Source organism: Talpa occidentalis, unplaced genomic scaffold (genome assembly GCF_014898055.3).
Source record: "Talpa occidentalis isolate TD23 unplaced genomic scaffold, MPIMG_talOcc4v2.1 talOcc4.5, whole genome shotgun sequence".
NCBI classification, from domain to species: domain Eukaryota; kingdom Metazoa; phylum Chordata; class Mammalia; order Eulipotyphla; family Talpidae; genus Talpa; species Talpa occidentalis.
Genome location: NW_023604861.1, coordinates 112775389 through 112917776, shown reverse-complemented (window position 1 = coordinate 112917776; position 142388 = coordinate 112775389). Strand labels below are relative to the sequence as shown.

Here is a 142388-nt window from a genome sequence, read left to right as displayed (position 1 = left end):
TTTGGTGATCCCCACCCCCTTTAAAAAAAAAACCACAAAAAAAAAAAAAAACCTTGGTCTTTGTTCTATTTTGTCAGCGGTAGTTTTTTAATCTGTAAACACAGCAAACATCACGATTCTTTCCTGGTTAAAATAAAATAAAGCTTATCTTTCTGATCTCCCTCAAATTAATTGTATTAAGTCTGCCATCTTCTTTTCTCCCTCACACATTCTCTTTTTTCCTTTTAAACAGGATGTTTTTTCCCCTATAGATGTATAAGAAATGACTACATCAGCCCAAAGCCTCATAAACTGACCGTTTGTCCTCTGGACACAATAGTGTGGCCAGCCCTCTGCTCCTCCTCTCCAATTATGTGTGATTAGTCTCAATGTGTTGTGTCAAGGAGGAGGAGTGTGCTGAGTGCTTATTATCTGTTTAGGTACAAGAAGAGCACATTTAGGCTCTGACTATGAATGAAAAGTGAGCCTTTATCAGGGCTTAAATCTAACTGCTGCTGTTCTCGAGGTCTCTTTCAAAATAGGTCCTTTCCAAAGAAATTTTGAACAAATAGTTGATAAACTAGATGGCGACCAGGGGGGAGTTTTTAAAATCTCAGTGGCACGATTATCTTATTTAAAGTCGGCCTATGCTGTTCTAGGCTGTGATTCAAGGGGAGAGTAAACAGTTTCACAGGTGCTACCTAGGATTAGGAGAGAATGACTTCTGCCGGGAACCCACGCATAGCCTTGCCTCATGCATCCCGGAATCACTCTAATGCCTTTTGTGGAAATTCAGATGTTTATCTGTAAAGAATCATCTGTGCCCACTTTAGCGGTAATGTCATTAGTAGGTTAGCTATGTAGCCTCGTCTTCAGTACAGGCAGAGCGTGTATTTAGTGTGATACAATTAAAGTGATAGGTGGGAGGCTGGGGGTGAATTCTTTTGCATGTTAAACAAACTTAGCTGTTATAAAAACAGCAACTCTCAAATGTCTTCTCTGTTCACTTCTATCATCAAACAAATTTTTCACTATCAGTTTGCATGTCCTTGTATTCACCACTTTTTCTGCTCCATTAGAGCACCTAGATGGATCTCGGAAGGCATAGGTCAAGTCGCAGTTAGATCATACATTTCTTTCTCACAAAAACTTGAATTGCAATGCCAAGTGATGGGCTAACATCACAATAACAGCAATTTATTCCTCTTTGGATAAAACAGCGGTCTATTCTCAGTGCTAGATAAAGCCCAGGGCAATGCAAACCAGCCATTTAGCTGAGTAGTTCAGCTAGTGGCAGCTCTCCTTTGGCGACTGTATAGGTTGCACACTGGCTTCATATTTTCTTGTTTAAAAATTAGGAATTGGAATGTCTTAAAAGGCAACACAGGTAGTTCCATTTATACTGGTGAAAATACAGTAGAAATTATTTTTTCTGTAAAATCAGCAACTAAATCTGCCAGACAAAGAATAGCCATCCCTATAGTTGCACCGAAGATGGTCTATTCTTTTTTTTTCTTTTTAAACATAGAATAGCAGAACCATGAACATATCTCCTTTTTTTTTTATGAAAATATATGAATTGGCCAGAATTCAATTTGCATGCATGTGTTGTGGCTGTAGAAATCCAGTGTTTATTTCTCTGGGAGAAATTATGTTTTAAAAAGCAAACTAGAATTTTTTTTAATATCTGAAAATAGTGTGTACAGTTGGCTAATCTTGGGAAGGAGTATAAGAATTAAGACATTCTTACCAAGTGATATCTTATAAAGAAATATACTTGTGTGATTAAAACCTGAAGAAAAAAAAATGTTAAGGGTTTCGTAGACCTACTCTTGAGGGGATTCTCACCTGGGAAATATCTTCAATCCAGTCTTTTTGAAAGTTTCTAAGAAACTAGTATGTCTTATTAAATGACCTTAAAGTGTTTTCATTTTCTCAAATGTTAATGAAATGACAATATTGAGAAGGGAAAATATAGTTGCTTTAGAAAATTTATCTATTTATAATTTTTTGAACTTTATGATTATGAATTATTTCTATGTATCAGCATTGATCTTATGTCATTGCAATTGAAATGCCCCATTCCATAATTATCTACAAAATTGTCCATGTGTTTGTTTCAAAAGGAATCCTTACTGCCTAGGAAATCATAAAAATTATTTATTATATGCCTCTTCCCTGTGTACCTATGTCTTCTGATAAAATTCATGATTTTCCTTTGTCACATTAAGTAGATTAGGTTGGCTGTAAGAATGTTTCTAATACTGCCCATGGTCAGTTCTAAAGTAGGGATATGAACAGCCACATACAAGTTGGTTATAAGAAATATATTTTATAGCAAGACATATGCTGTGAATTGGGATAAAAGTGCTAGAAAAGACTACCTAAGAGGTTGATGCTATTTTGTATAAATTGTGTATTTTGTTGGCTTTTTGACTGAGCATGAAAATGTAACTTCCATTAGGGAAGGGTAATTTAGGTGCTCAGTATTCAGCAGAAAACTTGTCGGGGCCATAAAAGCTTTTCTGGCTGGTTCCTCGGGTGTTTTCAGAGAAGAGCTCCCGCCCCTTGCTGATTTTCCCTTTGGCTTCAGTATGGGTTGGATTTACCACTGCATACCTGTTGAATCAATTTGGGGGATCCAGCAGTTAACTGAGTGAATGGAAGGATTAGTGGCCCTCTGGAGCCCTATTTCAACAGCCAGGTGTCTGTCCTAAACTAGTTAACTGCTTTTGATGGTTGAAGAACCTGGTTTTAATACCATAGGCAGGAGGTTGTGGTGGTAGTGGGTTTTTTTTTTTTTGTTGTTGTTGTTGTCTTTTTCCTCATACCAAAGTAGGGCATACCTTCTCCTAAGAGTTAAACTTTATTTTTAAATAAGAATGGACTATCCCTTTCCTTTAACCCAGCTTCTGTAGAATTTGTCTTTGTGCTTAGTCAGCATTTAACTTGTTTCCAATCTATGCCAAACAACTTGGTGGCATTGTCTGGCAGGACCCTTTCACTGGACTCTGGGGGGAGGGGACAGGATGCCTGCGGGGGAGGGGGCTGGGGATGAGGAGGTGAGATCAAAGTTTAGGTAGACAGGCCCTTATGTACACACACTCCCAGGGAAGATGAGGCTGTTTAAACTCCAACTCCAGGTTCCCATCCCAGATGCCAGGTACACGTCCCACCGGATCAAAATCTCCTGAATTCAGAATAAATGAAACATCACTGGGCTGAGTGTCTCCCAGAGAGGAAAGATTGATGTGAAGGTCAGATTGGGCCTCCCGAGATACTGAATGTAGACAGAGGGCAAATGTTTTCCTAAAAGGACTATTTCCAAATTAGGAAGAAGCCCATTGGTGTTTAACAAAAAATTAAGCCTGAAAAGCCACTTTTAATTCTCTGATTTCATTTTACCTGGAGAGCTTACTGCCCAGACTGTGGCTAAATGTTCACCATGTCCTCTACCCTGGAAGTCTGTGTACTCGGGAATCACAGTTTGCCTTTTTTGTCCCCCTGATTTTTCAATTAATACATTTTTTAATAGATAAAACAGATCATACTGTGACTTTTAAAATGTCAACAAGCTTGTAAACAGAAATGTAATAAAATGGCTAATAGGAGATTCAATAGTTAATGGAGGGCCTGAAGTGTGAGCAAATACAGTAGCTGTATATTGGAAACTGTGCAAGTGAAGATGGCTTTAGTATTGCAAACTGAGGAAGAAAATTGTTTTTAATTAGCACCTTCATAAGAACTGCTGATTAATACTGTTTTGTTTGGTGAAAAGCTTTCAGCTGAGTAATTTGTACAGCCATTACAACAGTTTTGTTCGAGCGGGACTCCTGTTGTTAAACACAAACAGCAGATGATAATGGTGGAAGATGAGTTTGTCATGTAACAATTTACCTTATTGAAAAAAGCTTTATATAAAACCCAATACAGTAGGTACCAGCAGAAATCACATATTTTAAATCCTTCCAAAATTGCAGTGTGCCATGCTTGTGGGTTTTTTTTTTCCCAGGGACTAGAAGCAGATTTTATATCATTTATAAAATTATATACACAATTTAAAGGTGGTGTAGCATGGACAGACTACTTTGTCAGCAGCGTTTGCATTGGAGCGGTAAAGTGGCTGTGTATTCAAACACTTTCTAACTACACAAAGCAGGTTGGAAAATGGAATCCTAATTAAATAATGTTAGTCAGATGTAAATTTGCATTGGGACTGGATGTAGGGAAATAAGAATCGGTGTTTCTGCCTCAGGTGGGTTTATCATACATAAGATCTCAAAAAACAATCTCTCTTTCTCAAGGGAAGTTTAATTAACCTTTTTTTTTTTTTTTTTCCTGGAGGTGTTTTACTGGACCAGGGAAAATCAAGCCCATTCAATGAGACCTGATCAGGGAATAAGAGGCTGATTTCAGTGAACTCCCATCAAATGGATATTGCACTAGCCAGAAGCATGGGAACTTTTTTTTCTTTTTTACATAAAATGCAATGGTAAAGCATATTTGCATTAAAAATATTACACTAACCAAAGCTGGTAAGAACTATAAATTATTGGAGTGGCGTAATAGAGCATGAGGATTTTTTTTTTTAGACAGGCCTTTGGGGTAATAACAAGGGTTGAGGCTCACGACAGTGCCAAATAAGCTTTAGACAGCATAATAGTCTGCAAAGAAAGCCACAGAGCACTAATGTGAAGGAAGAGCTGTCCACCACATGCAGCAAAAATCACCAAAGGTCATTTTATGGTAGCAATTGTGACATAAAATTGGTGGTCATGCTACATGTCTAATACTCAGCACAGCTTTATAAATGATGGGCCCCTAGCGATGGCTGTCATTAAGTGCTTTCATCATAATAAACTTTAAACTGTTGGCTTTATGAATCGCCAGCTAGCTTCAGCTGTTCGTTGGATGGAGCTTGCAGTGCCTTAAGTGTGACAAGACCTATTAGGAATTGCAACCATGTTTCAAGCGTACTTGGCTTCCCCACTCCTGGGGTGATTGCTGCCTATTAAACGGCGTCTGGGAAGATTTTCCTCCAGCAATCTCTGATCAAGAGCTTTTTTGGGCTTTGACCTGCATTTCCTTCAAGACTTTCTCTGAGGAGTTTTATAAGAGCAAAACTCCAGAGGATTTATAGCCACTTCTGATTAATACCTTTCTAGTTTTTCTAGCAACTCTCCCACTGCTGCATAGAGAAAAGCTTTCATTGTTCCTGAGGTGCTTATTTGTGACCTTTTCTCTGCTTCCTGATTCCCTCTAACGTGTTCTCTCAGCGAAATCCTCGGGGTGGAACCAAGACAGTCGGCGAAGTTGTTACAGCTGGAGAGACAGAGCAGGCAAGAGAGAAGCTTTTATATTTTAAAAGAATTACATGCAGAGCATCCTGGCCCCGCCTATTTCAATGCCTGCTGTGACGTCAGCGGCCACCCTGCACCAAACGCGTCCTTAACGACCCCTCCGTGTAAACTGAGCCGGTGCATAAAGATTTCATGATTCAAATTACACTTTCATTAACCTTTAGCATAGGAAGTCTTTCAGTTTCTATAAATCTTACAGTGGCTTACCGTCTGCCCTACTGATGTGAATAATAGATGTTTGGGGAAATCGCTCCTTAAAAACCCAGGGTATTTAATTTACAAGGGCTAAATACATATTTCAGACTCACTTAGCAAGAACTTTAATTACTTCTTGTTGCTTTTTTTCAAACTTGCAGTCACCCCCCACCCCTTCCAGGTTTCTTCTGCTTGACTCAGATATTTGAGATGGTAAAAGCTTTCAATGTCTAAGTCCTGTCTTAATACTCTTATTAGTCTATCTTTTAAGCTAAGTGATGAATGTCCTAAAGATAGTGCCGGGAATGTCTCAGGTGTGGACCATTACACAATTAAATTAGCAAACCTCGCAGGGATTGGATTAGAACTCAGCAGGGAATACCTGGGGATTCGAGGGGCCAGCCGAGTTTGAATAGCAGGGTCTCGCCAGGAATCGTGAGGGTCTGCCGGCTTGGTAGTCTCAGCCACCGACTTGCCTTGTCACATAAAGTATTGCAGGCTAAACTATTTTTTCTCCCCCTGGGAATAGGTTTCCCTGGCTGTCAGAGGGAACAGGGAAACCATCAGCGAGGGTTCACGGGAAGGAAATGCAAGGAGTGGAGGACTCGTGGGTTTTCACCTCCAAAGGCCTCCACTCACCCCTCCCCGAGACAACCGGCCGAGGATGGACACCCGCGTGTGGAGGCCGCGGCCCAGGTGCAAGGGGTGGGGGCAGGGCAGGCTGCAGGATGCCCCAGAACAAAGACGCCTCGAGGGCCGGTGTGGAGGTCACCTGCTGCCTCCGGAGCAGATCAAGGAGACTGGAGAGGGCATTTGGAGGAAACGGAGCTGTTCTTTGGGAAATCAATTCGTCCCACCCTTAATAAAGCATTTTGCTCTCCCTCTTTGGGGGGCTCAGACCTCTCCAAATCGGTTATTAACCGGCCCCTGTTTGAAGAGGCGGCACCTTTCCCGGCCTGTGGCCTCCTGAGAATCTCTGCCACGTCTAGCTTCCCTTTCTCCCTCCTGTTGGCTCTCCGCCCCCCTGCACCCCCCCCCACCCCCAAGCTTCTTTCATAATTAGGCTGGAAGTGGAACTTTCCCCCACTCCCTTACTTTGAGATTTTTTTTTTTTTTCCTGGTGACCTGGGCTGCACTTTGCCCCCACTCCCTGCCTGCCAATCTCCAAGGTTAGGGCCTCTCTCTTTCCCTTCTTGCAGCCTCCCCTTCCTTGAGAGCTCCGGGAGGCCCAGCCTCCCAGAATCCGATCTCCTTCCAACACTGCAGCCCCCTGCTGAGGAAGGAAGAGGCCTTCTCGGAATGAATGGCTGGTAAGGAGGTTTTTAATTTGTCTGGAACTACAAGAAAGGCCTTAGAGCAGCTTCCCTCCCTCACCTCCTTTGGAAGCTTTCTTGGTGGGCGCACCTCAGCCTCCTAGGACAGGTTCACGGAGAACTTTCGGAGCAAGGATTTGAAAATATTGGTTTGTTGTGTGAGAACTGGCGACTCGAATAAGGACTCTGCTTTGTCAATTAAATGCAGTTTTTTGGTTGCAGCCCACCAGTGTGAGAAATCTGGAAGTTAATCATGTTTCTGTTAGAGGGGTCAGAGCAAGGGCTCAGCCCATCCTTGTCCTTGGTGATTGGCAGTCTCCCTCCTGAAGCAGGAGCTCTCCTTGAGCTTGGGGGAATGTCACCATGCTGTTCCCACACAGGAGACAGTCCAGTTAAAAGCTTTGTCCACCTGACCTGTGGTTTCACCTCCAGGTGCATTAGCTTTCATTTTCCTTCACAGGCTTTATTTTTAGGAGTAGAGGCCACAGCTCTGACCTGCCTGTTTTGAGTGGAAGGCGTGCTCCCTCTCTTGGGCAAGCCACTTACATAAGTAGCATCTGCTGGTGTCAGGAGAGAATTAGAATGAAGCAACTCACAGCTCCAGAGTTGTGAGAGCTCTTTCTTCTGGGGTTCTCCTGATCAGCTTGCTTCAGGTGGTGTATGACATGACAAGAGCCCTAGACCTGGTCTCGGGGTCCCCAGTTTGCATCCCCCCCTGACTGTTAGTGTTTTGCTCTTACCTTCCAGCCAGGTGCTTCTTCTAACCTCTCCCTTTGGCCTCTCTTCCTACCCACAGCAGCCTACATGAGCCTTGGCATGGTTAGTATTCTCAATATGAATATGATACCGAAGGGATTTATCTCACTCTACCCTTGTGCTAGATTGCCAAAAAAAAAAAAAAAAAAAAAAAAAGGCAACAATATTTTATAGCTCCTGCCAGCACGAAATGAAATGTTTTCTCCACCCCTTTCTTGTGAACTTGACTTGGCTCCTTAGGCCAATGAGAAGTTAGTAAATAGCATAGGCGGAGGTTTGAAAATCAATTGCATGTTGGGGTTTGCTCTTTCTTGATGCTTTTGGAGGCCAGCTACTCCATGGAAAGCCTGGGCTATCCTGCTAGACACTGGAGCGTGTGATGCTGTCACCCCCTGTTTGTATGTACAGTGTTGTGAATGAAGGCCTCCAGCATCAAATAGCCCCTGCCAGGCCTAGCTCCTGCCCACTGCCTGTGAGTGGGCATGTTGAACCCACAGAAAAACTGCCCAGGGAATCCAGCCCAAGTCGCTGCCTCACATAATCATGAGCTAACAATGGCAGTTGAAACAACCAAGTTTGGGAACATTTGTTACACAGCAAGAGATAACTGATACAGTTCTTGACCTTTGCCCTCTGAGGTACATTTATCTGCACCCATAAGTGTGCGTTGAGGTACCAAAACTTTTGATATCTTTTGCCTATAGTGTGTGGAGTTGCAGAGCAACTAAAATTTTGAAAATACAGGGCCTCCCAGGTGACACAGTGGTTGAGCGCTGGGTTGCGAAGCTGCCCGCGGCCTCTGCGGCGTCAGTTCGATCCCCGGCTACTCCCCGGCCACCTGAGAAGGATCCCACATGGCGCGCAGACCTCTCCTGCCGCCCGCTGCTCCCCTCAGCAGTGTATTTCGTCAGTCTGCCTGCTCTGCTCCCCGCTCTGGTGAATTCTCTCACCTTCCTGTGCTTCTGACTGTACCCAGTGCATGTGTAAACTAACAAATAAATAAATAAATAAAAATACATGCCTCTTTAAAAAAAAAATTTAAAAAAATAAATAAAATAAAATTTTGAAAATACAAAAATAGGATAGTGTTTTAAAAGAACAAAATTAGTAGATTTATACTACCCAATTTTAAGCTTCAGTAGCTAAGTTAAAGTGACATAAAGATAAATAGACCCATAGAAAAGATGAGGAATTCCAGAAATAGAGCCACAGATTTATTTATTTTTTTTTAAAGATTTATTTTTATTTATTTATACAAGCACTGGGTACAGTCAGAAGCGTAGGAGGGTGAGAGAATTCACCAGAGTGGGGAACAGAGCAGGCAGACTGAAGTACACTGCTGAGGGGAGCAGCGGGCACCCTGTGGGGCCCTCCTCAGGTGGCCGGGGAGCAGCCGGGGATTGAACCGGTGCTGCAGAGGCTGCGGGGCAGCTTTGCAACCCAGCGTTCAACTGCTGCGCCACCGGGGAGGCCCCACAGATTTATTGATGAATTGAAGGTTTAATATACTGTTCTCTCTTTTAAAAATATGTTTAAATTTTTCATAGTAAAAGGTAAAAAAAAAAAGCACAAAAAGGGAAAAAATAGGATGTAGGTCCTACAGGCCTCACTCACCCTTTATATTTGCCTAGTCCAAAGGCAAATCATGCTCAGGCTCTAGGAGAGGAGAAAATGAACTGCAGCAGGAAAAACAGTAGTCTCAGAATCAGAAACTAGAGTTTAGTTTGAACTCGGCCAGTAACATACAAATGTTTTCAGGCAAGCTACTTAATTGTTCCAGGTATCAGTTTCTTCCTCTTTGGACTAGATAATTTAATATCCTATTTCATGCTAAATTCTGAAGTTTTAGAAATAAAAACATTCTATTATCAATCAGGGCCAGAGATTTTGGTCACCTCAGGGAATTAGAATTCTCTGCTATTGCCAAGACAGAGTTCTCCCATGCTGACTTGGCCCTGGAGTATACGCAGTACTTCTCAGGAGATTTTATCCTGTGAGTTTCCTGGATGGCCCTGTATCTCATCTTGCTCTGCCCCAGGGAGATGGATGCTAGGGAGTTAACTCAGGTACCACCATGAAGAAAGAGAGGAACACTGGGGACCTGGACTTCTCCATTTTTATTCATGTTGCAAATCAAATGTTATTGTGTGCTGGTCACCCTGTTAGATGCTGGGATCTAATATTGAACAAGAAAGACCCTGTTAGGGCCTCCCCTGGTGGCGCAGCGGTTGAGTGCTGGGCTGCAAGGTTGCCCGCAACCTCTGCAGCACCGGTTCATTCCCCAGCTGCTGGCGAGGGTCCCACAAAAAAAAAAAAAAAGAAAGAAAGACCCTGTTAAATGCTAAGACCTAGTGAGAAGACAAAAAATTACTTTCCACACATAGCTTGCATTCCAAACAATAAGCATATGTGCATTTATAAAATAATTATAAACAATAAGTTCTATGAAACCCGGTAGGGTCCTCTTGGTAGATATCCTAACAGAGGGAACTCACTCAGTCAGGAGATCAGAGAAAGCCTTCCTGAGGGTCTCATTTGTGAGAAGAAGCAATTGAATAAAGGGATGATGATGAGATGAGGTGCTCAGACAGAGGGAATGTGGAAGGCAGGTCCTGAGAAAGGCCAGAGGACCTGCCTCTGAGGAATGGGAAGGCTGGAGTAGCTGAGGCCTTGTGAGTAGGAACTTGAGCTGGTCGAGGGCCTGATTCTGCAGGATTTAGTGAGTTTGGATTTTATTTGGAGTCTGATGGGCAGCCGCTGACAGGGATTGGAGTAGTAAAAATGACACAATGAGGTGTACATTTTTAGATCACTCTAAATGCTGGATGGATAGCAGTTTAGAGGAAATAAAGATGACAGTTAGGAGACTCCTGTGATTTAATGGTCCTGGTACAGGGAAGTGGCAAGGTGACCTGGAGACACAAGTGACAATGGAGAAGGAGGAGCAAACAGATTCTAAGTGCGTGTGTACGTCCTAGAATTCACGGGATTTGCTGGTAACTTCCTCATGAAATTCCAGGTGAGGATATGATTGGTCAACCTAACAGTTGAGCTACTGCATTAGAAATACAAGTCCTTTTTGCCCCAGTTAATCTGCCTCACCCCACCTGTGAGGCTGGGACTATTTGGAGGTGTGGGAAGACAGACCATGGAGAGGATGAACTGCTGCATGTTTCACTTTCAGCTTCAGAATTTGCCACTATGCAGGCACTTGGGGGTGAGGCTCTTCATACCCTGATATCTCCCCAACACACAGCATGGGCCCTGCCTAACCTCCTCTTATATTCTCACGCTGGGGTGGCAGCTGCTAGAAGAGACTGCACTGTCTGAGAAGAAACTCATTTCTAATCTTTGGGTGGACATAGCCCCAGGATATGCCCATTCATCCCATCTTTCACCGCACCCAGCACTCTTCAGGGAATTCAGGGAAAGAAGACTCAGAGACTGGTCTCTGTCTTGAGATCACACTGAACTCAATAGATTCAGAGCAAGTAATCACCTATGAGGCAGGATTTAAACAGCACAGGTAAGAATTAATGTTTGTGTGGGTGTGGGTGGGGTATTAATACTGAAATTCCAACAACAGAACATCTTCCCTTTACCTCAAGTCAGGGCTAACAATTAAAATGAAACTCCTCTGAGAAGTGATACTCTCATGATCCTTGGTGTGAAGGAGCTGAGAATAGGCCTTAAAGGAAACATAGAAATGAAAGGGGAGGAGGTGAACAAGACAGGGGGAGCCAAGAGGCAGTAAAGGGATCCCAAGACCTAGGAACAAAAGTGGCAGAATCCTCATGTCAAAAAGCTGTCCTGTTACCTGGGCCAGGTGTGCAGCCCTGATTCAACAGTGTACACCTCTGACTCTGTGTCCTCCCTCTGCACAGGCATGTGTGGAGAAGCAGGCACAGGAGGATATGGAATCCCTCTGCCCACAGTGTTTATGAACCCACAGGGGAGACAGAACATGTTCTCAAATTAGATCCACATAAAAGGCCTGGCAAAGGCTTGCTAGAGATCAAAAGATGGAGCAATTACATTATGGAATTGGAGGCAGAAATTGTAGTAGATGTTAAAAGTCCTGGGAGTAGAAAGAAAGGCCTTACCAGGGCCATGAATCTCATGAAGATTTCAGGAAATGTCTGACTTGGCAGGAATGTGGGGTTAATGAGGTAAAGATTTCATTCACTCATCCCACAGACATTCATCGAAGCCTAACAAGTGCCAGGCATTCGGGGTGAGTAGTCAATTAGACTAACAAATTTCCTCATCTCGTGGAGTGACGTTTCGGTGGAGACAGTCTACGTGTACACAAATAAGACTGGTTCAAGTCGGGATAGGTAAGGTGAAGGTAACAGTGTGAGTTGATATTTTAGAAAGTGACTGGGCCTCCATTGAAGATTGAAGGGAAGAACATTCCAGGCAGTGTCAACAGCAAGAGCAAAGGCCATGAGACAGAGCCTGGTGGAGCCCAGTGAACACACAGAATATGGTATGAGGTAAGGAGTGTGCAGAAACTTGGAGGCTGAGGAAGCTGGATTTTGTTTCACTGAGAAGCCACTGGAGCATCTTAAGAAGAGTGGCACAGTCTTGATTTTTCTCTTTACAAGTTCTTGCTGGCTGCCTTGAGGAGAATGGGGGTAAAGAGATGAAGTTGGGGATGCTGTTAGAGGCAGTTATTCAGGCAGAAGGTGACAGGTGAGGAGTGAACACAGAGGGCCAGCTGAAGCCCAGAATGTGAGGAAGGAGCACCTACCTGGCCCTCATGGCTGATGTCATCTTTGGGGTGGGGTGGGGGAGGGGACTGACTTGACATGAACTTTCAGGGACCTAGAGTGAAAATATTCATGCGCTGGCAGACGTGGACATGGAAACAGAGGTCCAGGTGTGTCTTTAGTGAGTGTGTGTTCTTGTCCAGGACCTTCCTGAGAATTCTGAGAAACGAATCTGGCCCTTCTCGTGGGCCCTCGCATCTGAGGGCCAGTGCACTGACGCATGAGCGCAGGGCCAGTGCCTCATTTACTGAGGCATTCTAGCACTGGCAAGTGGTGGATGATGGATGAAATTTGGAGAAAGGCTGGGCAGGAGCGGGCCCTGGTCGTTTGTCTGGCTCCGTCTCTGCCCTTGTGTGCGCTGCGCTCAGGAACTAGCAGAAATGTGACAAATTGGCATGTCCAAAGGTTGACCTCCGAGCACAATTCCTGTAACCATGGGAAGATTTATAGGACAGAAAAATCCCCATTGAGGATCAGAAGGTCCCAAAGGGCAGTAATAGTAGCAGCTCACATTCATTGAGTGCTTCTATACATCGGGCACGGTGTTAAGGGCTTTATGTTATGCCTTCTGTCTTCACTACAGTCCTCTGACATTGGTGCTTTCATTAGCCCCCTTGTTAGACATGAGAGATTGGGGCTCTGAGGAGGGCATTAGCCGGCCCCAGGAGAGGGGCGCTGGCTGCCAGCCATCTCTGCCTTTCCACCACTTCTGCTGAGGAAATGATGTACCCAGATGGGCCCTGGCCACTCTGCCTGTGAGGTCCCTGCCCAGAGGAGAGCCAGAAGGAAGACTTCTATAAATCAGTTGAGCAAAGACACAAGTTGAGCAAAGAAAAGAAGGATGGCACTGCCAGCGCTTGCTTGGTAGATTGTTGGAGTTGTTGATGAAACGAACAGTTATGTCTGAGCACAGGAACCTTGGCTGTGCAGCTATGATCATGATTTGGTCACCAGACAGTCACCAATTAAAAGTTGTGTGCCAGGCTTTGCCCCCTGCCTCTCTTTGTGTGTACATACGAGCACACAGCTTCCCTGAGAAGGAGCTTTCCCTGGATTTTAGGCTCTGCCTCCCAGTGCTGGGGTGGTCGGTAACCAGTCCTTAAAATCACTTTAAATGCTTCCTTTGCACTAGAAATTGATTGCTACCCCCTGGAGTGGACATTGAGGATGTGGTTCGAATTTCTCCGATGATGTCATGCACGCTGGCCCCAGCAGCTGCTCTCACACGGGGTCACACCTGGTGACTCAGTTGGGCTGAGATTAGGGTCAAGGGTCTGGTCTTGGGTGCCAGAAACATTCCTTCCCTCTGTTCCCCCTCTCTGTTTCGCTGGCAGGGTAGAAGCCAAGTTCTTGACAGAGAAATCAAGTGTGTCAGTGTGATGATTCACCCTCTCACAGTGTGATTAAGCTGCTTCTGATCATCTCTACTGCAGGTAAAGACTATGGAAATGAAGGAAAACAGAAGAGATGAGGAAATAGAGCCAGAACATAGACTCCTTAGGATTGATTACCATCCCTGGGAGGACAGAACAAATGATGGGTCTCCCCTAGGAAGCAAGAGGGGAAAAGGAGACCAAGAATTAGCTGACATGCTGTGATAAGGGACAAGAAAATTATATAAATGATCCACAGAGAAATTATTCTTGGGTAATTCTGATGCTCAGCGCAGAGGAGCCCACACACAGCTCCCAGCTCTCAGGTGCCTGTTGCCTCGCTGCCTGGTTGCCAGGTAGAGGAGAAAGATACAAAAAATTCCATTCTCCACAATGCATCTGACGTCACTACAGTCATTTTTTAAAAATCAAGCATATTTAGACATTTTCTCTTAGGTATTCTCTTTGAAGAAACAAAGGAGGAGGAATTTGGGTGCGGTTTGAGGCGGTGCACATTCTTGGGGGAACTTTGGGCTCAATTGCCGATCCATCTTGAGCATTTGGGGTGGGAGAACTCTCACCTGAAAGATCCACATTGCTTGCAAGGCTCAAAACAGGCAGGTTTTAGTTATTGACTTATCTGATCAACATTTATTTCCTGGTCTTTTTTTTTTTTTTTTAAGTTAGGACTAAATGTATTGTGCTGTCAATCGAATATTAAAGATTTAGATTTTCCCATCTTTGATGTTGGCAGCAACAGCTGCTAAGCTGATAGCAACAACTCCAGAATCTTCCTCAGGTGTGCTGTAAGGGATCTCCAGAATGGGGTAGAAGGGACAGAGTTGTTTACTCAGCTCCTTCTATCCCAAATTAAATATTCAAATTGGGTTTGTTCTGAGGCATTGTTAAGGCTAGAGCTTTAATTTAATGGAAATGGCATTGTCCCCTGAATAAAGGTTTCATTAGGCCAGGCTGAAAACTTTCCCCATTATCCTCTGGAGGAAACAATCTGGGTGACAGCCTACCCGTCATAATCCCCCCAGCTTCAGATTTATGGTGACAAAAGACTCCTAATACAGAAAATGTTTGGGGGGAGGAGAAACACTTCCAAAACAAGGGGTCTCTCCCTTCCAGGCCAGGTAACAAAAGGTCAGGAGGAATTTGGTGGGGCCTGCTGGCCACCTGCTGGTTAAGCCTGCGGTCAGTAGATTAGCTGCAGCTCTGACTGAGTGTTTGGAAAGGCAAGTTACATGGCAGAGCAAACAAAATTCAGACTGTGCTTTACACATGGTAATCCCAAATTTAATAAGAGCCTCACCATTGGGAAGCCAGAGCCAAAATGTAGCTGAGGTGTGGGGGTCTTTTGTTCCCAGCCAGGGATGTCGCCATTGGTTGTCTGGGCAGCCTCTGGACCACCCCCTGGGGTCTGTGGCCTTAGCTAAGAAAGTTCCCTCTGGCCTTTTGGGTGAATTGACTGTTTCCCCTCCTTCCAGGCTCCCAGGGCCTTGCCCAAAGACCAGTCACAACTCTGTCTGTTCCAAGCCAAGTTCCTGCAGGCGGCTTGGGAGAGCAGAAGGCCCAATGAGCCTCCAGACCTGTGGCCTGCACCAGAATCCACCTCCCTCACCACTGGGCTTACTGTGGGCAGAGCCAAGGTTTCAGACACAAGCCTAGCAAGCCTGTGACAGACTTGGGCAATGCTGATGAAGGCCTGTGTGTCTGTGCCTAGTCAAATGTCAGATCTCTAAAATGTGGCACATGTGGGATTCACTCTGAGCCTATGTGCGTTATAGTTAGCTGAAGGGATATTTCTTTTGTGGCCACTCATGATCATTCACAAATGAGATTATTTATCGTGTACCTACTGTGTACCAGCACTGTGTGCTTAGGTGCTTTGGAACAGAAAACAGACATGGGCATAGTCTATAAACACTGCAAATTGAGATGAGCCCTGTAAAAGAGAAAAAAGTTTTCTATGAACCCACACAACAGAGGAACTTGATCAAGTTGGGGGACTGGGAAGGCTTTTCTGAGGAAATGGCGCCAGAATTGAGATCTGTAGGCTACGTAAGTGCTAAGCCAGACTGGAGATGGGAACAGAATGGAAAGAAGACAAAGGGGAAACCTCTTGGTATGGACTCCCTCCTGCCCTATGGTGGGGGTGAGGATGCTACATCCAAGGAGGGGCCACCCCATTTTATCTCCTAGGGAACTCAAACCTGTACACAAAGAAATTCTATTAATAAGGGCCATAAGGGCCACAGATGCTGCAGATCTATGACTGGCATTTTCCTGGGGACACCCTATACCTCAAGTGAACCTCTAGCTTAGGAGCACCAAGCTGCTGAAAGATAGAACAATTAAAATTATCAAATAAGTTTTCTGAATTTCCTTGTAGTTCAAGATGGTCAATCCAGGATACACGTTGGCTGCCCTGCCTTCCAAAAATCTTGCTAAAGTAGTCTTAGAAATGCAGAAAGATATAAACCCATAGTAGTAGAGAGAATACAAATTTTAACCTTGTTAATGTGAAAGTATGACTATAGTGGCAGAAGGTGGAACGTAGAAAGAAAATGTAGAAGAAAGGATAGAATAGTAATACTAACTTAATTTACAGAGCAGCCAAGAAGAGCTGTTAAAACTTGATGGATCAATAAATATAGACTTAAACATTTTGTTAAAGTTACAAAGGCATGAGGTTGATTCTGCTGCTCCCCACAGCAGTGTATTTCGGTAGATCCACCTGTTCTGCTCCACATTCTGTCTCTGGTGAATCCTCTCACTCCCACCCCTACACCTCTGGCCTACACCCCGGTTCTTGTATGCATAAATAAATAAAAAATCTTTTTTAAAAAAGTTACAAAGGCAGGGCCTCCTCGGTGGCGCAGCAGTTGAGCGCTGGGTTGCAAAGCTGCCTGCAGCCTCTGCAGCGCCGGTTCAATCCCCGGCTACTCCCCGGCCACCAGAGGAGGGTCCCACATGGCGCGCAGACCTCTCCTGCCGCCCGCTGCTCCCCTCAGCAGTGTGCCAGTGTGCTTCGGTCCTTCTGCCTGCTCTGCTTCCCACTCTGACTCTGGTGAATTCTCTCGCCTTCCGAGCCTCTGACTGTACCCAGTGCATGTATAAACAAACAAACAAACAAATAAATAAATCTTTAAAAAAAGAAAACATTTGGAAAAAAAAAAGTTACAAAGGCAAATGGAATAGAATATAACCATGGAACATTGATAAATGAAGAAATAGAAATAGAAATGCATTACAGGTATAATGTATGTGACGATGTGTTATATGGGAAACCCACCGAGGGATGTCAGATAAAACAACATAATGCACTATTTGGGACATTTAATTCATTGTTTATATGAAACTCAAACTCAATGGGGTATACTGTGTTCTTTATTAGTCTCTCAATCTGGCAACCCTAGATCCATCCAAAGAACTGAAAATCAAACAGATTATAAAGAAGTTGACTCTGAACAGTGGGAGAAGTTGTAGCATTTTTATCATAAACATCTATGTATTGTTTGTAACTATATGTGTGCATTGTTTTGCTAAGAATAAAAAGTATTTCAATCATGTTCAGTGCATGATACAAATCCCTTAGGTTTAATATATAGGAAGAGGCATGTAATTTCATTTATAGCAAGTCAGCATGGTCCTACCCACTGAGCAAATTTTTTAAAAAGATTTTATTTATTTTTTGATAGAACTGGGGTATAGGCCAGAAGAACAGGATGTGAGAGGATTCACCAGAGACAGAATGGGGAGCAGAACAGGTGGATCTACTGAAACAAACTGCTGAGGGCAGCAGCAGGTGGGACAGGAGAGGTCTGCTGTGCCATGTGGGTCAGCTCCCTTGCAGGGGACAGAACTTGTGCTGCAGTGGCTGTGGATAACTTCATAGTGCTGAGACTTTAACCCCTTGTGCCACCAGAGAGGCCCTGAGCAAATTTAAAGCAAATATTTAAAGATTATTGCTTTGAGATATTCATATTGTAAATATTGTAGATAGATATATCTGAACCCGTCAGATGCCTATAGGTCTTGGGTATGTGGACCAAGTACCTGCCCAATAGTATGGGTCTGCCTCCTCTAAGAACTTAGAATTTAATCAAAGAGACAAGATACATATTGTGTACAAAACAGTGAACCTTCTAAGGGAGATTAGCTTCTGTTATTAGAAGCCAAATGGCTGAGAAAAAAAAAAGGTGGGGGATTGGACCTCAATGCTGCAGGGGCTCTGCTGAAGGAAAAGCCTAAAGGTGGGGTGGGGTTGGCAATGGAGTGGCACTAAAGGGAGGAGAAATGGGATTTGGAAAAGGAAAAGCAGGAATTCTGGTGTCTGCCTTTAAAGTCTCTGTTTTACCATAAGGTATTAGAATAAAAACACAGAGTGAGACCAATTGAACAGGATTGAGAGCCCAGAAACAAACACATTTATATGGAGAGTTAATCTATGACAAAGCAGTCAAGAGTATACAATGGAGGGGCCTCCCGGTGGCGCAGCGGTTGAGCGCTGGGTTTCAAAGCTGCCGGTGGCCTCTGTGGCGCCGGTTCGATCCCCGGCTGCTCCCCGGCCACCAGAGGAGGGTCCCACATGGCACGCAGACCTCTCCTGCCGCCCGCTGCTCCCCTCAGCAGTGTACTTCGGTCCCTCTGACTGCTCTGCTCCCCACTCTGGCTCTGGTGAATTCTCTCACCCTCCCGCGCTTCTGACTGTACCCAGTGCATGTACAAACAAACAAACAAATAAATAAATAAAAATACATGCCTCTTTAAAAAAAAAAGAGTATACAATGGAGAAAGGAAGGTTTCTTCAACAAATGGTGTTGGGAAAACTGGACAGCCTCCTGCAGAAAAAAATGAAACTAGATCAGTCTCTCTTGCCATATACAGAAATCAACTCAAAATGAATCAAGGACTTGGATATAAGACTAGAATCCATTAAATTCATAGAATAAAACTCAAGCAAGACTCTCGACAACATTGACTTTAGGAAGATCTTTGTGAATTCAATAAAAAGCAATAATAAATGAATGGGACTACATCAAACTAAAAAGCTACAAAAAAGGACACCCTACTGAATAAGAAAAGGCATTAACACATCATATGTCCCACAAGTGGTTAATGTTCAATATTTGCAAAGAACACCTGTAACTCAAAAGAGCAATGAACCCAATCAAAAAAATGGGCAGAGGACCTTGAATAGACATTTTCTGAAGAAGACACAAATGGCCTACAGGCACATGGAAAAATGTTCAACATCATTTATCTGGGATGTACAGGTCACAATACTATAATGAGGGCCTCCTGGGTGGCGCAGCGGTTGAGCGCGCTGTGTTGCGAGGCTGCCCGCAGCCTCTGCAGCTCCGGTTCCATCCCCGGCTGCTCCCCAGCCACCGGAGGAGGGTCCCACATGGTGCGCAGACCTCTCCTGCTGCCCGCTGCTCCCCTCAGCAGTGTACTTCGGTCCTTCTGCCTGCCCTGTTCCCCACTCTGGCTCTGGTGAATTCTCTCACCTGCCTGCACTTCTGACTGTACCCAGTGCTTGTATAAATAAATAAAAACAAATCTTTACAAAAAAAAAAGAGATGAGATGCTACTTCAACCTGTGAGAATGACATAGATATGGAAAGAAACAATAAATGTTGGCAAAGGTGTAGAAAAAGGAATCCTCATACACTGTTGTTGGGAATAAAGACTGGTCCAGCATCTGGACCAATCAATATTAAAAATAGATCTACCATGTGACCCAGAAATCAATATTGAAAGCATATCTACCATATGACCCAGAAATTCCACTTGTTCACATTTATCCAAAGAATGCAAAAACACTAATTCCAAGGGATATATGTTCTATGTTCATTGCAGCACTATTTTCAATAGCCAAGTCATAGAAACAACCCGAGTGCCCAACAACAGATGAGTGGATTAAGAAGATGTGGTGTATATACACGACGGAATACTATTGGCTATAAAAATAAAAGATGAACTGCATTTGTGAAAACATGAAGGGAACCGGATAGGCTTATGCTAAGTGAAATAAGCCAGAGGGAGAAAGACAAATACAGGATGATTTCGCTCCTATGTGGAATATACAGAAATAAAGGAATTGACAGAACTAACCCAAAACAAAGTCTAGCAAAGACAATAGAACCAAGGCCAGAGGGGAGGGGGTGGGAACAATGAGGGAAGGAGCCCAGTGATGTATACAAAAAAGGGGAGTGGGATATGGGTGCTCTGGGATGGGTGGTGTATAGTCAGGCACTTCTGAGGAGGTGTGAACCTATTATATTCCTCTGAATCACATACAGGGATGTAAGTCAGGGTTACTGCAAATTGTTAAAAAAAAAATACTATGTTTTATTTTTTTTTAAATAGAGGCATGTTTTATTTATTTATTTTTTTGTTTGTTTGTTTATACATGCACTGGGTACAGTCAGGAGCGGAGCGCGGGAGGGTGAGAGAATTCACCAGAGCCAGAGTGGGGAGCAGAGCAGGCAGAAGGACCGAAGTACACTGCTAAGGGGAGCAGCGGGCGGCAGGAGAGGTCTGCGCGCCATGTGGGACCCTCCTCCGGTGGCTGGGGAGCAGCAGGGGATCAAACCAGAGCTGCAGAGGCAGCGGGCAGCTTCACAACCCAGCGCTCAACCACTGCGCCACCGGGGAGGCCCAAAAATTCTATGCTTTAAATGGCACCTTATCAAAGTACCCCAACACTTCCATATGTAGCCCAAGAAGCACTCTTTTCACAGGTTCCCAAATCTTAGCAGAGCTACTTGATCTTTGTCAATGTACAAGAACCCTTTCAAAATGATAGATCAATGATCAAAAGGTAATTAGAACAGGGGCCTGCCTGCCTGACGGTGCAGGTGTTAAAATCTCAGTGCTATATCAAGCTAACACCAGCCACTGCAGCAAGAGTTCAATATCCATCCAGGGAGGTGACCCATATGACGCAGCAGACCTCTCCTCTCTTGCCCGCTGTTCCCCTCAGCAGTGTATTTCAGTCAATCTGCCTGTTCTGTGGAATCCTCTCACTGCCCCCCCACCTCTGGCCTACACCCCAGTTCTTGTATGCATAAGTAAGTAAATATTTAAAAGACAGTAGGAACAAACTGGTCTGATGGGCTCTAAGCAAACCCTAGCCTGAGGTCTCCCACCCTACACAGGCTGAGAGGACAAGGGTGAGGCCTTATAAGAGTCCTCTCTCTTATAAATGCAACATGCTAATCTTATTTGGATCCTAATTTGCTAAAGTCGCTATAAAAGTCCATTTATAAGACAAATGAAATTTGAACATTGGCTCAGTATTTGATGATATTAAGAAACAAATGACTCACTTTTTTTAGGTGATAATGGAATTACAGTTAGGTTTTTAATAATCTTTATCTTTTATTTTATTTATTTTTTAAAAGATTTATTTATGTATTTATCTATACAAGCACTGGGTACAGTCAGAAGTGCGGGAGGGTGAGAGAATTCACCAGAGCCAGAGCAGGGAGCAGAGCAGGCAGAAGGACCGAAGTACACTGCTGAGGGGAGCAGCGGGCGGCAGGAGAGGTCTGCGCGCCATGTGGGACCCTTCTTCGGTGGCCGGGAGCAGCCGGGGATCAAACCAGCACTGCAGAGGCTGTGGGCAGCTTCGCAACCCAGAGCTCAACCGCTGCGCCACCGGGGAGGCCCAATAATCTTTATCTTTTAGAAATATGTTTTGAAATATTTACAACTGAAGTAATATGATATGTGGGATTTCCTTTAGTGTAACCGAGTGGTTGGGGAAGGGTGAAATGATATTGGCCATGAATTGATCATGGTTGAAGTTGGATGATAGAAATGGGACATCATTCCACTCTTTGGCTTCAGCATATGCTTGCCATTTTCAATAATAAAGCTCTTCACTTACTATTCCTTGCTCTCTCTAGAAAATGAGACTATGCCTTAAACTTGTTTAATGTGCCTGGTTTATGTTTACATCAAATAACTCTTTTCTTTCCTACTGCCCCAATTTGGCCTTGAGAAAGGCATTGCTTCTCCTTTCCCATAAGTCTAGGTAGCAGAGGGAATGCCACCTTCATACTTGTAGCTTGCAAAAAATATTTTACCTTTTTTTAAAGATTTAAAAAAAATATTTATTTATGCATATAAGAGTTGGGGTGCAGGCCAGAGATACAGGGGGTGAGAGGATTCACCAAGACAGAGTGGGGAGCAGAACAGGCAGATGATTGAAATATATTGCTGAGGGGAGCAGCAGGCTAGAGAGCAGAGGTCTGCTCCTTGGCCGGGGATAGAACTCGTGCTGCAGCAGCAGATAGCTTCATAGTGCTGTGTCTTAACCCCTTGGGCCACCAGGGAGGCCCCTAAGATTGATTTATTTGTGCATATAAGAGCTGGGGTGTAGGCCAGAGATACACCCCAGGGAGGTGAGAGGATTCACCAGAGACAGAGTGGGGAACTGAACAGGCAGATGTACTGAAATACACTGCTGAGGGGAACAGAGGGTGAGACAGGAGAGGTCTGCTGTGCCATGCGGATCAGCTACCTGGCCAGGGATCAAACTGTGTTGCAGTGGCTGCCGATAGCTTCATAGTGCTGAGACTTAACCCCTTGTGCCACCAGGAAGGCCCCTATTTTACCTTTTTGATTGCTCACTATTAAGTACTTCTAGGACCCGCCTCATGTATTCAATATATAGCTGTTGAGCATCTGCTACTTGTCACAGCTTCACAGGGTGGCAGCGTGGAGAAATTAGACATTTTTTCCTACTTTAATTTCCTCAGATATTTTTCCAGAACCAGGTGGAATGTGTCTCCCAGAATCTCAAGACCTTTTAATTGGAAACTCCCTAAACAAACAAGGTAGAACCACAGCTGGAGAATATCCCCACTCTGCCAGCTATCCCCAAGAGCTTTCTGGTGTATCCTTGAAGACCAATTGCAGGACAGGGCCCTGGGGATTCTGACCACTGCAATGCTTGTCTGTCCCTGTGGCGATAGAGTCACCACAGCAGGGAAACCATGCTAGGGACTATAATATCTTCTCCAGGATTTTTGCTGGAGGACTTGAGCATCCCCTAAGCCTGCCACTGTCATCCATGTGGTAATGCCCTCCGTGATTCAAGGGCAGCCAAATGTCTCTCATCATTGCAACGGTCTCATCTTCCTCCCTGCCCCCCTCCCCCCGCCCCATGCCACTCTCCCTTCCTTGGGATCCTGGGCTCTCTCCTCCCTCAACTTGGTTGCCCTTCCTGGACCCCACAAACACATCTCTCGACATGTCTCTCTTCCATGAACAGCTTCTAGTCAGCTAGACATTTTGTAGCTCTTCCTCAATATTCAGTCTCAATTTACCCCATCCTTTTGTTTCCCTGTGGGGCTGAAATTACCATTGTGAAGTCTCTAGGGACCACCTCTGTGAAGCACCCACCCATTATGGAATGAATGGTGAGGCAGTCATTTTTCTTATTCTGGCCTTTTTTAACCTGCTGCCTCAGCCCTTCTGATTGTCCCCTTCCTGTCCTCTGTCTTCCTCAGTCAGTACCTCCCCTCTGTCCCTCAGACTGGCCAATGATTTCCTCTTGGCTCCTCCAGACTCCAGAAGATCCTTTAGTGTCTGAGGGGCTGTCCTCAGAGTCCTCTGCAACTGGTGGGTTCTGCCCTTTGACCTGGCCATGCTCATCTCTTCCTTCAACTTAGCTTGTGCCAACTAATTGATTAGAATCAGACATAACTTAGTGAGGGCCTCCCCACTGTTCATGTTTCTCTTCCTGGATTCTGTATTATAAATTGAGGTAGGTTTAGTGAGCATTTACTATGTGCCAGATGCTAAATACTCTTGTCTGTATTTAATATGCCTAACAATGAAGTGGGCTCTATTATCTCAGACTTAAGAGAGGTTACAGAGTTTGTCTGGGGGTAGTAGAACCAATATTTAAACCAGGCAGTCTGTCTCTCCAGAGAGAGAGATCAAGAGTGGATGAAGTAAGTAGCAATTATGTTATAAATAGAACCACCATTAGGCATAAGGAGACCCAAGCTTGACTTCAGCTTTGCCATGAGAGATGTGGGCAAATCATTTAACCTCTCTGAACTTCACTTTCCTCCTCTGGAAAATGTGGGTTGGAGAGGTAGGCCTAATGCAGACACTTTTTCATGAGAAGTGATGTAACACAGTGGTTAACTGCACAGACTCCAGTACCAGGTTGCCTGGGTTCACATGATAATTCTGCTATTTTACAACTGTATGGTTAAATTACCTTGTGCCTTAGCTTCCTCCTCTGCATGATGGGTATGATAATGGAATCTATCTCAGTTATGGTCAGGATTAACTGATGCATATTGGGTACTTAGAGCACTGTCTGGCATAAAATGACATTAACCATCATGAAATATCAGTAGTAAATGTCTTCTTCAATCAGTACTTCCCTCTGTCCCTCAGACAGGCCAGTGAGTTCATTGCATCCTAAAATAATAGGATTTTGATGATGTCAGCGCAGCAGGGAAACATTGCATTAGAAACCTTAAGCACCATTTTTTATAAGATTTATTTTATTTATTTATGCATACAAGAACTGGGGTATAGGCCAGAGGTGCGGGGTGTGAGCAGATTCACCAGAAACAGAGTGGGGAGCAGATCAGGCAGATCTACTGAAATATACTGCTGAGGGGAGCAGTGGGCGAGACAAGAGAGGTCTGCTGTGCCACTGCTGCACCACGTGGGTTAGCTCCCTGACTGGGGATCAAATTCATGCCACAGAGGCTGGTGATAGTTTGATAGCACTGAGACTTTAACCCCTGTGCCACCAGGGAGGCCCTTAAGCATCATTGTTAATATAGCTGGTATCTTCAGGTTTAGAAATTAGGAGCTATGGGCTCTTGTCTTAAATAAGAAGAGTCTCCCTTTTTGTAATAATTCTCTTCTTTCAGAACACATTTACATACAATCTTAATTAGACCTCATAAAACTGGGAAGTGGGTCATAAAATCCTACATTTGAATATCTCTTCACAGAGATCAAAACATGTGAACACATCCAGCTCCTTTTGGCCCTGGGGGATACCCAGAGGATAGATGATGTGCCCAGCATGGATGAAGGGCCTTCCCTCAGCCTTAGTAGGTGATTTGCTCAAGGTCACACATGAAGAGTGGAATCAGCAAAGAAATGGAAAGATCCTACTTCCACGTCTAGAAATATTCACAGAGAGAAATCTCCGAATTTTGCAAAGTACTTTGGGCCAATAAAAGTGTGTTCGGTCCTGATAGGCTTGAACCTGAACTTGGGGTGGAATTCTCCGGGTGGCAAAAAAGATCTTGTGTAACTAAGGACATAAGGAGTCTTTATTTAGAATGGAATCCCCTTCTTCCTGTGATTATAGTTATCTAGGGTCACTGCTACCTCACAGAAGCTAGGAGAGGAAAGGGCCCTGAGATCTGAGGGACCCCCATTTTCCACTTACACAGGCACTAGATTAGCTTTGTGACCTTGGGAAAATCACTTGAAATTATCTCAACCCCTCTCGAAAATGGAGATGAGCAATACTTTTGTAGGGAAACTGTCAGAACTGGCAATAACCCTTGAAGTCATCAAGTAGGCAAACAATAAGTGGTAGTTTAAAAAACAACAAACTCTTTCCCCCCAAAGGCCTGCACCGCTGACAGACCAGCTTCTGGTTTCACTTCTGTTTCCCCAGGATGCTTGGCTGGAAGAAAGGCAGCAGGCAAAGCAGACAGGTGACTTGAAGTCATGAAACATATATTCCCACCTTGGGCACCTGCTGTTTTTAATGACTAAATTTTCCCCCCAGATACAGCCATCATTTAGCAAATACCAGGGCTAGTTATTAATTTAAAAACATGTTCAGCCTGTGCTTACAGAAACTGCCATTTCTCCCCTCGGGAATGAGTTTTTAGTTATGTTTTTAAAATTAGCTGGCGCTTGAATTTCATTTTCCATCCAAGCTTCACTGTTATCTGTAAGGTCACAGAAACACGTAGGCCACGGACAGTCCAATCCCAGATATTAGGCTCTTGGAATTAAAAGCTGATATAAGTAAATAAAGAGCATGCCTAGGGATTTCTTCAGAGCAGAACGCTGGTCCCCAGCAAGCTGCGGGAGCCGGGTTTCCTCCTTAAGTGGCGGTTCCCTTACATTTTGAGGTGAAGGCTGAGGAAGAGGAGGTGGAAATACGACCTATATCGTCAAGGTCTATTTCTTCTCGGCTCAGAAACAGGAAAGAATCAGAATACATTCTGGAAGAAGAAAAACCCAAGGGCTGATTGTCCCTTTAAGCCATTCCAATCACAGACTGGCAGTTAAAATAATGCTCACCTACTGCGCTTCCAGCCGCGCCATCTACCTTTTTCGCTGGCGGGGTCAAGCCCAGTCAAGCCTGATGAGGCTGCAGCGGACCCCGCGAACCCGCCACAGGCCCGGCTACACCTGTTTATCACCAAGGCGCTTCATCTCCCTTCCCCTGCTCCCTGCTTGAGAAGGAGCATTAATTAAACCGGTAAACAAGCCGGCTCCCATTCTAAATCAGAGCTGCAGGCAACAGAGAGATAACTTGGGCTGCGGAGAAGAGGGATTTTCAGTTAATTTATGGAATCCACCGTCACTCTCTCACCCAGCAGCCAGCTCCCCGCTTCACGGGGAAATTGAAGCAGACAGCCTTTGTCTAAACACTTCTTTTGCCCAGAATATCTTAATTTTTCTATTTGAATGTTTAATAAGGTTTGGGGTGCTGCTTTAAAAAATTTTTAATGGTGGAGACGTTTTGGGTGTTATCCCTTGGCTAGTGGCTGCAGGGCGCCTGTCCTCCTGCGGCGTGGAGGGAAGTTTTTTCCACCTGCACGGGACTGTGGGAGAAAGACCGAGTCTGGGGGGCTGGAGAAGTTTGGGGGGAGGGGTCCCGAATCCAGGCAGCTCAGAAATGCTGGGCCCCACAGGTACCACCCTTCCTCTCAGACTTGTCCCAAGGTGGATGGTGCCTGCAGGCGGCCTGGCGCGGGTTTGTTCTCTGCAGCTCCCCGGAGCACCCCCGGCCTCTCTGCGCGGGCGCTGGAGGCTTGGGAGCAGTCCTGGGGGGAACCCCTAGGCCAAAGGGTTGACCCTTTATGCTCCCTCACGGCCGCTGCTGCAAGAACCCTGCGCAGCCTCCATTAATTTCCTCACGGAGGGAGCTGTGCTAGTGTCTTAGTCCCCATTGATAGGGAATGCCTCAGTTGAAGTGGAAATCACATTGAAATTGTAGTTTTCATAAGATTGTAGACAGTCCAAGAAAAAACCCTCCGTACATCTTTGTCATTTCATATGTAAACCTTCGTAAAAAACCCAGGAATGTCTTATACATATTTCAAGTCAGGCTGCTTTTCCGGGTGGCATATCCAGTAATCATGTTGACAAATTAATGGTAGAGAATTAGTTGTACATTAAAGATTTAAATTATATTATGCAGCACATTGTCATAAAGTGATATAAAACAATAGGAAAATAAATGTAAATTAATTCAAGTTACTGACATGTAAAACACCAGACTGACATCTGTACACTTAACGACTTGCTCAGCCGCCGGGGTGCAGCAGGGAACGCCGGCGTCCCCCGCCTAAACAAGGGGACCCGGCCACGCAGGTCCGCGGGAGGCGCTCCCTGCGCGCGACTCGGCACGCCAAGGGTTAAAGTGGCGCGCAGTTCGCCGCCCTGCCCGGGCACCCCTCCCCTGTGTGCTGATTTTCAGGCCCACCGAGCCGCCCGAGAAAGTTTTCCATTCGACGAGGCCGGAGCATTTCAGGGGCTGAGCTCCTTAGAAAGCTTCGGGGCCCCCGAGGGCCGGCTTGCAGGGAGGGGGCGGCCTGCCCTGTTCTGGACACGCTAATTACAAGGATTCGGTTTCCCCGGTCTGAAGGAATGCATTACCTGCAGCAAAGGAGGCACGGCCTCTCAGGAAGGCCCCGAGAGGAAGCTGAATGCCCCAGTGAATTCCAGCCCCATCCCTAGGTTTATACCCACAACCCCAGCCCATGCTGGGAGACTAATCGCTGGGCCATTGTCAGGGCTGTTGTCCAATCAGTCCCTGAATAGCAAAACTTCACAATGCCGAGTATGAATTAGAGGGGAGCAAATGTGGATGCAGACTTTTTTTGCAACAATACCTAACTGAGCCTTTCAGACAGGACAAGGGATGCACAAAAGCTCGACGGAAATTGGAGTAACTTTTGGAGGCCCTTGTAGCTCCCGTCAATAAGCGTTAGCTCCATAATGGCGGCATGGGCCTCTTCCATCAACCCTCCTTTTCTGTTAGATGGAGCAATTGTTCATGGGGTGGGGGAAATCGTCGTAAAAATTGGGCATTTTTTTTGTTTTCCTTGTCTTGGAGACGGTGGCTCTCTGTTGAACACGGCCACATGGATGTGTCTCCTTTTTTTATGAGAATTGTAGATTTGGTCATTATTTAGCCCACCGTAAAGTCTGACAATGCCCCTCCCTCCCCCTGCCCACCCCCAAAAGAACAGAATAGCTTCTTGAGCTATACAAATGTCAGGTCTCTGTTTTAAAATTTAGCTTTGTTTACCCAACAGAATGGAATTCATTACTGTGTAAAAGTGGTTCCATTTTCTGATCTTTTTATTCAAAATGTTGAGAGTATCAAAAAGCTCATTTGAAGGTCACAGGTTTATGTATCTATTCTCTTAAGTGTTTTAGAAATTCATATGGAGGACACAAAAGGTGGAAAATGTGAAAACATACTGTTCATTGTTTATCCTAACCTTGCCATGGTTATTAGATAAATGAGTGTAGGGGAAAAAAATGGCATTAAAAGCCATTGTGAACTGGGAATTTTTTTCCCCCTGAAGACTGTTAATTTTAGCCCTTGATCTGTAAAGGTCAATTTCTAATTCTTTTTACTGTGCAGTTTATATAACTTCTGCATTTCAAGTCTATAAAAAGCTTTTGCAGACTTTTCATAATGTAAGTAGCAATTTATTTCATTACGGTTTGAATTTTTTATGTAATTCCTATGGACATTTTGATGAAATTGTCAGGCTTAAAAGCTGTAGTGCTTTTCATTTGGGGGTGTGTGGACTTTTTTTTTTTTTTTTTTTGCTCCGATCCATTCTTGCTGGATAATTTAAAATTAGTAAGATTAATCAGTTCAGTGATTTAAAAGACCACACTTTGGTTGGAACAAGGTCTGAGGCAAAATCATTTTATTTTATTTTTTTATTAGTAAATGATTTAAAAGGTCTTTTCAACTAGTTATCTGAAGCCGATATTTAACTGTTACTTATTCCACTAATTTCTATCTTTTGTTAAAAGAACTTTCCAGCCTAAATCTCCTTGCTCTGTCCCATGCTAATTGCAGCTTACATTATATAAATGGCTTTGTAAAGAAAACTATAACTCTGAGCCTTGAAAGTTGCGTGTTTCTATTTGCTCAGACTTGATGCACTTGTTTGGAGAGGGTCATTGCAGGGAAAGCTGTGTAGCCTGTAAGAATGTCCTGGATAACAAGCTTAAACAGAACCTTTTGTTGTGCTTAGTATTCTCAGGACTCCAAAATGAGGCCTCCTTTTTCTAACTGCGGGCTGAAGTGGTTCATTACTGCTGTTTCCTCCGCCAGGCCAGGGCTCAGCCATTCCCACTACTGAAGGTCTGTAACTTCCTTAAAAAGGAAGAAGGAAAACATGGCCCAGAAAGGTCTTGTTAGCACTTCCTATGTGAAATTAGCAGCTTTCTAAAAGGTACAACTCCAATTACCTCACATTGTGGAGGCGAGCACAAACTCAACAATACGCACAGCCTAGCAAGTGACATTCTGTCTTTCTAGAGTTACTTCCCTAATTAGGAATGAAGAAGCTCTATTCTGCTGAGTGCATCTATTTACAGTGGCCACAATGCTTTAACTTGAGCATCCTCCTCAAAGACCAGTGTTAAAAAACACAAGTGCTCTTTTCGCCGAGCAGGCTATGGTGAGGCGACACATTCCTAACGGTTACGCCCTGGGGGGGGGGGGTTGGGGGGGAGTGTAGCGCTTTGGCAGGATTGTTAACACTTCAGGATTCATTTTCCACAATAACGCCCCTGCCCAGAGAGCTCTGGGAATTACAGTGGACAATGGGGAGGCATTCTTAGGAAGGTCTAATGATGGAATAAAAAGAAAAATATTTATTGCTTTTGACAGTTCCACAAGGGGCAAAAATCCTTGTCGTGGCTAAAGTTTCCCTAGCTGTTGGAGGAAGGCAGCTCACGGGGACTCAAACAGTTCCACTTCCTTTGTTAGGAGGCTGAGTACCAGGGCCAAGCTGGGAAATTAAAGATTAAGTTCATTAAGGTAAGATAATTGTGTGGAGGCATTGTTGTTGATACAGGTGGAGCGATGGGGGCTGGGGTAGGAAGCCCATTTACATGGAGGGACGACCCATTAAGCAGGCTTAGCAGACTTGCGGTGCAAATATGTTTATTATTTGCCTGATGGCTGACCTATGCTTTCACTGTTTCATTAGTCAACAGGCCCCCCAAAGGAGGGCCAGGATTCCCTGCTGGGAGCCAGGTGGAAGAAGAGTGGGCCTCCCAAAAGGAATGAGTCAGTCCTGTGGGCCCTCAGGGAAGACTGGCCTTCCCTCTCCCTCCAAGACCAGTCCCACCTCTAAGTTCCCCTCTAACCCCATCCCCACGAGGGAGAACCAGTCCTCCCTGGCTGAGTGGAGGGGACCATGCTCTCCCACCTGAGGTATCTTTGGGTCTTTTTGGATGCAGACAGGAGACACTGGATGCTCCTTTGAAAGAAGACATTGTGTTCTCTCTTCTCAGTAGAATCCGGTGATTGATTTTTTTAGTCAGGGAGTTTATTTCCCCAGTGTTACCTACCTCCTCAAAAATTGACTACTTAGGAAATCTGGGCTGCCTGTCTTTTAATTCATTCTTCTGAAAAAAATTAAATATAATCCACCCACCCCTGTCCTGCACACACAAATACACCCTTTCTGTTTTGTTATTGCAAACTGTGTTTGTCTTTGTTGGGAATTGCTCCACCCTGCCTCCTCCCCAACTTAAGACCCATAAATAATGTGAACTTGAAGGAAAAAAATAAAGGAAAGGCAGTGTGGTGGAATAAACTCGGAAAGGCCGTGTGGTGGAATTCTTGTGGGCATCCGGACGATCTCTGATTTGTCTGAAGGAAAAGGTGCTGAGGCAGGCGCTTAGATTATGGTCAAATGACTGAGAATGTGCCTGGTGTCGTGTTCAAGAAAATCATTCTCACACATGCCTTGCTTATTCCCCCCTGTCTAAAGGAGAAAAGACTTCTTTACTTTCGGTGGGGTCAGCAGTTCTGTTTCTGGTGAGGAGCTGAGTAACACAGTTAGAGTTGGAGATGTCTTTGTAACAGATATCCTGAAAGAGAGGCCCTTGTTTATTTGCATGACAGGGTCACTTATTATACAAAAACTCACCAGTTTTCTTTTCTTTCCTCTCCTGCCCTCCCTCCAGCTCCCCTCTGAGGAAAATAAACACTGTCATAATGATTTTGGTAAATAGAATTCTTTTTAAAGCCACCTGATCCTGGGGAAGCATTCTGAGAAGACCCTAGGATTTAGTTCGTGTTGGTGTGTGAAGAAAGACTTAATTTTAATTTTAGACAGGTGTACACACACACACATACTCAATCACATGGTGAGAAAATTTTTCAGGAGTTACGAATAAATGTGTTTTGATTCCTTCAGATTCTGTCATGTTGCCATATTTATTGTTATTTTTCTCTTAAAGAAAAGGTTACATTAGATTGTGATTTCCTTTTGCCTGCCAGGCATCTATATTATAGAGTGAAATGGAGACTCTTTTAGTTATTTTCATAGATTATATCAGGGAAGTTTTTAAATAAAACATTTTCAGTGTGATGTGTTTATTGGCTTGGCCAGAGCTGGAAATAATCCTGAAGCCAGCAAGCAACATTTACCAAACTTGTCGGTGTTTTTCTCCTCTTGTGCTGATGTCAGGCTTTCTTTTTGCTTATTTCTATAAAGTGTCCTTTGTCCTTGAGAATGTTCAATGGACTTCTTTCAAAAGTTATCAGAGACCGGTCTGATAAATCAGAGGAGAAATTAGGAACATCTGAGTTATTTTCTAAGATGGGTTAATGAAGAGATGAGGATTTGCATTTTCTTTTAAAGACCTAATGAGCAAGCAAAACAGAGAGGGAGGAAGGCTCCTAGACTGTCACATTGTGATTTATCAGAAAGCAGAAAGGAAAATTTGATACAGACAAGATTGCAAGCTGCGGCTTACTCGAAATGTGTTAACTTTTTGAGAACAAGGGTGTAATCACTGGCCTTTTACAGATAAAAATTTAGCTTGAAAACCTCCTGCAATGTCCTCAGCACTTAAACATTCATCTCCATAAATGCCCTTTTAACAGAAAAGAAAAACTGTTTTCTCAATCATCAGAAGACAAAATATTGCTTCCTCAACTAGTGGAAACCACATTTGTGTTTTCAACCCTACTGAATTCAGATTGCTAAAATCTTTTGAATAAGAGATTTTTTTCTTTACTCTAAAAAAAACAACAACAAAACAGCCTTTACACTGTCAAAAAAGGAGGGACGCCTCACTTTGGAAATGATAAGTTTGGGATTCTTAGAATGATTTGGAAGTGTGATCAAAGTTGGTGAAAGGATGGGCTTGTAGGGATGGTTCTTGGAAAGTTTCTCAGCTTGGGTAGTAACCCAGGACAAAGTCCCTGCTCTAGCCTCCCCCTCTCAGCGTGCTGGGTCCAGGGGACAGCAAACTCTGCAGCCAGGGAGAAATGTGAAAAGTCTAACTGCTTCTCAGCAAATCATGAGTGCTTTAAAAATTTTAGGCCTACTTGCATCACTATTTCTGGAAATTCTGTTGAAACTTTTCTCTTTTATCTTAAGGTTGATTAAGATAATACATTAATTAAGATAAGATAAAGTAAGATTAAGATCTTAAGCAGTTTTTACATATGATTAAAAATGTTAATAGGCTCTTACATTTGATATGAAAATATGAGAATATATTGTGTTGGATTTTAATGAAAGCCATTAGGTTGCTATTCCCAGGCCTCTGCAGCTTTTTTTCTTTATTAAGGCAAAATTCTCATAAGATTAATCACTTAAACATGTACAGTTTATTGGCATTCAATGTGTTCACAATGTTGTGTCATAATTTTTAAGTGATAATTTCTCCCAGTAGCAGAATCACCAGAAGGTTTTGCAGAAAAGTTATTAAATACTGATAGTCATTCAACAAACAATTATTGAGCAAATTGTTAGGAGAATGGTGTTCGCTCAGCTCTGTTGTGGGGTTATAAAGATGAAAAGGGACACTGTCCCGCCCTCAAGAACTTTTGTTTTTTTAATCGAGGATTGGTAAAATATGTGCTATAAGTATCAACAACTTTAGTCCAGGAATACTTATTGATCTTATCAATAAACTTCATTCCGTCCCAAGAGCTTTATCATCCTAAAACATCATGGTACTGCTGGGTATTTGTCAGCAATATTAGCCAGTATAATTAGATGACAAACGACTAAGACTATTTACTGCACTGTTGTTCTCAGAGTGGCTTCATTTTCTCTTACATGTTCCAAACTTTTCTAAATTCACAACACTTTTGCATGTTCATTTCGATGAGCATTTACATTGTCTGTTATTTCAATCTGAAATTCTCCCTGTAGTTTAACAGCAAATTTCAGCTGATCTGACTGCAAAGGATGGGAGGAAGCTCCACAGAGATAGAAATTGCTTAACTTTGTTGGAAAATCTCTGCATGTTTCTCAGGGACTTGAAGGCAAATGGTGATAATAAGGCCAGCAGTTCGGCACACTAGATGAGTAATAATAAAGGTGATGAAACCAAGAACAATTTTAATTTAAAATAGAGTTTAAAGATTCAACTTGTTTAATATATAAAAAAGAGATAAATCTGTTAAAATAGTTATTGTTTTCCTGAAAAACATTTCTCCTTCAAAGAAAATCTGTATTTTGATGTTGATGAAAAAGTGGTGATTTGGGGGTCAGAGATTTGGCAGAGGAAATGTGACAAAGAAATTGGCTCAATAAGGTTAGGTTGTGCAGCTTTATATGACAGGTTAGTGGAGTCTCTTCTCTGGTGTAAAACAGAAAAAATATAACAATTGAAAAATATTTATTGAGTTCCCTTTCAGCAAAGGCTATGTTGAAAGAGAGTCTGCCTGTTGTGGGTTCCACTCCTAGTTCTGCTACCTCTTAACTGTGTGCCATTTGGCAAATTACTTATCTGCTCTGAGCCTGAAATCCCTCCTCTGCAAGGACAATGAATGCTGCCTTGCTCGTCCCCTGTGCAGGTCAGTGTTAGCATGAGGCTAACTCCCATCTTCCGTGCTCAATAAATCAGTTACTGCTAAAACAAACACACATGCCAGTCCTGCTTGCCACGCCTTTCAACAAGAGAACAAAGTCTGACATTCTACTGGGGAAAACAAATACTTTCTGGTGTGAGTTTTGTAAATCATAAGCATCAAATTAATTTATCATGGGGTGTCTGACTCCTGGGAGAATAATTTTTCAAGCTATGTATGGAGTAAGGGAGGCTTCCATATTTTGAATGGGAATGTGTAAAATCTAGCTTTGACTGTTGAATACCGTCTTTTTCTGCTACTGAAAGCTTACAAATATCACCTGAAAAATTATTTCAATTTGTCATCGAACTGGAACCATCAATTTATACCTGAAATATGTCAAAATGTTGGGTATTTCTATAATGATAAAAATGATTGGAATTGCCATGTTTAATTAAAATGTTAATCCACTGTCATTCTAAATGCTCTGTATTTATAAAGAATTTTCTATTTGCTATTAAGATGTTTTATTATTAAATGAAACCCCTGCTGTTTAGCCAATGACTGATACTAACCTAAGGAAGAGGCTATAATCAGCTAGGGGTAAGGACAACTGACCCCTTCTTTAGAAGAGTGTTTCTAATAGTTGCAGAGCGAGTGATTGAAAGACCACCCTGTCTCTAAAACTCCCCACCTGCTCCCTGATGTTAAAAAATCTTTTAACAATAGACCTGCTAGAAACCACAAGTGCTTTTGGAGAAAGGAACACTGAAATTTAAATTCCAGGAAGGGTGTGAAATGCCTGATACCAAGCCCTTTTCTGAGAATGAGGGAGAGAGGCTTGAGGGTATAACATGGAAAGAAGGAAATGTATCTCCACTGAATTTATAATTTTGTTGAAATGGACCCTGAATTGGAGGAAAACCAGATTTCCTCTAGGAAAAGGGGCAGAAGGGGAACCTGAAGCCTTGACCTTGGTATTTCCTCTGCTTTCTTCCCCAAAGGATGATTGGGCTGAAGAGCAGACCATGGAGGTGCAAGTGCAGATCCCAGGGTCTGCACTCTGCATCCTTCCAACGGTCTTGGTGTGGCTGCCATCCTAGATTAGCTTCATCGCTCCTGTTTGGGTTACTTGCCCAACCAACCTTCCTTCTGATCCCTCCAGGGGTGAAGGGACATCTCCTTCACATGGCCCTCCTCTGCCTATCTTTAGTCACCTTGGCCCTAACCATGCCCTCCCCATATGTGTTCATAGAGCTCTAGCTCCTCTCCTTGACTCCTCCTCCTCTGCTATTGGTCAGCTTCTGGTTCCTCCTCCCCATCCTCTGGTCAGTTTTGGGCTCCTTCTCCCCAGCCATTGGTCAACTGCTGCTCCAACTGTTCTGCTCTCGATCTTCAGAAAGTTTCTTCTGCATGATTTGCATTCTCAGTCACGGTGCTTCCTGGGGTAATGGAGCCATGGTGATACATGCCACACGCTTCCCAACCACGTCTCTGCCCCAGCACCACTCTGAATCGTTAATTGGGTTTTGCTGGCCAGCAGAACAGCTTTTTAGCAGGTGGTGTGGAAATCTATCATCCTCATTCTGCACTTCTGCTCCAGGAGCTGCTGGCTCAGTGAAGCCCTTGCAACCCTGCCCTTCCTGCCCATACTCTCTCTTTCTGCTTAGAGGTTCTTCCCCATTGCCAGATCCTACTGGAGGAATTCTCTCACCTTTCCAGCCCTCACTGGATGACAATCATTTAAAAAGTTTTTATTTGTGGTGACAACAGGCCGATATGAAACTTAGCATTTTGCCATTTTTAAGTGGACAGTTCACTGGCATTAAGTTCATTGACAATGTTGTACAACCGTCACCCCTGTCCACTGCCAAAACTTTCATCAGCCCAAATAGAAACTGTATACCGGGTGAACAATAGCTGCTCGTTCCCCAGCCCCTGGAAACCTCTATTCCACTTTCTGTCTTTGTGAATGTGACTCTAGCTGCCTCTTACGAGTGGAATCATACATTTTTTGTCCTTTTGCGTGTGGCTTGTTTCACTTAGCATAATGTTTTCCAGATTCATCCATGTTGTAACATGTGTCAGAATTTCATTCCTTTTTTAAGACTAAATAATGTTCCATTGTGAGCACATAGCACAGTTTGCTTATGCCTTTGTCTGTGGTAAAGATTTGGGAGGTTGTCACCTTCTGGCTATTGTGAATAATGCTGCCACAAGCATTGATCTGCAAGTGTCTGGGTTGCTGCTTTCTATTTGTTTGGGTATGCAGCCAGAGGTGGAGTTGCTGGGCATATGGTAATTCTGTTGAAGTTTTAAGGATCAGCCAAACAATAATCATCATTATAGTGAATAATCACATTTATGTGACAGTTTGTGGTTTAGCAAGTGCTGGCTGATCTATGCACTTCTCAGAGCATGCCTATGAGACAACTGTTATTAACATCACCTTTATTCAGGTGAACAAAACATAGACCAGATAGGTTTGATGACTGACTCATTCAACACATTGATGGGGAGTTTGGCCTCAAGACAAAATTCTGTGACTGTGGTACCCAGATGCTTTCCAATGTGTGAAGCCCCTCCACTGCCCCTCAAGGCTTTAGCCCCACTGCTAGAATAACCCCTAAGGCACCATGATTATGAACTATCTTGACTCCCTTTCCAGACTGTCAACCTCAGGGACAGGGGTGGTGTCACGATTATCTTTGACTCTTCCATACTGTGCAGTGTGTAGTATCGGAAAGACCCTTAATTAATGGCACTTTGATGGGTAAATTAGAAAATACATTCTTGACAGAGAAAGAGGTTAAAAAGAGGGAGGTGCCACGACAGAGAAAAGGCCAAGAAGGTCTCATGGTGCCTTCTTGTTCCGGTCAGAGGCATGTAGTTAGAGCTGGCCTCTGTATTGGTGGTGATATGTGCTCATCTGAAATGCCATTCCTTCATTGCTCTGACTTCCCTGGTCCTGAATATTCTTGCTCAAGACCTGTTCCACATCCTGCTTTGATGCACACTTTGCTTTGCTTTTCTGTCTCCCAGTTGGACTGTAGGTTCACTGAGGGCCAACATTAGTTCTGTTACCCCAGTACTGAACACAGTGCCAGGCACAGTGTGGGTGCTCATTTCATAGTTATCTGCTGAAGAAATTTTGCAATGAATGGTGCTCAGGAAGTTACTCCTATTCACTTCCCATGCATATTATCAGGTTGAATTCAGGACACCCAGTTAAATTTGAATTCAATTAATAATGAATACCTTTCTTTAGCATAATACATACTAGAAATTAGTCTTTATTATCTGAAATTCAAATTTAACTGTGTCCTGTATTTCTGTTTGCTGAACTGGCAACTTGTCACTAAATATTTCTTATTTCTTACTGTCACAGTTTCCAAATCCTCAGAAATGCTGTGGAGAGAATAGGAACCTAGTTTTACAGAGCTGAATTACTATCTTTTAATCTTAAAAATGCAAATGAGGGGCATTTTTTTCCTAAATAGAAAATATTCCTATACCTGCAACAATTAAATTCCCATTTGAAATTGAAGTTTCTGCCTCCTTTCAAATAGCTCTGATCTGATGTCAAAATATTTCCAGAGTCCACTCTGTCTCTTGTTAATCCTGGCACCCAAGCCATTGGCTCTGGGGATGTATGCACTTGTGTCCATTTGGAACATTCCATGAAGGCTGACATAGGAGTCTTGCTCACTAACAGGCCAACTATCTTAATGTGTGGAATTTATTACACTCACATTTCTGAAGGTCCTTCTGGGTTTGATTGTTCTATAATCCATTACTTCCTACCTGAGACTTCATTAGGAACCTGACTCAGTTTCCCCATAAGCCTGCTTTTTAATTGTGGCCCTGGTAGAGGATGTTCTCTAATCCTCCTGGGTTCCTTCTGACTTCACCTGAAAGCCCCAGGATCAATTTTCTTCACCGGATGAGCTTCAGACTTCCTGGAATGAAGGAGGGGCAGGGGATCTCAGTGGAGAATAGAGTTACTCGTCTTTGACCAGGACAGCATATGCTGCACCAGGGTAACTGGGGGACTGGAGATTGAAACCAAACTGGAGGGAATGTAGGGCATTCCATCCAGAAAGGTCCAAGAGAAAAAATGAGAATCTTTGATTTGATATTTACTCATGTGTTTGGTCCTCCTGAGCACTGAATTATAGTCCCCCCAACCTGTTGCTTTTCTAACTCACCTATTTTAATCTTGCTAGGATGCAATTACTTATTTGTCTATTTGGGGATAAAAAAAACCTACAATATTAGCTTCTCATACTTACAAGCAGCTAGACTGAAAAGCACAAAGTTGTGGGGGGAGGTGAGGTAGGCAGGAGGTGGTGGTAGGCACTCAGGGCATTATGAACAGAGTGACCAGGAGTGTAGCCAAGCGCTCAAAGGCACTTTCAAACATTTGGGGTTTCACTTAGACAGTGATGGGGTCGGAGGAGAGCAGAGTGGTCAGTCACATAGCCCAGGGATCTGAGCTACTTAACATCTAAACTTGGCATCTTAAATTTTAGGAAGCTCTTGGGCTAAGGGATTGAAAAGGCTGTGTCCTTCTGGGGCCTCAATTTTCCCCATGTTCAGAGTGTAGAGGGCAATCTCTACTACCAGCTGCAGGAGCTGAGAGGGACTCTAGCAACTTGCATACTTAGGGAAGACAGATATCTTCCGAAGTCAAGCTGGAATAGGTCCAATGTGAATGGGGCAGAGGATGCCCTTCCAGAGATGTCTGTGGGGTGGGCGAGGCTGGAATTTATAGTGGTGCCATGCAGGTTGAGTCATTCTTTGAAAACTCTGGTACTGCTCTGAAATAGGAAATAGAATCTGCCTCATAACCTAAAATCCCAGCTTTGCTTTGACTGTCACTCACTTGAGGGACCTGGTGGATACTGGTTGCCTGTGGCCAGGCAATGCAGGGGATATCAGCCTGCCCTTTGGGACTTGTCACAAAATCCCCAAACTTCCCAAATACTAGTTCACAGGCTGAAACGGAACAGCCCACAGGGATCTCATCCCCCGATGCTTCATCTCATCTCGTCTCCAAAGGGAGGAGTTACATGGGGTGAAGTAGCCCTAGGTTGTATTTTAGAATCCATGCCTAAAAAATAATTTTGCTATCAGAAGATACCCGAGAGGAAGTCCATGGAGATTTCATCATCTGATTATAGCCACTTATGGGATTATATAGAAGACTTGACATGTGAGTTGCCCCCTAGCCACCTAGTTAATAAGAAAGGGGCCAAGAGAGAGCCTGAGGAAGAGAGCTGTAGAAGGAGATGACGGTCATGGGGGGCTATTAAGTCCCGCAGCCCTTGTCCCAGCAGGAGGCAGTCCCATGGTGGGCACAGATCTAGATACTTCTGGATCCTTCTGGACCCTCTGGATCCTCAGAAAGGCCCAATGAAGGGACTAGATCCCAACTATCCAGAAGCCTGAATCCAAAAGAGATCAACCATCTCCTTCCTAAATTTGGAATCCCCTTCCAGGTAGCACCTCTGATGATCCAATTAACAAAATATGATTATTTCATGTTGGTCTAAAGAAGTCAAATGGCATGGTTTTATAATTCCTACTTCTCCATTCACTTCCCTTTGTGGAAGTCATATTCATTCCAAGTTGATAGGGTGGGTGGGGTTGCTGGTGATATATGAGGCAGAAAGAGCTGGACTGGCTTTGGGATGGGAGAGGTGTGAGGCTATGATCAGGTCAAGGCTGTGGTTGCAAAGCCTCCTGAACGAGGTAGGGATGGGACCTTCCTGAAGCTACTGGGAGCAAAATGAGAGCTGGGGCAAGGAGTCCAAGCAGAGGGCAGGGATGGGCCCCTCACCTCTGAGGTTTCCACTCTTGTTGCTCTCAGCCCGGCCTCTCTCCTGGTCCCCTTATTCCTGGTTGTCTGTGTGTTGACAATGTGGAGATGGCCAGAGGGGAGCTGTCGTCCTGGCCTCTTGTATAATCCGATAATTGGCTGTAATCCGTGTATGAAATATTTGGAGATCTGCCTCCCCATTAACTCCTACTTGAAGAATAATCACATCTCCACGACAGGCCTTTGGGCCAAGTTCTCCCCTCAAGTCGCTAAAGCTCCTATCACGGCCTCAGCTCTATCAACATTTTTGTAATTGTCCACACTGTTTGTCACATTTTCAACTTACCATAAAGGTTTTAAAAATCCACGTACCATGGAAAGGCTCTCCACTGATGTCTTTGAGTCAACGTGGGAGTAAAATTCGGCCAGGCTGACAGAAAGGGGGTCTGTTCAGCATAGCAGGCATGTACTTGATGTGACCAGAAAAGGGTCTTGACAGGAATCCTGGGTGTAGGGATAAAATGTTGGGGCGGGGGTGAGGGGGTTGTGTTACAGGTGTGAAACTACAGCAATGCCTCTGGTTGTCATGGAAACAGCACTCAGAGGTTGTTTAGATGTGGGAGGGCAGGGTGGGAGGCCTGATACTCCTTCTAGGAGGGAGCAACAATGAGCCAAGGACAGGTATGTGTGTGAAGAGTCTGGTTTCAAGCTTCTGAGAGTTCAGCCTCTTCTCTGCAGGCTGGCCTCTGAGCGTTGCTCAGAATCGTCTGCTCTCGGGAGTGGAAAGCATTCAAGAAGAGGACAGAGAGAGTGAGAGTAAGAGGGGAGAGGCTCTCTTAGGTATTTCAGTGCTGGCTGGTGATGCCTGCACAAAGAAAGCCTTTCAATCCCTGAAGGGTTGTTTCCCAGGGCAGGGGAAGCAGCCTGATCAGGAATAGTCCCCGAGAGAGCAGAGTCAGGCCAGAATTTCATGTTAAGGGTGATACTCTGTGTTTGTGTTCAGTTATCCATTCAGGCAGGGCTGGTGGATGAGATACACAAGAGATTTTTGCGGGGAGTATCAAAAGGCCCTCTGTTCCCAAATATCCCTCCAGCCCCTGGCATGAGGCCTGACATCAGCTATTGAGTTCTGTGCCTTAGCTTCAGCACAGCCTCCTTGCTCTTCATGTCTGTTGCAAGACCTCTCCTAGGAGAGGAGTGGGGTAGTTTATCAAAGGTTTTGACAGGGCCAGAGCCTCAGGGAACCTGCTTTAGAGAGGAGATGCTGGGAGAAGGGGGCGGGGGATGGAGAGACAGGGAAGGTGGAACATTCCAAAGGCAAATTTTCTGACCCTTCCAATTTGTCCACACACTCACCAAGGCTTGATGGGCAGCTTGCATGCTGCCTGGGTGCCTTTTCCTGCAATTTCCTCCCTCTGCTCATTTCCACCTTGCTGGAGGCCTAATAGCCCAGAAAGTTGAAAGGTGAGTCTTCTGGAAGGAGGCTCTTGCTCTTGGGCATGTTTTAAGATCCGAAGTCCCAGGAGGTGATGAAAAGTGCTGCTCTGATGCCTTTCTCCCAATGTTCCTCTCTTTTTGCGCGACCCAAGGTGTTGATGGTAGGGGCAGGGGTTTAAGGGAACTCTCCTTACCTTCCCCTAGGTTTTGCTATGAACCTTAAATTGTTCTAACAAAAAGTCTTAATTCTAAAAAATTATATAAAATAACAAACTTTTTATTGGCACACAGCCACATCCACACAGTCCATGGCTGCTTTCCCTCTATAATGTATAGCTAAATTGTTGCAAGAGTCTATATGGCCTAAAATATTTATTATTGGCCCTTTATACAAAAAGCTGGCTCTAAGAACTGGAGGAATAAACAGTGGCTCATGGTCAGAATAGAGCACCACACGGCACCCACAGGGGTGAATCTCACATCTGTATACGTGTCTCCTCAGTATTTCTCTAAAATATCCACAATTAAGCTAAGACATTTTGGGGAAAAAAAAAAAAGAGAGGTTTCATAACCCACTCAGAGGCTGGCTGAGAAGAGGCAGATTTGAAGAGGTTGGATTTGAACTCAGTCTGTCTAAACTCAGAGATACAGTCTTAACCATCACTCTGTCTGCTTAATTTACTGGCATAGTTATTCAATATACAGTCTTTCTCTTTCTGCCCACCCAAGATTTTATAAATAAGAGTAGAGCTGAGTCCCTCAGTGTCAAGCAGTTCAATTCAACCATCTTTCAAGCCCTGAGTTTCTATTCATTCCTGAACAGGAGAGGACTCTCCTGGTCCAGGAATTCACTGAAATCCTGGTGGGGTCCATTAGGCCCCCTGGCAAATGGAATATGATAATATGCTCAAGTGTACTCCTGACACTCCAACAGGCCTGGTACTAAGACAGTGGCTTAGCATCATCAAAGGGTATGGACTCTATGTTGACCCTTTCAGATTTTGTGGAGTCACTCAAGACAGTTCCAGAAATTTTTGCCTTCTTGTTGAATAAGAATATCTCCCTTCTACCCTCACTGCTTCTTTCACTGTCAGTGGCACCCTCTAATTATTTCTATCATCCTTCCTCTCTCACAATAGTAGGGAACCAAGTGGGGAAGGGGTCTCCTGCAGGTTCAAGCAGACCCCAAGCATGGTTACACAGTGAAGCCTTCTTCCCCACACCCGACCTTCCAAGCCAGGACAGTGGGCCCAGAGCACAAAGTAGTCAGGATACCTGTGTCCTCACTGTCCCCAGCTGTAAATTCCTCTCACCTCCAGCAATGCCTTCCCTTTTGTGTGCTTTATCTGTCTTATCCATCCTTTGAGTTCCATTTGGAAGCCCACCTATTCCAGGAAGTCTGCCCAAGCCCCCAAGCCCCACGTTACAACTCCAGTGTTTGATAGCCAGTGTTCTCACCAGCTCCTGGGCCATGCTTTGCTAGTGACCCCCTTTTTTTTTTTTAATTTTTAGTATTTTATTTTATATAATTCTTATGTCATTTTTCATCTTTGTACAATGTATGCATTTTCATTTTGGTTATATTCCCCATACAATTGCACCTCCCCTTATTTTGACTCTAGTTCTTCCTCTCCCCGCCTCTCCTTAATCCCCTCCCCCCACAGTGTGTCTCTGGTTTATAGTTGCTTGTTGATTTTGATTATTACTTTGCTCAATAATGCATTTAAAATACATATGATTGGGCCTCCCCTGGTGGCACAGCGGTTAAGCGCTGGGTTGCAGAGCTGTCCTTAGCCTCTCCAGTGCTGGTTCGATCCCCAGCTGCTGATGATGGTGGCACATGGCTAGTGACCCTTTCACTTCTCTGATCTGTGTGTGATCTGTTGACCTGTTGATGTACGTGTTCAGGGTCTCTCTCATTTATACTTTCCCATGGCACCTAAAAGTGCCAGGCACAAATTAGGCATTTAATAAGTGTTTGTGAATAAATCAGTGAATGAACAAATGAAGCATGGTTGAAGAAACTTCTGGAATTGTGTTCCTAAGAAAGGAGAAAACCCCAAACTAGGTCAGATGAAACTGGCCCTCCACAACAGCCTGGTTTGGGGGGAGATCTCAAACCCACTCAGCATGATTGGAGGAGCAGCTAGCTTGGTTGTGACAAGGGAAGACAGAGGTAGGGCAGGGAAGAGAGGGAGGGCAGGAGAGAGAGAGACAGAGGGTGGGGTCCAGACTGCATGCCACTGGAGCCAGTAGTGAGGTTGCTGGGGGTAGGGGGGTGGCTTTGGCTTCACTCATCATATATTTATTTTTCTGTTTGTGCCCAATTGTCCTAGACGATGCTCCGTGCTGGTTAAGAAATATGAAAACAGCCAAAGAAGAAATAAAGCAAAAGAGAAAAACAAGGGAAAAAGAGGTAAACAAGACAGATCTCCTCACCTTTCATTGGTCTGCAAAGTCCTCAGTTGGGGATTGAAGTGAAGATACAAAAGCTTTGCGATGACATTGTGGAGGAAGCTATTAAAGCAATTAAGAAAAGATTAAGGTCACTGGTGGTGGCAGTGGTGTGTGTGTGTGTGTGTGTTTATGTGTAGGAAGGGAAGGAGAGAGAGAGGAGGGGTGGTGAGAGGCAGGGAGAGAGACCTATTAATCAATAGGCCAGAAATCTCAGAAGGCTACAAAATTCTAAGAGTGGGGAAACTGGGAATGCAAAGGCTCATCTCAAACCAAGGTGCCTGAGTAACTCAAAAGCAGAAACATTATATTCATTTTTCAGACTTGGGGTTGCTGGGGGAGGAGAAAAGAAGATGGTTTCTAAAGGAACCTTTTTTATTTTTTTTAATTGATTTTATTTAATATATTTTTTACATCATTTTTCATTTTTGCACAATGTATGCATTTTCGTCATGGTCATAGTCCCCATACAATTCCCACCCTCCTTGTTTTCATCCTACTCCCTTCCCCCCCACTGTATTGTGTCTCTGGTGTATAGTTGCTTGTTGATTTTGATTTTTACTTTATTATAATTAGTCTTTTTCCTGGTCCCTTACTTCGGTTTTCTAAATTCCTGCTATGAGTGAGACCATCTGGTATTTTTCTTTTTCTTTCTGGCTTATTTCGCTCCATCCATGTTGCTGCAAATTGCATGAGTTTATCTTTTTTGATTGCTGAGTAATATTCCATTGTGTATATGGATCACATCTTCTTGATCCAGTCATCTATTTTGGGGCATTTGGGTTGTTTCCATAGCTTAGCTATTGTAAATAGTGCTACTATAAACATAGGGGTGCAGGTGCCCTTTTGAATTAATGTTTCTGTGTCCTTTGGGTAAATACCTATGAGTGGAATTGCTGGATCATATGGCAGCTCCATCTTTAGCAGGTTGAGGAATCTCCACACAGCTTTCCAACCTTTCCTTTTTAATCAGCTAAGTGGGTATTCTAAGATGAGAGTGAGGTTACATTGATTTAAAGACAAATTCTAAAGCGTCATGGTTGAAAGAAAAATTTGCAATGCCTGCTGGGATGAAGAGAACAGCAGCAGAAATCTGTGTGATAATATTAGAATGGGTCTTAAAACTCCCTGGGAATCATTGTTCTGGAATACTTGTTTCCCCTTCCTGGGGAGCTCTTCTCTGTTCCTGTGACAGCTGACTTGGCTGTGTGACTAGCTTTGGTCAGTGAAACCTGTGCCACTTCCCAGCAGGACTTTTTTTTTTTTTTTTAGATTTATTTGTTTATTTATGCAAGCACTGGGTACAGTCAGAAGCGCGGGAGGGTGAGAGAATTCACCAGAGCCAGAGCGGGGAGCAGAGCAGGCAGAAGGACCGAAGTACACTGCTGAGGGGAGCAGCGGGCGGCAGGAGAGGTCTGCGCGCCATGTGGGACCCTCCTCTGGTGGCCGGAGAGCAGCCACGGACCGAACTGGTGCTGCAGAGGCTGCAGGCAGCTTTGCAACCCAGCGCTCAACCGCTGCGCCACCGGGGAGGCCCCCCAGCAGGACTTTTAAGAGGCAGCTCACAGTTTGTCATGTGCATTTTTCCCCTTTGCAACAATGACCAAGGAATCTTCTAGAAAGAGCCTATTTCTTCAGTCTTGGTCCCAAAGTAAAGTCAAGGTGGGGCAAAGTGCTAGACAGAGGGCATATATTAGGAGCAAGGGATAAATGTAGTTTTATACTACTGAGAAGGTGGGTGGGAGGGTGTTTGTTCCATGGACTATCCTGATTGATACATTTCTTGGCAACATGTTAGGGCAGCATGTCATTGGCTCCCTATTTTTAATAGGATAAATCTCAAACCCTTTGTTCTAACATCAAGTCCGCCCCCTCACCCCATCCACCATAGACTCTACCTTTCACTTCATGTACCCCATGATCTTCCTTGACTTCTTTCCTCTCTGTGTCCCACTCATACTTTTTTGAAAAGGGCAAGTTTTGGTAGAAAAGCTCTTCTTAGGTTAATTATTCTGAATTGTCCAGGCCTTTGATCATGCTCCCCCTGCTACCACGTCAATGAAACCATCCTACTCGCCCCTAGCTGAAAGCCATCTCTGCCCCACTGAAGCTGATGATCTGTACGTCAAACAACACATTTTTTATTTAACACATACATGTGGAGTACTTTCCAAATGCTAGTCGCAGTATTCATAGCTTTACATATATTAGTGCATTTTTAATTCTCACCCAACCCTAATAGTCCCATTTTACACATAAGGAAATGGAGGCAAAAAGAAGTGAAAAAACATTCTAAAAACTAGCAAATGCAAAATGGGGCTTTTTAACCCAGGTGCTCGGGCTGCCCACTCTGACGTCCCCAGCATGTGCCCCACATGCTCCTGCATCACCTGTCCTGTGATCTGACTCCTCTTCCCAATGAGACAGATGAGAGAGCCCAGGAAGGTAGGGGACTTCCAGGCCTCTTTGATCTTCCCATAGCTGGCCCCCTACTCCCTGCCAGAATCTGTTGTCAATTACAAAATCTCATGGGTCCCTTCATCCCATCCATATCTTTGCCTCCAGGTAGAACAGAAGCAAAGCCCCTGGAGAAAATTTCTTCCCTCAAGGCCTAGTACATGATAGGGGAAGCTTCCTAATATCTAGCTCAAGTCTCTCCTGCTTGCCCTACGGATTCATTTCCCTTTGTTTTAGGCTGCCATGAAGATGGACAGCAGATGAACAGCTCATAGTTACGATAATGACTATTATACCAGTAGATCATTATTTTATTAATTCCTTCCTTTTTTGAACTTTGCCTTGTTCCAAAAAGGACATCTGGTGACTATGGGGAACCACGGACTAAAACAGAGACTACACATGAAGAGTGAGAAGGGATAGCAGCATGTACTGTTAAATAAAAAAGCACCTTGAAGAATAATACAGTGTGAGCCATTTATCAAATTCACTCCAAAAATTCCTCCCATGAAATTCTATAAGCACAGATAAATATTTATTAGATTTTGAAAAACAATGATCAAAACCAAATTTCAGACGGTTGTTACTGCCAGGGCGGGGGTGGGGAGTAGTCCTAAGGGTGCCCCAGGGGTGCTTCAACCTTCTGCGTAGCATTTTCTCAAGGAAGCAATGCAGTTGTCAGTTGTCGGTTTTGCAGGGCCGCTATCAGGGATAAGTATCACATGTGATTTTCAGAGTTTTTAAGTCTTTTTCCAGAATTAAAAATATTTTTTAAAGATTTATTTATTTATGCATACAAGACCTGGGGTACAGGCCAGAGATGCGGGGGGAGGGAGGTGAGAGGATTCACCAGAGACAGAGTGGGAAACAGAACAGGAGGACTGACCAAAGTACACTGCTGAGGGGAGCAGCAGGTGAGACAGGAGAGGTCTGCTGCACCATGTGGGTATCTCCCTGGCCGGGCCGGGCATGGAACTCATGCTGCAGAGGTTGCGGATTGCTTCATAGTGCGGTGCTTAACCCCTTGCGCCACCAGGGAGGCCCAGTTTTAAATTTTTAATTGGCAATAGGGAGCTGGTCATTTTGCTCTAAGCTCCTAGAGGCCAATATAAAGAAAAGAGCCAGGTCAGTTATATAATTACAGTGTCACGAAAACTCAACGACTCTGGAGGAGCCCAGAACTGGTACTAAGAACCCTAGAAGCAATGGTGGCTCCAGAGTGTCTGTACTGGGGGTTTTGCAACTGGGGATTGGGGGTGGGGCATGGGAGCGAGGAGAGAAGAAGGATAGGGGAGGGGAGGGGAGGGCCTGACCAGGGGGAGGGGACTCTGCTTTGTGTGACTCTTACCTAAACTGGTCTGTGGGAGTGGCGCAGGGGGGGAATAGGGACATAATGAACATGGCACTTTCCATCAGCCAGTACTAGGCTTTATCTTTTTCGTTTTTAATTTCTTCTTTTATTTTAATTGAGGTTACTTTAGCTTACAACCTTGTTGGTGTTTTAGAGCTATAGGATCTTTTCCCTCAGGCATTGCCCCCACACCACACCCACCACCAGAGCACCCCTCTTCCACCCCAGTCCATTGTGCTGCCACCCCACCCTGTTCTGTCCCCTCTCCTTCCTGCTCTGATGGACTCAGTTTTACACTTAGATTTCTAGGGTTTGTTATTCACTCCACTTTATCTGACCCTTTGTTTTGTTTCTCTACATCCTATATACTAACACAGAAAGGCCCAGCTTGTAAATCTGTTCTTTTAGCCCCTGCCTGCTGCAGGGCAGACCTCCAGCTCTCTGCCATCCTGGCCTGGCTCAGGGGTGGCTTTTCAAGGGCCCTGTGCCCTTGGCTGAGCTGTGACACACACCACAGGTCAGGTGTGGGTCGCATAGCCCGGGCCTGGCAATGTCACCAAGGTCTTCCCCTCCTGAGGATAAAGCTGGGAGCAGGCTTGTCCCCTGTGGAAGCTGAGGAGACTGGGGACTTACCTCTGCAGATGGCCAGCCCTCCTCCTCTGGAGGTGAGCCTGGGACTCACTGCTCTGCCAGGATTTTCCTCAGAAAGTGTTAGACATAGCTGTAACACACGAGCGCACAGCAGCACAGGCACCAGGGCGACTCCAGGTGGTGTGCCCAGCAGAGTTGCTGAAAAACCTTGAAGGCACAAGTAACCAGATATCCACCCCCCACCCACCCTGCCAAAAAAGAATTCAAGAATGTTTGCCCAGACTGCCACACTTCCTGGTGTGTCCCTTGGATGCACTGCCTGGGAAATGAACTTCTCTAGAACCCCACAAAGGGTGAAGCTGATATTTTATAATCAGTTAATGTGGCTTTCCTTAGGGCAATAATTAGCAAAGAGAACCAATTGCCTGTTCAGGCCTTTCCAGAATACTTACTCCCTAGTCATACTTTGGGGCAAGAGTTCTAGAGCCAGCACCCAGCACCGTCACTAAGGAGGTGACACGTTGCTTCAGTCTGCTAAGCACCAACATTTGTGCCAATAAAGGGAGATAATATTGATAATGCATTGACTTCACTGGGAGGTTGTGGGAAGATGCATCGGATTTGTACTAATGGTGAATACTACGAGTGGTATTTGTGTGATTGGGGTGGCATTTCACCCCTTAAGTTCTTCCTCCTGTCTCTGTCCTCCAAGCCAATCTCAATTCCTTGGTGACTTGATCCTCCAGCCCTCGAAATGCTTTAACTGATTTGATCATGAGCAGTGAGCTGAGCTGCTCCACCTGTTCTTGGTAATGCCAGTTCACACATACTACGCTTCTGTCTGGACCTCGAGACAGTTTACTGGGTCGAATGGTTTTGGGGAGCCTGGCGTGTGTATTGCTGAGTGGAGGTGGAGCATTAACAGCACCAGCACCCTCAACCCTGCAGCTGACTTCTGGGAAAGACATCCCCTTCTTTCTCCCTCTCCCCACTCTCCCTGCCATCTCCAAGGGAGAGTGAAAATTAGGATTCAGCTAATCCTGAAGGCCAGGCCTTGAGAAGTCTTGTCTCAGCTCTTGCTTTGGGAACAGGACCTAGGAGCTGAGGAGGGCTGTTTGTTGGCTCGGTCATGTTGTAGGGAATGAGACAAGTAATTTCTGAAGTGATAAGAGAGACTCATGGGCCTCCACAAAGAGAAAAAAGAAAAGGCCTGGCCATGGCAGGGTGTGGGGCAGGGGAGTGCCCCAGGGACCCGCACTAAGCTCCCTTCCCCACACAGCTGGGCTACCCTCATTAGCATGCCGGCACTGAGGCCACACTGGGAGCCACACTTTATGGATTATCCAGAGCTAACAGTAATCCCAAAATTCATAGTCACAGGCTCCAGGAATGAAAGAGAGATGGAAATTGAGTGGGCAGCGAGAAAGAGTGCCAACTACCACACAAGCAAACGTAAAGATTCTCAAACTTTTTGGAATCAGATCCCTTTACACCCTTAAGAATCAAAAAGAACATCTGTTCTTGTGTGTGAAATATCTATTAATATTTACTGAATTAGAAATTAAAACAAATGTTTAAAACATTTGTTGATTTATTTTTAAAATAACACAGTGTGTTAACATGTAACAGCACATTTTTATGAAAAATAACTTTATTTTCCAAAGGGGAAAAAATCAATGAAAAGGATGGCATTTTTTTTTCCCAAATCTTTTTAGTGACTGCCTTAATAGAAGACATATGGATTTTTGTATCAGCTTCTGGATTTGGTCTGTTGTGATATCACACATTATGTAGCTTCTGGAAAAAGCCAATGTGCGCTCCTAAAAGAATGCAAGTGAAAAATGCAAAAAATATCTTGGAAGCATTTTGAAAATGATTGTGATCTCAGAATCCCTGAAAGGATCTTGGGGATCCCCCCAACTGCACTGTTGTTATTGTGAACACTGGAAATAACCCTTCTCAGATGCCAAAAGCTTCTTTTAACTTGGTAGCTTCTCCTGTCTTGACTCTCCCCTCCCTTGTCTGTGTCTTAGAGGCTTCATGACTTAGAAACTCCACCATGCACCAGCAGACACTGCGCTAAATGTCTGAGACACAAAGAAGAAAGCATCAGAGGCCCTGAAGGGAAGGAGCTGGCAGCTCCAGGCTTGGAGGACATGGCTCTCAACCCACAAGTGAAGGAGAGGTCAGCTCCCTTCCAGGGTGACACATGAAACATGGTTAAAGAGCCCCTACTGTTGCCTGTGGAGTGCTGTGCAGCCTGAAGCAACCAGAGAAGTCTTCATGGAGGAGGTGGGATTAAGTGGTCCTAGCATCTCCTCACAGAAGGCCCCAGGGCAGGGCTGAGTGGTGGTGAACTCCAGGAAAAAAGGGAGACTGGCCTGACTGATATGATATAAGGGTGCTGGGAGAGAAAGCATAAGAAAGGAAACAAGAGGGTAGAGGATCAAAGACTAAGCTCAGGTATCCTGGACCCCTGTGCAGGCCTGACCACTTTCTCCTGGCTAAGAAAACTCTGGACTATTGTAGATCAGCAGAGCTTCATCAGGTCCTCCTAAGCAGCTCCCCAAGTTCCACCCTGCCATTAAAATCTGAACCACAGAGACTCTTAGGACAGGAGAGGTTGAGCCCCTCACCCCGGGCTCTGGATGTCTCATGCCCTCAGGGGTCTGCCTGAAGCTTCCTCATCTTCTGGGACCCGTATTCAAGGTCCAGTATTCAAGACCAGTATTCTTTTCCCTGTTACATCACTTCCCCGGATGACTGTGAAAATTAAAAAAAAGAAAAGAAGAAAGGAGTCTGGGGAGGGAGAGGAGGAAGAGCAAGAAAGAAAGAGGAAAAAGGGAAAATGGGAGCAAGAGAGAAAAGAGGACCAAAAACAGACATGAAGAGAAAGAGAAAAGAGGTATTTGGACAAAAATGATCATGGTCATCAAGGCCTAAGTGAAGTGTACATTTCCCCAGGCCCCCTCAGAGGATCTGCCATTGCAGAAGAACAGACACAAAGGCCAGCCGGGAGAAGCTTGGAGACTTTTCTGTAATGAAAGAAGGAACCAGAAGGGGGCTATTTCCCTATCCTGGGGATACCGTAAACCTCTCCTTCATTTTCATTTCTCTCTCTTCTTTTTTTTTAAGATTTATTTATCTATGCGTACAAGAGCTGGGGTACAGGCCAGAGGTGTGGGGGTGAGAGGATTCACCAGAGACAGAGTGGGGAACAGAACAGGCAAATCCACTGAAATACACTGCTGAGGGGAGCAGCGGGCGAGTCAGGAGAGGTCTGCTGCACCATGTGGGTAGCTCTCTGGCCGGGGATCGAACTCATGCTGCTGTGGCTGTGGATAGCTTCATAGGTTGCATCTTAACCCCTTGCACCACCAGGGAGGCCCATTGTCATTTCTCTTACTGTCCCTTCATCCCCATGTCCCTGCAGCCAGGCAAAACCTCCAGGTAGAGACATGGATCCATGGCCCTGACACATCTCCTGGTACAAGGCACAGGGGCACCTAGCACCAAATGAGTCATCAGTGGATCATAAAGGAACAGAGTAACGTAGGTAGGAGCAATCCAGTCAGGCCAGCGTGGGCAGGTGGGGGATTAATGAATTAGGAGCCAAACAGGAGTAGATGGAGAGCCTCAGAGCATGGAGTGGAGTTGATTGAAGATCCGGTCCCCAGAAGCCAGCCGCCTTCCCTGTGGAGACTCAAGTCTGCGTGGACCATGCTAAGCAGATTGGGGAAAGCTATCCTCCTCACAAGCTGGAGAGACAGTTTTTTTTTGTGGAGCTAGATAAGACAGCAGCATAAAGGGAGAAACAGATCAACGGAACAGTGGGGGCCATTTGCTTTTCTACCTCATTCAGCTTTCTCCAAGTTCTGTGGTCTCTGATTAGCTCTGTGGCTTGCTGGGTGATTTAACAGGTTTTTTTCTGTAAACTTACTGACAAGGAAGCTCCAAACTTCCAATAAACCTGCTCTAGAAACCCAGCTGGGACCCAGGAAGGAAGCCACGAGAGTGTGTGAAAGCACAGCTATTTAGGGGGTTGCTAAGATTTGTGTTAGTAATTCTCTTTCAGATGCTTCCTGCTGCCCTGGTCCATCCTGACTTACCCCAAGGAGCAGGTGGGACTTTGGCTGGAGGAGGGAGACCAGGAACAGCCTGTGCCTGAGGTGGGAGCCATGGCTTGAGCCCCATCATTGTTAAGAGCCCAAATTCTGGGAGCAGAGCCAGGTCAGACCTCATCTGGGGAGGTCCACAGCCTGAGCCCATGTGGCTAGAAGACTGGCTTGGTTTTGTGTTGCATCATGCAACACCACACTGATAAAGACACTACTAAAAACACCTTCTTACTGCTTCGCCGCAGACTCTGGGTCTGTGAAGCCTTTTTTTTTTTTAAATAATTCTTTTTTTTTTAAGATTTATTTATTTATTTATACAAGCACTGGGTACAGTCAGGAGCGCGGGAGGGTGAGAGGATTCACCAGAGACAGAGTGGGAAGCAGAACAGGCAGACTGAGGAAATACACTGCTGAGGGGAGCAGCGGGCACTACAGGAGAGGTCTGCGTGCCATGTGGGACCCTCAGAGGTGGCCGGGGATTGCACCTGCACTGCAGAGGCTGTGGGCAGCTTCGTAGCCCAGTGCTTAACCGCTGTGCCACCAGGAGAGGCCCATCTGTAAAGCCTTTTGGCTTCAGGCTTTAGAGGACGTCCAATTCTCTTCTCTGGGCTTTGAGAAGTGGGGTGCGGGGTCCCTGTTTGGGTACCACTTGTTGCATCATGCAACACCACACTAATAAAGACACGGGAGTCATGGAGAAGGCTGTACAAGGCAGGATGCTGCTGAGAGCAAGATCCTGGCCGTTTTTATTGATAGAATCATCATAGAGCATTAGCTACATGTGTGAGGAGGACAAGGAAAAAGGATGGGTGAAACTCAGGAATGTTATCTAGGGCTTGGGGTACACGAGTCTGCTGACCATGTTATCAGCTTGATGACCAGGTGTTATAATTGAAACCGGACCCAGACCCCTGGCCGCAGTCCTAATCTTATCAACAAGGCATTCCACGGATCAGCTTCTGGGGCCCCTTGTCATACATTGGTCCCCTAGGCGTTCCTGGTCATACCTCATGATATATGAGTCAGGAGTAAGTTTATGCATCCATCCAGAACCCCATGCATTCCTGGTCATACCTCATGATACATACCCTTCCTAGAGTGATCAAGCTTTCTGCTCTTGATTGATATGAAAGGTACCTTATAAGGTTTGGCTCAGATGACTGTGACTGGGCAGTTCTGACCTTTGTATACCTGCAGGTAACCATAATGGTGGCTGAATAGGCCGCTTAAGTCTAGCAGCCACTTAAGTCTAGCAGACCCACAGTTTTGTGCCTTTCAGATTCTTTTACAAAGGAGCCTGGCCCAGGGGAGAGCTTTGATTTGCTTGGGGTGGAGTTATTTTCCCTGTCCACACCCACCTCTTCCCACATATATGTGATTCTTCAGCCACTGTTCTGTGGAAGCAGAGCTGGGCCTTCTCATACACTGCTGTAGAAGCATAAATAGGTAACCTCTGGTGGGGAGTTAATTTGGCAATATACAACAAAAGACTTAAAATGTGTGTTTGGGGCCTCCCTGGTGGTGCAGTGGGTTGAGTACCACGCTGTGAAGCTGTCCACAGCCTCTGCAGCACCAGTTCGATTCCCAGCCAGCCAGGGAGATACCCACATGGCGCAGCAGACCTCCCCTGTCTCACCCGCTGCTCCCCTCAGCAGTGTATTTCAGTCAGTCTGCCTGTTCTGCTCACCACTCTGTCTCTGGTGAATCCTCTCACCTTCCCACACTTCTAACTGTACCCTAGCTCTTGTATAAATAAATAAATCTTTAAAAAAAAAAGAAATAACCAAAACAGAAATCTCTAAGTCATATTCCCTAGTTATTTGTGATTATTTAGGTGTCGTATAGGCTAAGATCACCAGTGAAACAAACTCAGAGTTACCTTCTACATACATTGCACATGCAGATTGCAGGTGCTTCCTAAGCTTCTAGGAGTAAATGCCTTCTCCCTCTCTGGGGCTCCCTGCCCCCCCAGCTATATTGGTATATAACATTGTATTAATTTAAGATATACAACATAATGATTTAATTTATGTGTATGTTGCAAAATGATTATCACAATATATTCAATTAATATTCTTCAGAGAATATTAATATTCTAATATTCCCACATAGCAATTCCTATTCTTGTGAGAATTTTAAAGATCTGTTCTAGCAACTTTCAAATATATAACACAATGTTGTCATGGTGTGTATAGTACATTCCCAGAAGTTATTCTCTTCTAACTGGAAGTTTGTATCTTTTGGCCACTTTTACCCATTGCCCCCACCTCCAGCCTCTGGCAGCCATCAATCTCTTTTGTTTTTATGAATTTGGGTTTTTGCAGATTTCACCTATAAGTGAGATCATACAGTATTTGTCTCTGCCTAACAGACCTTCTCTGAAGTTCTGATAGAATGAGCAGCAGCCCACGGATCAGCAACCCACTAGGAGACAAAAGTGAGCTTTACATCTCTGGACCAGCACTGGGTACTGCAGAACAGGGTTCTGACAAAGCAGGGCTGGAGAAGATGGCTCAGGTGACAGGTCAAAGTGGAAACTGCCATTCCTTCTCCTCAAATGTCTGCCCAGAATGTAAGAATGCAAGCCTGGGAAAGCCCAACTTGAAGCACACGTGCAGAGAAAAAAGGAGCAAGACAGAACAGAACCTGTGGCACTGTCTCAGCGCCCAGCTGGGGACCCAGGCCCCACGGCCGTGCTGGAGTGAGGCAGGCAGTGAGAAAGGAAGCAGGCGAAGTTTTTCATAAACCTTTTGTGTACGATGTCCGTTCACCCCTTCTGTGGGGAGATACCTGTGCAGCATCCTGAAGGCTTCCCCATGAAGTTCCCACCTAGGTAGGCAAAGGCTGAGAGAGCTTTGCCCTCCCTACCGACAGAGGCACAAACAGTTGGGGGAGGGAAGAAGGTTCCCTTCTCAACAGCTTGCTGTCACTGATGGAAGGAGAGGGGTGAAGATTGCCGTTGAGCCATCACCTCATTCAGCCCCATCGGGAGCCCCATGATCCCTCGTCTCTGCTGTTCTGAGATTCATCTGCCTCAACTGAGTGACCTTTCAAAGGTCTTCCTACTCCCTAGCTCAGCCTTGTCCTTCCACCCCCGAGATTGACCCTTAGGTCAGAAATTGCTCCCTCAGACACCCTGAGTCCCCCTGAACCTACCCAAGGCCTCCCTGAAGCGGACAGTGGTCCTTGGTGGTAATTCTGTCCCTCGTCCCGAAGCAATGATGAAAGACAGGGGGCGAGCAGGTAAAAGAGGAAGCTTTGGGCCAGAGGGCTGAATTTTTGTTCCCAGGAGGTAGTCCTAAACCCCAAAGCTGAGTTTCATGAATGACTTGTCCACTCCTTGACACAATGAAACAACACGGAAGGTGAAGATCCCTGATGCCAACTAGAGAACCACCTATTTTAGGATATGGTCTGAGTTATGAAATAACTACAGATGACATATTTTAGGATTCTGTCCTAGCTTCCCTGCAGCTGCAGCTGCTTGGACCAGGGATGGGCACCTGACTTAAGAGAAACTCATGTCAGCCGATTCCATTTTCCCCTGCATGTGCAGGCTAAGGGCCTCAGTGAGTAGGCATTTGAGAAAAAGGCCAGGTGATGGGAGTTGGAACGACCGCCAGGGCCAACCCCAGCCACATGCAAAACAAAACTGGAGGGGAAGGGGCGACCAGAGGAAGCAGAGCAGGGTGGTCTGCAAAGCAAATACAACAGAGCAGGAAAGAGAAGCTGAGGGTGAGAAAAAAAAAATGGGAAGGGAGAGAAGAGAGAGGCAGAGTCAAAGAGGAACACAGAGAAGGCTGGGAATCTTTTTGGCTCCCTGCAGCTTCCTCACCCCCAGCTTCAGTCCCTAAGAGTCCTGAGTTTATTTCTACAAGACGCTTCCTATCCTTTCAGTAACAGCCTGTCTTTATGTGAAGTTCGTGTTTCTTACAGCTCTTGAACTCCGGTTCAAACTGTGACCCGGGCCCTGGCGGCGGCTGGGGCAGTTCGGGAGAGCCGGGATCTGCTCTGGACGTGCTCCACTGAGAGGAACGGGCACTTGAGGGGCAGTGCCAGCGCAGCACCAAACAAAGTGAGGGGCAGCTTACTCACGGGAGCCTGGGCAAAGCAGCAGTTGGCATCTTGTAGAGCATTGGCAGCGAATGGGCTCCCTGGGCTGAGAGACAAGAAAGGGGAGGAAGGATAGAGCCAACCGGTCAACTCAAAGCAGTTTCTAGTCCTTGAACACTGAACAGAGACTCACCCAAGCGGATCCCACGACCTAATGGGGGCTCAAAATAGGCCAAGATCTTGAGCCTTATCCTTGAAGACAGAAAAAGTCCTTCCGGACACATAAAGGACATCTTTGTGCTCCCAGAAGCCCCACCAAATTTGAGTCTTTATTTAAAGGAAATGGTTGTTGCCGGGCTATCTCCTGCGAGTTTTCAGGGCCTTCAACTCCAAAGCACCACCAATCCCTTAGCCTATTTATGGCCGATTCTTGTTATTTGCAGTGGCTATGTTCTGTGTAGTCACCATGGACGCTGAATTAGCAAATTCTGAGCCATGTGTCAGGGGAAAGGCTGGCGTCAAGCCTGTGAGACTCTGTGATAACATTTTCCTCAGTTGGCCCATACAGAAACTTGTCGTGTATGTTTCTGTTTTTTCTTAAAAGATTTATTTATTTATGCATATAAGAGCTGTGGTACAGGCCAGCGATGCGGGGGGTGAGAGGACTCACCAGAGACAGAGTGGGAAGCAGAACAGGTAACTGACTGAAATACACTGCTGAGGGGAGCAGCAGGAGAGACAGGAGAGGTTTGCCTTGCCATGTAGGTTGCTCCCTGGCTGGCCAGGGATAGAACTCGTGCTGCAGAGGTTACAGATTGCTTCATAGTGTGGTGCTTAACCCCTTGCGCCACCAGGGAGGCCCATATGCTTCTGTTTAAAGAGACCTTACTTAATACATATTGGTGATTCCTTAACACGGATGTCATGTGACACCAGCACTGTAACTCGTGTCCAGACAAACCTCACGGAACACACGTTTCCTCCCAAAGGCACATCTCTGCCTTCTTGTGCTCAGATTCGCTAGCCCAGCCAGGGGAACGTCCAGGCCCCTGCAGACTTCTCTTGCTTCTGAGCCTTGTGACTTGCTATTTTTGCTCCTCAGTATCATTTCTGGCTCCCCTCCTGACACTACAACTTGCTGAACCCCCAGCCCCCCTGACACCTACTCACTTTTCAGGCTCATCTCCAACTCTCCCTCTACAGGGAAGTTTTTGCTGAAGACCCAGATTCTTCCTCCCAAGGCCTGGCTGTATCAGTACAAGAACCCTTGCAACACTGGGGCCATCACTGTGCACGTGTCCTCCTCCTCCAAACAATGAAAGCCCCTTGGGGGAAGAGAGTACTATTACTTATTAATTTTTATAGCCATAGTGCTTAACACAGTGCTCAGCTCTTAATGGTCATTCAATAAATAATTGATGAAAGAATCAGAGAATCAGGGAGGAAGCCCAGTTCCAAGGTTCTGCTCTTGGTTAGTTACAAGTGGGAACTTTCTCTGACGTGTGAGAGTTTTCCTGTGGTGGTCAGCCTCAGTCCTCTCTGAAGCTGAGCTTGCAGGAAGGCCTCCCTCAGAGACCAGAGGAGTGACTAGCAAGCAAGGCCTGGAAGTCTGCATTGCACACAGGTGAGCACAAGTCACCGTTAACTTCCCATCGAGGCGCATCGAGGCACTCACAGCACGAGCAGTCAAGTTCTAGGTCTCAGATGTTAAGCTGAGCCGGTGAGGAGCCAGGGGTGTTCCAGCTGGAAGCAAGATGTCTATGTGCAATTGCACTTGCTTACATGAAAGTGCTGAGGAATATTTGCTTCGTTAGCAGGACACCAAAAGTTCCAGGTGTAATAGTGGGTTGAATAGTTTAGACGGCAAGCCATGTGCTCACATCATTGCTTTCCTAACTTCTTGTCTCCCTCTCTCCCTCTTTTTATTGTTTTACCCCCTGGTCACTAGATTTTAAAAGATACTGTCCGTCAGACACATGACATCTTTAAGTAACTACTTTCTTGGTTGTTATTGGAGCCCAATAGCCAATCACGCTCTGACCACAAGAAATGCCAGTTGCCTGCTTCCAGCCCAACTCATGGGGCTCAACAGGTACTCTGCTTGTAATGGTTTAATATACGGTTTCTATATTTTAAAACCTGAGTTTTAGGGCCTCCCTGGTGGCGCAAGGGTTAAGACGCAACCTATGGAGCAATCAAGGCTCTGGAGAACGAGTTCGAGTTCGATTCCCGGCCAGCCAGGGAGCAACCCACATGGCGCAGCAGACCTCTCCTGGCTCGCCTGCTGCTCCCCTCAGCAGTGTACTTTGGTTGGTCTTCCTGTTCTGTTCCCTGCTCTGTCTCTGGTGAATCCTCTCACCCCTGCCCCACACTTCTGGCCTGTACCCCAGCTTTTGTATGCATAAATAAATTAATTAAAAAAATAAAGCCTGAGTTTTAAAATATTGAAACAACTTCAGCATACCCATTATTAACAGTTTCAGTGGCTTCTTTGGAAAACTCACATCAACACTAACTGTGACTCATGACAGCAATGCAGACACAGGAAGCTGCTACTTGGGTTTTTGACCATAATTCATTCAGCCCAGTTAAAGTGGCTTCCAGCCTCTCCCTCAGCAGACCCAGACAAGTCTTTAAGCTGTCCTTGCTGCTGGCGTGGTGGGCGATGCCCTTCTGCTCTTACCTGTGTTTCCCACGCGCCCGGTGATCTGGCCGATGCTCTGCCGCCCTGTCAGCTGTGGCGCCCTAGCCCCCCCAGGGAAGAGTATAACATTCTTCCATGGTCTCTTTTCTGAGGCTCCTGATGTTTCTGAGCCCTTTCCCCCAATAAGAGATGCAAGAAATGATCAAGCCTATGCTAGAATTCAGAGAAAGGAGCCAAGTGAAGCTGTGGCTAAGCCGAGCTGAAACAGACAGAGCAGGCTGCCTTTCATCATCTCTGCTTCAGTTTGAAAGAAAGAAATGCCATAATTATATGTTTGGCTACTCCCATGGGTGCCTTGTCCCCATCAATAGGAAGATGTCCTCAAGGGACTCCTGCTTGGGTCCACGCCTGCCAGTTGGATGTTCCAGAGGCCCAGATGCTCCCATTGGGGCTTCCTCCTCCCTGCGGCCCAGCACAACTGTGCTCAAGCGGCAGGCCCTGCGGGCACAGGGAGAGGCAACTTTTCTGAAAACCACAACAATGTCTTTGGTCAAGGGGCCTGTGACACCCCAGTGTCAGTTCCTGGCTGAGGACATTAAACTGGAATGTCCTAAGCTGACCGTGCATTCCTGAAATTGGCTTAACTATGAGGCCTCAGTTTCCCCACACAGGGCAGATGCTTGGATAAATGCCATCCCCCTCTGGCAGGGCCCCTACTCCCAGATGACTGAACATGACAGCAGAAAAACAAAGGGCCACACTGACTGGTCTCACTTTCACCTTATCACTACAGATCTCAAGTGGCCTCTCAGCCCTGTCTAAGTCTTAACATATTTCCCAAGGCTATCCCTTCTCTCCTCTTGCAGACACATTTCCCACCTCTCCACTCTCCTCCAACCCTTAACTCCCTCTCCTTGCTCATTACTCTCAGCTAAGATAATGCTCATTGCATGGAGAAAAAAAAAATGCATCAAAAGATGTTTATCATCCTGTCACCAATCAACCAGCCCACCCACCCACGTCTGCGTTACCTGCTCTGGATCCCCCGCCCTGGCATGGAAGGCTGACCCTCCACTGATGGTTTTCCTGGCATGCTTCCATATCACATTTTTCCCTTTTGCCATGTGGCCATTGGACTCCCGTAGTGTACTAGCTCTCAGGGGTTAGTCTTGACCTTCCCCTGTAAAGTTGCTAGTTCCTTGTAGGAAGCCTATGCCCTCAGCAGCATCTACAGCATTCAATAAGCCCATATTGAACACACTGGTCAGTTGATGTAAATTACAAAGTATATAAGTGCTGTAGGCCATTCAGACAAAAGAGGTGGCCTCTGGTAGGACCTGGCATGATAAAAGAAGGAAGGATTGAAGAGAATAACAGAGCCTATTGCTACCAGACAGGCGTTCCCCTTTTTTAGCTACCACTCAAGGAAAGCAATCAGGCAAGACAGGTGCTTTGGGGCCCAGGGAGAGCCAGCAGCCAGAGGTGAAAACTCATTGAAGAGTGCTTAGGTGATGGGTTCATTCAGGCTGCCTGACCTACCAACTCAAGGGTGCATCCCCTGGATAGCTGGACTCGCTATTAGGGCATGTCCCCCAGAAAGCCCTTTCCTCCTGTGTCTGGAATGTTTGGTCATGTTATGAGAGCTTTCCCATTTAAGGACACATTTGCATCCCTGCTCAAGGAGGTTGGTTGGTTCTAATTTTGCTTTCTTAAAACACCACCCTCTCACACCTGCTGCCATGCTCCGCCCCTCCGTCTCCAAAGAAAAACCCAGAGTCACTTGGGTACCAGCCTCTGACAGCCTTTTAACCCTCCCCTTTCACATCCCCCACTTTCTCGTCCCCTGGAAGGGCACCTGCAGCCCCAGCAGAAATATGGAAGTCAATTTGTGCTGCTGCTGCTACAAGCGTTTTAGCATATTGAGTGGTCCAAATATTTAAATATCTATGATATGGGAAGCATGGAGAACATTAAAAACCATTTTCTCCCTGCTGATTGCAAGAGAGGAAATATACACAGTCCCTGCTCTCCTGCACAGTTGCAAAACTGCTGGCCTAATCATATTGCCTATGTAAAGTACCTCTCCCGCCTCCTCCAGCCTGGCTTTAGGTTGCATTTACTGTAAACAAAGATGTATTTGGGGGGGAGAGGGAGGGACAGTTGGATTGAGTTTATTGTTTATGTAAATCTCTCAGAATGTGACATAGCAAGATAGCTTCCTATGTTGTGTTGATCCACATTTTAGGCCAACAGCCAAAGTATTTTATCTTTTCCTTCATTATAGTGATCTTCCAATTAGCCGTGGTCTGTAATACCCTGATTTTGGTGGCAGTGGTTTGGACAGGATTGTTTGATAGTTCTGCTCGAGAGGCAAAAGAAGGGGCCTTATTATAGAAGTGCAGAGGTTGTGCAGGAGCTGAGTTCTGTTGCAAAGTTTGCCGATAAGGGGAAAACCGGCCCTTAAGCGTCCATTCTGTTCTGTATATTAACACTTCTAATCTGCACTGCTGATAAAACTGCAAGCCATTTGCCTTTGGAGGAATTAGTTCTGCCTCACTTGTGTAACCAGGCGATGGTGATTAACCTTTAAACTGTCCAATATTCCCAGCAGCCTCCTGCTCCAGATTAGAAACTATTTAGTTATGACCAACTAAATTAACAACACTCCCTCCTCTGAAGAATGAGATTTGGAAGGTGGATGCATTTTAAGGTGGAATTGTGTTTTGAATTGGTGATCCATCCTTTTAAGGTGCTTATTTCCCCCTTGTTAAAGTCACACTGGGCACCAGAGCCCAGCTGGAGGATGGGGAGACAGGACAGGGCAGGGGGACAGTTGTCCCAGGCAGTTTGCATAGCTGAGGTTTCATGGGCACAAAGGAAACCTGTTTTAGATTTAGATTTCCTTCCCTGTTATCATCCCATGTTAAAAGGGACATTAGACCCAAGCCAGGCTCACGGTGGGATTGAGCGGTTGTTCCTACTGGGAAGATGAAGGGAAAAAATAAAGTAGCTCCCTTACCACCTTGCTCCCAATTTCCTCCTGGAGTTGAATGTCAGAAAAAGACACTAGCTAACTTTCATCTTCCAGACATAAGGCTCTGCCCACTGCAGGCAGATCCAGCTGAACCCGACGGAACAGCAACCGAGCTAACAATCCTGCGTCCGTCCTCTCTAGCTGCCCATTTCAAACGTGTAATTTATCAGTAGAAACATACCCTCGGTGGTATGGGCCAGGCAATTATGTAATCGTGTTGTGTCTTAAATCCCCAAATTGTTGGTACTCCCCGGATAACAAACAAAATGGAACAAGAATCCTCACCGCTGACATCCCCCCAGCACCCAATCCTGGTAGCAACCTTTTCTGTTTTACTAGTTTCATATTAGCTGCCTCCTTAAAAACTGCTAATCTAGATACTGCATTAGCAGAATGTCAGTCAAGCCGCAGTCCACGGAGAAGCCTTCTTCATATACCAATTTAAATCATTCATGGTCTTTTCTTTGGCATTATTCAAAAGATCATAATAATTTTCTTGTGCCCACAGCACAAAAAAATCAATTATTTCCCCACAAAGACTTGAAAGTACTTAGCGAGTGCGGCAAGAAAAGCTGAGGGTGATATCAAATTGAAATTGCACTCATTACATACAACACAATTAGTTGCCACTAGCCTGGCCGGGCTTTAATTCTGAATGGCATATCTTTATTATTACAGAAACAAGCATGCAAATGGCATTGTTCAGGATTTGCCGAAATCAATAGGATATAGTGCTGTGTGTTTGGTGGCCACTGTCACTCACGCTGCTGTGGATGCGAGATAATGTGTGTGTTTGAATTAATGAAGGGAGCAGGCAACATCATAAGTGACACCCAAATAAAAGAAATGGGTACATGATATTTGTAATTATTCTACTTGTGTTTTTGTTGTAAATACTTGTGCTTTTTGTTTTTTAATCAAAGGATTAATTGCATTTTAATAAGGCATTATGATTTGCAGAGCTTTAGTTAATTAAAACTTGTAGTATATAATTATGAAGTGATGCTGAGATTTTCTAAAGATCACCCATATGTTTAGAATATGTATAATTTTTCTGTTAAGCAGTTGCAGACTCTCCCCCCGCCCCCCCCGCCTTTCTCCTTGGTCCCTACCCCACCAGGGGAAGATGTGGGTGACTTATGCGGAATGTGGTGATTTGACAAGTCCAAGTGGATTTCTCTAAGTGTCGACTAGAACTCAGTTTGGGTTGTTGCACACATTAAAATGACTCTGAAGCAGCACTCGTGTGATAAACTAGGGACAAAACTTTGTGGTTGCACTTGCCTCCCAGTTAACCCTCCTGAGATGCAGTGCTGTAGAGGTTTGGGGAGCTGGATGTTTAGAGTGCAAACATCAAGATCTTAGATCTTGGTGAGGTGGTGCCCCTGATCATTAACACTGGTTGGTTCCCTACAGCCAGGACAAAATCCCCACGGAGCCACTGAGCCCTGGCCTGGCCCTCTGTGACACCGAGGAGCTTACTAGGGAGGGGTGGGGTGGGGAGAGGGCATGCTCAAAGTCAAGGGAACTTGGAATTCTCAAGTGTTAACACATTAGTAATTCACAGTGGAGTCAGCCCAGAGATGTGTAATCGTGTTTCCTGTAGGTGTGTATTATGTGAAGGCTGATGGATTAATTGCTAGATAGATGGAATAGAGCTAAGGTAAAACATTATTAAAAAGTTTTAAAATCTTAATGCAACATTTTGAAGTTTGCTTTGGGGAATTTTTTCATTTCAGTCTCCTAGTTTTCCATTCTTACTGGGATCAGGAGTCTTAGGTGTCTTTGCAGAGGAAGGGATCTATTTGCAGAGAGTCTAGCTTCTTCCTCGTTAAGGCCCAGTGGCCCTGTGAGGCCAGGTGGACACGGGAGCTGGTGGCTGAGCCTCAGTGTGGCCAATGACAGGACGGAATGAGCTGACTTCAAAAGAGTGGACTCTGGTTACCTTTGGGACCTGTGTTGTCTGACACCCAAGGACGAATTCCTCTCTCCCTCTGGACACTACCCCGAGGAGGATCAAGAGTCCCCACTCCCTGCAAGGCAATTTGAAGGATGAAGTTGAAGGGAAGAGGATCCTGCAGTACCCATGCCCAAAGCCTGGTTTTCCAGGAGACCCACAGAAATGCTCTGAGGAGGATGGCCCAAAGCTGATTTAAAATCTAATATTCTTAGGTTGGTCATAGTGTCCTATTTTAACTCTGAAAACCTAGAGCTTGAAAAGGTGGCTCATTCAAAGCTTGCTAAAATATTTGCTCAGCAGCACAATGGTGTGTGATGGAAAATAAACTCTTGTGGCTGGCTTCATCCTATCAGCCTCGGCCTGCAGCAGGGAAAGAATGAGAGAAGGTCAGTCAATTATGTGTGGTAATCACCGTAAGCATATTATCTGAGACACAGATGTCTTCTATGACCCCACACGACATGGCTATTAACCTCAGAGCAATATAAAAATGGAGTGGGCTTTGGGGGGAGGAGTGGAGGTAAACCAGACTTTCAGTCTAGCCTTGTCCACAGGCTCAGAAAAAACAAGTTGTAGACATGAAGCCTATTTTCAGGAACCCATCCAACAAGCTGACCCCGCTCATCACGGCCGGATCCCCATGCCCCTCCTTCCCCCAGACCTTTCTGTAGGCCTAGTCATGTGCGTAAGTACTGGCCTCATCTGACAAATTGACTCGGGAGATATCTGGAACACACAATGGCTCTGGAATGCTACTTTCTGTTCACCAGAGAAAAGGAAAGAGGAAAAAGCAATTTGGGTGTTTGTGTGTGTTTTTAAATAAGTTTACCTCCAGTCTTGGCCCGATGTGGGCAGAGAAGACAATGGGGTTACCCAGGCATGTCGGGGACCCAGCTAGGCTACCCAGGCAAAATGGACTGATAGAAGCCAGGATGGTTATACCTGATGGGTTTTTCCCCCATAATCTAGCCCTGATTCTGGTGTCTCCCTGGAGAAATTCATGGCAAATGCTGGCACCGGACTGGGCACCCTAGTGTCACCCCACCCAAGCTGCTGACAGACTGTTACCTGGTCCGGGGTGCACACATGTGGGAGATGCTGTGCTATGAGACATGTTGGCCAGACAGTGAGGACCTGAAACTAAACAAACTAGTTCCTGCACACTCCCCCTGGATTTTTATAGTCTGTGAGGGTAAGGGAGGGGCGGGGGGTGTGTAGAGGTGGGGGAGTTCGAACACAAATCTGTATTCAATTCATGTCAAACATGCTGGACTAGGCCTCTAGAAAGGGTCCTGTGTAGAATGAAGAAGGGGCTATTCGGCATTGCTTTTCTTTCTCTTTTACAATAAAAGTTTACACTGAGGTTTGAAAAGGTTAAGTCATTTGCCTAAGGTCAAGCAGTTCATATTTTGTCCAAGCTGGGTTTTGAACCTGGGCTCCAGGGCCAAGACTCTCACCTGCTGTGGTCCACTGTGTGCATGTGTGGGGAGGTGGGCTGGGCTCAGCAGATTCCTCCTTCAGGACACTTTCTTGCTTGCCCCAAACTTTCCCCAGTGAAAAGAGAGGCATTATCAAAATTGCTACCCCAGCTACTTCTCTGTTTTATGGCTATTTTGAGAAGGCGATTATACACATGGATTGCAGAAGAGATAGCATTGCAGTATACACACATGCATGCAGATGTGAAAGTGTTTTAAGATTTAAAGATCCATACGCTAGCAGGTACTATTGATGTGCATTTTAGTGAATATGACATGATGAACATGCATGACAACCAACCTAGTTACATGTTGTTGTACAAAGTCATACCAGGTGATTTTTCACTGTCCTCTCTGCCACCCTCACTTCCTAACAGAGCTCACTTTGTTCAGGTGGATGTTAATGTTACTCCTTGTGCCTCTTTGCTTCCAGGAAAGCTGGCTTTGTCCCAGCTCCAAAGGCAGATCCTGATTGGTCCAGATGGTCGTCATGGTCCCCTCAGGCATAGGTACGTGATGTAAAGATCAGTTCCACATAGGTAAGTGTGCTGGGAGCCTTCTGGAACAAGTTTCCTCTCTCCTAAGGAAACTTCCCAACCCCAGGAGAAATTGCTTCATCTCTGTCTAGAATTTACCACATCTGGATGTAATATGTCAATGACGGCAACCATCTTGTGACTATAAGGAGAGCCAGATGATGGCAGGGCAGGAAGAGGGAGTGGCTTTGGGTCCTCCGTGATGTCACTGAGCCACTGATCACACACCGTGGAGTGGCCCTCCACCTCTGGACTCTGTGGTGTGTGACAATTTTCTGTCCTTATTGTATAAGTCATTTGTTTTCCATTTAAAAAATTGTGGCATTATACATACACAAATGGCCATTTTAATCACTTTTAAGTGCACAGTCCAGCAGCATTAGGGGCAATCACGTTGCTGATGGTCATCACCACCACTTCCCAAATGGCAACTCTGTGCCCATTCAATATTGATTCCCCATCCTCCTCCCTTCACCCCTGGCAACCACATTCTGCTTTCCAGCTTTGTGAGGACCTCTTGTGAGTGGGCTCGTAGTGCATTAGTCCTTTTGTGACTGACCTCACTGCATGTAGTGTCGCAAGGTTTGTGATGTATATGTAAGTAATTTTCAGCTGGAATCTCTGATACTTGCAGCAAAGGCATCCCAAGTCATAAACCTGTCAAACTGAGGTTTAAATGTGTTCATCGTCATTGATTCTCCAGTAATGATTAAGAGCATGGAGGCCAGTAATGATTAAGAGCATGGATTCTGGGTCCTTGAATTTAAATTCTCATTCTACCACTGACTAGTTCTGTGAATGTAGGTAATTTGCTTGCAGCTTGTGCTTCCATTTCCCAGCTGGAATATTCCTTCTGGCACAGGGCAGCTAGAGGACTAAAGGAGTCACTTCATGTAAAGCACTTCAAAAGGTACATGGCGTGCCATCCTTCTCATTGTCATTATTAGTACTGTTATTGTTAATCACAACAGTTTTACAGCTTTCCCTGAATGCAACGCATGAGTTTATCTTACACTCTTTGGCCATTAATAGAAGGAAGATGCTGAACAGTTTCCTCCTCTGCCATGGTTGTTCTGCTTAGCATGAAGGTTCTGGGTCATCTCCTGCCTTTCTCAGTCTTTCTTTCAGATCTTCCTGCTCCCATCTGAGCAATTTACCCAGCTTCTTGCTATTTCCTGCCCAAATCTAGGAGGTCAATATCAGGGTCCCAGGAGCTAAAGGCCCAGAGGCAGCTCACACAAAGGGTCAGAAGACCAAAAATGGGCAGCCAGGGGGCCAGGTCACCCCTTCAAGAGTCCTGAGCTGAAGAAAGGAGGTACTTGAGGGACAGTGTGTGACCTGGGTGGCATGGATGGGAAAGAAGTAAGTATACCTGCAACCTTGATTCTGTATGTGGAGATCTGAGGCGAGGAGGTACAGGAGGCACAGGGGGTGAGCTGTGGGAGTAGCAGCAGGCTCTAAAATTTCCAGAGACCAGGATATAGATCCAGATACCAGGATATAGATCCACTTGCTTTGCCACCAGTGGTTCTGGGGAAGGAGTCCAGCAATCCCACTCCTGTCACTATAGAGGAGTTTTTATTTTCTTTTATAAATCTTATATTCAGGGCCTCCCCGGTGGCGCAGCAGTTGGGCGCTGGGTTGCAAAGCTGCCTGCAGCCTCTGTGGCACCAGTTCAATCCCTGGCTGCTCCCCCGGCACTGGAGGAGGGTCCCACATGGCGCGCAGACCTCTCCTGCCGCCCGCTGCTCCCCTCAGCAGTGTACTGCAGTCCTTCTGCCTGCTCTGCTCCCCGCTCTGGCTCTGGCGAATTCTCTCACCCTCCCGCGCTTCTGACTGTACCCAGTGCTTGTATAAATAAATAAATAAATAAATATTTAAAAAAAATAAATCTTATATTCAGTTTTTTTTTAGTTAAAGTAACATTGTTTTATAACATTATATAGGTTTCAGGTAGACAGACTTTATATAGTGACACACGTATATGCTGCATCTTGTTTGCTTCCAGAATTCTAGCTTCCATTCACCACCATACAGTCGACCCCTTTTACCCTAATGACCCTCTCCCTTTCCCCTTTTTTTCTGGTAAAATAGTTACTTTGTTCTTATACCCTAAATGTTTGTTTTTGTTTTATTTAGTTGATTCCTCCTTATTTAGTTTGTCTTATTTATTTATTTTTGTATTCCCCATACAATTGCAACTCCCTGATTTTGACCCCAATCTCTCCTTTCCCTGCCCCCCTTTAGTTTGTCTTTTTATGTACCACATGTGAGTGAACTCATAGTGTTAATCTTTCTCCTTGGGACTTATTTTATTAGCATAATACTCTCAAGGTCCATCCATGTTGTTAGAAATGATAAGATTTCATCCTAAGTAGTATTCCGTTTTGGATATATAGCACATCTTCTTTATCCATTCATCTGTTGATGGCCCTTAAGTTGTTTCCAACTCTTTTTTTCTTTTCTTTTCTTTTATTTTTTTAAGATTTATTTATTTATTTATGCAAGCACTGGGTACAGTCAGAAGCGCGGGAGGGTGAGAGAATCCACCAGAGCCAGAGCAGGGAGCAGAGCAGGCAGAAGTGTTATAGGAAAGGGAGAGGGGCAGCCCAAGCCCCGCAAACCTGCCTATTCTAAATGGGTTCTGCCATCCGCCGCATCAACACAAAACATATGAGACTTTAATGGGAAGGAACTTTAATAAAACTAGGAAACAATACAGGTAAGGCCAAGAGTCTAGTTTCTAAATCAAGCACCCAAAGTTACCCGTCCCCTCGTGGGTAAAACTCCATCCATATGGGATTGGCCCAGAGCAAGGCCCCAAAGCCTGCCACAAGTCTAAAGCATCTTCCAGTGGGGACCCACAGCAAAGGGTCAGAAACAACCAGACAAGGCCGGAAGGAAAAGAGCAAAATCAACATCAAAATAAAAGCTGCCATTGGGGCCTCCCCGGTGGCGCAGCGGTTGAGCGCTGGGTTGCGAAGCTGCCCGCGGCCTCTGCGGCGCCGGTTCGATCCCCGGCTGTTCCCCGGCCACCGGAGGAGGATCCCACATGGTGCGCAGACCTCTCCTGCCACCCGCTGCTCCCCTCAGCAGTGTACTTCAGTCCTTCTGCCTGCTCTGCTCCCCACTGTGGCTCTGGTGAATTCTCTCACCCTCCCGCGCTTCTGACTGTACCCAGTGCATGTATAAACAAAACAAACAAACAAATATAATTAATAAAAAATAAACATGCCTCTATTTAAAAAAAAAAAAATAAATAAAAGCTGCCATTGTCACCTCCCCATGGGTCTCACCCACATCTGTGTCACCCTGTCCACGACCAAAAGACAAGCGCAGCTTCTTCACGTGTCTCTAGGCTCCATCCTGCCTCCTTCCTCAGTCTCTTCTGCAGCTTCTCCTCTTCCTGCTCAGCTCCACCCTCCCTTGGGTGGGGCAGGGAACCTCCCCCTTTCCTGGGACCACCCTGTTACAGAAGGACCAAAGTACACTGCTGAGGGGAGCAGCGGGCGGCAGGAGAGGTCTGCGCGCCATGTGGGACCCTCCTTCAGTGGCCGAGGAGCAGCCGGGGATCGAACAGGTGTTGCAGAGGCCGCGGGCAGCTTTGCAACCCAGCGCTCAACCGCTGCGCCACCAGGGAGGCCCTGTTTCCAACTCTTGACTATTGTGAATAATGTTGCAATGAACATGGTGCTGAGTATATGGCTTCAAATTGGTGTTTTTTATTCTTTGGGTTAATACCCATATGGTATGTCTATTTTCAATTTTTTGAAGAATTATTATACTGTTTTCCATATGGCTACACTAATTTACATTCCCATGCAAGGGTTTCCCTTTTTAGAGGAGCTTTAGGTGTGACTTAGGTAGAAAGAGAGAGTAAAATGATTGCCAGAAAGGGTAGAGGGTGGGAATCAAGAAGCCCTGGAGACAGAGACAGGTGTGGGTATGTGTGTGTGTGTGTATTTTCCCATTTGCATGAAGGGGGTAAGGAAAATACCTGCTTTCTTATGAATTTCTTGTCAAGAACAAATGAAATATATTGTTGATAACACTGTATTAGATCCATGCTAGTTGATAACACTGTAATATATAATTAAAGGACAGATGAACTAATGACTTTAAAAGTACTCTGAAAAAAAATTAAGCCTTCAAGGTAAATCATTTCTACTGTGCCTTTTCAAGATGTTATTTGGTGACAAAAGGAAATTTGCACTTGTGGTGTGAGAAGGACACAACTTTGGATGTGCCACATGTAGTTACCAAAGGAGGAGGCACAAAAGGGCATTTCAGGAGACCAAGATGCTTCCTCCCCCTCCCCCACTTTACAGAAATCTTCATGTCCACAGGGCAGGCCCTAGAATGCTACGCTGAACTAAAACTCTCAGGAAATGCAATTGGACAGAAGAGAAACAGACTCAGATTTTTATTAGTAGGAGGGGAGCTGCATGCCCGAGTGGGGAGGTGCCTGATAAACTGTATATTTGGTGAAGGGCCAAGGAAGAGATAAAAGATTAAAAAATGTAATAGAAGATTTGCTTACACTTCTTGGAGTGGTAATTAAATTTATTTATAGTTATGGAAAATTTGGGGAAGGGAGGAAAAGCAATTTAAATGCAGAGTTTTCACAGGGCAACTGCAAATGGCTTGCTTTAACGGCGCCTCTGAAGGTTAACAGAATGGCAGGGAGGTCGGACTGAAGTGCATATGATAAGTGACAAGTGTTAACATGGCAAATCATGTATTTAAAATTACTCTGAGCTTTATCAAATGTTTCCTCTCAAAAATAAACTATCCTGGATGGAAAGGTTAACTGAGAAAAGAGTATTGCTCTAATGTTTCCCTCATGACCAGGGAGGGCTGCAGGAGGGAGAAGGGTTCTGTAATGTAGGAGAAGTGGTGATAAATATAAATAGGTTGTTATGTTATTAAGAGTAAAGAACAAATATATTCAAACTTACACTGCACTAGGAGGAAAGGCCAATCAGTGTTTAAATGTTCTCTCTCCTCTTCGGCTACCTTGTCTCCATATGCCCAGCAGCTGGCAGGCCACCCGTGGGAGGAGACACAGGGCTGATGAGATGTGAATGAAGGACCAGCTTGTGTCCCAGGAGACTTAACCAGCCATGCTCAGTTTTAGCCATTAAGTTGCACCCAGACGATTCTCTGAAATGCCACATCCACTACTCCCCTCACCTGGGGAGAGTCCCTTTCACAGGACTTCTCGCTAACTTTGCCTGGGGGAAGATAAGACAGGCAACTGGGCAAAGCAGAAACCTCTCCAAAACCCAGCCCAGCCAATGGACCAAAGTTCTGGGCTCTTAATGAGGGTCGTGAACTTGGCTACCCCAAGTTAGAAGGCTATGGAAGATCCCCATAGCCTCAGTTTCCTCCATCAAATTGGAGATAAACCTCAGTGGGCTACATGGAATAGCAGAAGTGGCCAGGAAGAAGCCAGGGATGGTCTTTCTGGTCATTGTCATTTCCTATTGTTCTGTAAGCACTGACCAACACAATGAGACAAGAAAGAAGTGGGGTGTTGTTGTTTTTTTTTTTTTTTTTTGTATGATGTGCTTATTTACCAGGGCAGAAGTGGAAAACCAATGACAGAATCAACTGAAATACTATTACAAGTCTATAACATGTCTGGGTATAAAATTAATGTAAAGAAATTTGTAGCCTTTCTAAATAAATGCAGCAACATGTCAGAAGAGATAATCAAGGAAAACAATACTTCAGGAAAAAATCAAGCAAAGAATATCCACAACTGGCTCTGGATTACTTTATTTTTTTTCCCAAAGATTTATTTATTTATTTATTTATTTATTTATTTATTTATTTATTTATTTATGCAAGAACCGGGGAATAGTCCACATGCGCGGGAGGGTGAGAGGGTTCACCAGAAACAAAGCCGGGAACAGAACAGGCAGACTGACTGAAATACACTGCTGAGGGGAGCAGCGGGTGAGTCAGGAGAGGTCTGTCATGCCATGTGGGACCCTCGCTGGCCAGCCGGGATCTAACCAGCGCTGCAGAGGCTGTGGACAGCTTCACAGCGTGGTGCCTGTGCCACCAGGGGAGGCCCACAAACTGGATTACTTTAAATACTAATGAATGACAGCATTAGCCCCCCCAAAACTTGGAGAAATACATTCTTGTACAGAAAGATTCGACATCATAAATTTTACATGGAAAAATATCAAGCAAGTACAACCATAAAAAGTCTTAATAGGAGGTGTAATGAGGGGAGCTGTCCCTGTCAGATATTAAAATATACTACAATGCTATATAATTAAAGCATTCTAGTACTGGCACATGGGTAGACAGATCAATGGAACTATGAGTAAAAACTAATTTGAATCCCTATCTTAGATTTTATGCCCAAAGAGACTCTGGATAGATCAAAGATATAGCATTGCAAATTAATTTTAAAAGAAGAAGGAAATATGGGAGAATTTTTTTTAATGATTCCAGAGTAGGGAAAGGATCTCTATGCTTTCCTGGTATTTGAAGTCATTAAAAAAATTGACAAACTTGATTACATAAAATCAAAATTTATGCATAGGAGAAAATACCATAGACAATGTCAAAAAGAGGCAAACAAATGCAAGAATATTTGCAAATGATGTCACTTGGAAAGAGACAAATCTTAATAGAAAAATTAATCTTAATTTAAGTCAATAAAAAAATCAATGAACAAAATAAAGAAATGCAGTTTTTTTTTAATAAGGGATCAGGAAAAAATAATTATAATAAATTAGAAAACAAAATTAACAGACAACTATAAATCAGAGACATTCTGCAGAGGAGAGGAAGGGAGAGGGATCAAACCAAGGGAGGGAAGAGCACAAGGGACCGTGGTGATGGGTGCCCGGGTGAATTGGTGGTGAAGATTTTACAGGGACTACACCCGACAGGAAAAGCATACATTGTGCAAAAAGGAAGAATGATGTAAAATATATTTTTTTAAAAAGTGAAAAGAGGTAACCTCTCTCATAAAGAAGAAATTTAAAATATGACTGTGAAGAGCCATTTTTTACTTATCAAGTAGGAAAAAAAATTTAATATATTGGAGACTGTGTAGGGAAATAGGAAATTTACATTACTACTGGGAGTAAAAATTAATATACTCTTTATAAAGAACAATTTGGTAACATCTATCAAGAGTATGAATGTACATCATTTTTGAATTTGGGATTTATTCTGCTCATTTACTTAAATGTGCATACAAGAATATTTGTTGAAGCATATTTATCATAGCAAAAAAAAAAATGGAAAGTAATTTAAATGCTCATCACCATGACACCAGTTGAATAAATTATTGTTCTTACATGCAATACTATGGAACAATCTCCAAGATATATTTGTAAGTGGAAAAAGGAAATGTATTACATTCAACAACATGGATGAATCTTAACAATATAGTGTGAGCAAAAAAAAAGGGGAAAAAAGACATGAAATAATATACACAGTACAATTCCATTAATGTTAAGCTTAAAAATAGGCAAAACTAAACTTTATTGTTTAGAGATACATTCAAAGGATGTAAAAGTGTAGAGGAAAGCAAGAAAATGAATACCACAAAAATCAAGATAATGCTTCCTTCTGCAGGGAGCAAAGGAATGGAGGGTTAAAGAGGTGTAAACACAGGCTCTGGGGTACTGGCAGTGGTCTGTTTCTTGATCTGAGTGGTGGTTACACGGGTGTACACTTCATAGTCACTAATTCAGCATACATTTTGGGGGGCATTTTCTATATACATGTTATTTTCCACTGACACCTTTTTTTTTTCACACAAAAAAAGCTAGGTGCAGAACTATGTGTTTAATATGATAGCATTCATATTATAAAAAGAAATACACATATCCTCATATATGCACAAAAGTAACTGAAAAAAATAGCCACAAAACTGATAGCAGTGTTTGCCTCTGGAGAACTGAGCTACGCTAGCAGAGATGGCAAGAAGACTGCTCTCCATTGTCACCCTTTAGTGCCTTTTGAGTGTTCAACATGTGCATGTATTACCTTTTCAAAAACATTTTGAGATTGAATAAACTCTGAAATGATGATCATACTGAAGATAGATTTTAAAATTTTAAATGGGTTTTTATAGAATAGGAATGAAAAACATAATACAACCCAATTCTAAAAAATAACATGAAAACAATGACTCTCTTGGTTAGGACATTGCAGGGACCATCATCTGGCAAGCATAAATAGAAGGGAGTTTCTTTTTTTAAAAAAAGATTTATGTATTTATGCATACAAGAGCTGGGATACAGGCCAAAGATGCAGGAGGGTGAGAGGAATCACCAGAGACAGAGTGGGAAACAGAACAAGCAGATTGAAATACACTGCTGAGGGGAGCAGCAGGTGAGTCAGGGGAGGTCTGCTGCGCCATGTGTATTGCTCCCTGTCTGGCCAGGGTTCGAACTCGTGCTGCAGAGGCTGTGGATTGCTTCATGGTGCGGCACTTAACCCCTTGCGTCACCAGGGAAGCCCAGAAGGGAGTTTCTTATAGGAAAATATTGCACTAGAGAAAGACTCCAAGTTGAACTTTCAGAAACAGTTCCTGTCTTCTTGTACTGAGAAGTTTGACATCCTGAAGATGTTAATATTCCCCTAATTAATCTATAAATCCCAGTAAGACTTTTTGATAGGGGAAGGAGAATCAAAGAAGTTGACACTCAATTTTACGTGGAAAAAAATTCAATCAAGAATAATTGCTGCCCTTCTCAAGTCACTATGATCAGGAAGCTGCTCTCATGATCTTCACTAAAAAAACGGGTGTCTTGTACCTTGTTCTCCACCCACTTGAGGCGAGGTTCCAGGCCCTAGGAGCCTTGCCAAATGCTGCCTCAACAAACAAATGCTTCTACAATCTATGCTTGCTGGTGATGCAGCAGAAGCACAGCTTCTTTCTCCTTCACCCCTCCAGGTCTCACATGAGGGCTTCCTATTGGCAGAACTAGATCATATCTGGACCTCTAGGTGCAAAGGGATCTGGGAAAATATAGGTAAGTTGGTACTACCACTGTGTGGAGCAATTTTACAATATCTAATAAATTTGAAATTGCACTACCCTAGAACTAAGTAATTCTTCTTCAAAGTGAATAGTCTAAAGAAACTCTCACACACTTGTCTATATGCCAGAAAATTTATTCAGACAGTGTATGTGTTCATAAAGAATTGGAAACATCACAAGGGAATGGATTGCAAGACGCTTTTTTAGTGGATACTGTACAATAATTAAAGTTATGAACTAAAGCCACAGGCGCTACATGAGCTAAATCTCAAAAATAACAAGATATAACGATAGAATATTATATAATAAAAACAAAAGTTGTAGAAATATGGAAATGGTAACATACCATTTATATGAGACTTTTATTTTTTTTTTTTTTTTTTTTTTTATAGAGGCATGTTTTATTTATTTATTTGTTTGTTTGTTTGTTTTGTTTATACATGCACTGGGTACAGTCAGAAGCGCGGGAGGGTGAGAGAATTCACCAGAGCCAGAGCGGGGAGCAGAGCAGGCAGAAGGACCGAAGTACACTGCTGAGGGAGCAGCGGGCGGCAGGAGAGGTCTGCGCGCCATGTGGGACCCTCCTCCGGTGGCCGGGGAGCAGCCGGGGATCGAACTGGCGCTGTAGAGGCCGCGGGCAGCTTCGCAACCCAGCGCTCAACCACTGCGCCACCAGGGAGGCCCATATGAGACTTTTAAACCTATCAAGCAATGCTATATATTGGACATGGAGAAACACATGAATGTCATCGATGGAAATAATAAATGCCAAATTCAGATTAATGGTTGCCAAGAAAGAGAGAGACAGAGACAGAGACAGAGAGCACACACATGCACAAGGTAGAATCAAAAGGATATACAGAGTTTGCAACTGTTCTGTGATGCTTTATTTTGTTGTAAAACATCTGAGCCAAACATGACCTTTGAAGTCAAATATAAGTATGTAGATGAGTGTATTACTGTTTGGTATAATTGTCCATATATTTTAAATAGTCACAATAAAAAAGTTTAAAGTGCATGGATAACCATTAAAATAATCAAAATATAAAATGTAGTTTCCAAAGTAGGAGAAAAAACAAGAGGAGTGGGGGTAAAGAAAATGATTATCAATTTATCCATAAACAGAAAGAGAACAGAAAAAGGAACCAAGGAGGAAATTGGGGTGGGGAAGAGACAGAAATAATTTCACATGTTCATAATCACCATAAATATAAATGGGTTAAGCTCAACTGTAAAAGTCCTAATACATGAGATTTTTTAAATCCGGATGTGTGGTGCCTACAAGTATACCTCAAACCAAAATAACAGAAACATTGAAACCAAATGAATATCAGGAGCTATTCAAGGAAAATACTAATCTAAATAATTTTTCATGTTAGATAAAATATAATTTGGGGCAAAAAGTAAAAGTAGAGATAAAGTAGAACACTGCATGATGGAAAGAACAATTCACAAATAAGATGTAATTATCCTGAAATTGTATGTGCCTAATAAGATAGAGTCAAAATATATAAAGTAAAAACTGACAAAATTACCAGGAAAAAAAATTAATCCAAAACTACAGTGGTTTATTTTAGTATATCTCTGTCATATTAACAGTTTAAGCAGAAAATAGAATGTATAGATATATTTACGTGAAATATAAATACGTAAATATTGGGTGGTGAAAGGGGGTGTAACTACAGATGCAGTAGAAATTTTAAAATCATAAAACAATCTATAGACTTTGCCATTAAATTTGACAACATAGAAAAAGGAAATTATCAAATTGACTCAAGGAAAATTATTAACTCTATGGGATCTGTAATCATTATTAAATAAATTGAATCAGCCCACAAGTCCATTATCCAAACAAAATGTTCCAGAGACTAAAAAGTTAAAGAAAGCTAACTAACTCATTGTATGCAACTTTGGTATTAAACCAGAACAAAAAGAATAAAATAACAGAAAGTCTTATGACCAAAAAAAAAAAAAAAGGAAGGAAGGAAGGCAATCTGGTGGAAATGTGACTTATGAACATAGATATAAAGTACTAAATCAAATCAAATTCAGAAGAGTTTAGAACAATAATATGTCTTGATCACGTGGGATTTATTCCAGGAAGGTATCATTCAATAGCAGAAGATAGAGCAATGTAATTGACCAACTATCAGATTGAAAGAGAAAAAACTTGTGATCATGTCAGCAGGTACAGATAACATTCAATAAAATTCAATACTCTTTTATAACAAAAAGAAAATAAAATCCTTCTCTAACTAGAAATGAATGAGACCTGTTTTAATCTGATAAAGTATATCATCCCCCAAATCCATTATAACATGTTACTTAATGTTTGACACTTAGTAAGATTTCTTGTAGTGTCAAGAAGACATGGAAGGGCCTTCCTGGTGGTGCAGCAGTTGAGCGCTGGGCTGCGAAGCTGCCTGCAGCCTCTGCAGCGCTGGTTCAATCCCCAACTGCTGGGAGAGGGTCCCACATGGCACGCAGACCTCTCCTGCCATGCCCGCTGCTCCCCTCAGCAGTGTGTTTCCTCAGTCTGCCTGTTCTGCTCCCTGCTCTGGCTCTGGTGAATTCTCTCACTCTCCCACGCTTCTGACTGTACCCAGTGCTTGTATAAATAAATAAATAAATCTTTAAAAAAAAAAAAAAAAAGACATGGAAGCCCATTATTGTTCTTATACAAAATTATCCTAGAGGTACTAGAGAATGCTATAACATAAAGAAAATTAGTTGTAAGAAGGACAGAGAAAAAAATTATTACTTACAGACTATGTAATTATCTACATATAAAACCCAAAATCCAAACTCTACATCTAATTATTGCATGTGGCAAGGCTGCTGGATAGTGCACCAACGTGAAAAATTCAATGTGGTAAGCACTTCTAGACACCAATATTAACCTATTAAGCAAGATGTAATGTTCACTATAGTTCTAAACAAAATTCTATAGGACTTTTCACAAACATGTGAAAGTGGAAGTGTCTAAGTAACCAAGATTAATCTGAAAAATATGACCGATTTACTCCACAAGTTATCAAGACATATTATAAAGTTGCCTGAATCACCAAGCACCAATTTGTCAAATAGCCAATTCAATAAATGACCAGTTTGCCAAAAGCCAATTTTCCAAAAGCCAATTTTCTAAAGGATTAATTCTACAAATGACTGATTCACAGGATCTACAAGATGTACTAAGTAGTCACAAAGTGTGTGTTTTTTAAATTTTTTATTTCAGTCACATTGCTTTACATCATTGTTTGTATTTGGAAATATGGGATCTCCCCTTTGATGTCGCCATAGTACTCATACCACCAAACCACCCACTGTCCACCACCTCAGTCCATTGTGCTCCCTCCCCACATTGTGCTCCCCCTTCCACCTTCCCCTTCTGCTCCCCCTCTGAATGTCTTAGTTCTACAGTCAGCTTTCAAGGGCTAGTTCTTTGAGTTGATCCACTTTATCTGATCCTTTGGTTTCTCTGTATTACACATATAGGGTCACAAATGTGTTTTTTTTTTTTAATTCATTTATGCATACAAGTACTGGGATACAGTCCAGAGGTGTGTGGGGTAAGAGGATGTACCAGAGACAGAGTGGGGAACAGAACAGGCAGATTGATTGAAATACACTTCTGAGAGGAGCAGCAGGCGAGTCAAGAGAGGTCTGCTGTGCCATGCAGGTAGCTCCCTGGCTGGGGATCAAACTCGTGCTGCAGTGGCTGCGGATAGGTTCATAGGTTGTGTCTTAACCCCCTGTGCTACCAGGGAGGCCACACAAATGTATTTTAACCAGTGTTCTTGAATTAGTTGCAAGAATTCTCATCAAGAACATACTACACATAGTAAATACAGTCCAGGAAATATTCCAGACTATAAATCTCAAGGATATATTCCTTAGTAATCATAACTTATTATAATATATTATTAATTTATATGTTCTTATAAACAATATATGTGAGAAAAGATTAAGTTTATACATAATATATTAAATACTAAGTGAAATAAATTCAGGTACATATTCTTTATAACTTTAGGAAAATCAAACATTCTTTCAAATGCTGCTAAGAGAAATATAATTTGAGTATATACATTCTATATATGAAATCTATTTGTGAAAAGAGTTCCAAGAAGAAATTATATTTCAATATATTCCAAAAGACTATTTCTTAAAATGTTGAAAAATTAGTAAATAAGTTCAGCAAATTGGACATCAGGTGGATTGGCTTAAAACCTGGCTTTCACAAATGCAAAAGACTACATATTGTGTGATTCTATTTATATGATATGTCTAGAAAAGACCAATTTATACAGACAAAGAGCAGATCAGTGGTTTCCTAGGGCTGGGGAGGTGGGTGGGTTGGTAGGACTGGGAATTAATTATAAAAGGGCATGAAGGGACTTTATGGGGTGATGGAAATGTTCTTAAACTGAATTGAGGTGATTGTACAACTATATAAATTTTCTGAAATCATTGAATTGTGCGCTTGCAATGGGTGAATTTTATGGTATGTAAATTATAACTCAATAAAGCTGTTAAAAATGGGGAAATGGCTTTCAGAAAATTGATTGCCAGCATATTAACCTAGAACTATTATTATAAAAATATAGTAATTAAGACAGTGTGGCATTGGTACAGGAGAAAATGGAAAGAACAATGAAGTAAAATAGAAAGCACAGGAACATACTCAAACAAATGTAGGATCTTGATATATTATGGAGGTAGCACTAAAACACAAGAGGTGGGGGAGAAAGGACTATTCAATAATTGGTGTTGTATCAATTGGCTAAACATGTAAAAACTACATACTACATTATACACAACCTTAAACTCCACATCCAATTTCATAAAATTAAAATCATAGAATACCTGCTTTCAGACCACAATAGAATTAAACTAGAAAATAACAGAATAACAACTGGAAAATACTTGGATATTAAACAAAATACTTCTACATAACACATGGCTCAAAGAAGAAATCTCAAGGAAGAGAAAATTAAATCCAAAGTAAGAAGAATAAAATAAGTAATAATAATTAGAGCCAAAATCAATGAAATTGAAAACAGGAAATCAATAGAGAAAAAAATCAACAAAACCAAAAGCTGGTGATTTGAGAAGATCAATAAAGTCAGTAAGTCTCTAACCAGGCTAACTAAAGAAAAAAAGAAAGAAGACACAAATTACTAAGGCCTCAAATGCAAGAGGGGACATCACCACACATTCCATGAACATTAAAAGGAATATGACAAACATCTTTGCACCTACAAAATTGATAACGTAGATGAGACAGACCAATCTTTGGAAGACATAACCTACTAATGCTTTCATGAGAAAGGAAATATCATATAAGTAGGCCTATATCTATTAAAGAGATAGAATCAATTATTAATAACCTTCCAAAGCAAAAATTACCAGCCTGGATGGGTTCACTGATTAACTACACCAAACATTTAAGAAAAAAAAGTATGCCAATATTCTACAATCTCTTCCAGAAGACAGAATTAGAGGGAGTTCGTCCCAGCTCATTCTATGAAGCCAGGATTCCCATAATATCAAAATCAGACAAAGACATTAAAAGAAATAAAACTACTGATTAATATCTCTCATGAACATAACATTAATATTTCTCATGAAAATCCTGAACACAATATTAGCAAATCAAACCCAATCATGTATAAAAAGAATTCTGTATCACAACCAAGTAGGATCTGTCCCAAGTATACAAGATTGGTTCAGCACTCAGAAATTAATGTAATCCATTACACCTAAAGGCTAAAATAGAAAAATGACATGATCATATCAGTAGATGCAAAAGGACAATAATGTTCCCTCTCACCGCTTCTTTTCCACATGATAGTGGAAGTTCTGGCTAAAGCAATAAAGCAAGAATAGGAGACAGATGTGTACAGACTGGGAAGGAAGCAAAAAAACTGTCTTTGCAGGTGATAAGATCATTGACAAAAACAAACGAAAATTTCTTCAACTAATAAGCAGTTATAATGATCACTTGCTTCCCAATATGCCAGCAATGAGGAATTTGAAATTAAAAACATTGCCATTTATATTAGCATGCCCCAAAATGAAATAGTTGGGTAAAAATCTATCAAAATATCTACAAGATCTATATGAGGCAAACTACAAAACTCTGATGAAAGACATCAAAGAAAAACTAGATAAATGGAGGGATAGTTTATGTTTATTGTTTGGAAGACTAAAATTGTCAAGGTGCCGGTTTTTTGCAATGAGATCTATAGATACAACACAACCCTAATCACAATCCCAGCAAGTTATTTTGTGGATATCAACAAACTAATTCTAAAATTTACATGGAGGAGCAAAAAATCCAGAACAGCCAACTCAATATGGAAGGAAAAGAACAAAGTTGGAAGACTGACATTGCCTAATTTCAAGAGTCTAGTAATCGATACAGTGTGGTATTGGCAGAAGAATAGACAAATAGATCAATGGAGCAGAGTAAAGGGTACAGAAATAGACCCATGATCTTTGACAAAGGAGCAAGGTAACACGAGGGAGCAAAGATAGTCTTTTCAACAAATGCTGCTGAGCTAACTGGACATCCACATGCAAAAAATCTAGACACAAGCCTTACACCATTCACAAATATTAACTCAAAACAAGTTAGACTTAAATGTAAAATGCAAAGCTACATAACTCCTTGAAGATAAAATTATAGGAAACCTAGATGACCTTGAGTTGGCAGTAAATATTCAGTTATAACACCAAAGCATGACCTAACAAAGTAATAATTGATAAACTGACTTTATTCTAGTTAAAAATGTTTGCTCTGTGAAAGACAATGTCAAGAGAATGAGAAGACAAACTATAGGCTGGGGGAGTGGTGGAAATATTTTAAAAAGATATTTATGTTATCCAAAATATACAAAAATTTATTTAAAGTTAACAATGAAGCATAAAAACTCCACTCAAAAATGATCAAAGACCTGAATGAACACCTCACCAAAAATGATACACAAATAGCAAAAAGCACATGAAAAGATACTCAGCCTCATTCCATGCAGGAATTGCAAATTCCTGAGATTCCACTTCTACCTACTACTAGAATGGCCAAAATCCAAAATACTGGCAAGGATGCAGAGTAACTGAAACTCTCATTTCTTGCTGGTGGAAATGCAAAATGCACAGCCACTGGGAAGACAGTTCAGCTGTTTTTTATAAAACTAACATACTCTTACCATGTGATTTAGCAGTCGTGCCTGTTGATATTTACCCAAAGGAACTAGAATCATATCCATACAAAAAAAAAAAAAAACCTTTCAAAAAAAAAAAAACAACAAAAAACCTTTCATAGATGTTTATGGCAGCTTTAGCCATAATTGCTAAAACTCGAAAAATATATCATTGATGAACCAGTTGCAACCAAGATGTTCTTCAGTCGATGATGAGTGCATAAATAAATGCGGTACATCAAGACAATGGAATAGTATTCAGCACGATAAAGAAATGAGCTGTCAAAAACCTAAAAAGACATGGAGGAAACCTAGAAACATATTACTAGATGAAAGAAGCCAGTCCGAAAAGGATGCCTATTGTGTGATTCCACATGACTTTCTTGAAAAGATAAAACTACGGAGACACTAAGAGAGAACAGTGAATAGGCAGAGCACAGGGGATTGCTTATTAGGGCAGTGAAAATATGTATGATTCTACAAGGATGGATGCATGCCATTCTGTCATACATTTGTCACAACCCACAGAATGAACACCAAAAGAAACCTCATGTGAACTGTGGACTTTGCATGATAATGATGTATCCATGTAAGTTCATCATTTGTAGCAAACATATCACTTTGGTAGGGGGTGTTGACAGTGGAGAAGGTTGTGCATACATGTGGATAAATGGAAAACTGTACTTTCCACTCAATTTTGCTGTGAACCTAAAACTGCTCTAAGAAATAAAATTTGTTAATTAAAAATAAAAAAACAACTTTAAAACTATTTGAAGAAAATATAGAAAAACACATTTATATCACAAGGTAAGGAATGATTTTTTAAAAGACACACACACACACACACACACACACACACACACACGGAGATATCAGGAAGGAAAAGACATGTGAGATCAAAATGGAAAGCTTTGTGGAACAAAAGACACCATGAACAAAATTGGTAGCCAAGCAATAAAGTAGTAGGAGATATTTACATCATATATAGCTATCAAAAGATTACTATTCAGAATAAGGCACTACAAACAACCAAACAGAAAAATGTGTGATTTATGTAAGTAGAAACCTGAGTAGTCTAAAAACACATTTTAAAAGGTTCAGCCTCAGTATAATTGAATGCTAATTAAAATCACAATGAGAGATCATTTCACACATAAGATTAGCAGACAATAAATTCTGATTGTTGAAAAGGATATGGGGAAATAGGAACTCTCACACAATGCTGGTGGGAATGCAAATTGGCATAACCACTTTGGAAATCAACTTGGCAATATTTAGCAAAATGTGAAATGTGCATATCCTATGCTCAGGTAGAGCCATCTTTATTTAGTTAAGTACACTTGCACTTGTATTCAAGGAGATGTTACAAGAATGTTCATTCCAGCATTGTAATAGCAAAAGATTGGAAACAATCCAAATATCCATTAGTAGGAAAAGAAATAAATAAACTGTGCTATGTTTATTAAACAAAATACTAAAAGGGATTAAAAAGAATTACCTATATATAAAAGTATCAACATGGATAGATCTAGAAAAAAAGAAGAAAGAAGAACCATGTAGCATTACAAACTGCATGATTTTAATTTAAGTAAATTAAAAAATATACAAAGTAATGTTGTTTATGACTCTGTGTAATAAAATATACAACTATTTGTGGATAGTCTGTCTGTTAGGATCTTTTAGATGTAAGTAGCAAAAATCACAACTCATTGAAGAGCTTCAATGATAAAGAGACTTATTATCTCAACATAACAGGAAGTCTAGAAGTAGGGCAGTTCCCAGGTATTTAATTCAACAGTTTAAATATGTCATCAAGGACTTATCTTGTCATTCGCCGTTGTATAGATGTCCTCCTCAGCCTCACTCCTCTCTCTCGAGCTCTATATGGCCACTACAATCCCAGCCCCCCATGTGGACACAACACTCTGTCACCTGATGACGTCTCCGTTGTCCAGAATGTCCTCAGCATTCTTTCTCAAATCAATTATAATGAGGGAATGGGGTCACCAAGATTAGCTTAGATCACTAAGTTAAATGGTGGAAAGGGGAATCACAGAACAAAATTGGGACTCTGTAGGAGAAAAGTTTGCTGTGTAGGTAATTTTATCAGTTAGGATTTAGGAAAGAAAATCTACTGTAGATATTTGACAGAGAATTAAATGTTTATAAAATTTCTAGAGAGTTCGAGAAACAGGCCAGGGGCTGAGCCTGTAAGAATGATTTCTAGAATCCCATAGCGAAGTTGCTACTATCTCTGGTACAAGGAGGAAGGCAGGGCATCATGAGACCACCAGGAAACTATTGGGTTTAAGAACACACAGTCACAGCTGTGATTCAAGAGTCAGGAAGCTTGTATTGGGAGCCACTGCTGAACATGACTGCCTCAAGATACAGGACATGGTCCAGATGTCACCACCTTTGCAAATATCTTTCAACACCCATCCCCACTCTGACCCCAAAAACAGAAGATTCTGGAACATGGCATCTTCACAGTCTTGCTTGCTAGCAGAGAAAGAGCCATGGGCCTCTGGAAAATGGGCTGCACCATACTATATCCTACAAATGTTGCATTAAGTGCATCAAATTAGTAGAACTTAATTTTCATCCAGAATGCTAACTACAAGGGAGTCCTGAAAAATTAATTTAAAATTTTGCAGCCTCTGCTGTACAGGAAGGTATTCTAGAAGCAAATGGGAATGAATGTTTTCTAGCAATTGATTTGTCCTTCACAGCAAGAAATAATATCTACTACAGTCTATCCCTCGGCCTGCCCATACATTCAGTGTGACAAATGCTGTATCAAGAGAGAGACAACTCAAATCGCATTCAGTTACAACATCCAGATTCAGGTCTAGGATTTTTAGGGGATGTAAATTCTTGTCAATCAAGTCCTTCTCTGGTAGGACAGATGCCACATCCCAGTATCCATTGGAGGAGGGATAACTGAACTCTACCTACTACCCAGGAAGTTGTAACCATGCTGCAGTTACAAAGGGCTACAATATATCCCCCACCTCCCAAACACTGAAAATACCCCCATTCAGAAGAGAACAAAAGGCAAACCCAAGTGCACACCCCCAAGGAAACATTGATGCACCATCTCAGCACATCATAGGCTCCTGGACTCCAGGCGCGGAAAATGTTGTGGGCACCTTTGTGAGCTAATTTGGAAAATCTGCTCTTGGAGCACCTCCCTTGTCCTTCATCCTTATGCAAACATCTGAGGTGGGCACAAGGGAGAATGACATCTTTAAGAACATATCTTGTGCAAGTTCAGGCGCCAAGGGATCGCCTCCTAGGCTGAGCACTCACAGGTTGTTGGTAGTAGCCTTGGTGCATGTAGTTCTGTTAGCAGGTATCCTGTCTGCCTCCAGTGAGTTCCATGGGCTAATAATCCATGATTCTGAGAGTCCTTGTCTTCTAGCCATGCCCAGTTCCTGCTTTCCAGCCTCTATCTGAAGCAATCCCAAAAACAATCTCGAATGCAAAGACCCAGTTTGTCAGGACAGGACTTGGGAGACACATGACATTTCAACCTTTCTCTTGCTCAACTTTTTCTCAGCTTTAGCGCTGCCTTTTGCTGTCTGTTTCTTATAAGACTTTACCAAAAACAGTAAGAAATAGCCTACACACACACCAAGATTCTGAATTTCTTCCTAATACTACAGCCTCAACAGGCATAAGTTCTATGCCCCAAGGAGCTATATGGGACTTGCTACGAATCAGGAGTCCTCAGCTTTCCAGCCCCTGTGGCCTACCATTTGCACTTAGCCAATGCCCCATTGTGGAGTCTGGTGTTTGCAGTGCCCACTTCCTGAAAAAAATTAAAAGGCAATAACAATAACACACATGCAATACTTAAAAAATTTCAGCACCCTGATAAAATTTTTTTAAGGTTTATTTATTTATGCATACTGGAATTGGGGTACAGGCTAGAGGTGCAGGGGGTAAGAGGATTCACCAGAGACAGAGTGTGGAACAGAACAGGCAGACTGACTGAAATACACTGCTGAGGGGAGCAGCGGGTGAGTCAGGAGAGGTCTGCTGCACCATGTGGGTAGCTTCCTGGCTGGCCAGGGGATTGAACTTGAGCTGCAGAGGCTGCGAATGGCTTCATAGTGCAGCGCTTAACCCCTTGCGCCACCAGGGAGGCCCAGCATTGTGATAAAAATTAATGATACAAATCGATTCATCATAGTGATTGCCAATGGGGAGGATAGGACTGGGGTGGGATAGAGTAGAATATTGGTTGTAAACGTCATCTCATTAGAAAAAGATCTGACCATGATAGAATATTTTCCTGTTTGGAATTTCGTGGGTACTTGTTATACTATCCTCTATGCTCTTTTTTTTTTTTTTTTTTTTTAAGATTTCAAAAAGCAAATGAAGCAGCCCATGAGCAGGGAAGAGCTCAGGAATTGGTGTGAGACAAGAGGCCCAGAGCTGGCAGTTCAGATGTCCCTGTGGGAAAAGCCTCTCCCAGCCAAATGAAGGCCATGCTTGGGGTCAGAGCATGCCTGGCTCATGGTCAAGATCTGTCTCTGTCCTCTGCTCTGCCCACCTGAATTCTGATTCCCTTTGCAGGCCCAGCAGAGTTCCCATTTCTCCAAGAAATCTTCCCTGAGTACTCCAGCTCACGCTCACTTCTCCCTCTCCTCATCTATCAGACACCAAAGCCACTGCTCGCTAATGTCTCACCAGCTCTGCATTGCAAGAGTTTAGATAACCCCAACATCCTGCGGTCCAGAGCCTCTGAGGATCACTGCAGGGTTGACAGGGGCTTTGTGGTAAATGTGTAGTCTTGATTACCAGGGATGAGGAGGGTCCCTCTTCGACTGGGCCGGACTTTTTAAGTGCCCTCACGCTGGCTTCCCAAACCACAAGCCCATTAAAGGTAGATGGCCTCGAACATCCCCTGGTTGCCAGTATGCAGCTGCCAGAGCCCGGCCCACTTGCCACAATTCAGCAGATCTGGCCCTGAGCTCAGATGAGCCCCAGTCCCCTTGATGTGTTTTCCTTTTGTGTGATAGATGTGAAACATTCCTGATGTGAGAATGCTCAGAGAGAGCTCACACTGCCCGTCTAAGTGTTTTTTAAAGAATCAAGCTCTTACCTTTTAAAATTACACCAGGGCTGTATTGTTCAAATATGTAAGACTGACTACTCCCGAAAGCATCAAAACCAGGATACAATGCACTAATTTTACCCCACTTTGACTTAGAAAATATAATCGGTACTTAGAAAAATTGTAAATACTAAAGAATCAAGGGAATAGGATTATTCTAAAATAGGGCGCTAATACATCAAGCAAAATAGCTTTTGCTAGTCTTAACTGAGAGCCATTATCTATCAGAGAAGATATACCTCTGGCCTTGGTAATGCAAAGAAACAGAAATGACTAAAGAAGCTTGCCAATATTTTGGGTGGGGGAAGGGGTGAGGGAGGGTGGTTGGAGGCAAGGAATGAGTCTATGTTGAAATAGAAACTTGGAAAAACTGAATAATTCCACAAGGTGGACAAATGGCTTCAAGCGGCCTGAGAGGCAGTCAGGCTGCCAGGTTTAATCGCCCTCATTTCCACCAAGCCTCCATCCCTCTGCCCTCTGAATTGCCGTGACTACCACACAATTCAGCACTTTCTTATTTACCTTTTGGTGGTGGTGCTGTCATTACACTTGTCTCCCAGACTAACGAGGGTCCCCTTGGGGTAGAACTGAGCCCTGTGTTTCTTTGCTCTATCACCTTGCATCACCCTACTTGGAGGGAAACCCAGCACAGCCTGGCCCACTCAGCAGCCTTGTGCCTCCGGATCCAGCCACCTCTCCCTGTCTCTGTCTCCTGTCTCTGGTGAATGGAGAGGATTGTCAGAAACCCGCCCTCAGCCCTGGGGGAGAACAGCCTTAGGCCCTGAGGGCATGGAAATTAGTAGGCCATCATTCCAAGATCTGAAGATGAGCTGTTCTACATCCAAAATATTTCAGCTGGCAAATGCTACTGAGTTGCATTTATTTATTTTTGTAAAGATTTTATTAATTTATGCATACAAGAACTGGAGTACAGGCCAGGGGTATGAAGGGTGAGAGGATTCACCAGAGACAGAGTAGGGAACAGAACAGGCAGATTGACTGAAATAAACTGCTGAGGAGAGCAGCAGGCAAGTCAGGAGAGGTCTGCTGCACCATGTGGGTCTCCTCCCTTGCTGGGGATCAAACTCATGCTGCAGTGGCAGCTGATAGCTTCAGGGGTTGTGTCTTAACCCCTTGTGCCACCAGAAAGGCCCCTACTGAGGTACATTTAAAGTTTAGTGTTTAGAAGATACAAATTTGACTTAGAAGGATGAAAAACTAGTGGAGAGTTGAGGGACAAGTGTGAGAGAGGGGTCCCTAATCATTTGCCAGAAACTATAGTTTGTGTGGTAACCTGTATTGTCCTTCTTCATTAGGACCCTCAATTCTTAGGGATGCCCAATCTTTGAGGGCTCCTCAGAGGCCACCAAGTCCATCCTTAGCCCCTGCATATCACCACACCAAAATAATTCCAAGAACATGAGGTGAAGGAACAACTCTGGTGGAAATTACTACCTTTCATACTTTGTGTGCTTTTATATCTCAGTGGAAGAGGGAAATAGGAGCAGAGAAAACTTCCATTTCATAATATGACAAATGATAAAAAATATAATATATTACAGATATATTATCTAGCAAAGATTAATTTAGATTTTCAGATTTTCTTTTAGTATATATACACATATATATTTTATATATATACACACATATATATATATTTAGAGCATTCCTCTTAATTTTGTCACCTATACCAAATCCAGTTTATTTTTATCCATGGGCACCTAGATACAATTCTATGTCTACATATTTTCTTTTCAGCAATCACATATAGAATATTTATTGGCTCTTGATTCTAAAAGAAGCCTGAAAATCAAAATTAATCTTTGCTAGATTATCTATACTATATCATATTTTTGTCATTCGTCATTGTTAAATTTACTACTTACAAAAATAGTTCTAGTATGATAATTTCTAATTTCTAACTTAGATTTTGCCCTATCCCCAAATTCGTGGGTAGGCATCATCTTGCCTTACATCTCAAATTAATTACTCTTAGTAAAATAATTTTCTAAAGCAGAGCTTTAAAAGTATTAAAATCATTTTATAAAGAATCTTTCACACACAAAAACATGCCCTTGAGGTAAGTGTGAGTGTAGTTTAATATGTTAGCTATCATGTGAGGTGGGTCTGCAAATTAAGATTGTCATTATCAGTGATGACTTTAGAAAGACCAATGATCCAGTTTCATCTCTATTAAAAAATCCATTTTGGTTCCTATGAAAGATTTACATTTCCATTTGCTGTGTGCATATGTGTCTGTGTTAAATATAAACATACACACACACTTATATATGTGTTATATATACATATATATGTACAGCATAAAATTTGCCATTTTAACCATTATATTTATCTTTAAAATAAATACAAAATAGTATTTGTATAACCTGTATCTCTCTTTGGGGTCCTTGATCATTCCTGATAAGCACACTTAGTCAATGGTCATTTATTAACTACTGCATGTCGTTTTGAAACATTTATTTATGTACTCAATCATCTATGTGTTGCCATTCTGCAAAGAACTCCGAGGGAACAGCCATAAGATTGTCTGACTTGGGAACATGTTGTCCATGGCTTGTTACCCACTTTTGACAGAGTCCTCCTTTTCTTCTCTGTGTCAGAAATAACATATGGCAGATGTGCACGAGTTCCCTGGAGAAGAGGACTTCACAGAGCTCAATCTAGGAAAATATACAAATGTTGTTACTGTAGAGTGATATTCCCATGACACTTGCAAATGGGAAATGAACTGGACACCAAATAAAGAGAGAGAGGTTTGAGGAGAGAGAAATTTGCTTCTGTAAGAAACAAAACAAAAAGGTCTCCAGTCAGGCAGAACCAGGCAGGGGACTCTAGATGGGAAGTACAAGGTTAATTATCTATCCACTCCCTATGTCCGCAATCAACCCCTTGGAAACCACTGTTGGTGATGACTCCGAACTCCCCAGGACAAGATCTATTTACCAGAACTTTCTTTCCTTTGTATTTTTTACTTCTTTTCATTTTTAAAAAATTTAGAGATGGGAGTTAGTAAGGACCCAAATCTTTAAAATGTCTAATGGTTTTAAGCAATTGATAATTCTTTGTTCATCAAAAATGCATTGAGTGATGAATGATGTAAGCAGATCCATGTTCACCCAAATAATTAGTTTTGATTGTGACAAACTGATCCCTTGAGGATCAACTTTGAAGAAAACTTTTTTCTTCCACTTTTGGCTTTATTCATTTTCTTCCTTGTCAGATTCTATAGTGAATAATTCAATTCCAAATTCCAAATCAATTCAATTCCATTTGAAATTCTTTGTGAGTGTATTAGGCAGAACTTAATTAAAATTCAGAACTCTGGCTGCAAGAAAATTTCAGAAATATAGTAATCATCTTTCTAATCTCTCCAACCACAAAGGGATTAGTTAACCAATCTAGAGGATATGGCATTTCAGTGTACCCAGATCTCATGGGAAGATACGCTTTGAAATAGGCCTTAAAACTATATAGGAATTAGGGCCTCCCCGGTGGCGCAGCGGTTGAGCGCTGGGTTGCGAAGCTGCCCGCGGCCTCTGCGATGCCGGTTCGATCCCCGGCTGCTCCCCGGCCACCTGAGGAGGGTCCCACATGGCGCGCAGACCTCTCCTGCCGCCCGCTCTGGCTCTGGTGAATTCTCTCACCCTCCCGCGCTTCTGACTGTACCCAGTGCATGTATAAACAAAACAAACAAACAAATAAATAAATAAATAAAACATGCCTCTATAAAAAAAAAAAAAATTTAAAAAAAAATTAAAAAAAAAAAACTATGTAGGAATTATTTTAGAGATGAGAATTCCTGGCTGGTGCAGAGGAAAAGTTAACGAGATAGTAAGAGGAATAGTTCACCTGGACGTTACTAGAGCAGGGGTACTAAAGAGACATGAGATGAGTGGGTGCTTAAAAGACTATTTAGAGAAGACTGAAATTGACCTTTAGAAAGACAAGTAGGAGACTCATTGACAGTCATTAAGCAAAGTGGGAGTTGGAGAAGGTAAGCTAGTACCACCATTCTTATTATCATAATCAATATATACCTGTTATCTGGTAATTCCCTACTTTTCAACTTTTCTCCAGTTCTTAAAATCTACCAGATTACCACTATGATAATGATATTTTGTTGAGTTAATATTTTCAGAATATTTTTTGTGAAAGTAGAAAAGTTCTTTTAAAAAATGGAGGAAAATTAGTTCCACCCTAGAATTCTATACCTATCCAAACTATTGGTAAAGCATCGGTGCAGAATGATATATTTTTTTTAACTTTTTTTAAGATTTATTTATTTATTTATACAAGAACCGGGGTACAGGCCAGATGCGCGGGAGGGTGAGAAGATTCACCAGAGACAGAGTGGGTAACAGAACAGGCAGAATGACAAAATACACTGCTGAGGGGAGAAGCGGGCGAGACAGGAGAGTCTGTGCTACCATGTGGGACCCTCGCTGGCCTGCCAGGATAGAACCGGCGCTGCAGAGGCTGCGGACAGCTCCAGAGGTGTGGCGTTCAACCGCCCGTGCCACCGGGGGAGGCCCTAGAATGATATTTTTATTTACATAAGAGCTTAAAAAATTCACCTCCCTCTTATCTCACATGCCTTTTTAACTTGAACCTTCTGAGGGAGTAAACCAAGGAAGAAGAAGACACTGGATGCCAGAAACAGAGAGTAAGCTGAGGGAATCACTGGAATAATCATCAAAAAATATCCCAGTACAATATCTACACAGAAGCCCAGGGAATGCCCCGTCCAGACTGAAATTGAATCAGGAGAATAGAAGACTGTGAGATGACAGTTAACTCAGAAAAAATAGAATTGATAAAGTTCCTAATATTTTGGCCATATTAAGAGATTTAGAATATCTAGGGATGAATTGATGATAGATACACAGTAAACCAAGGAAAAAAAGTGAGATAGGTATTACCTCTCCCTAAAACAAAGAAAATAAAATACAAGAAAGGAAATAATATCAAAAAATACATATAGCTTCACAGTAGGTAGTTATGTTTATAATAGTAATGTAATGTAGTAATACATAGTAATATAAAATATAGTAATGTAAACATTGAACCTATGGAAAATGATGATACAAATTTTTTGTGAGCCTGGGGGCAGAGAAAGTGTAAATGGAGTGAAGGATGTAAGATAACCCAAATATCATCTTAGTAGGAAGCTAGCAGACAGGATCTAAAATTAGAAAATGTAGAAAAACAGCATAAGCATGTTATTTAAATATATGGAACTAAATAATAGAAGTTCTAAAAGATTTGAAAGTATGGTCTCTGAGGACTGTGAAAAGAGAGCTGGAAGTAAGCCTTACAGAATTACATTTTTTACTTTTAAACTATGTACCTGTATAACTTTGATAAAAATGTTTCACAAGGGTTTGCAGTAAATGCCCAAGCTTAGTTCTCTGATCACAGTTTTCTTGTCACCAAATCCCCTCAAAGTCTCAGCCCCTTCTATCAACTAGCAACTAGCTATTTGCTGGCTATTTATCAGACCACAGACTCCTGCTGACAAATGGGTGGCTCGGTCTTTGTTGAATTCCACTTTTGCTGCAAACCCAGAAGCTTCAGGAATCTCTTCAAATATTACTATTACCAATGACCTCTACAGCCAGGGAAAGGCAAAGTAGCCTGCAGGAAAACCGTTGGCGATAGCAGTTCTTCTCCTGAGCTGCTTTGGTCCACCATGCTCTAACCAGGGACAGAGATACATAAGAACATCAGAAAGATGGGAGAAACAAAGTTATCACACAATCAAAAAATTAGTTTTTATCTATGATTGAAATTATGTGTTTCGTCCCTTTAGAGCAGGTGGCAAAAATAATGAGTAAGCCAATAACAGAACTACTTCTAGGAGAAAAACCAGAAAAACATGGTAATATGTTCAAACCTTCCCCTGTCTGCGTGGAAGACCCACACCTCCCTTGGGCTGCCTGGCTTTTGGAAGAGGGGAAGATAATCATCACTGTTTAGGAGGGAGGAAAAGCCATTTGTTCAATATCAGAAATTGAGAAAGTGTTTCATTTTCTAAGCTCCCAGTTACTAATGTATTAAGTTCTCTGAAAAATTCTCTTCATTTTCTGTGATTTTTTTTTTCTTTCTAAGCAGCAGACAGCTCCAGTAGAAGGCAAAGACATTTCCTTGTCTGAATTACTGCCACCATGAAATAGATTGAAAAAAATATATCATTTTATATCAACCAGTAGCATCCCAGTCCACGGAGGGGTGTCTCCTAAAGCTATCAAGATAGTATCAGAGTATTAATCATTTCTGGAACAGTGAGAGCCCCAACACCAGGCAGCGCCCACAAAGGCTGCAACCCCAGGGCCAGCTGCAGCCGCCCAGGACAGACGCCTGCTCAGGATTCAATCTCTGAGTTCTGTGAACGCCAGCATGTGCTGGCGGCTCCTGCTATTTGGCTAAAGAGCTGCTGGCAGGCACTGTGGCTGCGTCGCCTGACCTCCAATGCCAGGGCTCACAGCGCCCTGGATAGGGCTGGGACGGCAGGACAGGCACACGCAGGGTCGTTGCAAACACCCGCACACATACATACCAGTGTGCACTAAATATGCACAATCACGTATTCCTTTTTTGTGGATACACACTTCAGTTGTGCAGACTGGCCCCTTGTAGGGCCGCAGGACAAGCTATTAAAGGCATCGCTTTGGAGTGAGACTAGATTTTGCCGTCGACTGTCAGTTACTCAACTTTACTCAGCCTCTGTTTTCTCATCAGTAAAATGGGAATTATGGAAGTACCTGTCTCAGAGGGTCTTGAGAGGATTATGTAAGGAGCTCTAGCCCAGTGCCTTGACTGTTGGAAAAAATCCACTGGTATTAGCTATTGTTATCAACGATACAAATTGAAACTTACAATTGGGTCGCTTTTGTCAATATAATAAATGTGTGTATTGATGGTGACAACCAATGAGGACCAAAGAACCTTCCTTCTGTATGAAAGGAGAGGACTTCCTGGTTTCTGAGAAGGGGTTCCGGTATATTTATATCTGTTTTCAGATCACTAATTTTCCAACAGGAAGGCTGGAACTGTGAGGTATAAAGTGGTTTCATAAGAAATGAGATGAGATGGCATAATTAATGGGGAAGCAGGGTCTGCTTTATGAAAATTCCTTTTATTCTCAGCTCTGGGAGTGTGTTCGGGAGCTCAGTGAATGAGACCATGGGAATGCAGGAGAGCTGATTGTCCGTCATCTATCTGGAGGCAACTTTCTCCTGTAAATAATAGTTGGCAGGAAAAAGGCATACCAGGGTCCCTTGGGTGGCTTTGCTAAATCTGCCCTTCATTGTGAAGTGGAGGGACTTGCCTTCACTGGTGGCCATTTACCCACAGACCTGAATGCCAAGATTCCCAAACAGCAGAGTATCTGGCTGTGCTGGGTCTCTGTCCTCTGGACAAAGACCCTGTGCACCCAACTTTCCCTGCCCAGATTCCAGGAGGACCTCCAGAGCCCACACCATGGTTCCTGAGTTGATGCCTTCTCACCTACCTCAGGCATGGGATGTGATCAGGGCCCAGAGGTGAGGATGTTATTTTTGGTGCCAGTCAACAAAACGACTTTACAGAGTCAGCAGTCACAAACAGGCTATGGCCATGCACTTTCTGACCAAATCTTTTCATCCTTGTAGTCACTGAATCCTGAGGTCCCACACTCCACAAGGTAGGTGCTACAGACCCCACTCCACATAGGCAGAGATGGGGTACACGACACAGCTAGTTGAAGTTGGGCCATCTCCTGACTTCTTGCCCACAGGTTTTTCTACTTCCTCAAATTGAGATGCCAAGCTAGCCCCTTCCCCATCAAAAACAAGGGCAAGTCTGGCTTGGGGTTTAAAAGGAATTCACATAATCCCCCTGCCATAGAGAATTCTAGAATTCACTAGAAAAATAGAACACATGGAAACTAAAGGATAACTGACTGATTGTTGCACAGCACTAACATCTTGGCTTCAGAGAAATGGTGTGTGACCAGGGATACAGCAGGAGCAAAGCAGGGCCAGTCTGCCCTCGCAGTATATGCCAAGAAGGCAAGTGCTGTAAGGAGGTGTGACGTGACTGATGGGAGCACAAAAGGGCCTTTGCAGGGACCCGTGGGAACAGGCCTCAAGAAGAAGCACAGCGCCTCCCTTGTGGCGCAAGGGGTTAAGCACTGCACTATGAAGCAATCTGCAGCCTCTGCAGCACAAGTTCAATCTCCGGCTGGCCAGGGAGCAACCCACATGGCACAGCAGACCGCTCCTAAATCGCCCGCTGCTCCCCTCAACAGTGTATTTCAGTCAGTCTGCCTGTTCTGCTCCCCACTCTGTCTCTGGTGAATCCTCTCATCCCCCCGCATCGCTGGCCTGTACCCCAGCTCTTGTATGCATAAATAAATAAAGCTTTAAAAAAAAAAAAGCACAGGTTAAACTGGACTTTGAAGAACAGCTGAGTAGAGAGAAGTTTTGAGGAAGTTCCAGGAGGGGAGATTACAAATAGAGGTGGTTCCTCTCAGTAGTAAGTGGTCGGTCAACACTGCAGAACTGGAAGGTTCCTGTGAAGAAGTGGATGATGAGTGGGGAAAGGACTAGGAAACCAGACCCGAGGGCCTGGATGGGGAGGGGCCTGACTGTCCGCAGCCATCTCTTTGCAGGGTCTGAATTCTGAGCAGGGCTGTGGACTGGTACAGTGCCAGGAAGATGTAAGGACAGGGAATCCCGGTGATCACAACAGTCACAGTGGAGTTGATGGGCCAAGGAGAAGGCTAGGAGGGAAGCAGAGGTGAGTTTACCCTTGGTGACGAAGATCAGGGCTCTGTGCAGATACACCTGAAGGGCATCGGTGGGACCCTGGGCAAGTCACTTCACCTCTGAGGGCCCAGAAACAGTATTAGAAAATGTGAATAATAGAGGCAGCTGCTTTTGGCTGAGCAGTCTCCTGAAGCTAGGAAGCTTCTGGGCGGTACCTGGCACCCAGAGCTCTCACCGCGTGCAGTAACCATCACTATTTTTGCCCTCAGTGTGCGCAAAGGCGAGGAGCCTTTCCAGAAGTGGAGAAGAAGAGGGGGTGTGGACAGGATTCGTGTGGTGTGCTGGGTGGGGAGGCCAGTAGGCTCAGGTTCCATAGGCTGGAGCCCTGGGGGCTGCTCTGCAGGACAGAAGCCCCTCCCTGCCTGCTCCTGCCCTCCTTCCTTTCTCCTGTGTCCTGCCTGCCTCCAGCTTCTAGAAATCAGACCTCATTCCCGGAATGAAGGAACCTGTGACTTCACCCTGGCTCATTCTGTCTCCCCACCCAAGGCCGGGTGGGGGTGGGGGACGGGCAGGGAGTCCCAGGTTGGGAAGGGGGTGAGGGGTGGTCAATGGAACCTGGAAACTCAGAGGCAGGGCGGCCTCTCCCTGGCAGCACGATGCTCAGAGGCAGCTGGAGTGCTAGGCCCAGGGTTTTCCCTGGGAGAATCAGTTTCAAATATGAGGTTGATTTTATTTTCCCCCTTTGCAATTAACTGAGAAAAATATTTCAAAGCTGTATAATTAAAGGCCGGCGTTTTATTAGGGTTTAAAATAGTCACTATGAAATTTGCTCCTGCCACTGGTAATTACCACGTACATCTTAATATCCCCCTGCTCGCCAGCCCTGAGATAACAGTGCTGTATGCGCTGCATTTGGCTCTGCAGAGAAGGTAAAATCCTTATCTTATCTCCATCTGCACACAACAACCAGCCTCTCTTCCAATTCAACCCTAATCTTCTTAGTAAATAATACTGATATTTTTCACCATAACAAAATGGAGCCGGTGCCAGATTCTCACTGATAACACCTCTCGTTTACACACCATTCTCTGTCAAAATCGGCCCGATTTTTAAAAATCTCTTTAACTTATCAAAAAAAAAAAAGATACTTTTTACATCGGCCATAGTAAGTTCTTTTCTACCAAATAATAATATTATAAATAAATCCCTTTGCCTACAGCTGCCTCACTGAAAAGATACTCAGCCTCCTCATTTTCCTCATGAATGGGAAATTGTTCTGCTCTTCAATTTTCCTCCAAGTTTAGGGTCCACATCAAGTGAATTGTTCCCAGGCAGGCCCTGAGCCATCTTTGTATCTCACAGAGGGTCAGCTTGGTCTGGGCCTTGCAAGCAGGGCTTGCTTTTCATTGTCCTGAATATGGTGGGCGTCTCCCACCCCCACCTCCATCCATCTCCAACTCTGACTGCCCAGGGAAGAGGCAGATATTTCAGTCAAATCCTGGCTGGCTCTTCCCTAGCCTACCCCTGACACACACACAAACACACACTCTCACACACACTGTCACACACAGGGCCAGGTCTTCACTCAGAGCCCCATCTTAGCAGAAACTGGGACCCACTGCCTTCTCCTGCCACCTTTCAATGTGAGTAAAGTTGTCGTACAACCAGGGAAGGCAAAAACCAAATGTGTTCATCACGTGGCAGGCTTTTATTGAGCACTTACTGTTTGCTCATTTGTATGAGCATTTGTATCTCAGGTGGATCCAGGCAGGGATTCCTGAGATGAGAAAGCAGTTTTGGCCTGCCAGGAACATATGTACGCAGGAGGCTCTCTCTTAGGCATGAAGAAAACTTCCAGTATAGTAGGATGGGCTTTAGGAAATTTCAGATGTTACAAGAAAAATAGGATTGGGGTAAGAGGTTGAGAATGAGCCCTTGGAAGCCTTTCCAATATCTGTGTAATCCCTAAGATAAAACAGAAAGAAGATAGTAACAAAGACACTATCAATAACATTTTGCACAGTGCAAATTAATGAGAATCAGCCCAGTACTGGGAGATTCCAATTTCCATTTCCAATTTCCTTATTCACTAGAAACTTTCTGTGATTTCCCTCTCCTGCAGTTTCCATAATATACTTGCAAATTTGCTTTGCTTTGTTGCGGATAACACACACCTAAGAGGGGTTTATTTTCTATGTGTGTCCTCCTTCGAGATGTCCATGTTTTCTCATTCTGTGACACCCTAGTCATGGGAAGCTGCCTCTTATCTCCAGAGCCTTAACTCCTCAGAGTAGACAGAGATTCTTCTCCCTCCCTGAGGTCCCCCGTGAATCCAGAGGCTTGACACAGCAAAAGCTGGGGGTGGTCTGTGTTTACAAGCATTTCTTAATGACGAGTAATGCCTAAATATCAAGGTTGTAGGACGTGGGCTTCGTCCATGGTCCATGTTTTACCAGATCACATGGCATCTCCTTTGTTCCATGTACCTCCGCCCTCAAGCCAAGGGAGTCCATTTCTTCAGCATTATTTATTCCGCTTTGTCTTCCTTTATCTTTTAAGGTAGCAATGAAAACCCTTTCTTTTTTTTCTCATCCATCTGCCTCACATACCCTTTTTATTTCTAATACCCATCATCTAGGAGTCGGGAGAGTATGATCACTGAATATCAGAATCAGACAGACCTGGATTTTGGTCTTGCTCTGTCACTTGCATGCTGTGTAACTTTGGGTAAGTTACTTAACTTCTCTGGGCCACAGTTTCCTTACCTATAAAATGGACATAATAATAAAACAATGTCATAGACATTATAAGGCATTTTATAATCTGAATTAATAATCTATATGTGTACTAGGATCCTTAAAGTTTCAAGAATGATAACCAGGGTTGATAATAATTGGAATTCAATAAAGAGGGCTCATGTGATTGTCCTTGACTGAAAATAAATTCAGATTTAGAATGCCTTAAAACAGCTCTTTTGTCTGAGAGCTGATCACAAAAGGCCAGGAAAGTTCTTTAAAGATATTTCCCAGCATTTTGATCTGGAGACATTTTCAGAAACTCAGTGTTTGCTGGACCTACTAACCACTTTGGAATGACATGACGGACACAGACAATTCAAAAAACAACTTTGTGCCCTGGTTAGTAAGAAATAATAAAGACCAAAAAAAGTGAAAACTTGTTTCTTGAAGTGAAATTCTTCCTGATCATGCCAAAAAGTCACTTTAACCCAAATTTTGTCTGCAAAAACCTCCAAGATCTTGGAACTCTGTTTACTTGGACCCAGCCAACAATTTGTATGCAATAACAACTACATAGAGACAGATCTTGGTGCCAGATTGCCCCCTTCTCCATTTTTAAAGATATCCCTTCTTCAGAGCAGACTCTCTGTTCAGCCCACTTCTGCACCCTCCTCAGCTGTTTCTCTGAAATTCCCTCCTCCTTCTACTTAGACCCACACAGTTGAAGTAGAAGATAATCCAGTGTGCCAGCCACTCACTGGCAGTTGTGTTTGAACAGGTAGTAAGTGCTCACTATGCACCAGGCACTGTGCTAGACTCTATATTATCTCATTCAATCTTCCAGTAATCCTGACATGCAAGTATTATTATCCCATTTTAAAGATAAGAAAACTGAGACTATAGAAATTTAAATAATTCATCCAAAATTATGGAGCTAGTAATTGGTGGCGTCAAATTGAACATGTAGGTTCTAGTTAGTTACTGAGGCAAAGACAGAGTCTATATATGAGCTATTCAAACAACAGTTTCCATCTTATCGCTTCCAAGTTTAGAAACACACATGATTCCTTCATGGTCCCTCAAGACCCCACTCAGCCTGGCTTGGAGCCCTTCTACTTGGCATCTTGTTCCTCCCCAAGTGTCCACTGTACCCTCACCATTCTGCTCTTGACCTCCAGCCATCACCAAGCTCATCACCAAGCCCCCACTTTGACCAACCTTCCATCTGACCTCTGGAGATATTTCTCCATCTTTAAAGGCTCTGATGGAGAAAAAAACCCTTAGACCTTCTTCAGACCCCAGGGTCTATCTCTCCCTGAGCTCTAGCCCCTGGAACATTGTTATTTCATGGAAAGGTGTGTGCTGTACTTTTTTCCAGCAAGATTCTGAGGGCCACAGAGGCATAGATTGCACCATGGAATCAAGGATGTCTAGAGTTGGAAGTCACTTTAGACATCATTTCATCCAATACCTCATCTTCTTATACGAGGAAACAAAAGTCTGTGGAGGTGGAATATGTTTTCTTGTATCTGACAAGCACAGAGTAGACACTCTGTGCATACAGCAGCTGTCTCTTTGGCTGCAGAACTGTTCCAGCTTCTATGGTGAAAGCCGTGGCACAAGCTTCTGTCCAGCATTCACAAGAATGGTCCCTATTCACAACGTACACCACACACAGAAATCCCACTGTAAACATAGGCCAGTGTCCTGAACCAGCTACAGTACATGAGTTATTCATCCTAAAAAGGAAAATTTCTTTATATTTTTATTTCTTTATATTCTTGTATAGTTATAAGATTTTGGATTTCAGCACTGAATTTAAACTGAACTTTTCAGCCATGTGTCAAATTGCAGAGAATAAGGTTTTCTTCTACATCCCTTGCCTTACAGGCAAAATGGATCTCAGAAGGAGCTGATTGCTCAACAGATTTGCCCATGAATCTGCCCCTTAGTTGATGTGTCATCACCTACCAACCCAGCTGGCTGAATGAACGGGCAGGCAGATGTGGGCATGTGGGTCCAGCAGCTCTGGAGAGCCAGATTTCCAGGTAAAAAGGTGGGAGTGGGAAGCAGCAGGACCAGCACTGTGGCCCTCTGCAGGGACCACCCTGCGCACTGGCTCTCCTGGGCTGTGGAGCCTGAGCTGAGGCCCTGGCCACTGCTGTCCTGGCCTTGCCTTTGGTCACCTTGGTCTTTCTCCTGAAATGTCCTCTTCTCATATCCCCTCCCTCTCCTACCTCCCTTTTCCTCCCTGTGTGAATGTGTGTGGAAGAGGGAAATAGCCATGTAATAGTGTTAAAAATAAGCTTTCTGTTATTTGGCAGGTTCTTTAATATTTACATGAAAAAGGACCTGGCCCCTTTAAGAAGTCAGGAGTAAACATTGGAAGCTCTTGCAAACATGGATAGAGCAATTCTGAACAGATTAATTAGAAGTAAACTGCTGACACAGGGACATTAAGTGCCTCTATGAATTCCCTGCCCTTCTCAATTATCCACCCTGCAAGAAAGCCTATTCTACTGGGCCCAAGTTACCATAAATAGACCCCACTGTTGACCTGATTGCTAGAGCCCACAGAGTAGGCATGAGGTCTAAGGAATAAATTTGCCTCCAGACACCTCCCTACCCTTGCCAGGGGCTACAAATAACCCAGAATCTTTTAGGATCTGAGGCAGTGATTCTTTTACAAAACCTGCCTCTTCCAGGCAGCCCTCGTTGCTCAGCTCCCCTGCCCTCTATAAACCGCTGCCTTTGTTAACCTCTGAACACCTTGAATTTAGTCTGCACTGCAATGCTTGTACTCACTGCTGTGTTGTCCCATGTGATCCCGCACTATTGGGTGTGGTTATATTTCATTCAACTAGATCATGAGCTTAATAATAATAATAGAGAGCATTTAGTAAGTGGCTCAGACACCGGGCTTAGCATTTGGCATATATAATCTCATTTAATCCTCAATGACCCCAAAGGTAAGTATTATATTCCCACTTTACAGATGAGGAAACTGAGGCTTAGAAAAGTTGAAGAACTGAGCACCACTATGCTATGTTTTAAACCCATTGCCTCTGCAGGAGCCGCTGCAAGCTCTCCCCTTGCCTCCCACTCAGGGCTCTGAACTTGATACTGACACTACATAGAAAAGCCGCTAACCAGGACCCAACCTCTGTCTCCCCACCCAGGGAGTCTGGAGCCCAGGTTCATGGATGTCAAAATTTGTCTTCTCATGGATGGCCTGTGGGTCACAGAGCCTCCACAGCCCTAGGCATTTGCCCAATATGAGTTCCAGGACAGGGAGGACTATAGGTGCTATGGGGTGATGAGCCTCACGGGAGCGGGGAGGAGGAGACAAGCCTAGACAGCAGTATCCATTTCCACTGAAGAAGCACTTTCCAGGGCCTCCCTAGTGGAGGTGGCGCAGCAGATTGAGCGCAGCGCTGTGAAGCTGTCTGCAACCTCTGCAGTGTGGGTTCAATTCCCGGCCGGCCAGGGAGACTCCCACATGGCGCAGCAGACTTCTCCTGCCTCGCCCACTGTTCCCCCCAGTAGTGTTTTCGGTCTGTCTGCCTGTTCTGTTCCCCACTCTGTCTCTGGTGAATCCTCTCACCCTCCCGCGCCTCTGGCCTGTACCCCAGCTCTTGTATAAATAAAAAATAAATCTTAAAAAAAAACAAAACAAAACTGCAGGCTAACACTGAATAAGCCAAACAAAACATTTTAAAAAAGAAAAAAGAAGCGCTTTCCAGAATGCAGAGTGAAAAATGGCTGGAGGTGATGTTTCCTTGCAGCAGCTGATTTGGGAGTGGTGGTTAGGGTGCTGGGGAAGCTCTCAAAGTCAAGGGCAAAACCTCCTGAGCGCAGGCTTTCCCAAGTATGGACCCACACTGCATGTGGCAGCCTTAATTGGACCCTCGTTTATTATTGTAATGAGGATTCCTTTTCTAATGTGTTTTTTCTAGCCCTCATGTGGCTGAACTGTTATTTTTCTCACTTGACTTTTTTTTTGCCTATGAAATGTTTTGGATAAATATGCAGCTGAAATGGCTTGTTACTGACTGTGTACATTTTTAGTTGAATGAAAAGTAAAGAAATACAGCATTTCGCATATAAAATATTCTGTTAATGTTATATAATTTGGCTGCGGAGTATCATTTTGCTTTTATGAAAGGGCTTGGTGAAACCCTCAGGAATAGCAGATGGCTAACACACAGTAATTATCGGTTACTAAATATCACTTATATCATACTGATTTATTCATACAAGTTTATATAACCACATTAAATGTATATATTTTTCAAAGACAATATGTAATATGCGTGCTTGAAACAGTGGCAGGACTTGAGTAAAATGGAGGAAGCTATCGAAGGTGTAAGCAACTCTAGGGACTCTCTTTGGACTGCTGCCCTCCACCACCCCCATCATCATTGCCCTCTGATCTGGGTTTTCACAGGGAGCTCGGTTCTGCTGACAAACAGCTGGTCAGGGCGGGAATACGAGGAGGGATGTCGTGTGGAGGTCAGCACTTGAGCAGATGTTTTGAAGTCCCTGCTCGGAGGCTGATTTTTAGAACTAGTCATGACTGCTGTTTTCCACATAATTTTCATTTGGCGGTGAGTCACTGAGGACTCAGAGACCCCAGGAAGGAAACTGAGTTGCACCTCGATTGAGCACTCTGCAGGGCATGAATCCCACATGAGCCCTCTGCTTGATACAAGATCCACAGGCAATTTTGGTCCCCAAACAACTCCCCGCAAAGCTTACAGGGCTTCTAGTTGCTCTATTCCCAGAGAATAAAACTCAGTTTGGGTAACTCAAGTTACTGCTGTGTTGGGAAAGCCAGCCTGCTGTATACAGTAAGTGCCTAATCAACGGTGGCTGCCTCACTAGTAGAGAAGGCACTGCAAAATGACATCTAGGTGATTTTAGGTTACCTGCTGGTTAGGCTTAGCAAAACCTAGAAAGGCAAATGGGCTTCAACTCTTGGACTAGTTGTGCTCAATCAGCAGGCACTTCTTAGAGCTCCTTCTTGAGGAATCGTAAGTTGAATCCCCAACTGAAAATAGGGGTGCTATAATTAATCTGTGATGTCTGCCATGGGCTTGGGTATGAGCTATGCATATTTGATAATTTGGCTTGCTAAGGACTGAAAGTTTGTGTCTCCCCAAAATTCGTGTGCTGAAACCTAATGTGATAGTATTGGGAGGTGATGCCTTTGGGAGGTGATTCAGACTTGAGGGTGAAGCCCTCCTGAATGAGATTAGTGCCCTTATAGGAGAGGTCCCAAAGAGGTGTCTCACCCCTCCAGCCATGCGAGGACACAGATGCGGGAACCTATGAACCAGGAAACTAGTCCATTGCAGACACCAAATCTGCTGCACCTTCATCTTGGCCTTCCTGCCTCCAGAACTGTGAGGAATACATTTCTGTGGTTAATAAGCTCCCCAACCTGTGGTGTTTTGAATAGTAGCCGAAACACAGCTCTACTTATCCTTAGATGTCAACTCATTGTCACCTTTTCAAGGGAGCCTCCCCTGACTTCTTAGCCAATTCAGCCAGAAGTTTCAAGCCCTGGGGTTGCTATTTACTAGCTTTGTGACTTGAACAAACCTCTGGACTTCTTTATACAAAAGTCTCCTCATCTGTAAAATGGGATGAATTGTGGTACCCACCTCAGAGGATTATTGTGAATATGAAATAAGTTGAGACACCGATATTACCTACAACAATGTCAGACCAGAGTTCAGTCCTCCTTAAGACTTCACTAGCTATTAATATTATGTCCAGGCTAGAGCAGGTGCCACTATTTCTTAATTGTCCAAAGTAGGAGATGAAGGCCAGAGAACTGACGGTCAGACAGAGGGAGCCAAGAAGGTGGAAACAGGTTCATAATTAGAACGCCCAGATCCTCACCCTACTGTGGAAACTTGAGAGAACTGTTAACCTCACCGAGCCCTATTTGCACTTTTTTAAGTGGGGGGAAAAAGACCTGCTGTAATCTATTTCACAAGATCACAAGAAAGATTTTGAAAATAGTAGGGTCAACTCAAATAGCCAATGGTTTTTTGGTTGTTTTTTTTTTTGTTTGTTTGTTTTTTAGCTTTACTGTGGTATCATTGACAAATAAAATTTTCAAATATTTAACGTGTACAACACGGTGATCATATACATATATACACCCATTGTAAGAGGAGTTCCCTTTTCAGGTTAATTAACACATTCATCACCACCTCACATATTTACCTTTTCTTTTGGTGAGAATATTTAAGTTCTACTCTCAGCAATTTCAATTATATAATACCTTGTTATTAACTATAGTCTCCAGGATTTTACTGTCAGGATAATTATTTGTACTCAACAGATGCTAAGATTTCAAGCCAGGATAGAAAATCCTTTTGGAGCATTTTTTTTTTCTTTCTTCTTAAGAAATAAAAAAGGCATTGACTAGCATTAGAAAAACAATAAGAAAGGGACTCAGGTCAGTGAAGGGAATAAACTCTCAGGGGAGACACACTCAGGGCAGAGGGGTGACCGGATGGTCTGTAAATGGTGGGACTAAAGTGAACCCTTGCCCCTCTTTGAACTTCCTCCTTTCAGGACAAGACAGGAAAACAAGATTCTGAAATACCGTAAGAATGGTGTTTCTCATTCCTCTTCCATCCAAACAAGGAAGCGGGGAAATCTTGCAAAGGCATGTTTGAGTTCAAAGGCCTCAAGTCCAAAGAGCAGAGTAAGTTCAACTGGAGTCAAGAACCCAGGCCTTGAAAGCTAAAATGGTCTCACCCCAGGCCGGTGAGTCTCCCTCAGACAACAGACTTCTGAGAAAGCTTCACTTGGGTCTCACCTATTGAATTTGGACCACTGATATTTTGGTTGACTCAGGGTCAATAAAATGAGAAAGTTGTGGTTGGCTGGCCAAAGACCCGTTTTAATATAAAGTTATATAAATAATTTAAAGAACTCATTCATTCATTTGTTCATTCACCATCCTTTAATCACACAATACAGAAACCTATTATGTTACATAATATAGAATTTTAGAGGATCATGGACTGAACAGCTCTTCTCAAAGTCTGTGCTCATGTAACCACAATGAAATCTTTTTTGAAATGTGAAACCACAAATTTAAAGCGGCTGTTTGGCTACTTCAAGCTTATTCCATTTCCGAATCACTTTTCAGAAAGGCAATATTGTTTACCGTTCATACCACAAAAGGTTCCCTCATGTCAATTCCCTCCAAGTCAATATTCTTCCCCCATCAATGCCCAAAGGTAACGTCTCAAAGATTCATTTTGTCTGTTCTTGACCTTCACATAAATGAAATCATACACATAATATGAACTCTTATGTGTCTGGCTTCTTTCACTCAACAATATGTTATTCAGTTTATCAGTAATTTGTTCATATTCATTGCTATGTAACATTCCACTTGTGAATATTCCAGAATTTATTTTCCCATTCTACTATTAATGGACATCTGGTTTGTTTCCAATTTGAGACTACTATCAATAAAGTTGTTACGAATATTCTTTTAAATGTCTTTTTCATAACACAAGTGTTCATTTCTGTCAGACTCAAACTCAATCTTCATTTTACCCAGTTGAAATAAGTCTTTGTGCACACTCGATTCAAGCAATGCCTGGACTCCTTATTGATAGCAAATCTCTTTGGCTGCCAGCAGTTTCGCACTAAGCAGCGGAGCGGCCATCCCATACAAACACTTCACAGGTTGCTTTCTATTCTAGTCTACATATCTGAAACCATAACCAACTTTTTTAGAGCCACACGTGCCAGCATACACTCAGGAAATGTGTGCCCTGCCTCACACAGTCACATGCAGGAACCGAGTCTACAAGCCACAAGAGACTCAGAGCACTTTAAAAATCAATGTAAATGTCATTGTTTATATCAAGATTCAAATGGCTTGGTAAAACTATCTTTAGAATATGACCTCCCCAGTTCTGAGCTGAATAAAAGTCATATCTGAACAAGCCATTACGAAGTGGAGAGTCAGGGAGCAAAACTGCTTCTACCCTGTGAAACAAGACTCCTATTTCCTCTCCCTTTCTGTCCTATATTTTATGTTGTATCATTAACATCAAACTCATTATGGCCACTGTCCTAAAGTTCCCCCAAGAGCAGAGGGCTCCTAAACAGCTTAATGCACCTATATTATCTGTTCTTTACTACCCTTCAATTAATAATTATGGACAAGTCATTGTGCTTTTCTCTACTAGTGATACAAGGGAATTTGGACTGTGGTTCAAGAGACAAGTAATGCTAATAGTGGAAGGAGCTCTCCATTACTGAGTCTTGGTCATTATGCTAAGCACCTTGCATTGCTTCAAGCACTCTAGTCTGCTAACCTCATTTAACAAGTGTGAGAACTTAGGCTTAGAAAGGCTAAGGAATTTGCCCAGGATGGTACTGTGTGTAATTTGCAATACCAGGATTCAGAACTAAGGGTGCCTGACTACAAAATTTAGCTTACCTAATCTCTCTCCTCTACTTCATGTTACAACCTACCATTTAATGGTCACTTTCCTGTTTTCTAAGTGCTTCTTCATACATTCATGTCACTTCATTCTCATTACAAGCTGAGCTGGGTATTGCCTTTCTATTCACCCTTATCAAACAGCTGGTAAGTGGCAGAGCCAAGATTTGAACTCAGATTGGCCGATACCAAAGCAAGTTCTCTTTCCACTATACCAATTTTTTTCGGTGGAATCTCTCTCCCCAAGACCCAAGTATTGTTGCAGGGCAACCCCAATGTGAAATGACTGTGGGTCCTCATCCACATGCTTAAAGGGGACTTATAATGTGACTCAATAGCAGGCGCACACGAAAGGGTTAATAAAGGGTTTATTTACAAAAAGGGGAAATGAAGAAATGAAAAACTCAGGGAGAAAGAGAGATAAATTGGTGACGGTATCACACTAGTTCTGCTGAGCTGGTGAAACACCAAGGACTCCCCCCCAAGACCCACATGTCTGGTTATATACCAAGCCTGGCTGCTTAACTCCACCCTTAGTTCCCAGCATCCTCCCTCGGTGGCGATGATACGGGATTTGTAGTCCTTGGTGTCTTGGATCTCTCTGGTTTGGGGTGGGGGTGGGGTCCATAAACCCTATTTGTGGAGTTTGTTCAGTCTTTCCCACAGCAGAATCAGTTTTTTTCAACAACCTGCATTTGATAGCAATTCAAGTTACTGTTACCTAGAAAATGAAGTGAGAAATTGCTCTCTTTGAGACTGTGGTGCTTTCAGAAAACTCAAGGCTCTCAGATTTGTTGAAGGTTGGTGAGTGGTGGCCTCACCTTGGCCAAGACGTTTGGGGTAGTGGCGTGACCACAGGGACCAGGCCTGAGGGTAAGTGAGGTGATCAACCCCATACATCTCGCTTCCTCAAGAGTGATGCAGTGATGCGAAGCTGGGACAAGAAAAGCCCAGAGCATGCGTGCTGCTTCCTGCCCTCCCACCCCAGTCCTGGGTGGACTGTTCCATTTGCCTCCTCTGAAAGATATTATGTGCCATTCATTGCAAGGTGCTTACTCTTTGAAAAGCACAGTGTTCCGGATAAATGCAGGGCGGTGGTGTCCTTATTGTTATCATGATTATTTCTGCAGGGGACGAAGAGGAGGGGCAGGGGCTGAGTTTCCTTCCCCAGCCCCTTCCCTCCTGCAGTGTCTGCTAACTGATCGGCAGGGTGCCGCTGCTAGGTGTCGTAGAAGAGTCAGACCAAAAGTATTGTCTGAGGACATCACGAATAACACAGGCAGAATGATTCAAAAAGAAATCAATGGTCCTAAAAATAGCAAAGAGACGTTCCCAGAATAACGTCTTAATGGGAAGAGGGGGGTTGGATGATGTGTTGTATTGTAAAAGTCAAGTGTTTTTAAAATGTCTCTATAGGAAGATGAGTTTATAAAAGGGAGACAAAAGGCCTGGTGACATTCCGGCTGAGAGGCCCCTGGACTCCAAGCCCTGGCGGAGACCTGGGGAAAGAACTCACCTTTCCCTCTTCACTGCAAATTCTCCCTAGTACCTTGGAGGAAAGAGCTGTTGATGAGAAAAGTGACGATCTTCTAATAACAAAAATCACCCAGGGAATAAGGAGTATGCGTCCATAATAAGGTTAATCCTCCCGCATGCAGGTGCACATGTATTTGTACACACACTTGCTCTGTTTTGGCTTGTAGGGTTGGTTGTGTTGTGTTACATTGTGCTGTATTGAATTGTGCGGGTTTCATTGGATTGAAGTCAATTGTGCTGAGTTCCTAATTGTCCTCAGTGTGTGTGTGTAAAGCAGGTAGATATTCCCAATCGCAACCAAAGGGGCTAGGTAAGTCTTCAGATAAAAATCCTGAAATTCAGAAATGTTGCCAGGTGCAAGGACTCCTCAGAACTTTCTATGGCCTTGTTCTCTGGGAGAATACTTAAATGTCAGAGAAAATCCCCAGAAGAGAGCTCTGTTGAGGCTCTTAGGTCCTGCTTATGTCACCAGACTCACTGTGCGTCTTTATTGATCCATTGCAGGTTCTAGGTTCAAGTTTATTGAGCAAAGTTACATTTTTTATTACTGATTATTATTATAAAATTTTTTTCCAACTCTTATTCCCTAAGATAATATTCTTGTTGCCCAACTTGCTAAAATAATAAAACTTAACTGGCCTTAGTAACCCAGTGATCAAACTTTACTCTTTAAACCAAACCTCTAATGGCAAGATGCAGGGTTTATGACTGCCCACATGAGAGGCTTTTTATGGTACAACATGGAAAACTTCCTTATGAATTAGGAAGTTTTTGTCTTCAGGCAACAGAAGATCTGTCTAACAGTACTTTCGTGATAAGGATGATCATAGTTTATTTAGTGAAGTTCAGAAGTTGGTGGTCCAAGGGTTGGTTAGTGACTGTCATCAGTACTCAGCATTCTGTGTTCCACCATCATGAGCTTCTTGGCCTTTATTTTCAAACATGTTGCCTCGTGGCTACAAGATGGCTGCCACTGCTCCTTAGCACAAAAACACGCAAGAGAAAGAGGGAAAGAAACAAAAGGATTTTCGACTTGTGCTGTTCTTTTGCCAAGAAAGAAAATTTTCCCCACAAAACTCCAGCAGATTTCCCTCCCAATCTCATGGAAAGATGGGAGCAGATAGAAGGTGTTTGGCTCTGAGCTCACACTCGGGCTTTTCCGTGCATTGCCTGTGTGAACCTGGAAAAGTTCTCTGTGTCTCTATTTCAATACCCATAAAGATCATCATAATAATAGTGCCTATCTTGTTGGATTGCTAGGAGGACTGAATGAATCAATATGTACAAAGGTCGTGGAACAGTGACTAGTACATAATAAGTATTCAATACATGTTAGTTATTACTTTTAGCAACCTTATCATCATCCTCACAATCATTTCCCTGGCCAGATCTGGGTGATGTACACAGGAGTGTCTCTCAACTCAGAGACTGTGAAGTCATGGTTAGTAGCAGAATTTGAGTCTATAAATGTCTGTTATTAGTCTAGGGACATGTCACCCTGAATGTGCCCAATCTCATCTGGTCTCTGGAAAGTCTTTTATTAACAAAAATATCACAGTGAAAAACACAGAAGGAATTGACTTCTAATACCTTAATCCAGGAATTTGCTCAAATAATATAAATAATATTCCTCAGCAGCAGCTCAGCAGGGAACTAGGCTGGAGGGAAAGAGGTGAGAAAGAGACCTCCAGTTGGTGTAAGAATCTAAGGGTAGGTGAGCTCAGAAGCCCTGCGGTCAAGCCTGGCCTAAGGGAAGGAAGCATTCAAAGGAGTTGCTGCCACCTGACTAGATTACTGCTCTTGGCAGAGTTCCTAGGAAAGTACCATTTTAACCATTGATCCAGAAGATCATGGGCCAGAAAGACCCAAAGACAAGACTCCCTGGATCCTCATTGGCATAAATCTCACTGTGCCAACGAAGTTGAGTTTCTTAAAAGCAAAGGCCATTGATTTCCCATTCTTCTGTCACCCAATATCACCTAAACAGTACAGGCACAGACGAAATAGGTTTTCAATACTGACCTGTTGCTCAATGTCCATATTCATCCACATAAACAGCAAATGTCCTGGCTTGTAAGGAAGGTACCGGTGCATTAGACTGATTGACAGTCAGATAATGACCTTTGCGAGGTTGGTGCCCATCTTGATCCGTTGGCAGTCGAGGGGGAAAAGATGGTTAAGAAACATCAATAAACCAAAGATCCCACTGGACCAGAGGAGGTTGGCGTCAGCAGTCTCCTTCTGCCTGAATTCAACTGTTGCATGTCATCATGGAAACATCAATAAACCAGACACTGGTTGGGTCATCTGCTGACATTATTTGTTCATTCCTCACAACAATCCTACCACAAAGTATCATGATCCCTAATTGCAGACCAGAGTTTCAGAGCTGCTACGTTGCATAACCAGGATTTAACTTCAGTCTGCTCTGCCTTACACACACACCCTCCCTGTGCTGTTTCCTGCAGATGAAAGATTATCAAGTTTGGTGTCAGGGTGTTGCACACAGGTAGAAACGTGATTTCTAATGTCCTGAAACCATGTATGTTAGCATAGCAGGTGGTGGCCAGGAGACATGCTATCCAGGAACCCTGGAAGCTCAACTTCTGATTCTGCCCCCCAGGAGCAGTCTCACCTGTAAGCATCGTAAAGTCCTGCCCCAGATGCAGGACTCCAGTTCCTCATACCTGAGGCTATGTACAGTTTGGATCCCAAGCCTGTGAGAAGAAAGCCAGCCACTATCCCTGCTGGTAGACACCAAGTTGCATTCCCAGCCCCATTCCAACCTCTTCAGTGGATAGCAGACAAATCCATTAGGTGAAATTCCATTCCACTCACACCAGAAGTTGTTCAGAGAAGAGCAGACTTAGGCCAGGCTCCATGAGTGCTTTGGAGGTGATTCAATCAGAGAGAAACCCAGGATCTTTGGGTGGTGATTTTGGCAAGCTACTCTCTTCCCTAGAGTGAGCAAAGATGATATACTTTTATCGCTTCTGCAGCCTTTTTGTAGCCATGAGAGAAGTCAGCTTTGTACTCTGCCAACACACAGAGGAAAGTAAAGCCAAGAGAAATGCATATGCCCAGTCCAAACTGCATCTAGAGCCCACCCTTTTCTAGACATTATACGAAATAATAAATGCAAATCATTTTTAAGCTACTGTGATTAATTTATTTTTTCTGCATGCAACCAAAATCACCCTAGGTGATACACCTCTATGGAATACAGCACAATCAATACTGGATTTCATCTGAAAGGTGAATCTTTTCTGGTTGCTAATATCAGAGGAAGAAGCTCTTCTTTTTCTACCTAGGAAGGTAGAGGCTCCCCATATTACCTAATAATGTAAATCTAAGTTTCCCATAGAAACTTATAAACTTTATATGGGAAAATGGTTTTAAAAGGATAAACCCTGTGGGTGGGGATTCTTCTCTGTTACTCTGTTCGCAGTGTGGAAGGAAGAGGAATAGAAACTGTCACCTGATTCCACCCAACAGCTGAGGTGGGAGGAGCCCAGGGGAGATATCTGTGGAGAAGTACTAATCTTGTCACTAGAATGAAGGTTCCTTAAGACACTAGGAGGAATGTGAACAAGAAAGCCAGGTTGTCTGTTTTAACTCTTACACTTTCTGTGTTTACTTCCCTTGTGTACTTTCCTCAAACATCCTCAAGTCCAGGAGTACTTTTGCCCAATCTCTCATGCTTAGGAGCAGAACATGACGGTGTACGATGGATCACATGTAGCATCAATTCCATTGCTTCCTTCATAGACTGGGGAGATAGAAAACAAACTAAAAACTAGATTTTTTTCAGCTGGGGTTTTCAGTTATATCCTCCCAATTATATGCCCTCTCGTGAGATTTGGGGGTGATATGAGAAGAGGACATCTTCCTTCCTTTGTCTGTTGCTCTTGGCAAGCCCAGTCACTGAAATATCAGGCTTTTCTGCAACAGATCCCAGTGCCCCATCGTGGAGCTGAGAGGCAGACGTGTTGGAGGGGTGCTCCCTGATTCCTGGCTCTCACGTTGATGACATGTTCTTGAATTGGCTTTGGTACTGGCCTCCTGATTCTCTGCCCCCGCCTCCTCACCCCCAGTCCCTGTGCCCCCAGTGGCAGTAGAAGTGGCAGTCTCCTGGTGGGTCGGTTCTGTGGTGATATTTTGAGAGTTTCCCCTAGAGCCAGGCTAGAGCCAGATCCTGCAGATGTCTACTGGTTTCATGCACACCGTTGTTGAGGTCCTTTCTGCTTAAAATCCGTAAAGTGATTTATGTCTCCTGCAACTCAGCTCTGTCTGATGGAGAAAACAAAGGTGACGATATAATTCCTGCTGAGCACAGAAGCATGCATCAGAGCCCGCATGGAATCCAGTAGAACAGAATTAATGTTGAGAGGTTAGCTGGCAGAATTTCCTTCCTGGACACAATGGCTGAAGGTTTGGATTTTATTCACTAAATGAAACCTCATTCCCTCACACAAAATAACGTCATTATGCTACACGCCTGGTTGTGTGGCACTTCACCTGCATCTCCTGTCATCACCTCCTGCCGCTCTGACAGGAGTAAGAAGTAAACCTGCTATTACAAGCCCCTGTTTCCCAATTAAGATACCCATGATCCTAGAGTATGATTCAAGGGACCCTGACACATATCTTGCCAGCGTTCAGCTCTTTCAGGACCTGCCATTCCACCATTACAACCCATTCCTCTCGGGTTACTGATCTCTTTGGGTGCTTTCAAAATCCAGTTCTCTAGGATGGAGGATCGAGGGCCATGCACTGACCTTTTAACATGCCACTGTAAGGAAGTTTGTGATCTTGTTACTGATGAAGCAATACAGCATCAAAGATGTACTCGATGCTCACAAGGTGAGGAATGAGGGATGAGTTTGAGAAGGAGCTTGCCAAGTCAAGGAACTGCCCAATGTCTTATTTCTTGGGTATCCCCCATGGCCTAATGGGAAGCCCTGTTGTCTCACATTTCTCCTTTTCAGGATGGGAAGAGTTCAGAGATCTGTCACAGGGACAAGCCATCACAGTTGTAGGGGGGAGGGGTAGATTTGAGAGAGTGAAGCTGGCACCAGAGCCAGCCTCCGTCCTTTGCCAAGGAACTTGGCAGGATCGGGTCCCTAGAAAACTCTGTGTGGTCCAGGCTTTGCCAGGGACCCTGGAGCAAGAGTGGCAAAATTACCCGAGTAGGTAAAGAGGCAACAGCTCAGGAGGATTTGCTCTGTCGGCAGGGACTGGATGATTTCCCCACGCTCAGACAAGGAGAGTGAGCTCGGCGACAGGAGCAGCCTTGCTGCCTCCAGAGGCCTCACCATTCCCACCAACTGCAAACTAGCATGTGCGTGCCGCCCCCTGTCAGTGTTGCGCACAAGAAACTCACAGGACACAGCCCAGACACCACCCCAGGAAGAGGGAACTGGATGACCGGTTGAAACCCTTCAAAACTTCACCTCCCACTTTATTAGTTTTCCAAAGGAGCCTCCGGACTCAGGAGAGGCTGGCAAAAGAATCTGATAGAAAGATATGACACCGCGTCTTAAATTCCTTCCCAGCATTTCTGAAGTTGACAGAGTTGTCGGGAAGTGAGACTGATAAAGTCGCTGTCCCCTCCAAGCGGACTAATCAGACATGAAGTCTTGGCAAGAGATAACTGGGTTACTGGAGAGCTAAAATGACATCACATCAACCCCAGTTCAGATCCTGTTCTCTCCCGTGCCGATCACTGCTCCAGGTGGCTGGCCTCCACACACGAGAGTGTTTTCAGACCAGGACATCTGTCCCCCACTTTACCCTCTACTGTCACTCGGGGGGTTGCCTGGAACACATTTGTCACCGCATGTAAAGCCACACGCGTTAAGCGACGGCCACTCGAGGGTGAAATCTGCTTTGTACAGCCAGACCCCAGCAGTTATGACCGAAGACCTTGCCTAGGGCATCGGGCCCGCCAGAGGCCAGGTGTGCCTTCCGGAACCCAAAGCTGTCCTCAGAGAAGGGGATGAGGCTTTCCATGGGGAGAGTTGTTCACATCAGTAATGAATTCCGAATAATTTACTCGCTTCAGAAGTAAGTGGCTGGCACACAATCTTTGCCAGTGGTTTGCAGAGATAATTGACTCCGTGTAGTTTAAAGATGGGGGAAAGAAACAAACGACAACTTGAGCGGGCTTGGAGGCATTTGCGAACGGCCTATCAGTTTAATTATAGCTCCATCTTTAGCTGACATGGGTTCTTTCCTCTTTGAATGAAAATATCCAAGCAACTTGAAATGTAACAGCGATGCATGTCTCCTGTTCAGCTCCCTGCCTCGCACCCTGGCTCAGGCACTGCTACAAGCACACTTGGGGTTTTTTTTTTCAATAGATAGTTAACGGGACATGCAAGAGTCGCCTGCGTGACACAGATAACTCCAGGGGAACGGCGCAAAGTAAATGAGATGCATTAGTGTCTGGATGGGAACAGAAGATAGAAGTTCTCAGAACTTCTTGTTTAATTTATAGAAACGGATTTCCCTCCTGTGCTTAAGGTTTCAAAATAGTAATCATATTCTGAAGAGATGTCCCCACTCCAGGTACTAATATCAATATGTAAAAGAAAATCATTAACTAGCTGTACCTCTCAGCAGCACCTATTATATGTCAACAAGCTAACTGAGGTGATAAAACAAACTGTTGGTGGAAATTTAATTACTAGCCATTGAGATTTGGGCAATGACTGGGGATTCTAGATTCGCGGCGCTGGCTCCGGAGGCTGTGGGAAGCAAGCATCTGCCCGGAATGAACATTTTTAATAGGTGTTTTCCTTCTCTCTAAAAACTCAGAGCACCGAAGGCCAACCAGAAACTTCTCAAATTAGGTTTTTTTGGGGTTTTTTTTTAGTGACAGCAAGGGCGAGGCTTAAAGAAAAGAAAATTGTGTGTAGCCAACCACTCACCTGGTCAACTTCAGGGAATGACCTGCAAAGTCATTTTGGAAGTGATTTCTCAGTTAATTATGGCAGGTTCCTGGCCAATGGCACTTTTGAAGTTGGCATGATTTGTCCATTATAATGTGATATATAACAGGGTCCCGCCCTCTGTGAAGCTTGCTAAGCTGGCCTCCGTTCTCCACAGACCCCATCTGTGCCCTCAGTCCAGTCCCACCGCAAAGAACCCAGCTCGGTGCCTCAGCTGCGGTGACTTCCTGCTGGCTTCTGCCCCACCGTTCACCTTCACTGGCCCTGGGTATGAACCCCGGCACAGCGTCTGCCACCTGAATTGTGTCCCACACAAAGGTCAGTGTATGATGGATGCCTGGAAGCCACCAGCCTGTTCCATCAAGCCTCAAGTCCTCTCACACAGTGGGTGCACTCCGGGTGTTCTCATCCCAAGGCCACTTCAGCCTTGGGGACTTGCTATTGTAACAGGGTGGCCCCCAGGAAAGGGGGAGGTTCCAGGTTTCCTGCCCCACCCAAAGGAGGGTGGAGCTGAGCAGAGAGAGAAGAAGCTGCAGAGGAGGCTGAGGAAGGAAGGAAGCAGGATGGAGAGCCAGAAGGAGACCTGGAGGAGGCGCATGGAGCTGAGAGATACATGAAGAAACTGTGCTTGCCTTTTGGTCGTGGACTGGGTGACACAGATGTGGGTGAGAGACCCGTGGGGAGGTGACCATGGCGGTTTTTGTCTTGATTTTGATTTTGCTCTTTTCCTTCCAGACTTGTCTGGTGGTTTCTGATCCTCTTCTGTGGGTCCCCACTGAAAGGTGCTTTCAACTTGTGGCAGGATTTGGGGACTTGCTCTGGGCCAATCCTGCTTGGGTGGGCTTTTACCCACAAGGGGACGGGTAACATTGGGTGCTTGATTTAGAAACTATATTCTTTGCCTTTCCGTATTATTTCCTAATTGTATTAAAGTTCCTTCCCATTAAAGTCTCATATGTTTTGTGTTGATGCGGCAGATGGCAAAATCCATTTAGAGCAGGCAGTTTTTGGGGCCTCTGGGGTGCACCTCTCCCTGCCCTGTGACACTAGGATCCCACACTAGTTCAACCCCAGAGTGAAACTTGGCCACCTTTTCCATTTTCCCTAGGAAAAAAGCTCTTCCTATCAAGTATGTTTGACTTTCATGAAATTAGGCATGAAATTGTACACTAGAGTGATCACCAAATCCCCTCCCCTCAACTTGCCTCTTCATTCTCTTTGCTGCTCCTCTCTCTCTCTCTTCTTAAAAAGATTTATTTATTTATGCATACAAGAATTGTGGTACAGGCCAGAGGTGCGGGGGTGGGGGTGGGGTTGGTGGTGAGAGGATTCACCAGAGGCAGAGTGGGGAGCAGAATAGGCAGACTGACTGAAATACACTGCTGAGGGGAGCAGGAGGTGAGACAGGAGAGGTCTGCTGTGCCATGTGGGTCACCTCCCTGGCCGGCTGGGGCTCAATCAAGATAGATAGCTTCAGAGTGCTTCAACTTAACCTCTAGCACCACCGGGGAGGCCCTCTCCTTCTCTTGAATGCCTGGAAGTGGTAAATTCCACTCCTTTTCATTATACAGAAGGATGAGACAACCTGCATTGGGATGAGAGGTAGGCCAACCTTCCTAGTTTGGCTGGGACTGCAGGGTTATTTTTTAGAGGGGTCTTTTAGTGTTAAACCTGAGATAACAAACCATGGACGAAATGACCGTGTCAGCTCTCTCCTCCTTGTTGTAAGGTTGTCTTCTTGCCATGCTCACCCAGAACAGCCCCTTAGAGATCATTGTTCTCAACCCTCACTGCACCTTAGAATCATCTGCAGACACTCACAACATCTCACTGTTGTGCCACATCCCCAGGGTTCTGGGAGTAGGATGTAGACAATCAGCGCTTTTGAAATTTCTCCAGATGATTCCAAAGCGAGGCTAAAGTTGAAAATCAGTGCACAGAAGAAGGGGTTTCAGGAGCCCTTAAGATTGAGATCCCTTGCCTCTGTCTATTCAGCAGCCTGAAATGTCTTAGAAACTTCAAAAGGAGTCCGTGTTTGGTAAAACGATGTCCAGATGTCTTGTGTTCCCATCTGATTCAACTGACTGCCTTTTTTCCAACCTCATGAAAACAGCTGAACTGGTTTTATCATTCCCCTCTTTCTCCTCTTAGGCTCCCAGCTTTCCCGGCTTTCTGGGCTAGAACTGGCTGGCTTCTAGGCAATCCAAATGCAAATAGATGAAAACCAAGTCCCTGCCCCCAGGCACCTTTTGTAAAGGGAGGTGATGCGCTGTGTTAAAATAAGGGCTTTGGTACTTGGGTGACCTTAACAAGCCCTTGACAAGCCCAGGTAACTCTGGCCTCCTTATCCTGCTGCTAACCACGGCTAGCTGATCTTATCAGTCCCTTCTGAGCTCTGGATCTATAAGTTCTCTTCAGGTAATTCCACTTAGATCCTAAGATGTGTGATCTCGGACTCATACTTTAAAAGTAGATGTTTCTGCTTAAACTTGATGCTTCTGCTGCTGCTGTGGAGATAGGTACCCAGAGAAGTTTCCAAACAAGCCAGGTGAGTCTAAGTCTCATAGCCCCTGTTTCTCAGCTTCCTCTCCAGATACATTCAGATACGGAGAGGTGGGAAGTGGAGAGAAGGCTTGTGCTGGGGACAAGCCTGTGCCTTTCACATATTAATTTCCAGACATGTATCACCTTCTTAATCTGAGGACAGACACGAGTAAGAAATGGTTCCTGCCTTCAAGACGCTGACAGTCTGGTAGATTTTAGTACGAGCTGTCAGAAGGTTCTGAACATTGGTGTGTGCTATAGAAAATGAAGAGAGAGTGGTGTCTGTAAAGAGCTCATGAAAAGGATGCCTTAGAAGCTGATGTTTTCATGTGGCATTTAATCCAATCAAATGTAATCCCAGTGAATAGGACAGAGCACCTTACTCTTTAGCTGTCTCAGAACATTACTTAAAAGAGGAATTATTTTCTATTCACTAAGCATCCAAAGAATTCTCAACCCTGTGCTGGTGTGCTGGGAGAGAATGTATCTAACACTCTACTCTTCACTGTGGCCTCCAGTTGACAGATCTACGCCATTGTGACCAATACCATTGTGTCCATTTCACAGATGGGCAACCAGAGACCAGGAGTAAAGAAAAGGTGGTGGTCTGAGAATTCCAGAGGGAGGTTCTGACTTTCCAGACCAGCATCCTATGCTTCACCAGACAATTGCCTCAGCCTCAGCCTCACTTTCTCAATCCCAAGAGACCGCTAGGCCCATTACACTATTAATTAGCTGTCAGTTTGCCCTTGTTCCTCACTCTTCCTTCATTATTCTGCCTCTTCTGACATTCATGCAACTTCTCGGCATTCAGGTCTCACTCAGCTCAGAGGTCACCTGCTCAGAGACTTCTTTCCTGCATCAATGACCGTCCCCGGTTCCTCAGTACCAGTTCATTCTGTTTTATTGTCTTCCTAGCTCACACGACTATCTGAGCTCCCTTATTCATTTGTGTCTATATTGTCTTCTATTAAAATGGAATCTCCATGAGACGGGACTTTGTCTCATTTACTGCTATATCCTTTGTGCCCACACCAGTGACTGGTACATAGTGGGCACCCAGTAAAAAGTATTGAATTCATTAATATGTTTACATTGTCTCTGAGGTACTGAAGAGAGGAGGCTTGCACCAAGAGAATGGAAATGGTTGTACCAATTCTCATAACAAGGCTGGTCAGCATCCCTGTGCCTCAGCTTCCTTGACCGTAAAATTAAACAGTGATATCCACCAGGGGACCTGAGAAAAGAGGTGCTGTGGACCAGATGAGAAAATGGTGGTGAAAAGTGCTTTGGTGAGTGAAAATGCAAGGTAAGTGAGAGATGTTATTATCTTCTGTCATCTGCTTTACTTGAATGTTTTTTTTTTTTTCTCCTCAGTAAGCAGACCTATTGATTGTAGCTGGTTGAAGGAAGCTCTCACTGTCTAATTACTGCCCCAGCTAGCCTGTCACTGTGTCCTCGCAGTCAGCACGTCCTGACACTGACCCCTGAGACCAGGGCCCTTTATGAATCAGTGGGTTCTGGCACTCTGCACCCAGCATGGAGGGCAGGTCTCCTGGCTGGGCAGCCGAGCCAGGAGGGTGGCTCTCCTCACCCAGAGCTGGAGCCTCTGCAAAGCAGGCAGCCCATCTGGGGAGTGGCAAGGGCACAGGTGCTGCAGCAGTGGGGTGGGGGGAATGCGCTTCTTCCCAGGCCAGGGGCCTGTAGCCAGACAGGCCATATCTCACCGACACATGCTGCTGAGCATGCTCAGATTCTGGCTTCCAAGAGAAAATCCCCTGCAATTTTTTTCTGGCCTGGGATAGTATTAGTGAGGCAGGGAGTTGGCGTGGTATAAGAAGAAATCATTTCTAATGTTGCACAGTAATAATTCCTTACCTTTAAATCATAGAAAGTTTCAAATATCTAGGGTTAAAAACAAACCCCAAATATCCAGGGTGTTTTTATCCACATTATCAATACTGCTGGGATGAGGATTCCTTTTTCATAGCAATGGCATGTTTGGTCTTTAGACTGGAGGGATGAGATTTTCCCAAGTTAAATCAGTGAAGTAGTGGAGAGGGGAATTAGAACTCGGGTGTTCTAAGCTGACAACCTAGTCCCTGGCAGGCTGGTCTTGGCTGTAGACAAGTAACAAGCCAAAAACAAAAATTTCCTTCAGAAAAATTCCCATAGGAATGAGGACTTTCAAAGTGCTCTTAAAGAAGCAAATACTCTTTTTTTGGCCAGCCAAGAAAAAAGGGGATATGCTAGAAAAGACATGTTCATTTTATGTCTGTCCTTTAGGGAAAGGAAGATACATAAGAAAGCAGCAAGAGATGTTTTTTTTTAAACTCTTAAATCACAATTTTGTATTCGGTTCGATATGTCAGGAAATAATTGAATCAGGTAACTCCCAGGCATTCCTCCCAGGAAAGTGACAATAGAAGATGCTTGACAAATGTTTGTTGAATGAATAGGTGATTATTGACCTGTTTTATAAAAAGCCTGTGCTAGCTTTCTTCACTCGTCACTCATATCAGATATAATTTCACAAAATGCTCTAATATTGGTATACTGATTTACTTTTTAGTTTAAATGATCTTTCCTATGCAATGTCTCAATCGATCCTCAAATAACCCTAGCAGATAGCCAATTTTAGAGATGAGAAAGTGAGGTTTGATGAGATCAATTGTTTGCCCAGATCAGAAAGATAGTAGGTGTCTATCTCTTACAATTCAGTAGACTAGCTCAACCTTCCAAAAAAAAAATCCTTAAAATTTAGATAAAATTAAAAGAACATTTTAAATGAATATTCAGTCCAAAAAAATAATGCAAGTGAAAATTCAGAGAAATACCTAGAGCACTGAAGTTGACTTTGGTCTTTGGATTTGCCATATCATATAAACCTTGGTTTCAGTTTTTCACAACCTCACAGGAGCAAGGGAAAAGGTGGAAAAGGATTAAAAGTATATCTAGAAGTAAGAGGCTTTTGAAATGTCCAAGCAGACTGAAAAGGAATTCAAATGGAACTTTTCTTAATAGAAAATATAAAATTGTTGAAGTTAAAACTTAACAGATGGTGTCAACAGAAGCTTAAGCATCCTAAAAGGAATTGAATGAACTAGATTCTAGATCTGAAAAAATTATCTAGAATGTAGTTCAAAAAGAATAGAAAAAGATAATGTCAAAGAAATGTTAAGAGCTTTCTGATTGAGTGAGTATGTTTTATATATAAGAAAACTTCAGAGGAGAGGAGAAAGAGACTAGGGCAAAGGAGAATTTGAAAGGGTAGGAATGTTCCACACATTCTGAGCTGAAAAAAAATGCCAAGAAGAATAAATAAAAGATAAAATTATATGGCAGAGTAGGCCCAAGACTTAGTAAGACTAACAGAGATATTTGGTTTGTTCTAGTTTCATATCACAGGTTTACAACCATACTGGAGTGATTAGTGAGGACTGTGTTCATGCACCAGCACATACATAAGATAGTTCATGAGACTGGCTTGGAAGGGCAAGATCTTTCTCCAGAAAGTCCAATACAAATCTCACTCATTTAGAAATTGCCACCCATACAATGTACTCCTTTGTGAAAATGGGGGTCCAGGGACTTTTATCTTGTCTCCCTCTCTTTCTCACTGTGCTGACTTCTGTCTGTACTTTTCTGATAAGCAAACCTCATCTGAATTCTCCAGGTCTATCTATGTGTGACTTTCCTATCAATGTGAATCTACTGCTGATATTTATCAATCGGTTCGATACAGTGGTTAGGCACACACCCATGCCTATCACCCTGCTGTCCCAGAACACAAAAGACAAAAAGAACATCTTAAAAGCAGTCAGAAAGTTATTATTTTCATTATTATCATTATTTTCAAAGTAATGATAATCGGAGTAACAACTGTCCCAATTACAACAATGGACGCCAGAAGATAATGGGAAAAAATATCTTCAATGTGCTAAAAGAAAATACTTAGTAAACTAAAGGTCTATTCTTAGAAAATATACATCTCAAAGCACTGAGAAATACTTCTTTTTCTACCAAAAGACCCTCACAAAGGAAAATTTGAAAATACAGAAAGATGAAATATTGTGGGAAGGAGCCAATGAAATTCATAGAATGAATTGTTTAACCTTAAGTGATGATATAAAAAATCAGGAAATAAAGGCTAAGAACTAATGAGCTAAACCTCTGACTTAAGGCAAAGTCTACTTTCCAGCCTCCTAACTCTTTGTCACAGTCTAAGATAACTGTCAAAGACTGAATTGCATCTAACAGCACTTAGGGAGATGCGAATGCAAGTAGTGATAAAATTATTGAAGGCCACCTAGTTAGAAATGACATGTATTTTCATGTTCACTGAGATTTGGGTTCTGGGAGGTGGCAAAGATGAACAAAGGGGAGCCTGAAGTTGAGGAATAAGAGCAGGTGCAAAACCTACTATCCTGATCCTTCCCTGTAGGGCGAGGAGCGCTAAGAATCTTCGGGCCTGGGCCTCCCACTCTGCTGGCCTGAGCAGAGGCTCATGAGAACAGAGGCACAATAATTCAGAAGCACACCCACTAATGCAGGATACACAAACAAATGTAGGCACAGTCCTGGGAGGGTTAGATTCTGTTTTCTCTCTTTAGAATCTTTCCAAGGTTAGATTCCTTTGTATTGGGGTAACATTAGTTTACAATACCGTGCAAGCCTCAGATACACCTCTTATCTCAGCAAGAGTATTAAACATCTCTCCACTGAGCTTGGGGAAGCTTCTCTCCTAGTTTTTTCCAAATAAGAAAGTTCTGCTGTCCGCCTTTGGGTGGAATCCACCAGTGGTCAGGGGCCATTGTGACACTATTCACAAAGTCTGGTGGCCACAGCTGACCATCTGTCCATGGCCTCTCTGTCATTGGGTATCTCAGTCATGTGTCTTACACTGATTGACTGACTGACTGTTGTTCTGAAACAAAGGATAGCACTTCTGGGCCTCCCTGATGGCGCAAGGGGTTAAGCACCGCACTAAGAAGCAATATGCAGCCTCTGCAGCATGAGCTCGATCCCCAGCCGGCCAGCGAGCAACCCACATGGTGCAGCAGACCTCTCCTGTCTTGCCCGCTGCTCCCCTTAGCAGTGTATTTCAGTCAGTCTACCTCTTCTGTTCCCCCTCTGTCTCTGGTGGATCCTCTCACCCTTCTACCCCCGCATCTCTGGCCTGTACGCCAGCTCTTGTTTGCATAAATAAATAAATCTTTTTTTAAAAAACAATAACAACAACAACAACAACAAAGGATAGCACCTTCCTGGAACTCTCAGTTTCGTTCTGACCAATGTGACTCTAATGGAGCCGGACATGCGCTTCGGCGGGGCAGTGTTCTAAAAGACAAGATGTTGGCTGTCACCAAACTCAAGCACCCTTTAGGAGCCTGGTTTAAAAGCCCCAATTCTCTATAGCCATTCTTCAACCCTTTCTTCTTATCAGAGACAATGGTCTGATCTAAATATTAGGTTAGGGAAAAAATGTAGGAAAATTTAATTCTGTGTAAACTTGGAAAGTCTTTTCCTCCCAGCCCCCACCAATTGTTGTCATTGCTGTGTTTGTTTTTTGTTTTTAAATGTTTTACCACATACCAGCTTGGTTTTGGTTTTTCTCCATAAGAATCACCTAAGCATTAAACCACATTGATGCCTGGGCCCCTCCCAGGCTGGTTGAATCAGAATCTCCCCCAAGGGATTCTGATGTGCGGTGAGGGCTTAAACTCCAAGACTGGGTCATGTCTTTTCCATTTCCCTGAATCTGTGACCCAGGCATTCCTGGGGATGCAGCATGGATGACTTGTCCTTGACCTTGGTCAATGCTCTGAAGGTCATTAACTCAGACTCATCCAATCTCTACAAAACTGCTTACTGGTGCCCCAAATCCAAGTCCAAATGCTAGCCTACTGCGTCATTGTGGTGTGTTAAAGCACAGGAAACACAGATGTGCACTAATAAGGGACAACTGTATACCAGGTTCATGCATACACAATTGCTAACCCTCAATCACTTTTCAATCCAGGATGCAATATTTTCACTTCAAAAAGCAAACAAGAGGGCCTCCCTGGTGGTGCAAGGGTTAAGACGCAACCTATGAAGCTATCTGCAGCCACTGCAGCATGAGCTCAATCCCCGGCCAGGAAACAACCCACATGGCGCAGCAGACCTCTCCTGTATGCCTGCTGCTCCCCTCAGCACTGTACTTCAGTCAATCTGCCTATTCTGTTCCCCACTCTGTCTCTGGTGAATCATCTCACCTCACATACACACACCTCTGGCCTGTACCCCAGTTCTTGTATGCATGAATAAATAAATATTTTAATAAATAAATAAATAAAAAGGAAACGAGACTCTGGGGAGTTCAGCAACTTGACTAAGGAATAACAAAAGAGTCTTGTAGGCTTGATTCAAGCTCAAGTTCATCTGGATACAAATCTCACATCTTTTCCATTGCACCTTCTTAGCCAAAGATAAGCCCATGCCCCATGCCAGGAAAAGAGGGGATTACCTAGGCAAAACCACTGGGGTTCAGTTGAGTCAGTGGCTATTAGAGGTCCCAAGAGAAGACCTTTAATCAGCTGGGACATGGTCCGTTCAGCTCCAGGCCTCCCTGTGTGGGGAGACAGTGCTCTTGACTAACGAACATCAGGCTGCCAGCCTCAGTTTGTATTTTTACAGTCCACTAATTAGGCCATTTTAACTAATTTGTTTGCATTTTGTATGAGCAAGTTGGGCTTTTGGATTGACTAATGTAATTGCAGCTGGTTTCTGCCAAATACAAATTACTCAGTCTAGTGTGAGCTAGAGAGAAAAGCAAATATTTAATAGACATCAATACCCTTGTAGCTTTTTAGTAGAGCCTTTTTCCCCCTATGGAAAGTTGAAATAATTTCTCCAGCATCTGATTGAACTTTCATGCTAGAGAATTACTTTCTAATCTTTTTTTTTTTTTTTTAATTGAGGCGAATGCTTCAGTGACTCTGTTGAGGTTTATCTCTGATCCATTTACCCCCAAACTCAGGAATCTTACAGGACTTTTGTGTTTCCAGGCTGGCTTGCCACTGTCCTTTTCTGCTTAGGCTATGCTAGTGACCACCAGCATGTCCAGATCACAGACTGTCACAACTAGAAGCAGTCTGCAAGATCACCCAATGCATAGGTTCTCAGAGTGCATCCCTGCACCAGCAGCATCAGCACCGCCAGGGAACCTGCTAAAGGACAAATTCTCAGATCTACTGAGTCAGGAATTCTGGGAGGAAGGCCAACCAAGCTATGCTTTTTTTTTTTTTTAAGATTTATTTATTTACGTATACAAGAACTGGGGTACAGGCCAGAGGTGCGGGGGGTGAGATGATTCACCAGAGACAGAGTGGGGAACAGAATAGGCAGACTGACTGAAATACACTGCTGAGGGGAATAACGGGCGAGCCAGGAGAGGTCTGCTGCACCATGTGAGTCTCCTACCTGCCTGGGGCTCGAAATCCTACTTCTGTGGCTGCGGATAGCTTCATAGGCTGCATCTTTAGCCCTTGCACCACCAGGAAGGCTCCAAGCTATGTTTTAACAAGCCCTCCAGGTGATTTGGATGCATGACAAACTTTGGATATCATCATTGGTCTAGTCCAGCCATCTCTTACAGATGAGGAAACTGAGGCCAGGGAAGAACCTGCCCAGACAGTGTTTGTTTAACTCTCTGTGCACCCCTTCAGTTTAGCCCAGTGCCTGGCTTGGGGTAAGCACTCAGTGAATATTTTCTGCCTGAATGAATGATGGGTTAAATGAGCTAGAACTAGAAACAAAGTCTCTTGATTCTATTTTTCTCCACCAGTGCTTCCTCTTGCTCTGGGGAAGGATGGAGCAATAAGAGGACTGCTTCCTGGGTGCTTCAGGAAAAGGGCCACAGTTGAAACATTGTGTCGTATGACCTGGCCCTTAGTGGTTTACATTCCTAGTTTCATAGCCTTGATCCCAAGCCACCTGGGTGGACCTGGTTCACAGGTCCCCAGCTCTGTGGAATCACCAGGCTCAGTTCCCACTAGAACTTGTTTCCATTGCTTTCCAAGATCTTGACATTGTCTGAGACAAAATGAGCCTCCCTGCCTGAGTAAGTGATTCCCAGACAATAATCTCAGCTCAGCTAGTGAATGGAGAGAATGAAGCTGAGATCTGTTCATAAAAAGGGGGTTTCTAGGGAGAGGATGCTAATCAGGTGGGGCCCTCAGTTTAAATTGAGGTTAAGGGCCTACCTGGTGGCACAGGGGTTAAAGTCTAAGTGCTATTGTTACAGGGCAGGGAGAGGGGCAGCCCAGACCCAGCAAACCTGCCTGCTCTAAATAGGTTCTGCCATCCACTGCATCAACACAAACCATATGAGACTTTAATGGGAAGGACCTTTAATACAATTAGGAAACAATACAGGAAAGGCAAAGAATCTAGTTTCTAAATCAAGCACCCAAAGTTACCTGTGCCCTTGTGGGTAAAACTCCACCCAGATGGGATTGGCCCAGAGCAAGTCCCCAAAGCCTGCCACAAGTCTAAAGCACCTATCAGTGAGGACCCACAGAAAAGGATCAGAAACAACCAGACAAGTCTGAAGGGAAAAGAACAAAATCAGATGCAAGACAAAAGCTGCCATTTGTCACCTCCCCATGAGTCTCTCACCCACATCTGTGTCAACCAGTCTATGACCAAAAGGCAAGCGCAGTTTCTTTATGTGTCTCAGCTCCATGTGCCTCCTCCAGGTCTCCTTCTGGCTCCATCCTGCCTCCTTCCTTCCTCAGTCTCTTCTGCAGCTTCTTCTCTCCCTGCTCAGCTCCACCCTCCCTTGGATGGGGCAGAAAACCTGGAAACTCCCCCTTTCCTGGGGACCACCTTGTTACACTATCAAGCTATTACCATGCCACTGTAGCATGAGTTCGATCCCTGGCCAGGAAGCTAACCCGCATGGCACTTCAGACCTCTCCTGTCTCACCTGCTGCTCCCCTCAGCAGTGCATTTCAGTCAATCTGCCTGTTCTGCTCTCCACTCTGTCTCTGGTGAATCCTCTCATCCCCGCACCTCTGGCCTGTGCCCTAGCTCTTTTATTTCTAAAAATAGAAAAAATATAAATTGAGTATAGAGACTCAGCATGTTTAGAACTAGGTGGCATGTGTGCGTCCTTGAGAAGAGCCACCTCAGGAAGGGTCGAGTCATGGACAACAACTTCCTTGGCCCTTTGGATTGTTTTGTTTCAAAGAGAAGCGGGTAAATGAGGTGGCAACTGGGAAGTGGCATCAGATTCAAGGAAGGAATCCGTGATGGCGGTGATTTGGCTGGTTTTTACTGAAGCCTGTTGCGTGTTGGTGGAAATGATCCACATAAGCTCCTATATGGAGTCCCATCCTGAAAATTAACCCCTCTGGAAGAAGAGTCGTGCCATTGGAAAGGACCCTCATAGTCCTTAGATGGTAGGGGAGAGGTGGGTAGGAGCCTAAATCAGAGTGAGTAGACATTGCTGTATTGGGTAATTTCTGGGAAGTGGGCTGGGAGGCTTCAACTTCTGGGAAGAACCAAGTGGGTGAGGATGTGTGGGCACGAAGGGATTCAGCTATGAATGTTTATCTGTGGAGGATGGGCTAGAGAAAGTGGGGGTCCCCATATGACCACAATATCTACTGCAGTACAAGAGGGCGTGCAGCCAGGGCATGGGAAGGGTCTTCTGGATAGTCTGCCATCTTAGACAATGCAAAGGGGGAAGGGGACAGGCCTTATCAATAGGAGCAATAAACCCCATGAGGATCTAAAACCTTCCTTTTAGGCACATTGGAAATCAGCACAGCTTAACCCTTCAATAACTTCCCTGAGAGCTTTTCTTTCTTACATTAACTGAAGCCCATTCTCTCTCTCTCAAGCACAGGCTGTTTTATCCTCCCATGCCATAAACTTGGAGATGTGAGTTTATCCATATCATTGTCTGTTCTGCAGTTTGGCTAACTGTGGGTGGCCTCTCATTGTCTTGACCTCCCCAATGTCCTCACATACTCCGTCTTTCACCCCCACGGCCATACCCTAAACTTCACCATCAACAGGAACTGCGCCACCTCTGAAATCTGAACATCAAGCTCCCTACTCTCTGACCTTCCTTCAGCTTCCTTATTAAAAAATGCTTTGTCCTCAGTAAGATCTCCAGTCCATTGATACACCCTGCCACCTCTCCACTGTCCTTCAGTTTCCTCATTCCTATCAGCCTTCTCCCCAGCTTTGAGCCTATGGTCCCCCTTATTTTCATTCCCATTGCACAGAAGTCCACTGCCCCTCTCTACAGTCATTAGACTTGCCTGGCAAACCCAACCCTGATTAAATGTCTCTGCACTGGAGCCAATGAAACTGATGAAGAATATCACACCACTCTCCTCACTGCCTGCATTTTAATTTTGTAGCTGCACTGCCCCAGCATCCTTTAAAAACAGTCTTATATGCTCATTACCCTATTCTCTGTAACTTTTCCTTGGTCCTTAAATCTCCATCACCACCCAAACTTCTGGCTGGTGACCTTGAGTCACACTTCATCAAGACAGCGCTAAGAGAAGCAGTGGGTGGGAGAGCCTTCACTGTCCCGCCTGCCTGGATCTGTGCCCCTGTTTCAGTGGATGAATGGTCTTTATGCTAACCTGTGTCTGAAATGGTTAACTAAAAGGAAAAATATCTAGAATTTATGGGAATGTTTAAAAAGGCAATCTTGTATTAATTATTACATGCAGACTATAATTATGGATTAAAATGAAGGCTGTTTTATTTGTCAGGTGAGAAAACTGCATGCCTGGCGTCCTTACAGTTTCTTGGATTCTAAAAGGTTCCCTCCTTATCTTTATTCTCCACCCTTCCAGAGCCCAACCCCCACAGTACACACACACACACACACACACACACACACACACACACTCTGAGCCTTATCCCAGGGTACCCAGCAGTCACAGATGTCATCTGAGGTCCAATACTCAAACCAGGTGTTGTTTTGATAATCAAATTAGACACAATAGTATCTCCACTGATTTTGGAAAGAAGTACTTCAGCATTTTTTTTTTTTTTAGAAATAATAGAACAATTAAATAGCTCATAATAAAAATAGGAATGTGACTATCTCCTGTATTCTGCCCTCTCTATCATATGCAAATAAAGACATAACCCTAGCCTTAAAATCACCATACCCCTGCACTTGTTTTTTTAGTAGGTTCTAAAACTACAGCTATCTGGTTCCCTGCCCACCTCAGCTATCTGGTTTGATTGTCTGCCTTACCCAAATTACATGGACAATTGACACATCTGTGCATTGGCCAGCTAAGAGTGATTTTTTTTAAAGATTTATTTATTTATAGAAGAACTGGGGTACCTTCAGAGGCACGGGAGGGTGAGAGAATTCACCAGAGACAGAGTGGGGAGCAGAACAGGCAGATGGACCAAAGGCTGAGGGGCACAGCAGGCAAAGCAGGAGAGGTTTTCCCCACCATGTGGGTATCTCCCTGGCCGGACAGGAATCAGATCCGTGCTGTAGAGGCAGTAGACAGATTCACAGCAGGGCGCTCAACCCGCTGCACCACAGGGGAGATCCCAAGAGTGATTGTTTTGGTCATATCAAGGCCTGAGTCAGTCCAGTATCCATGCTTGGTAGTTAGCTGGGACCCTCTGTCCTCCACTCTGTCTGGGCAGACGTTGGAAGATGTCCACACTCTCTCTGCCCTGTCATGTCTGGTCACTGGGGACACAGCTCATTTCCCCTCCTCATCCTAAGGTAGTTGTTTCAATTCTAACGTAACTAAATGATTTTTCAAAGAACTAAAAACTGAGGCACAAAACAAACAAACATAGAAATGGAAGCATGTAAAGACTGGAGCCTCTATATGGCCTCGAGGACTCAGAACCAGAGGACAGTTACTCAATCCAAGAGACAGGAGGACAAATCCAAGAAGAAAAACCAAACATTGCCTTCCTGGTGACCCAGGGGTTAAGTCTCAGCGCTATCAAGTGATCTCCCGCCACTGTGGCATGAGTTGGATCCCCGGTGGAGGAGCTGACCCACATGGCACAGCAGACCTCTCCTGCCTCACCTGCTGCTCCCCTCAGCAGTGTATTTCAGTCAGTCTGCCTGTTCTGTTCCCCACTCTGTCTCTGGTGAATCCTCTCACCCCACCCCCCCGCACCTCTGGCCTACACTCCAGTTCTTGTATGGATGAATAAAATTTTTAAAAATTAAATATTTTTTTTTAAAAAAGAAAAGCCAAACACAATGTTAGGGGAAAATAAAAGAGTTGAGGAAATACCCAAACCAATGGGTCTAGAAGCAGCTATCAAGCCTAGAGTTTGCATGGACCATAAAGGCCAGGAATAAAGCACAGTATCCCAGTCTCTGACATCTGACCAAAGATGAACTTGACTGACACAACTTCTGTTGGCACAGTTCTCCTTCTTTTGACCTTTAAATATGGATTGTAAGGTCAATGTTAGTTGATGATGATGGTCTCATTGGAACATACCTCAGATGTATGCAAATCAACAAATTTCCCCCCTACTACAGTGGGCAAGAGGTGTTTTGCTTGGGAGGTGTTTTGCTCTATTCCAGGGAATAGAGACCACCTGAAAACCTAGTGAACCAGCCATATTGAAGGGTGAGTGAGTGCCTGTAGAGTGCCCCTGGCAGTGGCATGATGGGGAGGTACAGGCATGCAGGCCTTGGAGGGAGACGGCACACCTTTTAGGTGGGGCCGTGAAACTCTCAGCTGTCTGGAAGGGCAGCCTTGCCTTCTGAAGTGGATGGCTGGGGAGACACGAGAAAGGACTCTTCTGGCCCAACATCTCAGCTGTCTGTGGACTCCTCCACTTGTAGGCCAACATTTAAGAATCAGGATTTGTAATTCAGAATCGAGCTTTTGTGGGGAATTCCTAGTGCTTGGAATCTGGGAGAAGAGTAATGTTGTTATGGAGAAGGGTGAGTCTACACCTGGATGACAAGCCTGCATGGGGAGGGGTACTGTGGGGCTGTTACCCACTTAATGAGAGTAACAGATTACCCATACCTGGCATATTCGATGAGTAGGAAAGGAAGTAGCAAAAATGGAATGAGAATAAAAATGAAAAAGAATTAGCAGATATCAGATATTTTCTTCTTGGTTTCTGCTTGCCCAGGTCTGACTGGTGTAGCTTATAATTAGTCTCTGCTTGCAGATGTGTGGTTCCAAAGACTTGTGGATTAAGGAGAAACTCTAGAATTTCTCAGTACCTGACAAGTTGTAACGTGAAAAGCTACACTTAGTCCATTAAAGATTTTTCACAGTGACATTTGAGTGCAGCTCGAGAAATATACCACCTTGCCATTTATCATTTTCAGGGCACGGGTGTCGGAAAAGAGGTTGCTATGAAGAACAAAACAAAATGGATTGCGTGTGTAGAGGTGAGCTGGCGAATACTGATAAATGTACTTCACTGAATGTCAGCAAATGTCACTTGAGAAGCCATTTGCAGCTACCATAACAGCCTCCCAAACCCAACAAAGAGTAGCAAAAACAGGCAAAATGAACTGGGCGTCTTGCTTCCGCATGAATAAGCAATCAGCCCTCTCAGAAGTTACACCAGAAAGTTGTTAAACTTGATAGAAGAAGCTTTTTCACCCATAGTGAAGCATTCTATACATTGCTACAGAGCGTTGGAGACCTGCTGAGGACACCAGCGCTGTGGCTCAGGGCAGGACTTAATAACCTTGTCTGTCCCAGGTGGGTGCCTTCCTTTTGTGTGTGGACAGACTGCTGGTCTCTGAGGCATGCCTTCTGGATTCATCCAGCCTCCTCCTCTCGATACTTCCACTGATGCTAGGGTCGCCTCCGCCTTCCTCCTAACCTACCTCCCTTGCAGTGATTTGGGAGTGGTTGAAGAGGTGACCCAGGCACCAGGACTCAAGGACGCAGCCCTCACAGACCACATCAAGGGAAGACCCAATTTGCCACCCTTGCTGCAGGTTTTCAGTCTCTCACGCAACAAAAGGCTTTCCAATGTGTGGCCCTGGGTTAATCTGAAAATCTGAGTAATGGATTCAACTTCTGTTTTATTCTTTGTGACCAAGTCAAAAGTTCACCTACACGTGACTTAGGATTTTTGGAAACGAGGACCACATTTTCTTCAGAACTCTTTTTGGGTTGAGGTGGTCCTTTCTTTCTCTGCAGCTTGGAGAGTTGTCACATTTTGCTACAGAGAAGTAAGTGGAAAAGAAAATCATATCTCAGAAAACCCCTCTGGGGAAATAGAAAACTAATTAAAGAACTCCAGCCCAGCTTCATTTTCTAATTTCTGGGGGCCTCTCCTCCTCATCATATATACAAAGATCACCCAACACAACACTATTTCCCTTCTTTTTGCGAAGAGACTTACAGAGTAGCTTGAATTGGTCTGGTCTTGTAAATACACCACACACACACACACATACACACACACACACTGCCCACACAAATTGAGGTCAGTTTGCTTTCATTGGGGAGATGCTGTGGTATGGGGCTCCCATACAAGAAGCCCTTTGTTGAACCTACATCCCAGACTCTGCCCCCTGAATGTGCTAATGGGCCAACACCCCTCTTCACACAGTTCTGCCATATGTTTAGCCTGTGTGCAGTGGGATTGAACATATTTCACAACCAGGAAAGGATGAACTCTTGGGAAAGTGAGTTCCCTCAGATGAACTCAGAGGGACAGCATATGGCGGCGGGGTGGAAGGCTGGTGCCTCTTCGGCTGCCCTCGTAGAAGTATCTGCCTTAATCCTTGGTGTTTCCCCCTTTTGAGTTAGGTGCTTCCCATGGAAGGGCTTTTGCTTGGGTCTTGGGAAGTCAAAAGACAACTGTTTATTATTGAAATTGACTTGCCCTCAACTTGTTGACTTTCATGCCTAGTTTAAAAAGAAACAGTGGCTTGTTTCAAAAAAAAAAAAAAAGGCAGAAGAAAGACAGATTTCTGGAGCAGAGGTGGCAGTGAGGGCAAAGTGGAGGAGATCCTGAGGGAGATAAAGATGTGAAATGTGCCTGGGGCAGGACCCATAACACAGTCTGGCACAGTCTGGCTCAGCTAAGGCACTTTCCAAGAGCAAATCTTTTATTGCATCCTAATGGGGATTGTGTGTCCCATGCCCTAAGACCTGCTAGTGTATAAAAATATATTCTGAAGGAAAAGCAATGTGGGTGTAGATTTTCTATCTTAGCAGCGTTGTTTATTTTCCCAGTTGTTGTAATTTTTAAAAAATGTACCTTAAAGCTCAAACTAATGAGCATGTCTTCCAGGGCTAAAAAATACCTGCTTGTAATTGATTAATATCACTAGAATCCAGCTTTTGCTAGAGGCCAGAGCTATGTAAAAACCTACTTTCCTATTGTTTTATCTTTAAAACACAAAGACAAAAGCCTTGTCCTGTAGACAAGGGAGCCCAATATTGTCTGTGTCTCTCAGATGAGAAAAAGCAAAGCGGGTTGGGTGAACTACTTTATCCACCTACTAATTAGTGGCACTGCCAGGTTTCCTGGATTTTAACACTGAAAATGGCCTCTGCTCTGTATTTAAAACCTAACAAGCCCTTTAAACCATTTTGCATTCCAGGGTGTTCCAAACAAATGTTAGTTGGTACCATAAGAGGAAGGTTTGTTAAAAATATGAAACTCCTTAGAATTGCAGGAATCCCCTCTTACTCCTAAGAATGTAAATAGGACTTCAATAAGGGAAACCTTTGGGTAAGAACTTCCACCATTTCCCAGTGCCAATGGGCATCATTTTGTCAGCCCTAGATCTCATTAATAGCCCTACACTGAGCCCTCCTGGCCTCAATGAGGGAAAAACACAACTACATAGGAGAGAAATAAGAGCATTTGGGGCAGGCCGTCCTAAGGAGAAATATTTAAAGAAATTTATTAGCAGGTATCTAAATAATTCCATTCATTCATTTAAATAAGCACTTTTAAATGCCTACCTGGTGTGAGACCTGTTATTCTATGTTAACTGGATACCAGTTTTGCTTATATGACATTCTCTTCACTGTCCCAAAACATATTCAAACTTTACTGCTCATTTCAAGCCCCACCTCCTCCAGGGAGCCTTCTGAGATTTCTCTCATGGTTCCTGCTGTGTGCTCCCAGCTAGGAAGGACACTGGAGGAACAGCCTTGTTCTGTGCTGTCCTGACCTGTGTGTGTTCCTTTCCCCCAACAAGTGTCAGCTCCCTGGGAAAAGGGTCTCCATCTGCCTTATCTCTGCATTACTGAAATTGTTTCCCCTAAGCTGCTCTTTGAAATGGTCTTTAAGGCACTGAAGGCAGTGTTACCTTTTATCCACATTGGTATTTAAACCAAGGTGATTTAAATATACTACTTGGTTTAAATATATGGGAAACAGCTTTCTTGAGTCCTGGGCAATTTGGTAGTATGTGTATTCAACATGCAATGAAGGGGAAAGATGCAGACGAAGGAGAGGTAAGTGGGTGGCCCATCTAGATAATACTCAGCAGTGGAGGCAAAATCAGATTTATTAATTTGGGGTAGGTAAGAGGAGTTGAATTATCCAAATAATCTCCAGGACCTGAATCTTTGCTGGCAAGTGTCACTTTTTTTTTTTTAAATATACATTTAGGTATTTCAAGCAATTTTTCTCACCTCTGTATTAAAGATGCTTTAGAAAGTTGGAGGTTAGCAACTTGGTCCAGGTACAATGGGATGGATGTGGAAGGAGCTCACATTTACCCCTAGACCTGCCTGCTAGCTTTCACTATTTCCCGGTAAGGAAAAGTTAGGAGTATAAGAATCATTATACTTTCCCTCTTTTATCTGTGCGCAAGTAGCCACTGGGGAGAGAATACCTACCCCCACCAATACAGCACAACACAATTTACTGTTGAAAAATAGGATTTTGTGTGGGATTTGCAAATGTTAAATCACGACTTTTGACGGAGAGATTTTCTTTTTTAAAATCAGGAAATCCCTTCCTTCTGATACCTGTTATTTTCTATTAGGCCTTCAAGGGAAGCACCTTTCTTAGAAAATTTTGATCTTTTTATTGCAAAAATTCCCAGAGCAGGCAGAATGCATTGTGTGTGAGTCAAACGTCAGGCCAGAAGAACCTGGGCTCTGAGTCGCTGGGTAAATGTGCACAGTTTAATAAGCTCAAATAGCTTTTTTTTTCCCCCTGTTGGGCACTTTAAAAAATCTCATCTAACATAATTAAAAACAACTTCAAATGCTTCATTTTGGTTCCTGCCTGTAATATTGACTTGTTTCCTTACACAATTAGGAAAAGTCTGCCTCTATTTGAAAAGGAAAAAAAAAATCTTTAAAGTTTCTAAATGTAAGAATGGTCGAAAAGATTTTCCCTCTCAAATTGGCATTCAGAAACATATTTATATATTCACTTTTTGTGTGAGAGAAGAATTTCTGCCTTTGCTCAAAGGAAATGGTTTTTGAAATGACACAAATACATATGTGTCTCTTTCTAGAATTAATCCACTCGTATTCACTGTGGTGATGGGATTTCCAAGTAGGGGAATCCGCTTTGGGAGAAGTACCCAGTCTAGGGAACATTTAAGGAAATTTTAATATCCAAACAAAAAGAGCATTACTGTTTCTATCCACTCCCTCCCCCAAAGGAAAAACAATGAATAATTTGCATATGCTCAAGACACAAATTAAAGACAAAGGGCCCCTCACAGGCTGTGGTGACTGCGCAGTCCTCAGCAGGCTGCACAGCACCAGCCCAGCACTGTTCTTGCTTCCAAATGAACAGAATTAAGCTCGATAACTAAAAATAGTGGTTTCTAGGCCCTCTGGCCCATTCCCACCGTAGAATCATGCTTCCCCAATCAGAAACATCTCCCAGTGTCTCCATGAGATTCTAGGCAAAAAGAATGTATAGTTCCAAGAGGAAAAAAAAAAATACGTATATACTTTGCCCTTTTTTTATTTTAATGGCCAAACATTGTAATGCTAGCTAAATAGAAATTCTTGTCTGTTAATAGGTTCCCTTAGTTTGTAATAAATAGGAATGCTAATGACTAAAATTTGGTATTTGGTATGCATTAGCTTTTGTGAGCTTTTCTTTACAGTCCTCATTGACATGCAATATGGCAAGCTTCCTTTGAAACATATTTATAAAATAACTACAGTATAATTAAACCAACAAAGCCATCTTTTAAGTAAGCTTAATAGCTCGGGTTTTTTTTCACCTTGGTAAAAATTTATTTTAAAAAGAAAAGTAGTTATGCCTCGATCCCACTGTATATTTTATTCTGTGCATCTAATATTTCCTTTGCATCTACAATCTATGCATATCTAATTCTTTTTGACAACTATGATTATTAATAAAGTGCTCGTGAAAGATATGCTTCATAGCTTCTTCAACAGGAATAATGTTTTTTTGTTAATGGAAATTGTAACATATCTTGACAGATACAATATATAAGATTTGCTTTTTTTCTTAATGGTTAATATTGCTGTGCTGAAGACACAAGGAGCAGATCAACAGATCTGGCAGGTAATAATCAGAGTGGATGCTACTGTATACAATGTAACTAAAAATATTTTAATGACATAAAAGCAATAGATAAATAAAAGCAATTATGTTTAATTTTGCTTTCGGTGTGCGAACAGTTTTTGGGTTGTTGTTGCTGCTGTTGCTGGCGTGTTTAGTGGAGGAGCAAGCTCGGAACGCAGGGTACACGGTGCAGAAGCGGCTCTGCCTTCTTGCAGCTGAAGGGTCTTGCCAGCCGCCCCTGCTCCGCTCGCAACGGTTTCAGCATCCCGGGGGCGCAGGGCCGGACTGAATGCTAATTCGGAATACGCAGTGGCTCAAGTTCACCAAGTTTTCCGCAGTTTTGCAAACCGCTCCTCTCTTCCCTTGCCTGGATGTTTAAGACCACGCGATTTCCCAAAAGGAAAAACTCAAAAGAACTCGAGTCCGGCACGGGAACCAGTGGAGCTGCCCGGCCGCCTCTCGGCCTCGCCGACCCCAGCCCGCTCCGCTCTGCCCCAGGCGCCTCGCTCGCTCGTCTCCGCAACTCCGTCTTGTCCGCCGAGGGGCTGCCACCCCAAGCCACCCCCGGCGCGGAGAATAAACACAGTTGACACCACTGTTATAATCTTTATTTAAAACTGTTTCCAAGGTTACAAATTACCGGGCCTCCTGTGCAACAGGTTTCTACGAAGCGGTGTCATTACAGATTAACTGTAATGTGTGGGATTAGAATAAAAGCATAAGGGATTAGGGCAAAGGGGGGACGCCCGAGAAATAACGCCCGAGCTCTTCTGCACCGCGAGTCAGCCGGGGAAACCTGGCAGGCGCTCGGGGCCCCCGCGCCGTGGCGAGAGGCGCTGGACCCTGCGTCCCGCTCGGGGCCCCGGAGCCGCCAGGCGCGGCCGCGTCCGAAGAGCCAGCGCGGCCGTGGGCTGCTGGAGAGGCTCCTCGGCGCCCGGGACGAGGCACGGGGCCCCGGGCTCGGGCAGGCGAGAGGCCCGGAGGCCGCAAAGGCCGAGGGCGCGGACAGGCCCGCGGCGCGGCTGGGGAGCGCGGGTGGCACCGGGACGCGGCCCCACCGTCCCGCCGGGCGCCCGGGACGCGGCATCACCACGAGGGGGTCCCGGGGTTGGCGGCGAGACTGTCACCGCAGGCCAGACCCAGCCCCGATGGCCGGTCGCACGGCGTCCTCGCGCAGTGCCCACGCCGCCGCCACTGTCCTGCGGGCGGGCCTGGGGGCCGGGACGCGTCCGCTGCGGGCAGGGCAGCCGCCAAGGGCGCCCGCGCCCTCCGGAGTCCAGCACTCGGGCCTTCGCCGCCTGCCGAGGCCGAGGGCCCTCCAGGCCACCTCCCCGGCCGCCCGCCCGCCCCCCGCCCCGGGACTCCAGGAAGACCCCACTCCCGCTCGCTCCGCTTCCCATGGGCTTGGCGCGGGCCGCGCGGGCTCTAGCGGGCCTCGGGCCACGACCTCGGGCCGCTGACGCAGCCTCGGGGGCTGTTTGCGTGTCTGGGTGGAGGGCGCGGGGCTGGAAAAACAAACAGGGCCGGCGCGGAGGCTGAGCTGGGGGCGGGCTGGGGGCTGGAAGGAAGTGCACAGTGTGGCAAGAGCGCGGAACAAAGCCCTCTCGGGAGCCCGCTCACCCCGAGGTGACCCCGGGCCCGCCCCGCTGAGCCGGGGGGCTCCGGCCCGGGCCTCCGAGCAGGCCGCGGCGCTCCGCCGGCGCGCGCCAGGGCTCCGGGACTCCACCGCCGCGGACGCCGAGCCCCGGCTCCCCAGGGCCTCCCAGGCCCAGCCCGCCGGCCGCCCCGAAGGCGCGAAGGACAGCTCCGCGGGCGCCTAAGCTCACCCCGCCGCCCGGGCCCAGGGCAACTCCACCCGGGTGCCTTCGGCCAGGAAGCGGGGCGGCTGCGGGGCTCGGCAGGGCAGCCCCGAGGGAGGGGGCGAGCAGGTTCCCAAGTGGAGAGACGTGGGCGACCAAGTTCGCCGGGACTCCTGCTTCCAAGAAAGGGCCCGGGCTGAGCAGGCGGCGGGAGGGGACTGTTGCAAACAGCTGTTCCTCATACATATTTCATTACACAATCAGATAATGCGTCCCACCACCTTCTCAATTATTCACAGATAAACATTTTCAAGACGTTTTGACATCTGTCTTAGTGCCTGCTATTAATTTAGTAATCACTGTAGTTAAAAATGTATGGGATTTTTGTCGTCGGAGCACCTCCTCTTAGGCGCGCGGGCCCAGTGTTGGGCTGTGGCTGGAAGCCGGGGCCCTCCGGGGGTGAAGACACCTTTGGAGGCGAGCAGCCTCTCTAGCGTATTGACACTGTTAATGGAAGGGATTAAAGCGAAATCTGGTTATTTTATTTTCTTGTTGAAAATGATGGGTGTCCCCTGCTCAGCCACAGTAACCCCCCTGCACTCTCCCGAATCAGCCCCAGACCACACGATTAAGTTTAGGCCTTTGCCCCGGGGCATCGGAAATGGTTTGCGTCTATCCAGGCAGCGGCTTTCTGCTGAGGAAGGCGCGGGCAACTCTACTTGCCTTGTTTGGGGCCGAAAAAAGAAAAAGAAAGATAGAAAAGAAAACCCACGTAAGAAGCAAGAATTCCTCACATGTACACAAAACCCCCCTAACAACACAGTGTACCCCACTCAAGAGGTCACAAACCTCCGTGGTTTTGCCCGGAAACTTGTGGCTCAGGGAAAGATGACAAGGACTTTTAAGAAATAGAAAAATAAATTTGCCCCAGTGACCGTACACAGGACATTTGGGGCGTTGAGAAAACAAGCTGCTTTTCTGCTTGAGTGATAGACGTTGCAACCAGCTTGCTACGGTGCTCACAGTTTTAAAAATCAGACAGACTATGAATGCTCTTGCGGAAATCATTGGTAATAGCAAACATCAACTCCAAAATGCTGATTGCTACTTATTATTGGAAAGGCCCTATAAACTACCCAAGGAGGTGGGAAACATGTGAAAGTAGAGGAGTTTTCCTCTTTCCGTCATGAATTTCAGCTACTGGGAATGGAAATTACACTTGTGGCTTGGGAGTGATGATCTCAATCATTTCTCTCTCTTTCTGTCCCCGTCTCTTTCCTATATGGGTCAGTAGGTGGACTCTTATTAGGGAATAAGGAAAAACAAACCCCAGAAAAGAAAAGGTCTTAGGGAAAAAAAAAAAAAAAACTTCCCTTCCAAGAAATATTGACTCTAAAGTGATTTTCATTCTTTATTGTTGATAACATCCACATGAACAAACTCTTGCTAAAAATTCCAGAAATTAAGTATATCTTAAAAAGGATCGTGTTTGCTCCAAAGAGGGAAGAAATTCTCCCCTATTCATACCCCCCACAGCTCCCCTATTTCTAGAGCTACTACATTTGCTGAAAGGTGTCCTTCCGTTTTTCTGGATGCTTCATGTCTTCACAAGATGGACCTTCTTTGCCTCTTAGAGGATGGTCATCTGACTTGTTGGCCCAGAAAATCCTCTTTTTCTTGTTTTTTTTTTTGTTTGTTTGTTTTTTGTTTGTTTGTTTTTTGTCTAAAAGTATCTTCCCAAACTTACCCTCTACTTTCAGAGAGAGAAGGTGGGAGTGAGGTGGCAGAGCGCGATTGCCCCCAGCATTCCTGTCTTTTCTGCAGGAAAACCATGCTGGCTACAGCTTTCAGGTTCTTTGGGGCAGGGCTGGAAAATGGAGCTGAAACAAACAAACAAATAAACAAACAAAAAGTCTCTGTATGAGTGAGCGTGGGTCTTGCCAGAGAGCCGCCCTGCAAAACTCTCCAAAACTCCCCCAATCTCACTGGGACAATGAGTTCTGCCCATGCTGGATACTAGGGAGAAGAGAATCTTCCAAAACGTCACAATGGAAATTAGTTTAATAAACCAAATAATTTCATTTGCTTTGGAGTGTTCGTTTTCAGACTTAGAGGAAAGAAAGGGGGTAGAAACAGAAGTGAGAACAGGAGGGTGTGGCGCTGAGGTTCTTTTCAAAGACGAAATTTAGGATGAGTCATGAGCTAGGTAAGTGTCCTCCAACTTGAAACCTAGTTAGGAAGCTGCTGGCATTGAGTGAGGACATCTATGCTTTTCACCCTAATCCATCAGAATGCAATCCCCTAAACCAATAATAATAAAATAACAAATAATTCCAGCCAGAATGAATTGTTCCCGGATGGCCCTCTTCTGAGTGCCTCCAGCCTAGCTGAGAGGAAGCCCAAAGGACTGTCTTTGAGGTGGAGGGGGCACTTTTTCTCCAGGACATGACCTTAAACCTTTCATCCAGTCGGCTCAAAGAAGTGTCTCCTTGGAGAACCATAGCCCTGCTAGCAGGAAGCCCTTGGCCTTGAGGCCTGCATCCTGATTTGCCCAATTCTCCCTGTGTGGGGTTTCCTGTACATCTGCCCGTGTGGCTGGGGTCACTCCGCGCGGGCACTGCGCCTTTTGTCTGCATCTGGACAACCGGGCGTGTACCCATCCATTCGTATAATTCAGTCTGGGGACACGTCTTTATTCTTCAAATTCTGCTGTTAACTCTCTAACTCTAACTTATGTATTCGGATACTCTTGCATGTACGTTTCTGCACAGTTAGGTGACTCAGTTTAATCCTGAGCTCAGAAACATGTAGGACCTTTTGGGTCACCGTGGCAAGGAGGAGGAAGAGGAGGAAGTGCAAGCGCAAATGCGGGGCTGGAGTAGGGGGTGAGTTGATAAGGCTTCCAGACTTTTATATACCTCCATATGATCAATACCTTAACCTTGCATAAGGAGGAAGACCCTTCCTTCCGGAAGGCTCGAAGCAACACGGGAGACCTTAGGTCAGATTTTGGCCTGCCTGGCCAAGTGGGGGTGGGGCGGGGTTGGGGAGGTCAATTCCAGGTTCTCGACCCCAACCCCCCCACAGGCTACCTACTGGCCGAGTTCACTCGGCATCAAGGAGAAGGGGTAGGACCCAACTACGAAAGTCAAGGAGCCTAGGGGCGAGTGATTTGCGTGTTTGGGGGCGAAACTCTCCTTTTAGGGGCCTCTGAAGCAGCTGTATTTGTAACTAGGAACTAGCCTGAGCCCGCCCCCTCGGCCCCTCCTCCCGCCTCCACGTCCGCGCGCCGAGCTCGGGCTGCGCCAGCGCGACCTAATCACCCCCAGCACCCTGGGGCGACGCCATCCTTTAGAGCCCTAGGAGTGGCCTAAAGGCCCGAAGAGGAAAGAAGCGGACCCAGAAGGGTATCCAGGGCGTTCCAGGGGTTGTCTTGCGATGTATCCCTCTTCTAGGAGCCCCCTCGAGCCCTCGAGCACCTTCTAGTCTCCGAGGCCCCAGAAAGCGCTGGGCGCGGGCGCGCGCGGGGGTAGGGATGGGGTGTGCACGTGCTCGCTGGGTACAGCAGGCGGTTCTCGGAGGAACCTTGTGCGGACCTTGGGCGTTCCTGGAATCCTGTAGATGCGTTTCCTCACGAGCGTGAGAGAAAGATGTGGATTTGCGGCTAACTTCAGGTC

General features: G+C 44.1%; 1 protein-coding gene and 1 long non-coding RNA gene across 2 annotated transcripts in view; both read left to right on the top strand.

Moving 5' to 3' along the window:
* CAMKMT (calmodulin-lysine N-methyltransferase) overlaps positions 1-424 on the top strand; it is a 303792-nt gene extending 303368 nt beyond the window's left edge. The window contains exon 11 of the mRNA XM_054687773.1: positions 1-424. This exon is cut by the window's left edge and continues 393 nt beyond it. The gene's annotated coding sequence lies outside the window, so the exon portion shown is untranslated.
* A 29358-nt stretch (positions 425-29782) lies between these two features.
* On the top strand, positions 29783-65976 carry LOC129144660 (uncharacterized). Its single transcript, XR_008549080.1, has 3 exons — positions 29783-30075; positions 43675-43754; positions 65912-65976. It is a non-coding gene; the product is annotated as an uncharacterized LOC129144660 (long non-coding RNA).
* The last annotated feature ends 76412 nt before the right edge of the window (positions 65977-142388 follow it).